The sequence below is a fragment of the Engystomops pustulosus genome, chromosome 7 (assembly GCF_040894005.1).
Source record: "Engystomops pustulosus chromosome 7, aEngPut4.maternal, whole genome shotgun sequence".
Classification (NCBI taxonomy): domain Eukaryota; kingdom Metazoa; phylum Chordata; class Amphibia; order Anura; family Leptodactylidae; genus Engystomops; species Engystomops pustulosus.
In genome coordinates this window covers 19,594,971-19,718,542 of record NC_092417.1, presented here as the reverse complement: position 1 = coordinate 19,718,542, position 123,572 = coordinate 19,594,971, and the positions used below count along the sequence as shown (strand labels likewise).

Sequence of the window (123,572 nt, the reverse complement as noted above, 5' to 3'; positions counted from 1 at the left end):
AAAGATCCAAATCGAGTCAGTCAAATAATTGGAAAACCGAAATACCAAGTCTAATGTTGACCCACCTTTATTATTTGCTATCTGTCCTATTGGCTTTACGTGCAGTTGTCCAAAGTGCCAATTGGTTAAATATTGAAAATTATTGAACTACGATGTTACATTTATTAGATGCTCTTTTTAATTTAACCCTCCATTGATTTAAAGTCCTCCCATGATATTACATCTATTTGATAATGTTCTACAATTTTTCACATTTTGCAAAAATATGTTTTTTGTTAGTTTTTAAAATTTTCTAAAAGCTTCAATACATCTAAAAGTCTGATGTCTTCTCTTTCAGGGATCATGAGTCAAGCAGTTGTGTTCCAGCCCCAGAACATTGTACACGGGGATATTGGTAGTACTTCAGTCATCACTTGTGGGTCCAGAGAAGACTTGGAAAGGGGAAATACGATCTTGTGGTATCATAGAAAATGGAGAAGTGCTGAAGCCCCTGTCCTGGTGAAGTCATGTGGAAGTGATGATAATGATAAGAACAAATATGTCTGTAAAAATGAGAAACACATTGCCAGACTGGAGATATACAACATGCAAATCACTGACTCTGGAGTCTTCTACTGTGTCTATATGTATGGCCCTGGTAGTTATAGATTTGGCAATGGAACAAATTTGGTTGTTGGAGGTAAGTAAATTGAGACTTTCATGGAGAACTAATTTATTTTATGACTAATATTGTAACTGGTAATAATACTGATGAGAGATGCACTACAGATGGATAGGATAGAAGACAATAGACATAGTGGGTGGAGTTTATCAATGCCTGGCACAACCGGTTCCCCCCAGCAAGGGCATTCCAATGGATATACTAAGGGGCTCCATCCTGATAAATATCTTCAAACAAGGACACTAAGATTATCATATATGAAAGCAATGAGGAATATTTACCATGGCAAAAGAGATTTATCATATCTGTGATGTGGTTTAGACACTTGACCATCCAGATCAAGGGCATTTAGCTTAGTAGAAATAAGTGTGGCCGATTGGGAAAGTGGTATGACTTTTGATGGTTTTAAGTAGTGATGAGCGAACCCAGAAAGACTTGGATGCTGTAGGTGGGACCTGGACCCGAATAAGAACACCTGTGATTGGCACTTGCACTAAACCTACGTGTTATCCTTCACATGCTACAGGCAAATACGCCATTTTGCATGACGTCCCTGGCAGCATGAAGATCCTCATAAAAATGGCAATTGCATTCTACCGGCTGCTTTGCCTCCAGCATGTAATGGATAGCAACTGCAATCGGTAGCAGCACTGTTCACAGGTGTTACCGATGAGCATTCAACTGAATGCCGAACTCGAACATGGACTTCCTGCTGAAGTCTGTATTTGTGTCTGAGGACCTGAACTTACAATATTCGTCCCAGACCCAAATATTGCTGTCTGTTACGGTCATCGCTAGTTATAGGTACACAAAATTGTGCCAACAGTTTGGTCAAAGTAAACTAGTAAATGGGTGGAATAAAATTTGATTTGCTAAATTTACCACCTAGCCAAAGACATTTTGATAAAGCCGATGAATTGTAGACCTAAAATTGTGCATGCCCTTCTTACATGATGAACTACCAAAAGTTCTGTTTGCTCTAATTCTTCTTCTTCGATCTCTTCTCTTCTTGCTTTTTACACATGCCCCCCACCTTCTTTTTTTTTTTTTTCTTCTTCTTTTCATTCTTCTTCCTCGGTGTCATCTTCATTACATCCATTATGTAGTGCAACAACATCTAAAAGCATAAAATAAACCTTCGTTATTACCAATAACTCCTGGATGTGTGTAAGAAATACTTGGTTAATGCTGCATATCTAATAAATATACTAAAGAATTTTTTTCCAATGTTACCAAAATTCCATATTTGCAGAGAGTCCCACCCCCAGAAGCTCCATTCATCTACTTGGTCACCCTCGGCCTCTGAATAATGACAGCTTCATACATTTGGCTTGTGTAGTACTTTCAGCTCATAACACAGTCCCTGTATACTGGAACATCTCAGGAACATATCGCAAGGGGCATATCTTTACTAAAGAAGAATCAGATGGTACATGGACTATGGTGAACATAATCTCACTTCCCAAAGACAACTGGACACATGGTGGGAATGTGACTTGTAAAGCATGGATAAAATCTTCTCCCGTCTATACCTACTGGGAATTACCAGCACAAGGTAACAATGGAGACCAGACATTTTTTTAGATGTTTATTTTTTTTAGCAGAACTCAATGGACATTAAATAATTCATTGTTCTCCTAGAGGTCACACATTTGTTAATGTTGATACACTGTCTTCAGAATGGGCCATCAATGTCTAATTGGTGAAGGCCAACACCTGGTTGACACAATATTCACCTATTCAACTAGGTATAACCACAGAGCAAGTATATGTGAAAATTTGGCTCTCTTTAGTTTGAGGTATCTATAAATACAGTTATGAATTGGACTACTACAGAGAGTACGGAGCCGGACAAAACAGCTAATCTGCACACGTGTGTCAGGCCTCAAAGATCAGACTTGATGCCCTATACAGCAGATAGGTATTCAAGGTCAATACCTGGAAAACCCTTCAAGGGGAAAATCTGGCTTTATTTTTCAGGGTTTCTAACAGCCTACTAATTACTTAGACATAATTGATAAATTGTATTGAGCAGTAAGAACCATAAATTTTAAGCTTTTCTCATTTATTTGTAGAGGTGATTTCTTAGGAGAGAAAGTGCATCTTTTTTGGGACATCAAGTGTCCTGCAAATGAGTTTTCTCTTAAAAATGAAGAACCCAGATATTAAACAGGCTGTTAACAAAATCAAAGATTAAAATTCAAATCTCATGTACAACATGATATACCGTATATACTCGAGGATAAGCCGACCCAAGTATAAGCCGAGGCCCCTAATTTTACCACAAAAACATGGGGAAACTTATTGACTCGAGTATAAGCCAAGATAGGGAAATGCATTGGTCACAGCCTCTCCAGTATATAGCCTGCCGGACCCTGCCCCATAGTATATAGGCAGCACCTGCCCCCCAGCATATAGCCTGCCAGCCCATATCCCCCAGTATATAGCCAGCCCCCTGCCCCAGTATAAAGCCAACAGCGGGGGGAAGCCGGAAAGTTGAGTTTTGATATATTTTTTGAGTTTTCATCATATACTCGAGTATAAATGGTAATTGATTGTTTTTATACATGTGCCTTTAGTTGAGCACCGTAGAGAATGTCTAAGCTTCCTGATACCCATGGTCATTGCTGGGATTCTGCTGATGTTGATGTTGTCTATTCTTCTCATCAGGACTAACAAGTTCACAGGTAAAGTACACTGGATGTAACTAATAGATAGCCAGTCTGCAGAAGTCATAGTCAGTCTACAGATCTGAAGTAAAATCAGATTTTTCTAAATTGAATGGAATACATAAAGACTGGCGCATTTTGTGCCAATCCGAATATCCCCCACCCACAATCGTATGGAGCATCAGAATAGGTCCAGGCATACATCACTTAAACCTGCTGCATATTTCAGTAATAATCCGTGCCATCAGGGATTTCCACTTTTTCCATGCTCAAGGCCTGATAAATCTATTCCATGATGAATCCTCATAAAGATGGACCTTTTATTGACTTGAAAATGTTATAGTATTAAAATCAATTATAGTATTAAATAATAAAGTTACAAATGTATATTAATTTTTTTTTTGTATTCCAGCAAATAAAACTCAGAGCAAAATGGCCGATAATGTTGTGACTGAGGTAATTATATAAAAATACCGTCACCATCAGCGATTGTGTTTCCCACCAAAAAAATCTTAAAGTGACCACTTACCACCATGATCACATGGGTGAAAAGTCGACATATTGGACATCAGAGTATTACTATAGTGAATAAGAGATTGAATTCACATTGTCAGCTGACCGGTACACTGGGTAAGATAATTGGTATTCAGGAAAAGGTGCACTCTAAAGCTTGGGATGCCAAGCAGGCTAGCTGTTACCCAGCTGCAGCTAGCAGAGATCCCACACATCTACCCTTCAAGACAGGTGGGAATTATGCATATTGGAACCTAAAAATGTAATAACACTACCAATGATACTTCTGTGATATTTCTGTGCTCACTATAGGATACTTTACAGCTATATGGACATATTTGGTGGTATTCATTAAGACTGGGACTTTAAATACCAGTCTTAAAATTTCCCCTGAGGGTGATGCGGGCCCCATATACTAAGAGGCTCTGGCCTGGGACATTACTCATAGATCCAGGCACCATGACTGTGGCAATCTTGTTATATTTGTTATCCATGGCCTCCTTCCTTCTAAAATCAACTTTAAACGTATGCTAATAAACCTTAAGGGCTCTTGTGGCTTTTATTCGGAGCCCCCCATTCTCTAGACTCCCAGGCTGTTAGAATGTTACATAGTTCGGGTTCGGAGTAAAGTTTTGCAGGTTCAGGTCTCCCGGATCTGACCCCAAACTTTGTTAGAATGTTAAGGCACTGATTGCGGGCATTAACTCTTTAAATGTTGCTGTCAAAGTCTCCAGAGGTATTCAAACCAATAGCGAGTTTGGGCAAACTTATCACTTTCAATAAGCAGCTTTATGGTACATTGCGCCCATCACATGAATTCTTCTGATTTTGTTTTAGATTTATGGTTATGTTTTTCAAGAGCTGTATATCATACACATCTATGTGGGTCAGTAGAGTGGACTAAAGTCATTACATTATATTCTATTTATATTACAATGAATTATAACAATTGATGATTGATTAATATTAATATATTTTTGTCTTTTTTTTAGGATGAAATAACATATTCGGAATTAGATATGATTCATCTTAAAAGATTCAAAAGAACAACATAAACTGTGAAATGCCAGGATTTTATAGTAATGGTGGGAAAGATTTATTCAAATTCATTGTGCTATTATTTTCTGGAAATGTTAATGATCTTTGGGCTGTAAAATTTGTAATTTTTCAATAAAGAATTATTAAATTTATATCATTTTAACATAATGGGGCATATTAATCAGGGCAGGGGTGTAACTAGGAGAGGCAGGGCCCCATAGCAGACTTCTTAATGAAACCCCCTTAAAAATGTACATGTTACACTCATACTGTATTTTTACACAAATTTATAGACCTATATACATAAACATACAGTTCTTCACTCATACACACACTTATACACTTGCACACATATAGAGCATATATATACACATCACATACAGTATATATACACCATACACCATACATATGTACAGCATATACACATCACAGATACATACACATATACAGCATGTATACATCACATATATGTTATATACATCAGCATTATACATATATAATGGTACATATCCACCATTCTTTAGTGTCACGTCAGATGACGGGGCCCCCTGACACTGCGGCTGCTATGGCTGCTACCACTGTAGTTACACCCCTGAATCAGGGCCTCTGAGCCACGTCAGTGGCGTTGAAGCCCTGAAATAATCACAAATGGCTTCAATTAAGCATGCCACCATTTTTAGCACTTGCAATTATTTAGCCCACTCTGCCACCTGCACGCCAGTTGGGTGTGAAGGCCAGGGCCTAATATAGAAATAAATGCTGCGTAGCAGCCTGCCTGATACATCAAGAGGCTGAAGCACCCTGAAGCCTCCTGATCCATCGGACAGGGTGCTACGCAGCATTTATTTCTACGTCAGGCCTTGCCTGTCGTAGAAATAAACGCAGCCGGCGACTTATCACATGTGAAAAGTCACCAGCTGTAGTGCATGTGCAAGCGCAAGGACAGTAACGCCCAATGCCGGCCTACTCCCAGTCTGGTGGGCCCTCCACACGGCCGGCCGCCCCCCACCCTTCACGCCCCTTCAAACCCAACTGCCGTGCAGGTTGCGGAGTGGGCTAAATAATTGCAAGTGCTAAAATTGGTGGCATTCTTGGTTGAAGTCATTTGAATGCCACTGGAGACTTTGCCAGTGGTGTTTAAAGAGTTAACATCCATGATTGGCATTAACCAGCAAACCTAGGTGTGAACCCAAACTTTGTGGTTCATGTCCACTCATAACTAGTAGAGATGGGCGGACACGACAGTTGGGTTCCCTATTCAGGTTTGACCACCTGACCTGGATATATTGCTGGATTGGCGGTCAAGCAGCTACCGTATTTTCCGGACTATAAGGCGCACATAAAAGCCTAGGATTTCCTTCGAAATCCAAAGTGCGCCTTATAGTCCGGTGCGCCCTATAGGAGGGCAGCGGACCCTACTTACATAGGTCCCCGCTACCGGAGACAGCAGATCTCCAGCGGGAACTGCAGACCACGCGGCACGAACAACTTCTGCCGCGTCGGTCTGCAGTTCCCGCTGGAGATCTGCTGTCTCCGGTAGCGGGGACCTATGTAAGTATGGTCCGCTGCCATCCTCCACCTCCCTTTCCCCGCTCAGATTCCCCGCGTCTCCGCGTCTCGTCTCCTCGTCTCGTCTCCGCGTCTCGTCTCCGCTCCGCCCCGGACCCCCGCCACGCCCCCGGACCCTGCGCCTTATAGTCCGATGCGCCTTATATATGGAATTATTCCATATATAAGGCACATCGGACTGATGCGCCTTATATTCCGGTGCGTCTAATGGCCCGGAAAATACGGTAATCTGGCAAATTGATGCCCCTAGCAACTAGCCATAGCTATGATTGGCTAGGGGGTCACTCATCTGTAATCACTAGTTATCCAGAGAAGTTCCTGCTTCTCTACTAATGCTGACTCCTTTCTCTTTCTCTGATACGGCCGCTATGACCCAGCAGGCATACGTTCGTGTAAATTGAGCCTTACTGTTGACATACAAACACTTTTCCATTTTTGATTCTAAAAAGTGGAAAGAAATCATTTTTTCACCTTACTTTAGTATTTTTCAATGATAAGCAACTAAGTGCAGAAATGTCCTTCTCTAACAATGTCTAACAATAAAAGACTCAACATAACCAAACTGGAAAATAAACATAGATAATGAGTGGCTCAATTTTCTAAATCAGTCATCTTGTATCATTTAATCAGTAACCAGAATAAGAACAGATCTGGTACTTGCGGTGTTAAAACTAAATTTAGACGACTAAAAGCTTAGTTTCAGTTTTGGTCATTTTTACCGTAGCTTACCTAAAAGTTTTTTCCATGTTAGAGCAAAGTGTAAACTTAGGTGTAACCACAGAGGCTGGACCTGTTATGCAGCATCCTGTTTAGATTTACACCCAAAGCTGCAAAACATGAAGAGATATCTGCAATCTCTAATACACAAATAGAGACATAAACAGTAAATGAAAGTACATCTGCCGTCTATCCAAACTTCATATCTTCATCTCAGCATAATTTTTTTTTTTCAATTTTTTGAAAATTGAAAAAGTTGCAATCTATAAGCAAACCCTTCATCAGGATTCTGAAAAGTGATGATCCCATATGCAGATAGTAAACAACAAAAAATGTAATGATAAATGTAATTTATTAATATTTTATGTAATAAAACATAAAGGGGTATTTTTAACTTTGTTTTGGCTTGTTGGCTTTTTGTAGCAAGTGTGCAGTTTTGAGAACTTTTTTTTTTTTACATCTAAGACGGGCTCCCTTCAAAGTTAATCATTGTATAGTTTTCTGCCGTGTTCCCTGACTTTGGATGTTAAAGTTGCAACTTTTTGTAAATACCTGCTCTTGGCAGACTTAGGAAAGCTTTCTTCGACTCATTGGGGCTTTTTGTGACTTTTGGTCAAAAAGTCACAAAATTCACAAAACACCATAACTGAAATTCATTGAAAAGGCAAAAAAAACTCCCATCTGACCAGTAGAAAAGCAGAAAAAGAAAAAAAAGTCAGGAGCACAAAGCCAAAACAAAGGTACAGGAACCCCAAAATATCAAGTATTTGTGAAGTGTAAAGAAGATAATACCTGCTTTTAAGTTCAGCACCCAGAGACAATACTATGTAGGACCACCTTGATCAGCAATGACATCTGCAGGTCTGTTGGGGGTGTTACTACCAGCCTTGTACATCCAGAGGCTGAAAGGTTTTTGGATTCTTCTTTGCAGTATGCTCTGTCCCTAGCTCAGTCACAATGTATGAAGAATGTTTGTGAACAACAATCTCCAGGTCAGGCCAGCGATTTATTTTTAAAAGGAAATAGGCCTGGACTGTGATTGGACATTGTACACTCCTAAATATGCTTAGATGTAGATCGTTCCATTGTAGCTTTATGCATGACTGTATGTTTAGGGTCATTTTCCTGCTGGAAGGTGAACCTTTGCCCCAGTCCCATGTCTTTTACATCCTGTAACAGGTTTTCCTCCAGTATATCCCTGTATTTAGCGCCATCCATTTCCCTGTCAACTCTGACCAAGGAAAGCATACCCACCATGCCTTGCAGAAAAAAGGTTTGTTCAAAGCAGGGGCAATGCTAGGTCAAAAGATTTGGGGACCGTGCCCCGAATCTTTTGGCCAGAGACTCGGATGTCCCCACTGTCCGGGATCTCTCCCTACTCTCATCAATATCTTTGTGCTCAGGACGTAGATAGCGATGAGTACGTTAGTGGAGAATGGAGCCCTCAGATCCATTCAACACTAGGATATGCTAAAGAAACAAGGACAATGATAGGCTACTCTGCCTACAAATATCTCTGTTGGGGGTTACGGGTCTATCACCACAATGTCTGGTTTCATTTACTACATTTTGAGACTTATTTCTCTCAGTTGAGACTAGGACAGAAACATCTCAACAGGGACAAATAAGTCTCAAAAAGTAATAAAAGAAACACTGTCAATTGGATTTTTGTCATACTTAATATCAGGCTCAACTGTAGAGAAGTTTTTTGAGTTCTGAAATTATAACAAGGTGGATGGTGCCTTGAACTAATATTTTATGGCTCACATATTGTTAGTAATGATTCTACTAATATCTTACTCAATAGACAAAATAGCAGATGTACAGTATCAGAACACAGTTCAAAAATTCAAAATGGTAACTGATAAAGTTTAGCAGAGTCTTAGGCTTTCCCTAGGTTTTTCACCATAGCTGGTTTTGGACTAAACTTCCATGGTCCTGGGTACAGCATGTGGTTTGAGGTGTCAGATAACAGATGCAACTTACAAATAGAAGACCAAACCACAGGACAACTAGTAGTAATAACCTAGACAAACTGAAAACCAGAAAAAATAATTCAAAATTGTAAAATATTTCAAACTTATATGTTAAATAACTCCAATGCACATTATATACACTAAAGAGGCTTAAGGATCTGCTACCATTGGTCTACTCTAAATTACTTTACTCTTTACAAAACAGCTAAAAGTCTGAAATTGTTGATTTACAACCTTCATCCAAAGCAGGAAATAATCAAACTCAATCTTAGCAATTTAGAAAAATTTGTAATATTCTCAAAAGCAAATTGTGTTCATTACATGGATCTTAATTCCTCTTTTGATAAAGGATCTGGAAAGCCAGATGAAAACTTTAAATCATTGCCAGTGGACCTCCACACAATACAAGTACAATAAAGTAAGAACATAAGAATAATACTAGAGATGAGCGAGCACTAAAATGCTCGGGTACTCGTTATTCGAGACGAACTTTTCCCGATGCTCGAGTGCTCGTTTCGAGTAACGAGCCCCATTGAAGTCAATGGGAGACTCGAGCATTTTTCAAGGGGACCAAGGCTCTGCACAGGGAAGCTTGGCCAAACACCTGGGAACCTCAGAAAAGGATGGAAACACCACGGAAATGGACAGGAAACAGCAGGGGCAGCATGCATGGATGCCTCTGAGGCTGCTTAAACGCACCATTATGCCAAAATTATGGGCAACAGCATGGCCATGACAGAGTGACCGAATGAAGCTAGATAGCATCTAAAGCATCCAATAATTGACCCTGACACTATAGGGGACGGCATGCAGAGGCAGCGGCAGCAGGCTAGAGAGTGGCATGGCGACATACCCTAAATGGACTCAGGCTTCAAACCAATGGGTAGCAGAGAGGAACCAAAGAAGGTGAGCAAGAAGCGCTCAAATAATATTGGTACATGATAAAAGTTTGCCAGTATATTTTGTGGATTACACAGCAGGGTGGCGACAAAGTTAACATGGAAGCCATGAAAACAATCCAAAATTCTGCCTGACACAGCTCGTTTGATAAGGGGACGATGTATGGAGGCAGTGAACTAGTAGTAGATTAAAGGTACTGCAGTTAAAACTATGTTAGTTGGTTCTTGGCATGGAGCGGGCGCTCCGCTGCCAGGCGAGCTTTCGCCAATCCAAGCCCCTGTCTCTAGGCTACTCCCCAAACAGCACTTCTAAGAACCTTTCGGATAAGATCAAGTGTAGTAGCGTTCTTATAAGTTTGGGATATGGCGGGTGAGGGGAATGTAAACATCTGCGCAAGAAGCGCTGAAATAATATCCGTAAATGAAAAAAGTTTTCCAGTATATTTTGTGGCTTACACAGCAGGGTGGCGACAAAGTTAACAAGTTTGATGTGGAATGCCCTGCAATAGCTCTTGGGCGGTGTGCCTTTTATCACCTAGGCTCAGCAGTTTGAGCACCGCCTGCTGTCGCTTAGCAACGGCACTGCTGCTGTGCCTAGAGCTACCGACTGATGGCGCCATGCCCACGGATGGTAATTCGGAGGAGGAGGAGGTGGAGGAGGGGTGGGAGGATTTGGAGGTATAGTAGGCCTTTGAGACCTGGACCGAGGTAGGCCCCGCAATCCTCTGCGTCGGCAGTATATGACCAGCCCCAGGGTCAGACTCGGTCCCAGCCTGCACCAAGTTAAGTGTAGTAGCGTTCTTATAAGTTTGGGATATGGCGGGTGAGGGGAATGTAAACAGATGCGCAAGAAGCGCATGATGCGCATGGAGCTGGCGCTCCGCTGCTAGGCGAGCTTTCGCCAATCCAAGCCCCTGTCTCTAGGCTACTCCCCAAACAGCACTTCTAAGAACCTTTTGTATAAGATCAAGTGTAGTAGCGTTCTTATAAGTTTAGGATATGGCGGGTGAGGGGAATGTAAACAGATGCGCAAGAAGCGCATGATGCGCATGGAGCTGGCGCTCCGCTGCTAGGCGAGCTTTCGCCAATCCAAGCCCCTGTCTCTAGGCTACTCCCCAAACAGCACTTCTAAGAACCTTTTGTATAAGATCAAGTGTAGTAGCGTTCTTATAAGTTTAGGATATGGCGGGTGAGGGGAATGTAAACAGATGCGCAAGAAGCGCTGAAATAATATCCGTAAATGGTAAAAGTTTGCCAGTGTATTTTGTGGATAACACAGCAGGGTGGCGACAAAGTTAACAACTTTGATGTGGAATCCATGAAAACAACCCAAATTTCGGCCTGACAAACCTCGTTTGATAAAGGGACGATGTATGGAGGCAGCTATATGGACGACTTTTGGAGGTAGCAATGGAGACAACGTGTTGAGGCTGCTATGGAGACAATTCAATTTGGATAGTGCCTGTATGTGGCAGTCCAAAAAATTTTTCAAACCAGAGGAGCAGGTAGGTGGCCCTCCAGAAAAATGGAATAGATTGAGTGCCTGTATGTGGCAGTCCAAAAAATTTTTCAAACCAGAGGAGCAGGTAGGTGGCCCTCCAGAAAAATGGAATAGATTGAGTGCCTGTATGTGGCAGTCCAAAAAATTTTTCAAACCAGAGGAGCAGGTAGATGGCCCTCCAGAAAAATGGAATAGATTGAGTGCCTGTATGTGGCAGTCCAAAAAATTTTTCAAACCAGAGGAGCAGGTAGGTGGCCCTCCAGAAAAATGGAATAGATTGAGTGCCTGTATGTGGCAGTCCCAAAAAATTGTTTAAAACAGAGGACCGGAAAGGTGGCCCTCCAGAAAAATTGAATAGATTGAGTGCCTGTATGTGGCACTCCCAAAAATTGTTTAAAACAGAGGACCGTGTCGGTGGCCCTCCAGAAAAATTAAATGCATAAAGTACTATACCTAGAGCCAGTGGGCCCTGTCAAAAAACAGCCAGTTTCCTCTGCTTTACTGTAGAAAGAGGAGGAGAAGGAGGAAAATGAGGAGGAGGAGGAGTGGATAAATTATTCAGGTTAAGCTTCCTTCACCTGCTGGAGATTTGAAATTAGGAGAAATCCATGCTTTATTCATCTTGATAAGCGTCAGCCTGTCAGCGCTGTCAGTCGACAGGCGTGTACGCTTATCGGTGATGATGCCACCAGCTGCACTGAAAACCCGCTCTGACAAGACGCTAGCGGCAGGGCAGGCAAGAACCTCCAAGGCGTAGAGCGCCAGTTCGTGCCACATGTCCAGCTTTGAAACCCAGTAGTTGTAGGGAGCTGTGTGATCATTTAGGACGATGGTATGGTCAGCTACGTACTCCCTCACCATCTTTCTGTAAAGATCAGCCCTACTCTGCCGAGACTGGGGACAGGTGACAGTGTCTTGCTGGGGTGACATAAAGCTGGCAAAAGCCTTGTAAAGCGTACCCTTGCCAGTGCTGGACAAGCTGCCTGCTCGCCTACTCTCCCTCGCTACTTGTCCCGCAGAACTACGCACTCTGCCGCTAGCGCTGTCAGAAGGGAAATACTGTTTCAGCTTGTGCACCAGGGCCTGCTGGTATTCATGCATTCTCACACTCCTTTCCTCTCCAGGGATGAGAGTGGAAAGATTTTGCTTGTACCGTGGGTCCAGGAGAGTGAACACCCAGTAATCGGTGCTGGAATAAATTCTTTGAACGCGAGGGTCACGGGATAGGCAGCCTAGCATGAAATCTGCCATATGCGCCAGAGTACCAACGCGTAAGAATTCACTCCCCTCACTGGCCTGACTGTCCATTTCCTCCTCCTCCAACTCCTCCAACTCCTCTTCTTCTGCCCATACACGCTCAACAGTGTAGGACTCAACAATGGTCCCCTCTTGTGTCTCGCCAACATTCTCCTCCTCTTCCTCCTCATCCTCCTCCACCTCCACCTCCTCCGATATGCGCTGAGAAACAGACCTAAGGGTGCTTTGGCTATCAACAAGGGAATCTTCTTCCCCTGTCTCTTGTGAGGAGCGCAAAGCTTCCGACTTCATGCTGACCAGAGAGTTTTTCAACAGGCCAAGCAGCGGGATGGTGAGGCTGATGATGGCGGCATCGCCACTGACCATCTGTGTTGACTCCTCAAAGTTACTCAGCACCTGACAGATATCAGACATCCATGTCCACTCCTCATTGTAGACTTGAGGAAGCTGACTGACCTGACTACCAGTTCTGGTGGAAGTTGACATCTGGCAGTCTACAATCGCTCGGCGCTGCTGGTAAACTCTGGATAACATGGTCAGTGTTGAATTCCACCTCGTGGGCACGTCGCACAACAGTCGGTGAGCGGGCAGTTGGAGGCGGCGCTGCGCTGCCCTGAGAGTGGCAGCATCTGTGCTGGACTTCCTGAAATGCGCACAGATGCGGCGCACCTTCGTGAGCAAATCAGACAGATTGGGGTATGTCTTGAGGAAACGCTGAACTATCAGATTTAACACATGGGCCAGGCATGGCACATGTGTCAGTCTGCCGAGTTGCAGAGCCGCCACCAGGTTACGGCCGTTGTCACACACAACCATGCCTGGCTTCAGGTTCAGCGGTGCCAGCCACAGATCAGTCTGCGCCGTGATACCCTGTAATAGTTCTTGGGCGGTGTGCCTTTTATCGCCTAGGCTCAGCAGTTTGAGCACCGCCTGCTGTCGCTTAGCGACGGCACTGCTGCTGTGCCTAGAGCTACCGACTGATGGCGCCATGCCCACGGATGGTCGTTCGGAGGAGGAGGTGGAGGACGGGTGGGAGGAGGAGGAGGCATAGTAGGCCTCAAACACCTGGACCGAGGTAGGCCCCGCAATCCTCGGCGTCGGCAGTATATGACCAGCCGCAGGGTCACACTCGGTCCCAGCCTCCACCAAGTTAACCCAATGTGCCGTCAGAGATATATAGTGGCCCTGCCCGGCAGCACTCGTCCACGTGTCCGTGGTCAGGTGGACCTTGTCAGAAACGGCGTTGGTCAGGGCACGGATTATGTTGTCTGACACGTGCTGGTGCAGGGCTGGGACGGCACATCGGGAAAAGTAGTGGCGGCTGGGGACCGAATACCGAGGGGCGGCCGCCGCCATGAGGCTGCGAAAGGCCTCGGTCTCTACTAGCCTATAGGGCAGCATCTCCAGGCTTAGCAATCTGGAGATGTGCACATTAAGGGCTTGGGCGTGCGGGTGGGTTGCACTATATTTGCGTTTCCGCTCCAGCGTCTGGGGTATGGAGAGCTGAACGCTGGTGGATGCTGTGGAGGATCGTGGAGGTGACGATGGGGTTTTTGTGGCAGGGTCCTGGGCAGGGGGCTGACTATCAGCTGACACAGGGGAAGGAGCAGTGGTGTGCACGGCCGGAGGTGAACGCGCTTGTTGCCACTGAGTGGGGTGTTTAGCATTCATATGCCTGCGCATACTGGTGGTAGTTAAGCTAGTAGTGGTGGAACCCCTGCTGATCCTGGTTTGGCAAATGTGGCACACCACAGTCCGTCGGTCATCCGGTGTTTCCTTAAAGAACCTCCAGACTTCTGAAAATCTAGCCCTCGCCGCAGGAGCCCTCGCCACGGGAGCTTCACTAGTTGACACATTTGGCGCTGATGCACCAGCTCTGGCCCTGCCTCTCCGTCTGGCCCCACCACTGCCTCTTCCAACCTGTTCTGGTCGAGGACTCTCCTCCGTCTCAGAAGCACTGTGTTCACCCGGCCTCTCAACCCAGCTTGGGTCTGTCACCTCATCATCCTCCGATCCCTCAGTCTGCTCCCCCCTCGGACTTCCTGCCCTGACAACAACTTCCCCACTGTCTGACAACCGTGTCTCCTCATCGTCGGACACCTCTTTACACACTTCTTCCAGTACGTCAACAAGGTCATCATCACCCACAGACTGCGACTGGTGGAAAACCTGGGCATCGGAAAATTGCTCATCAGCAACCGGACAAGTGGTTTGTGACTGTGGGAAGGGTCCAGAAAACAGTTCCTCAGAGTATGCCGGTTCAAATGGCAAATTTTGCTGGGAGGGGGCAGACTGGGGGGGAGGAGGCTGAGGTGCAGGAGCTGGTGGAGTGCCGATTTCGGTGACATGGGTGGACTGCGTGGAAGACTGACTGGTGGACAAATTGCTCGAAGCATTGTCGGCAATCCACGACATCACCTGTTCGCACTGTTCTGGCCTCAACAGTGCTCTACCACGATTCCCAGTAACTTCAGACATGAACCTAGGGAGTGTAGCTCTGCGGCGTTCCCCTGCTCCCTCATAAGCAGGTGGTGTCTCACCCCGCCCAGGACCACGGCCTCTGACCCCTGCAGTAGTTGGACGCCCTCGTCCTCTACCCCTAGCCCTCGGGTTAAACATTTTGAAAATGAGAGTTATAACTTGTATTTTTTTTTTAACTTTTTTTTTTGTTTGTTTTTTTTTTGTGTTTTTTAGTTTTTAAAACCAAACGATGCTATCCTATTGCTATGGCTATTTTCTAGCCAAGTATTACAGCACACTACTATGCCAGATGAGATGACACTGAGTTATGAAAAAAATAAACGTAAAATAAAAAGAAACTGGCAGACTGTGCCTAATTGAAATACAACCCCGGGCCCTAATAAATTTTCCCACTTCGGTCTTTGCGATGGATATGTGCGTCACTAAAACACAGTGGTCGCAAGTCTGACTCCAAATTGCTCCCAATTTGATAGTAGATGCACTGCAGCAAGTACAGCCACCAGCAGATCAACCAGAAATCAAATATATATAACGCTACTGTAGGCGTAAGTAAGCCGTTTGTATTCTCCTATGGCTATTTTCTAGCCAAGTATTACAGCACACTACTATGCCAGATGAGATGACGCTGAGTTATGAAAAAAATAAACGTAAAATAAAAAGAAACTGGCAGACTGTGCCTAATTGAAATACAACCCCGGGCCCTAATAAATTTTCCCACTTCAGTCTTTGCGATGGATATGTGCGTCACTAAAACACAGTGGTCGCAAGTCTGACTCCAAATTGCTCCCAATTTGATAGTAGATGCACTGCAGCAAGTACAGCCACCAGCAGATCAACCAGAAATCAAATATATATAACGCTACTGTAGGCGTAATTAAGACGTTTGTATTCTCCTATGGCTATTTTCTAGCCAAGTATTACAGCACACTACTATGCCAGATGAGATGACGCTGAGTTATGAAAAAAATAAACGTAAAATAAAAAGAAACTTGCAGACTGTGCCTAATTGAAATACAACCCCGGGCCCTAATAAATTTTCCCACTTCGGTCTTTGCGATGGATATGTGCGTCACTAAAACACAGTGGTCGCAAGTCTGACTCCAAATTGCTCCCAATTTGATAGTAGATGCACTGCAGCAAGTACAGCCACCAGCAGATCAACCAGAAATCAAATATATATAACGCTACTGTAGGCGTAATTAAGACGTTTGTATTCTCCTATGGCTATTTTCTAGCCAAGTATTACAGCACACTACTATGCCAGATGAGATGACGCTGAGTTTTGAAAAAAATAAACGTAAAATAAAAAGAAACTGGCAGACTGTGCCTAATTCTACTCAAACCCCTAATAAATTTTCCCACTTTGGTGTTTGAGGTGGATATGTGTGTCACTAAGAGCTAAACACAACGGTAGCAAGTCCCCCTGCTAATTCCTCACAATATGGTACTGGCTGCAAATAAAAAAAAAAAAAATATATAACGTTATTGTAGCCCTAAGAAGGGCTGTTGGGTTCTTGTTGGAGAATCACTCCTGCCTAACAGTAAGCTAATAGAACACCCTAACGCTTTCCCTGAGCAGCAGCAGCTCTCTCCCTAGCGGCATCCAGACAGAGAATGATCCGAGCAGCGCGGGCAGCGGCTAGTCTATCCCAGGGTCACCTGATCTGGCCAGCCAACCACTGCTATCTACGTGTAAGGGTACCACGTCATGCTGGGTGGAGTGCAGAGTCTCCTGGCTTGTGATTGGCTCTGTTTCTGGCCGCCAAAAAGCAAAACGGCGGGAGCTGCCATTTTCTCGAGCGGGCGAAATACTCGTCCGAGCAACGAGCAGTTACGAGTACGCTAATGCTCGATCGAGCATCAAGCTCGGACGAGTATGTTCGCTCATCTCTAAATAATACCCTTCTACCTAAGTACTTTGAGGTGGAACCCAGATTAGATGACATGTTCTTGAACATATTGTGGTCCTGTCCCATCCATAGGATTGATGCGATGCCCCATAAGGTGATAAGTTTCCATAATTTATTGGAGGTCCATACACCTTACCGACACAACATGGTAATCTGCCACTCTCATGTAGATCTTTTGGCTTCGTCTTCTTTTTCTGGTCTTGACAAATATTAGATCCTCCTCGAGAAACAAATCTGATTCCAAATTAAAGGAATTTTGGTGAATAATGAAATATGACATAACCATAACTGAAAGTAGAAGTAATTCCTTGTTTTACTGTCTAGGTGTCTTTTTTATATTGTATTGATGGCAATCTCTTCCTGAGGTGACATATGTGTGTTTAGCAGTGACTTTCATGTGAGGTGGGAGGAGCCAGAGATCTTTACATTTCTATATGTGGACAGATATGGAGAACATATATCAATATACTGCAGAGTAATATCCAGTATGTGCCGGACCTCTGTGCTGAGCAGCAGGTATGGGTGGTGTCTCCATACTTCTGCTCCTTCAAGGTCAGAAATGTGACTTTGTTATTTTATTATTATGATAGTTTTTAAGCCTGACAACACCAAAGCTCCAGAAGATGACAGATAAATAGACATAGAACTGAAATGCTGCCTAGAAATGATATGTAATGTATCGACAAGATAGAGTGATCCACAAGCTATCTGTTGTTAGAAGTGTTACTTTGATGCCATTCTCTTCATCATTGGTCTTCCATGGTTATCCGGACTTTCCAAAACTGACTTAACCGGAAATATCAAAATAGGATTTATAGGTGCCTACTTCTAAATGCTGCTTGCTTTGTGCACTGGAGCCTCATACCATCTTCTATTCTATATAATATTCTACAGCTTATTGAATCGCAGGTATCACCGGATCTGTGGTTCTGTATCAGCCGCAGAACATTGTATCCGTAGATATTGATTACTCTGCAGTTGTCTCCTGTGTGTCCAGCAAAGACTTAAAAACTGGAAGTAAAATATCCTGGTATTACAGACGATGGAGAGAACACAGCCAGCCTGGAGATATCCAATGTCCAAACCACTGACTCTTGGGTTTATTACTGCATGTACCGTTATGCCAATAATTACCGGATATTTGGAAATGGGACAAGTCTGAGCGTTGGAGGTAAGAAAACATAGATGAGTACTGAGGAATGTCAATTTTATAACAATTCTAAACATAGAAGTCAAACTTACACATTTATGCTAAAAAAAATGTAATTAAAAGTAAAACAAAAACTAAACTGAGATTGTTCACGACAAATTTCATGTTCTACTATTTTATCTTTTACTTCTTTATTATTATTATTTATTCATTCACATCTCTTTTTTAATAATTGTTTTTATTATTTTAAACAATACAGTAATAATACAAACATTAATTTGTTCTACCTAACACGAGTGGGGCACAGGATTATCACTGGATAGATAACATTATCTTTTACATTTGAGTTACTCGGGAACATTTACAGTAGTTTTTCATCAAAGTCCATATAAATCTTGGGTTCTTTGAGAAATATCTGTTCAGTATCTTGTTACTCTCACAGTGTTCCTCAGAGGATGTGTGAGTTGGTATTATTCCCATCTTTAAAGTTGACTTGAGTTTCCATTAACATTAATATAACTGAACCAAAAATAAACAAATAAAAAGAACCGATAACTTGGGGGATGGAGCCTTCACAAGGGGTCAAAAGGATTACCTTGAGATTAGGGGGGGTTTAAGGTCTTTTGACAGATGGTTATCTCCTTATCTCTTATATTGAGTTTTACCAAAGGGTTGAGTAATCAGATATAACTATTTGTGAAGCTATTGGTGGTAGAAAGTACTGGTCATCCAGATGTCCCAGTTTTTGGTGAACTGGAACATGGATGAGGGCTGGTAGGCCAAGATTTTTTCATACGCACAGGTTGTGTTTACCTGTTTTTATAACCTTATTGACATAGGGAGCTTATAATGAGTTCCATTTAAGTCTTGTCCTTTTTATTTTTTTCCCAGATCAACTCTGGGACTCTCTTGTCAATAAAAAAAGATTAAAGGGGTTGAAAAATAGTTGTCAAATGGCCACAAATCTCATGAAAGAAGAGCTAGCTTACCTTATTTCTCCCATGGCAATCCAGTGTTACGACTTCCATACTACTCAACAAACTCAAACGTTTTCTTACCCGGTCCTGTGTGATCCACAATCCGGAATGTCAGCCGGAATGCACATCTGCCGCGATTCAAGAAGATCGTGTGCCCGATTTCCTGCTTGTGTTGCTTCCCTGATCAGGTGCGCCGGAGTTCACCATCTTCTTCCCGATGCATGTAAGTACATTTATGCGACACAAATTTAAAGTTAAATCCCGTGCTTAGTCTGAATCCGATCATGTGCGACACAATCCCCCGTGCGATCCCCGAAAAGTCGAGAAACCCAAAGAAAATGCGGCCACAATGTACCCTGTAACAACTGATGGCTACTTTCAGCAGGATAATGTGCCATGTCATAAAGCTGGAACATCTCAGACTGGTTTCTTGAACATGACAATGAGGTCACTGTACTCAAATGGCCTCCACAGTCACCAGATCTCAATCCAATAGAGCATCTTTGGGATGTGGTGGAACGGGAGATTCGCATCATGGATGTGCAGCCGACAAATCTGCGGCAACTGTGTGATGCCATCATGTCAATATGGACCAAAATCTCTGAGGAGCTTCCAGCACCTTGTTGAATCTATGCCACGAAGAATTGAGGCAGTTCTGAAGGCAGAAGGGGGTCCAACCCGTTACTAGCATGGTGTACCTAATAAAATGGCCGGTGAGTGTATATATATATATATATGTTCAATAAGTCACATAAACACCATCAAGGCTTTTCAGCATTGTCTCCATTCCGTTCTACAGACAGGTCCAGCAGTTCCATTCAAATTATCGGTCATCTCATGGCTCAGCCTCCTCATAGCTCCTTATATTTGGCTTGTGTAGTTCTTGCAGCTTATAATACAGTCCATCTGAAGTGGAACATCTCAGGAACTTATCACAAAGGATGAACTATCTCTATAAAAGAATCAGATGAAACATGGACTGTATGGAACCTCATCTCACTTCCAAAGGACCAACGGAACTATGGAGAGAAAGTGACTTGCAAGGTTTGGATGAAATCATCTCCTACAAGTATCCACTGGGAAATACCAGGAGAAGGTAATAAAGGTTCCCAAAATATCAAATTCGAGACCAGAATCAAATTTTGTATAGATCTAGAAGATTTTTTGTATCTTTTCATGGGACAGCATTGAGGGCATGACACTTTGATGCAATGTAAAGTAATCAGTGTTCATCTTGTATAACAGTGTCAACAGTGTTTGATGTACTCCCCAAATAGTGTCAAACATGGCTTTAAGGAAACCTAATAACACAATGTGGTATAATAGTTAAACCAGAATGATTGTTTCGAAAGGAGCTAACTTACAACTGTGGATAGTGTTGTTTCCATGTTTTTGCATCTTGTCAGCACAGTGTAGGTAACTGATTTGGTTAGGTGAGGGGCTGTAGGTGCAGGTCATGGAAAAAACATTCCTTATGGAGAATTTACCTTTAAAGGACATCTACCAACAGCCTTAAGGATTGTAAACCAAGTACACTGATATACTGGTGTGTGCCCCCTTTTAATGAAATAAAGGGCATAAGAAGCTAAAAGAAGAGCAGATCCTGCCAGGGGGGGGGGGGGCACACATTGGCATGTCAGTGTGCTTGGTTTACAATCCTTCATCCTAGTGGTAGATGTCTTTTAAAGGCCATCTTTGTAGGTACACAGAGACTTTATTGCCAGCGGTTTCCAATGATGACTGTGTGTTGAGTTATTTTGTGGACACGCCAATTTTGCACTGCTGTATAAACAATACTCTGACCACCTTACATTGTATCAAAGTCTCATATTTTCAGTGTTGCCCCATGGAAATATAATAAATATATTTAATACATGTTTTTTCATTAAAATAATTTCAAATGTAAGGGGCGTATTTAATGTTGTGCGAGAACATAAGTCCTGAAATAAAAATTGAACTTGAAAGTTGAAACTTAAAATCAACTTTGATTCTATAAACTCATGTTCTGACTACTTTACAGGGGAGCTCCATGAAAATGTTATCTCCAATTGTCAAGGCCTTCTGATAACGGTGTTTGTTGTTGGGTCATTATTGGTGTTGACCTTGTTTATTCATCACATCAAGACTATCAAGCTCACAGGTAACACCAGAAAAGGATTTTGAAGAATGTCTACAGCAACGAACTACGACCTACTGTCCATCATTGACCTGTCTACCATTTTTCTCCCAAAATCCAGAAATTTTGTGGGAGATTTATCATATGTTGCTTAGAGCAAAACTGTTCTAGTTGCCCGTCACAACCAAACAGAGCTCAGTTTCCATTTTCCCACAGCTGTCTATAAAATTGATTAACTCTGCTTGGGTTCCCGGGGCAACTAGAACATTTTTACTTATAAAACATGCAAGGATCCAGGGAATGAGGTAAATATAAAAATTTTAGTACATCTTTATTATAAGGGGGTAATATTGTAGTGTGTAAAATTCTGTCTGGGAACATCAGGTGGCTGAAGAGCAAAGCCAAAACCAAAGCTCAGACCACATTAAGTTATGGACCATCCGCAATCCATGTTGACTATTTCAATGTTATGCTAGCTTTTTTTTTACTAGCTCAGTCAAGTGAAGCTCTATCATCCTCAGAATAATCAGGATAGCCAAATCGCGAGAAGTCTGTGTTCTGAGGTGAGGAAACCTTGAATTCAGTGACTTTTTGCAACCAGTCTACATGTTACTTCAAAGTAGATTATCGAGATGATGGCACCATGCCAGACCATGAAAGAAACTTGATCTAGGTTTTAATCTTTAACCATACAGGTGGTGGTTAATTATTTCAATTTCTTCTGATAGCTTTCCCCTAAGTGTGTCATGTAAATATGTGAATGGTTTTATTCCCATATGTAAAAAGTTAGTTGGGTCTTTCTTTCATCATCTTTTTGGATGCCACATTCTTTGTTGTGCTTTTTAAACCATAATGGTAATTAGAAAGTTATGTTTATAGATAGAATTCCCGTGACATGTAATAAATTTGTACGTATCTTTTTATGTTTCATCTTTATTTATATGTCAGTATTTGAAATGGTACTGTAGCCAATCTTTTTCTTTGGCACTGAAGTTGGCTTAGTGGGTATCTCTAAGCAATTCTGTGAAATCTCCTCCAGGTTTAGCCTTCAGTGACCATAAAATTAATAGACTATGAGATATTTCAGTCATTCTCTACTTCTTTGAGGGTTGTCTGCTGCTTGGCCACTTTTTATACCACAGCCTTTGACCACTGCTAGTGCCTCTAGTGGATTGATCCAAATTTACAAATACACTCTAAGCCCTCATGCACATGACCATATTTTTAGGGCTGTGAGCTAGATGGCAAAATGGGGGCTAATTCATAGCCATTATGGGGGACAAATGCCAGTGCTTCCATGTTAGATTATTTTGTGATTATGTGAAGAATTGGTAGGGTGAAAAGTCCAGGTATGATAGACGCGCTGTTCGATGATGTCTTTTATTAAAGTAAAAGGCGTTGGGCAAATAGCAAGATGCCACCTCCAATAAAACTTAAACTTTAATAGTTATCTGATAAAATTGCAATCCATAAAAGCTTAAAACACAAATGTTTCACCAGTTATGTCAACTTTACCTGGTTCCCTTCGTCAGGTCCAAGTTACAACATTTCAAAGTTGATCATCATCCCAGTTTTTGAGCCATGAAGGTTAAACACATGTAATAAAAGTCGTCTCAGAGAAGAACCGGATGTGATGAATTAATGGTGCTCTATAAATAAATAATAATAATAACAGATCTCTGTGTGTTAGCTACTGTGTGTTAACACACAGCGCTCCGTTACTATTATTATTTATTTATAGACTACCATTAATTCGCTCCATTTTTGGAACGCCACCTCTATAAATATGTTGTTGAGGTGGGAAAGCAGCCATCCAGTTCCCCTGAAGCAAGGGATCCCCAAGGGACAGTATCTGCACTGAAAAAGAAATTGATATTTTCCTTAAGCAGGCAAAGGACTTGCGCCTCAGATTTTAAGACAAGGTGTACCCTGAAAAAATACTAAAAGCAGCTTTTCAAGATGCACTTCAAAAAGATTGCAATGATCTCCTCAAAAAACAAGCTACAACTAGAGAGGATAAAAAGATCAGACTCATTGATACCTTTGATAACGGGGCAAAGGATGCAAAACGGGTGTTAGAAAATACCGGGACATCCTGCTGATGGACCTGGATATAAAAGAAGTGGTGAGGAACCACCCAACAGTAACATACAGAAAGGGACGCTCATTGAAAAACAGACTGGTCCACAGTCATTTCAATCAGCACCAAGATGCTACTGGGCTTGGCAGAACAACAAAAATAACTGGAAGTTTTACCTGTAGTGGTTGCATCGCCTGTCCGTATATATAAAGATGCAAATCTTTCACATCTACTGTTACAGGCACCTCTTGCAAAATAAAACAGTTTATTATCTGTAGAGCGGAAGGGATGGTCTATAGAGCAGTTTGTGAATGCAAAATTGAATATATAGGGAAGACCATCTGTGAATTTAGGAAGTGGAAAGGAGCACATCTGAATGATATTACCCATGAGAGGGATACACCCCTAGCCCGCCACATAAACCTGGTTCATAATGGGATATGAATAAAATCCATAGGATTGAAGCAGTACGGGAGACAACTGGGTCAAAATAATCCTACAACGGGAAACAAAGTAGATTTTCCTGCTGGATACGATGGCCACCAATGACATTAATGAAATCCTGAATTGTGCCTGTTTTCTTTAGAGTTGTCATCATACGTTATGGCTCTATGGGGTTTCATCGTCACCACTTTATCATCATCTTAATCTAAGATACTTACCTATGATAGCCAAGTATTTGTGTCTTCTAATAAGCCCACATGTTTTTTATTATGATTTATTGCCTGTATTCAAAAGCCTTTGCCTATAAACAAAAAAATTGACCTCACAGACCTCTTTGGGCTAGCGATCATTGGTATTTTAATAAAAGAGTACAACAACTCCCAATGATTTTAAATGTATGTAGAACATAATGTACTTCGGATATGGAGCCAGCTGTTTAAGAGGTTTTGTTCCTTTCCCCCGCCCACCTTATGACGAATTGAATCTTTATCCAATGAAGATCAAGAGTAGGGCTGAGAGTGTTTTTCCTACCACACCCCTAGTTGCAGACTCCTCCCATAACCTGACACGAATGCCACTAAGCCGCTCGATTGGCTTCTAGGAGGTTAGTGAGATAGCCGGAACTGCTATTTCTGGTGCGTGCGCACTAAAGCCGACACCGGTGCCATTTTTTGTACCTTGTGACCAGGCTGACATGTCTAGGAATAGACGAGCCACTGCTCATTCCCTGAGGATTTAATCGCAGCCCAATGCCAGCTTCAATAGAAGTTAGTTTAACCCTTCGCCACCAGTCTGTAGGCTAAGTTTCAGATGAGTGCTGTGTTTCAACTTTTCTTGTTTCCCCTGATGAGTGCATATAATTGTGCATGACACACGTAGAAAATAATAATATTTTTCAGAGATAGGGCATAATAGTTATCTATAGGGACAGTTTTGGGGCCACCCTTGTAAGGGCTGGGAGCAACTAACAACGGGATAGGATTGAGATTATTAACATGGAGGGACAGGCATTCCCTTACTTGGATCCCTGGAACCCATGAGACTTCCATTTGAAGACTGGTGAAATCTAACCTGTTTTCTTTATATCCCATTCATTATATGTCCTAGATGATGTACTAGAAGGGCTACTATGTCATTTTGGATGTTTGACATGGAACTGTGCTTGCAAAATCAGTCCCTGTTCCCAATGGGGCACACAATCTAATCAACCTACCAGTATGTTTTGAAGTGTTGGAGGAAACCGGAGGACCCGGAGGAAACCGACACAAACATGGAGAGAACATACAAACTCTTGAACCCAGGACCCCACCACTTATATGGCTTATTGGCTTTGATTTCTATTCTTGAATTTTTGCTGTTTAGAATTCAAGATGTTTTTTCCACTCAACTTCTGACAGGATGTGACACCTCTGACCATAGACTTCTGCAAACTAACATGGAACAAAAAGTGTCAAAGCTACATCTGTTCTTATCTTCTTTAAAAAATTGAGGAACAGGAACAGTAGAGATTAAGCAGAGAAGAAGGATAATGAAAGACAAAGCCTTTTGGCAAAATTTTGGTAATCTGAATATTTTGTCGGATTTTCTTCTTCTCTTGAGACTCTAAAGGTCAAAGTGAGCATCAAGTAGCATTGTAGACATTCAGCAAAACAGAAATGTTTTTTTAAGAGGTGAAGGAAACCACAAAGCGTCCTCCATGTCTTGAATAATCTTTATTACTGGCCGAGATGCTTTATATATTTTTACATGTTAACCACAGCCCCGTCAAATACACAATGGTTAAAGGCCATGATCTGACTTTAGATACAGATATTAACGTTTTCTCAAGATATTTTGCTGCCTCTTACAATTCAAATCTATCACCTCTAATTATGCTTTTCCTCAGATTTTTAAATTTCATATTTGCAATTGGTTTTGTTTTTTTTAAAGGTTTTTATGGGTCATCCAAAGATGGTCAATCATCTTGATATTACTGAAGGTTTCCGACCTGTAGTACATTTTAACACACCTTTAAAGGGAACCTGTCACCAGGGACCTCATTTTCATTAAAAACAGGTTGCAGAAGCCCATCACATGGGCAGTGCAAAAATGCCTCTCTGCCTTTTCTAAGCATTTGCATTACAATATAATTGTGTATTATGACTTCCCTTGCACCCTGACAAAATCCTGGGATAGTCACAGGGGTTGGGCTTTGCTTTGGATGCATTTCAAAAAGCAACATGTGACTTGTCTGTGTTACTCACTTCTCAGTTCTTAGCCACCACCTTTGTGCTCCTGTACAGCTCCTCCCTCTCCCTCTGTTTTCATCTTACCAGGCTGTGAGCTCTGTGAAGGAGCAGGTGGAGGAACCCAGACTGCTTAGAGTTAAACTCTACCCTTTTTACCACCTCCCATTAGGCCTTTGCAACGTTGTTGCAATGTTCTTTGGAAGGCCCCTGTACCAGAACTAATCCGCCAGCAATTTACGATGAGCCCGGAGAAGGGGGTCAGCTGCAGCCTGTGTCTGTGTCTCAGTCTCCTCTCTCCCTCACTCATTCAGCTCCCTCACCCTTTCTGTCATGTGCATTGAGCAGGCAGGGGGGAGAGGTGGACGGTGTGGAGTAGAGGAAGAATGCAAGAGGAGACACAGGCACACACAAACTGCAGCTTCACTTCCACAACCGCTCCCCCCACCCGTAACTCACCACATGCTTTTGGTTGGGGGCCAGTTTATGTGAAATGAAGTTTTATAATGTACTGAAAACACTTAGAAAGCTGACAAAGGCTTTTAAAAAAAAAAAAAAAAATCAGCATTACATAGACTATTGGTACAAGTCACCAGCTAAAATTTACATTCCGGGTGAAAGGTGTGCTTTAAGAACATTATGATATAATGGGGCTCATTTACTAAGGGTCCGAACGCAGCACTTTCGTCGGGTTTCCGTTTTGCACTGAATTGCCCCAGGATTTTGGCGCACGCGATCAAATTTTGGCGCATCGGTGCCGGCTTGCACGCAACAGAAATCGGGGGGAGTGGCCGTCGGACAACCCGATAGATTGGGACAAACTGCGGAATTTAAAAAAGATTTTGTGTCGCAAAATCAAGCATTCACATACACCGGGAAGAAGCAAGTGAACTCCGGCGGACCTCAGCGCAGCAGCGACACATGCAGGAACTCGGATGCACAACATTAGTGAACCCGAATCCACGTCAGACACCGCGGGATCGTGACGGGACCGAGTAAGTAAATCTGCCCCAATGATTTAGCGACATCCATTCATACTCCTATATCTCTATCCTCAATCCACCTACAGGAGACATAGTTAAACAGGACTCTCCACCCAAAAACCTCTCCTTCCGCACTACTTCATAGTCACCGCACCTCATCAGTGACCGTCACATTACTATACAGTACAGTGTGTGATATCTTCTACACTCTTCAGGTTTCCTCCTGCTGAGAGGACAGGAAGTCTAGTGAGTAGTCAGTGAGTATCACTCGCCTGCTGCTATCATACAGGAGAACATGAAGGTCTGGATCGCTCTGGTCTTATCTACCTATATACAAGGTAAGTCATTCTCCCATGGCATTACTTCTAGTATATAGTAGAAATAATATGCGCATACGGTAAATGATGATGTGATAAAGTAAATGTGGTGTCCACTGTATGGAGTCATTCTACAAATATTGTAATAGAAAATACTTGTTTACATCCTCCATAGATAAAAGCAAAAAAATAGATAAATTCATAGAAGATACATAAACAGATAGATATGAAAATAGAATATCAAGTAGCACACACGAAGAGAAAACCAAGTACAGACAGTCCCCGGGTTACGTACAAGATAGGTTCTGTAGGTTTGTTCTTAAGTTGAATTTGTATGTAAATCGAAACTGTATATTTTTCTGTACCTTCAAAATTGTTTTTTTTTTGACAATTGGAGTTTCAAAATTTTTTTGCTGTAATGGGACCAACGATTATCAATAAAGCTTCATTTCAGACACCTTACAGCTGATAATTGCAGTCTGGGACTAAAGTAACATCCAGAGAGCTTCACCAAAGGTCTCAGGGGGCATAGGGGTCCATCTTTAACTGTTGGGTGTCCTTAAGTAGGGGACCACCTGTACTATACAAATGAGTTAACGGCCCCAAAGGGCTTGGCGACAAGTCTTCTACATAAATAGCAGCACTTCAGGCACAGACTAATAGGGGGTCATTTATCTTTATCATTTATCTATTTTTCCCCATTCCCTGAGCTTATTTTTTTTGCCCTTGGATTGTTTGCACCTCATTCGTCTTAGTCGTTCTGGCTCTTTGTCAGTTACAGATTTTATTTGAGAGTTATAAGGCACACATTTTGAAAAAAGGAGAACATTTTTGCGTAACTCATACCATTGATTTTCCTATGCATGGTCGGGACTAGCGTATTTTGGCGCAATTATCGCAAATCAATGTTAAATAAGGTGCAAGCATCTAGAAGCAGAAGCAATACGAAGACAAATGAGGCGCAAACCAGGGAACTGCTACATGGTGAACTCTGGCAAACTGCTGGAAAATGGTGCAAAAAATTGTGCAAATACCCAAATGCAAAAATATCACAAAAATACAACCAAAAAAACACACATCATAAATCTGCCCTGCAGACTCTTAGTCTGATGGGTGCTTTTCAGTTGCACAATTTTTGTGCCGGAGTTCGCCGTGTAGCAGTTTTCTACTTTGCGCCTAATTTGTCTCTGTATTTCTCCTGCTTCCAGATGTTTTTGTGCCTGATTTAACATTGATTTGTGCCACAAAAATTCTCCGGTCCCGACCATGGAAAGACAATGGTAGGAGTTGGCAAAATTTGCCTTCAAAAACTCGCATATGACAAAGACTTGAGACTACATCTGGCCCATTGTTACTAATCTGCTGATCAAAGGGATACATTTTGATTGGTTCATTGATTACAAGATGATTAATTGCTGACACAATATCTGTTCTTCTAGGTTTAATTACACATGGAAATACTCCAGATCTTTCACTTGTAGATTTTGTTGAAAAGGGCAAGAACATCAACATCTCATGTATCGCTACTAAGACCTATAGTAACATACAGTGGTACAAAGAGAAGGAGGATGGTGGATTAGCCGCGGTGTCACGGAGTGGATGTCAAACACCAAGCGGTAAATATATTATCCACTGTGATAAGTCTGTGCCAACCATGGAGATCACAAATGTCACCAAGTCTGACTCCGGGGTGTATTACTGTGCGCACTCTGGACTGGACAAAACCTTTCACCTAACCCGCACAGTAATTGTTACAGGTAGGATTACACCTCTGTCAATCTATTATCCTCCTATGTATCTATAAAATTCAGAAAACTAGCGTAGAAACAGTGATAAACTCCCCCCCTATTTTTATATATGTCTGTTGGGTTGTGTATAGGGTGTGGGGTTGTATATGGTGACTAGTCAAGCATTGTTGGGTGCTTTACTCTCCTATAGATTGCCTGTTGGGTGCATCTTACCCTTTTTTTAATTGTTTCTATCTTTTTGTGGTGTTGATTTGTCCATATGTTTATTTATGAATTAATAAAGAATTTTTTTTGCTATATGACACATGTCTGTTTGTGTATTTCAATGGATTATTTGCAGGTGTCTTAGCTTTTTGTATATTAGTTTATATGGTGTCATATTTGAGTGCTAGTCTTCTATACATATTTCGCGGTTTGTCCGAATCTGTCGGGTTGTCCGATGGCATGCCCCCTGATTTATGTCGCATGCAAGCCAGCGCCGATGCGCCACAATCCGATCGCTGGAAACCCAGGGGAATTTGGAGCAAAATGGAAATATTCGGGAAACCCGATGGAATTGTGGTCCGTGGACCCTTAGTAAATGAGTCCCCATGTCTCACTCCATGTACAGATTTTTCATACCCAAAAAGGTTGTTTCTGGCAAATGGAAGAAAAAAAAATATCCATGAGGAGAATGAAATGATAGTTGACAAGATTTTTTTTTGGTTGTAGGGGGACTTGGGTGTTTAATACACTGGGGGCCTGTATCCTTATATTGTATTTTCTTCTGCTCTCTTTACTGGTTTCTGGACACTGGTATTTTCTTAGTATTATTTTTTTAGGTAAAAGGATTTGGTTAAAATTTGTACAAAATCTTCTCACAAACTTTTAAGCGAGTGATAAATCTATATATGAACGCTCTGGGAATTAGCCACCCCACTTTGGTAGATAACGAATGAGAACGTCAAGGCCGGTGAAACTACTGCCAAACACCAAAATTTTGGGGTAATGTGCTTGCCCCTCATTGTGTCTGTGGTCTAATGTCCACAAGGACACATAGAAAGTTACTACGAGTATAGATGGTCTATGAAAGATGATGGTTTTGTTACAAACTCTACTGGGGGCTGATGAACAGTCTCCAGCGTCTCCGGGGGTAGAACAAAATAAAAAAGTTTTTTTGTAAAAAATGATTTTCTTGTCTCTGAATATATTTTTATCTCTCTCAGATCATAATCCAATGAATCCAAAATTGACAATACTTTCATCAGTAGAAGATCATCCAAACAACTCGGAGACAACTGTCTTTCTGTGTGTTGCTCTTGACTGGACAAGGGAATGGGATTTGATTCAATGGACCATGAATGATACCAAGCAAGATGGATGGATCACCCTGGATCCTGATGGGAGTTTACAGAGCTTATTAGTCATACAAAGATCTACTCAATATGCAGCAGTATCCTGTTACATCAAAAAGACCAGAACTAATGAAATAATTCACTCAAACTTCACATTGGGAACTATGGCGAACATGATTGATGGTAAGCAGAAGATCAGGGGTCGTTCCGAGAGATAGATATGTGTTTATATTCAATTGGTATGTTTGGTATACAAAACCATAAACTTATCATGACACTTATTTCTAGCAAACCTTATCCTTTATAGAGAGTCTATCACCTTCCCAAGCTATATGCAGCTTTCACCAACCCCTGTGTAATAGATGCATTGACCTAGCATCACTATGCCAACCCTCCCCCCTTCTATAATGGTCCGGCACAACCCAAACCTTCTATCTGTACTCCATGCCTTCTGACATGTTTGTCGCATGTGCAGTACTTTTCTTTGTGTGAGTGGACGGTACCGCTGATGTAATTTCTGTAATTCCACCCCTGGCTGTCTAAATTGATTTCTATCACACCTATCTGTTTCCTGTTGATTTTGTTCTGGTTTACACACAGTTAACTTCGGTTAGCATTTTTTTTCCTGCTGAGCTGCCTTTTCTTGACGTTAGGGAACCAATCCAATCACCTTCTGGACCAGGACTCTGACATATTATTAACCACCTTGCTGGTGTTTATCATGATTTCTCTATATTGGAATACTTGACTCTTTTTCTGTTTTCTGACCATCTGTTTTACCTATATATTCTGTACTGCATTGTTCTCTGGGTTCTATCTCAAAATGATGAATGTCCAACACCTGGAAACTGTTCAAAAGTACAGAGAATGGATCAGGAAGCAGACAGCTCTGTTTCCTGTATAGTGGCCAGACAGTGTCACTACAGATCATCTTTCATACCTGAATGGCACCTAAGCTTGGCTTGGCCACTACAAAGAGAATGAGGTTTTGTGCTTCCTGTTCTGTTTACTGCCCATTGACAGTTGATCACTGAGGTGTCCGCACTTATTTGATAATGATAACATGTCATCATTCCCTTTAGCCAGGAAAAAACATTTACATTGACCACTTTCCTCAATTTCTTACACACTTTTTTCTTAGTTTCAGGTGAGAAGTCCTCCAAAGACTGCTATATTGTCCTGTATGTGGGACTACCCATCATCATCACTATCATCCTTATTCATCTCATTATCATTTTAATCAGAAAAAGAACTTTGGTGAAAGATACCCCTCCTCCAGCCACTACTCCCCAGGGTGCGTTCTCCAAATATGCAACCGTCATATAATTTTCTTTAATTTGTGATTCTGATTTGAAAATAATTAACACCCCTAGATAATTTTGAAAAATCCTTTCTATAGACTTTGTCTAAGCTTTAAGCCACAAAAAGTAAAGCACCAACTATAAACAGTGTCTCATACTATAGAAGGTTCTAATAGGACTATACATTGATTTTTAAACTTTTTTTTGTGTCAATAGTGTAATTCCTCATTTTTACAGTAGAGGCGCTGCAGGGAAACATTTTCTGCCAAATTCCTGTAGGAAATGGAGCCGATTATTGTGGTTCATCAGTGGGACACCCTCTGATGGACTTAAGGGTACTGAATCTTTCCAAATAGCAATTTTTGTGTAATTCACCAATACATTAGGTTCCATGCTAAGGGAAATATCTGATTAGCAGACTAACACAGCGTCCACACAGCAATTGCAGCCAAAATGTCACAATACCAGTGAGAACCACAGGAACTTTTATCGGTAAATCTGTTCTCATCATGCATGTAGTGGTGACACTTATAGAACTGTGACACCACAATCATAATAAAATGTAAGCCCCCCCCCCAAGTAATATATAATGCCACCCCAAAGTAAACACCCTCCATCATTCAAAATGAGACCTTCCTCCATGTATTCTAGTAAAGATTTGGTTGCATAAATGTTTTCCATTATTTCAGAGCATCGCGTGAGATCAAGTCCTCAGGATGAGTCGGTAAGTATGTATGAGAACACTTTATCCATACATTTTTATATAATATTAAGATAGAGGTGGTACTACAATGGCCTGATGTCCAAGGTTACTCCCCTTTTTTAATAAAAATGTTTTTATCGCCCTAACTACTCATTCTGGTACCCTCATGGTATAATGGATGCTTTCCTTTGACATCCATAATACCCCGACTCTTTTGTCTCCTCCCACTTTGTACCCCCTTTTCCTCCCTTTCTGTAGCCAACCCACCTTATGCCTTAATACCTTATGTCTCCAGTTTTATTGCTCCACCTAATGCAATAATTGTTGTGGCCTTTTCTCTTAGCTTGGGTTTTATTTTTTGTAGCTTACCCACCAAAATTTTGCCCAATTTTCATGTCCCAATCATACCATTACAGTCCAATTGGAAAAGGAAGATATGATACTACTCTATCTTGTTCACCTGCCATAGGTCTACTCTCTTCTTCTCTGATACACAATGATGTCATCCTCATCCACCACTCCATGGGGCCCAAAGTAGATGCTATGTTTGCCTCTATGGTAGTTCAGCCAGTGGACCAATCATGGCCTCACTGGTTATAGGCACAAGAGAGATGACATTCAGCACCAACATGACTGTAGGTTGGTTGCTAAGACCAACAATTGCCATAACTGTCATGAGAGCCATTTTTAATCTGATCTGGGCCTCCAGACATTTTTCACTGAATCTAAAGAACCCACCATACTGCACGTGTCGAATAATCTAAAATGACTCCATTTGCCTCTTATTTTTATTAAATCTCTTAATAATCTCATATTTCTATTATATTTCAGGTGATTTACTCAGCAGTCAAATCATGAACCATCATTTTTCATTTCTTGGCCATTAAACTTAGCTGCAATTCCTCTTCTCCACGCAAATGACGCACCTTTTTTATTTTTCCATCACTGTAGCCATGTATGAGCTTGTTTTTGATGGACAAACTGTAAACTTTATTAAATAATATTCTAAAGTATGACTTATTTCATGACTGATTTTGTTGATTTTTAGGGTGGCAGAGGAGGTAAAAATAACAGATTGGCCAACCGCTATACAAAAGCACAACCTCCTTATGATTGTGTTGTGGGGAACTCTTTGGGGGAATTTATCAGAGCTTGGGCACCTGAAATCAGGTGTACAAGCTCTTAAAGAGGACCTGTCACCCTCAAAAATGGCACTAGGAGCTGCTTACTAAAGGAAGCAGCTCCTAGTGCTAAAACAAACACAGCAGTGTTACACTGTTAGCATTATCGGAACCCTCCGATAACACTAACAAACATTGCCACGATGTACAATAGGAAAGCTGGACAGCTCTCAATGCGGTCCTGCGTATTCATGAGGGGACAGTCCGAGGCGCTGCCTCTTCCCCAGAAAGCCCCACTCACTCCATAGGCCGGTGGATGCTATTAACACAACACTATGCTGTTACCTGTATTCTTCAATCATAATGAGATGAAAGTTAAGAGATTTGTCTAGAGGCTCATTAACCATGTGTAGTGGTGGCTACAAGGACGTCTCAGGTCACTGGGTACTATGGGTCACCCCTATGCCTTTGTTTTTTTAATTTTTAGTAATTTATCCAGTCACATTTTTGCCATAGTTTTCGTTTGTTTTTTTAGGTGATATGGGGAGGACCTTTAAAGGGAACCTACCACCATAAATCTACCTATAAAGGTAGATCGGGTGGTAGGTGGATCAATGGGACATGAGGATAGCCCTTTTAAGGGCTAATCCCCATGTCCCCGCACTTTTTTAGTAACTTTTATTAGCCTGGTATCCTGCCGGGGCTGCACAGGCGCGGGCCTGCTGTTCTGCGCATGAACAGACGGCAGGATTGTAGGACGAGGGTGCGCAGTTCCTCGTAGCTGCGCGCCGAAGATGGTAAGTAGGAGGGGAAAAGAGGCTAACGGGGCGTGGAGTATCTGCGCCATGTAACCTCAGATGCGGCTACTCTACGCCCCAGTAGCTGCATAAGAAAATTTGCATACAAGGCTAATAAAAGTTACTAAAAAAGTGCGGGGAGGTAAGGATTAGCCCTTAAATGGGCTATCCTCACGTCCCATTGATCCACCTATCACCCAATCTACCTTTATAGGTAGATTTGTGGTGGTAGGTTCCCTTTAACCCTTTACCAGCAGGCATTACTGGTGTGATACAATTCTGGTGTCAAATTCAGAAGACAGGTCTTATTTAAATATTGTTTGCTGTATTATCTGGGTTATCCTGATTCCATAAATACCACGTTTTCCCTTTATTTTGCATCAATAAATTTGCTTTAATTAAATAAATGTATAACTTTTAAACATTTACAGGAATAAAGATATGGAGGTAAAAAATAAAACAAAATAGTGTTGAATTCTTTAGAGAAAATCCTCTTATAGACGGCAGTGCAGCCTGTGTCTTACTATGAACGTGATTGGCGCCCATACAATTGTGGAGTTCAAATCCTATTGCTGACTATGTAAAAGATGAGACTTCAAAAAACAAAACAAAATAATATACTAACAGAGAGTGGGAGATCCTACTAATAACACAAGGAGGGGATTCTCTCTATTTAGCATCCCCCCTAGAACATCTTTTCTCTAAAATGTTGGCTCACAACTCTCAATGAACAGCCTAATATCTAGTCTTTGTTATGCTTGGATTTCCATGAGTAAAGAAATGGATTACTCCATTCTCTGTGAAATGGTCAGATCAGGTCACTCCAAATAAGCTCCACTTCATTTGAATGGTAGGTTAGGTGCAATGACTCAGTTTGGTGGTGCTGAGTTGATGGACCACCACCAATATGATATAGATGTTCTATTGTTAGGTGATATTATCAATACACTTAGCCTGGAAAATTTTACAAATGGCCATTCTAAGGCCTCATGTTCATGACTGTTTACTTGCCTTGGGGCTGTAACCTGTGTGAGGGGGGAAGAAGGAGGAGGAGCCAGTCCCCCACACCCCTCCCCTTTCTATAGAAAGCCGGACCAGACTGTGTACTCACCGCACCATGACCGGCTGCCATAGACCTCTATGTTGGCCTTGATACAGTCATGTCCAAGGGGTCTAATGGCTAATGTACATTAGAATGCAATGACTTATGAAGAACATGTAATGAAAATTCTAATTTTATTTAATTTTACTCTAAATCTTACATTTTCATAAATGTTTTAACGGGCAAAGTTTATTGTTGGTAGCTCTTTGAATTCATATCACTGGAAATGATAAATTGTAAAAAAATGATATAAATAAAATTAATAATAAGGGGAATTGAACATTCCCTATTATTGGCTATTAGTTACAACTAATCCACATAACAAATCTTGGCTCTCATTAAGATCCCAATATACAGTAATGATGTTTGCCGTCTCTGAATAGTCCACTGAGAACCTGATCTCCCAGAAGGCTAATTTATTCCACTAACCATAACTTCTAATTCACCATAGAAAAGAAAATGATGTAATTAATATAACAGATACAATGAACTGATGTAACATTGAGTAACGAGTGATGGATAGTTCTAAGCTTTTACATGTTATAGCAAAACTGATCTTAATAAAGGTACAAAGTTTGAGTAAAAATGTTAGATTTATGGAAGTTTTATGGAATTTAGATTTATGGAGTTTTAGATTTAGGAAGTATTGAACCTCTGGTAAATTAGGATGTAAGGGCTATATTATATAGGTCCATTTAAGGGGGATTTCACTGGCATCTAGCACATCTAGCACATGAAGCACATGACAAGGGAGAGTAGAAGAAGATGTGTAATTTAGTGACAGACACATGTGGGTGGTAGGGCATGACCACCTATAGTAGCAGAAAGGTTGTGGGAAACATTGAGTAATGGCCAAGCCTCTAAGACCATATAGACCACTTTTACTATCAAAGGTTCCATCTAAGGTTGGATTTCACACACATCATCCAACAAAACTAATTTGTGAAGTGAACACTGCAGCAGAACAGTGTTTTTGATGTGGTTAGAATCGCGGTGAAAAGTCCATTGGGGTCACTCCACAACACACAAGTGTTGTATAGATATATTGGTATGGCTTTGATCCCACATCATTTCGTTAGGTTTCCTGAAAGTTATGCCCCCATGATGTTAAGGGGGCTGCCATGCAAGGTAGCAAAAGAGGCAATGTTTTTCTTGTCCCATCTTTAAAAACTTATTAGCATATTTCCCAGAATCCCCTACTGGAACATCAATGAAAAAAAGTGTCCACACGCCTGCAAGGAGACCTAAGTTGGCAAAGTCAAAAGTATCTCACTCAGCCAAACCAGTTCCCTGCACTGTACTGAAGAGATGCAACCAGGTTGAAACAGCACTGTCTACAGTGTCTATATTGATTTAGCTTTAGGCTTCCTGAAAAGTCATGCTTGAAGTCAAGGATGTTGTCTTACAAGGTGGCTAAGAGGCATTAATTACTTTGTGCCATCCTGGAAAACTTTTTTTTTTTCATATTTCCTAGAATAGGACTAGACAGTCTTACGCTGCACCAGATACAAGAGTTTTATGTTGGACGATCAATCGGGCATAGTTTAAGACTGTCTAGGCATACTTTGCATCTCTTATTAGTTGGCTTAGTTTAAGCCAGAAAGCTACAAAGTCCCACCCTTTCCATAGCCCAGAGCCCATTTGTGGTACTAGTTGTAAAGGTGCATGAAAACTGTCTAAAACCCTTGATAAATGTCACTCTGACAGTATTTTGGTGTAGATTATGACATAATTCTTCTATAAACAGATTCCTAAATCTGTATATGTCTGCCCTAAAGGTAACCTAGCACCATGCATTGGAAAAGGGACTAATATGATTCGAAGCGGTTCTAGATGATGCCATCATGCAATTGATCAAAAGTAGCTTTTACTGATTTTAGTCTTGCGCCCACTATCCAGTTTGGGTGGTATTTTTGGGTCTGACTTTACTTTGTTTGGATGCAAAAATAGTCTTGATAATGTTTTTCATAATTCCTGAGCAGTTCATACAAATGAAGCAAAAAAAGTTATGGAAATTTTGGTTCTATTCCTAAAAATGGAAACCCATAAAAAAAAAATTGCTGCTCTGATTCATTCTCATATAGATGATTGTTACTCCCTACTTATTAGTTACTAAACTCTCTCCTCTCCAATCTACTCTTAATGCAGCAGCCAGACTTGTTTTTCAGTCCAAACGCTACACGGATGCATCCAGTCTACTTCAGTCACTGTACTGGTTGCCAATCTCCTTCTGAATACAGTTTAAGTTAATAACCCTCATCCACAAAGCTTTGCATAATGCTGCACCTCCATATCTCTTCTCTCTCGTCTCAAACTATCTCCCAACCTGTGCTCTTCGATTCCCCAGTGATCTGAGATTAATCTCCAGCTTAATTCAAAAGTTTTACTCAGGACTTCTCCGATGCTGCACCAATTCTCCAAATTTCTCCTCCTTCTTTCTACTGTAATGGTCTCCTCAGGATGCCAATTAGATTAACCCCATAGCGCAATAAGACGTACCCTTACGTCTTGCTGCGCATGGGGGAGTATAAAGAGGGCTCACGGGCTGAGCCCTCTTCATACTCACCGGGCATCTGCTTCATAATGAAGCAAATGCCCGTCGCTAGCACCCGCGATCGGGTGTTAACCCTTTGATCGCCGCCGGCAGAGCTGCCAGTGGCATTAAAGAGCCCGCGGCGCGTGGGCGCCGCCATCTTATCTCCGATCGTCGCTCCCCGTGACGTCACCGGGGATCGGCGATCCGTTGTCATGACAGCCTTGGATCACACAAAGATTCGAGGCTGTCATGATCGAGGCTATCTATTACAATGTGCGATCTGCACATTGTAATAAATGGTATGCAAAATCCCCATATACTGCCATACTGTAGTATGGCAGTATATGGTAGGATTAATCAGGCAACCTAGGGTTAAAGTACCTAGGGAGTCTGAAAAATAGTAAAAAAAAATAAATTAAAAAAAGGAAAAAAAAAATTATATTAAAAAAACATAAAAATTCAAATCACCCCCCTTTCCCTAGAACTGATATAAATATAAATAAACAGTAAAAATCATAAACACATTATCAATGTGTCCGAAAATGCCCGATCTATCAAAATATAATAACCGTTTTTCACTGCGTTTAACCCCGTAGCGGAAAATAGCGCTCGAAGCCGCAAATGGCATTTTTTTGCCATTTTGAAAAATAGAAAAAATTCTATAAAAAGTGATTAATAGGTCGCACAGTCCTAAAAATAGAAGCATTGAAAAGTCATCAGAAGTCGCAGAAAATGACACCACTCACAGCAAATTTGGTATCCCCATGATTGTATTGACCCAATGAATGAAGTAGACCTGTCATTTGGGGCGCACAGTGAAAGCTGTAAAAACCAAGCCTACAAGAAATGGCCCAAATGTGTTTTTTCATCATTTTTCACTGCATTTAAATTTTTTTCCCTGCTTCCCAGTACACGGCATGGAATATTTAATACCATCACTACGAAGTGCAATTTGTTACGCAGAAAATAAGCCATCACATAGCTCTGTACATGGAAAAATAAAAAAATTACAGATCACGTGACCCTCCATCTGCAGCCATTTTTGGTGAGGTACAAGACAGGAGGCTTCACTTCACATCCCAAGACAGCAGAGCATAACAATCAAAATGTCACAGGCACCCCCGCGATCCGCGAGCCTGTGTGCACCCGTGCCTCTCTCCGCTGCCCCGGTCCCGCTCCTGTACACTCACCCCTCCTGGCTCCCGCTCCCGTCCGGACTAGGTCATGCGCGCAGCCCCACTCCCTAGGGCGCGCGCGCGGCACTGTCTCAAGATTTAAAGGGCCAGCGCGCAGGTGATTGGCGCTGGTCATTTCCTGTTTGGTATTTAACCCTGTGTCTCCCATCATTCCCTGCCGGATCTTTGTGCCTCATAGCCTTAGAGAAAGCTTCCAAGCGAGTATTCCTGCGTTCCTGTGTATTCCTGCATTCCTGTGTATTCCTGCGTTCCTGTGTATTCCTGCGTTCCTGTGTATTCCTGCGTTCCTGTGTGTCTCCGCTCCCGAGTCCTGTGCTACCTGTGTTCCTCCATGTTGCTGTGTTCCTGTGCCCTTCTGCCTGGACCTCCTGTTGCTGACCCCGGATTGGACTTGACCTTGCATCTCTGCCGCCTGCCTTGACCCTGTGCCTGGACCCGACCACGAGACTGTCTCCTGACCTTGGCTGCCACCGTGGGCCAGTCGCACCTGTGGAACGACCAAGTGGTATTCTGCCGCAGCAAGTCCAACCCGCTTTGCGGCGGGCTCTGGTGAAAACCAGGTGCCACTTGGACTCCGGTCCCAGGTGTCGGCTGGTGCCACCTCCCGCGGTGGTCCAAGGGATTCACACACCCCGAATCCTGACACAAAAGATGTATGTTGTAAAGTCCCTAATAATCCCCCCCCCACCCCCCCGGTAGCCACACTGGCCCCCCTTCCCAGTAGACACACTGTCCTCCCCTTTCCTGGTAGCCTCACTGTCTTACCCCCCCCCTGAAAGCCACCGTGTCCCGCCTCCCCAGTAGCCACAATGTCCTCACCCTCTTGGTAGTGTGAGGGAACTGTGGCTGCTGAATGGGCCCCCCCAGGCAGTGTATAGGCTCTGTGACTGATGGTTGGGTCAGTGGTTATTGGCTACAGTGGTTCTGCTTCTCTATGTAGTAAGCCTGGTTCCTATGCTTTTTCTGTGTAGTAGGCTTGACTCTGTTAACATATCTAGGTTGTAAGATTAGTTTTGGCCCTGTAGCTATGCATTAAAGAGGAGCTAAACTAAGCAGCTCCTGAGATAGCCCATAGCAGTGATAAACTATTAGCTTTATCAGAACCCTCTGATAAATCTAGTAGACACTGCCGAGCAGTACAACAGGAACATCGGACTGCGCTCAAAGCGGTCAAATGTATTTATGAGGAGGCGGGGCTAGGAGGTGGTAACCGCTGGCCTATGCAGTGGGATGGACATGCCAGGGAAGAAGCAGTTCCTTGGACTACCCCCTCATGAATACACTAGACAGCTTTGAGAGCCATCAGGCGTTCCTATTGTACTGCACAGCAGTAACTGCTAAAAATGGGCTAGCGCTAGGAGCTGCTTTATTTAGTAAGACAGGTCCTCTTTAAGCCTTAATCTGGTCCTATATATATATATATATATATATATATATATATATAGTTTTAAATATATATATATATATATATATATATATATATATATATATATATATATATATATAGTAATGCAGCTGCATAGTAATCTTTGTTCTGGTGCTCTATCTATGCAGTAATCTTGGTTTTGGAAATGTCCCCATGTAATTTGTAATATGTAATATGTTTAGTAATGGTTTGCTATGTAACAAGTATTGTTACTCTACTGTTTTTATGTACTAAGCGACAGATTATTTCAATACATAAGACTGGTATGGGAGGGCACAAAATTTGCTGGTCGGCACCTGTGAAAAGGAGGCTGCCTTCAAGTATCACTGCATTTTGCCAGGATGTAAGTTTACTGAAAAAGGGCCCACTAAGGCTCTGTCGCCCAGAGGCCTCGAGAAAGGGGGCTTGGCCTTGGGAAAAGGGAAAAGTGGGCATGGTCGGAGACTTTGTGGCCAGGTCTAAAAGTAGAACTCCATAGTCATAATTATAAGTCCCCCTACCTGTTGACTGTTTCTTTGTGATACATAACAAATTAAACTTTGTTACTGTAGATGTTTAAAAAAAAAAAATAATAAAATATATTAATATACAAATCGGTCATTAAAATATTTGGCAATGTGTAATTAGTTGTTATTTAAAATTTTGCTACCCTTAGTAGAATGTTGTGGTCATACATTATAATGAAGAATTAAAATGCTACCGGGCCTTTAATCAGGTTATTGATCTTGCCTCAGTGGAGGAGACACAGGACAGAAGATGGCACTGGTCACATGTCCATATCACATATCCTGCACCTGCCTGGGCAGGTCATGTGATCACATTTATGTTCGGCTTTAGTCAGTTGGTTGCAGTGCGTCCAGTTTGGTCAGAGATTTGGTGAGACGTCATCACAGCATGGTGGCGACATAGTGACCAAGTTCCATAACGTATCTGGTGAAACACCCGAAAAATGAGCCTGACACAGCTCTTTTGATAAGGGGACGACATGTGGAGGCAGCCATGGAGACGACTTCCGTGATTAAGAGTGACAGTATGGGGCATCCATATTGCGCTGCTATGATTGAAACTTCAGGTCTCCAGCATGGCGGCGACAGATGTGCCGAGTTCCATTATGTATCTGGTGAAACACCCGAAAATTCTGCCTGACACAGCTCGTTTGATAAGGGGATGATGTGCTGCATATCCTCTCGCGCTCCAGCGCCTGGGGTATAGAGAGTTGAAAGTTGCGCATGGAGACATTGGTGGATGCTGTGGAGGATCGTGGAGGCGAAATGGACAGGAAACAGCAGGGGCAGTATGCATGGATGCCTCTGAGGCTGCCTAATCTCGGGATGGAGCTGGCGGTCCGCTGCCAGGCGAGCTCTCGCCTGTCCAAGCCCCTGTCTCTCGGCTCCTCCCCACCCAAAATGGGCCTGGGGGCCAGAAGCGTTTACTTTGAAAAAATTTTAATTTTCAAAGCAGGAGGGGTCGTTTGAATATTTCATCTAGGAATAATGGAAAAGCATAGCGGTTCTATTTTTAATAGTTTTGTCGGAAATGGTTTCATTATTAAGAGCGACAGTATGGGCCATCCATATTGCGCTGCTATGATTGCAACTTCAGGTCTCCAGCATGGCGACGACAGATGCACCGAGTTCCATTATGTATCTGGTGAAACACCCGAAAATTCTGCCTGACACAGCTCGTTTGATAAGGGGACCATGAATGGAGGCAGTAAGGTAGTAGTGGATTAAAGGTGCTGCAGTTAAAACTATGTTAGTTGGATCTTGGGATGGAGCTGGCGGTCCGCTGTCAGGCGAGCTTTCGCCAATCCAAGCCCCTGTCTCTCGGCTACTCCCCAAACAGCACTTCTAAGAACCTTTTGTATAAAATCAAGTGTAGTAGTGTTCTTATAAGTTTGGGTTATGGCTGGTGAGGGGAATGTTAACAGATGCGCAAGAAGTACTGAAATAATATCGGTAAATGATAAAAGTTTGCCAGTATATTTTGTGGATAACACAGCAGTGTGGCGACAAAGTTAACAAGTTTGATGTGGAAGCCATGAAAACAACCCAAAATTCTGCCTGACACAGCTAGTTTGCTAAGGGGACGATGTATGGAGGCAGTAAGGTAGTAGAAGATTAATGGTGCTGCAGTTAAAACTATGTTAGTTGGATCTTGGGATGGAGCTGGCGCTCCGCTGCCAGGCGAGCTTTCGCCTGTCCAAGCACCTGTCTTTCTGCTCCTCCCCAAACAACACTTCTAAGAACCTTTTGTATAAGAGCAAGTGTAGTAGTGTTCTTATAAGTTTGGGTTATGGCGGGTGAGGGGAATGTAAACAGAAGTGCAAGAAGCGCTGAAATAATATCGGTAAATGATAAAAGTTTGCCAGTATATTTTGTGGATAAGACAGCAGGGTGACGACAAATTTAACAAGTTTGATGTGGAAGCCATGAAAACAACCCAAAATTCTGCCTGACACAGCTCGTTTGCTAAGGGGACGATGTATGGAGGCAGCTATATGGACGACTTTGGGAGGCAGCTATGGAGATGATGTGTGGAGGTAGCAATGGAGATAATGTGTGGAGGAATCTATAAAGACGACGTGTGGAGGCTGCTATGGAGACAAATAAATTTGGATAGTGCCTGTATGTGGCAGTCCAAAAAAGTTTTCAAACGAGAGGAGCAGGAAGGTGGTCCTCCAGAAAAATTAAATAGATTGAGTGCCTGTATGTGGCACTCCCAAAAATTGTTTAAAACAGAGGACCAGGTACATAGAGTACTATAGCTATAGCCAGTTGGCCCTGGTAAAAAATAGCCAGTTTCCTCTGCTTTAGTGTACAAAGAGGAGGAGAAGGAGGACAATGAGGAGGAGGAGTGCATACATTATTCAGGTTTAGCTTCTTTCACCCAGTGGAGAATGGAAATCCTGAGAAATCCAGGCTTTATTCATCTTGATAAGCGTCAGCCTGTCAGCGCTGTCAGTCGACAGGTGTGTATGCTTCTCGGTGATGATGCCACCAGCTGCACTGAAAACCCGCTCAGACAACATGCTAGCGGCAGGGCAGGCAAGAACCTCCAAGGCGTACAGTGCCCGTTCGTGCCACATGTCCAGCTTTGAAACCCAGTAGTTGTAGGGAGCTGTGTGATCATTTAGGACGATGGTATGGTCAGCTACGTACTCCCTCACCATCTTTCTGTAAAGATCAGCCCTACTCTGCCGAGACTGGGGACAGGTGACAGTGTCTTGCTGGGGTGACATAAAACTGGCAAAGACCTTGTAAAGCGTACCCCTGCCAGTGCTGGACAAGCTGCCTGCTCACCTACTCTCCCTCGCTACTTGTCCCGCAGAAGTACGCCCTCTGCCGCTAGCGCTGTCAGAAGGGAAATACTGTTTCGGCTTGTGCACCAGGGCCTGCTGGTATTCATGCATTCTCACACTCCTTTCCTCTCCAGGGATGAGAGTGGAAAGATTTTGCTTGTACCGTGGGTCCAGGAGAGTGAATACTCAGTAATCGGTTCTGGAATAAATTCTTTGAACGCGAGGGTCACGGGATAGACAGCCTAGCATGAAATCTGCCATATGCGCCAGAGTCCCAACTCGCAAGAATTCACTCCCCTCACTGGCCTGACTGTCCATTTCCTCCTCCTCCAACTCCTCCAACTTCTGCCCATACACGCTGAACAGTGAAGGACTGAGCAAAGCTCCCCTCTTCTGTCTCGCCAACATTCTCCTCCTCTTCCTCCTCATCCTCCTCCACCTCCTCCGATATGCGCTGAGAAACAGACCTAAGGGTGCTTTGGCTATCAACAAGGGAATCTTCTTCCCCCGTCTCTTGTGACGAGCGCAAAGCTTCTGACTTCATGCTGACCAGAGAGTTTTTAAACAGGCCAAGCAGCGGGATGGTGAGGCTGATGATGGTGGCATCGCCACTGACCATCTGTGTTGACTCCTCAAAGTTACTCAGCACCTGACAGATATCAGACATCCATGTCCACTCCTCATTGTAGACTTGAGGAAGCTGACTGACCTGACTACCAGTTCTGGTGGAAGTTGACATCTGGCAGTCTACAATCGCTCTGCGCTGCTGGCAAACTCTGGATAACATGGTTAATGTTGAATTCCACCTCGTGGGCACGTCGCACAACAGTCGGTGAGCGGGCAGTTGGAGGCGGCACTGCGCTGCCCTGAGAGTGGCAGCATCTGTGTTGGACTTCCTGAAATGCGCACAGATGCGGCGCACCTTCATGAGCAAATCAGACAGATTGGGGTATGTCTTGAGGAACCGCTGAACTATGAGATTTAACACATGGGCCAGGCATGGCACATGTGTCAGTCTGCCGAGTTGCAGAGCTGCCACCAGGTTACGGCCATTGTCGACGGCACTGCTGCTGTGCCTAGAGCTACCGACTGATGGCGCCATGCCCACGGATGGTAATTCGGAGGAGGAGGTGGAGGAGGGCTGGGAGGAGGCATAGTAGGCCTGAGAGACCTGGACCGAGGTAGGCCCCGCAATCCTCGGCGTCGGCAGTATATGACCAGCCCCAGGGTCAGACTCGGTCCCAGCCTCCACCAAGTTAACCCAATGTGCCGTCAGCGATATATAGTGGCCCTGCCCGGCAGCACTCGTCCACGTGTCCGTGGTCAGGTGGACCTTGTCAGAAACGGCGTTGGTCAGGGCACGGATGATGTTGTCTGACACGTGCTGGTGCAGGGCTGGGACGGCACATCGGGAAAAGTAGTGGCGGCTGGGGACCGAATACCGAGGGGCAGCGACCCATGAGGTTGCGAAAGGCCTCGGCTTGGGTGTTTTGGTGGGCTGCACTGTACTTCCTCTTCCGCTCCAGCGTCTGGGGTTTGGAGAGCTGAACGCTGTGCATGGAGACATTGGTGGATGCTGTGGATGATCGTGGAGGCGAAGGTGTGGTTTTTGCACGGGAGGTGTTTGGGCCGGGGTCCTGGGCAGGGGGCTGACTAGCAGAACAAGCAGATGACACAGGGGAAGGAGCAGTGGTGTGCCCGGCCGGAGGTGAACGGCCTTGGTTCTATTGAGTGGGGTGTTTAGCATTCATATGCCTGCGCGTACTGGTGGTGGTTAAGCTGGTAGTGGTGGAACCCCTGCTGATCCTGGTGTGGCACAGGTTGCACACCACAGTCCGTCGGTCATCCGGTGTTTCTTTAAAGAACCTCCAAACTTCAGAAAATCTAGCCCTCGCCATGGGAGCTTCACTACTTGAAACATTTGGCGCTTATGCACCATCTTTGGCCCTGCCTCCCCCCTGACTGATTTTGTGCTGTGTCTGATGACTTTTAGTTTTGAAAAAAAAAAAAGAAAAGAAAAAGCAGACTTTGCCTAATTCAATCAAACCCCTAATAAATTGTCCCACTTAGGTGTTTGAGATGGATATGTGTTTCACTAAGAGCTAAATACAACGTTCGGAAGTCTCCCTGCAAATTCCTCACAATATGGTACTAGCTGCACTACTAGTGTCAGCAAGGCCAGCCACAAGAAAATCAACAAAATATATATATATATATAACGCTATTGTAGGCCTAAGAAAGTCGGTTGGGTTCTTGTATGCCTAGTTTCTAACCTACACTGACAGCACACAACAACTGGATTTTAAGTCACTTTAAGTTTTGAAAAAAAAAAAAAAAATCAGCAGACTCTGCCTAATTCAATCAAACCCCTAATAAATTGTCCCACTTAGGTGTTTGAGATGGATATGTATGTCACTAAGAGCTAAATATAACGTTCGCAACTCTCCCTGCAAATTCCTCACAATATGGTACTAGCTGCACTACTAGTGCCAGCAAGGCCAGCCACAAGCAAATCAACAAAATATATATATATAACGCTATTGTAGGCCTAAGAAAACCGGTTGGGTTCTTGCATGCCTAGTTTCTAACCTACACTGGCAGCACACAACTGGATTTTAAGTCACTTTAAGTTTTGAAAAAAAAAAAAAAAAATCGTCAGACTGTGCCTAATTCAATCAAACCCCTAATAAATTGTCCCACTTAGGTGTTTGAGATGGATATGTATGTCAATAAGAGCTAAATATAACGTTCGCAAGTCTTCCTGCAAATTCCTCACAATATGGTACTAGCTGCACTACTAGTGCCAGCAAGCCCAGCCACAAGCAAACAAAAATAAAAAAAAAATGTATAACGTTATTGTAGCCCTAACAAGGGCTGTTGGGTTCTTGTAGAATCACTCCTGCCTAACACTATTCTAATATACCAGCAGCAGCTCTCTCCCTAGCGGCATCCAGACAGTGAATGATGCGAGCAGCGCGGGCAGGGGCTAGTCTATTCCAGGGTCACCTGATCTGGTCAGCCAACCACTGCTATCGACGTGTAATGGTACCACGTCATGCTGGGTGGAGTGCAGAGTCTCCTGGCTTGTGATTGGCTCTGTTTCTGGCCGCCAAAAATCAAAATGGCGGGAGATCCATTTTCTCGAGTTGGCAAAGTATTCGTCTGACCAACGAGCAGTTACGAGTACGCTAATGCTCGAACGAGCATCAAGCTCGGACGAGTATGTTCGCTCATCTCTAATACTTATGTATTCAATATCCTTTTTTTCACTTCTCTATTTTAATAACTTTTTTTGAAGTGTTGAAAATGTTCCAAATCCGACCAGTAGGCCTAATGTTTTCACTTACAGGAATGCTATTGACAGTACAAACTTTCTTATTTTCTATTGACATAAAGTGATAGTAGTTATATGAAGGGTTATGAAGTTTATCCCCAGAGGGAATGTTCATCTTATATTCCCGAGAGCAGAATGTATGTTATGATCAAACTTTAATTATTCTCAGGCCAATTATCATTGTCAATAATGTGTTATATAAACCCCGTTCTGTAACCCTCGCTCCTGCCCCACCTCTATGGAGGCCTCTTCACTATTATCTTAGTCTGGAGTAAGTAACATTTTATGGGAAAAGTCTTAGGTTTCGTCGCATTTTTCATACAATTACCTTCCTCTTTTTCCTACAGTAGATCAAAATTTCCAGTTTCTACAGCTCCAACTATAAATAGAAGATTTGCTTCATCTGCAGTAAATATTTCCTGGATAGTGTTACATAATAAGCAGTATTTCTGATTTCACGTTTAGGGGCATGAATGGCCCTGATTGGAACTCCTGCTGATACAGACTTGTACATTGCCTGCCTGTCACAAGACCTAGCAGTCTAGCCAGGGGCGTGACTACCGGGATAGCAGTGTCGGGAGCCCCAGAGTCTGGGGGTTTGAGTGTGTATTGGGTGTAAATATGCTGTATGTGTGTATGTGTATATGGTGTGTATATACTGCATGTGTGTATATGCTGTATGTATATGTATATGATGTGTGTATACTGCATGTGTGTATATGCTGTATGTATGTATATGATGTGTGTATACTGCATGTGTGTATATGCTGTATGTATGTGTATATGATGTGTATATACCGTTTATGCTGTATGTATGTATTTTGTGTGTCTATAATGTAGGTATCTATGAATATAAATGTGTGTGCATAGGAGTGTATAAATGTGTGTGATTGTACCTCAAATTAGTGTAATAGGTGTATATATGCTGTATGTGTGTGTATGTTGTATGTATGTGTATATGGTGTGTATATACTGTTTGTGTGTGTATATGCTGTATGTATGTGTATATGGTATGCATATACTGTATGTGTGTTTATTCTGTATTTGTGTATTTGGTGTGTCTATACTGTATGTATATAAGGATATAAATTTGTGTGTATATGAGTGCATAAATGTGTGTGATTGTACCTCACATGAGTATATTGGGTGTTAATATGCTGTATGTGTGTGTTTATATGTGCTGTATGTGTATATGCTATATTTGTGTTTTTGATGTGTATACTGTATGTACAGTATATAAGAAAGTAAATGTGTGTATATGAGTGTATAAATGTATGTGATTGTACCTCACATCAGTGCTGAACCCATAAAGAATGTTACTTTAAGGGGAGAATGTGGACAGGAGGACAATTAGATGCCCACCAATATTTACCTTGACCACCATAATATGTAATATTTAGGATAGTTTTTCATATTAATTTACTTTTTGAAAGGGAGGTGCATTTGTTAATTAATTAGCAGGTTGTTTTTATTTAAATCAAAAAAATGTTACAATTGATCTTTTTTTTATAAATTTATTTGCCTCTTTTATTTTTATTTATTGTTATTTTTTATTTCTGTATTCAATTCAAATTATTACCCTCATCCACAAAGCTCTGCACAGTGTTCCCTACCTCTTTCATCTTAGTTTATTGTCCAGCCCATGCTCTTCGATCCTCCAGTGGCATAAGACGACTTTCTTCCTTTAGTCAAACCTCCCACTCATATATCCAGGAATTCTTCCGTGCTGCAGGAATTCTCTGGAGTGTACTACCTCAACTATCATTCTCATAGCTAACTACCAAACTTTCAAGGAAGGACTATCATATTCCTTAACCTCATTCAACTTTCAGTTTCTTTGCTCTAAACATCCACCGATAACTTCTCTTGTCTATGCAATCCCTCATCACCTGATACCATACCAAAGGTTTCTCAGCAAAATGATGCACCCTGGTTTCTTTAAATATCGATAGCAGTCGGTCACTGGTACCTTCACCATCATCTATCTATCTATTTATTTATTTAATTATTTTATTTCCGTAAAGAATGCCTGGGCCATAGTACAAGTCACCTTCTGTGTCCCCCCTTCATCCTCATAGACTGTAAGCTCTTGTGAGCACGGCCCTCATCCCTATTGTTTTATCGGATTATGTCTTTTTAATGTCTTTTTTCTTGCAAATCATTTAACAAAGGACATATCTACAATACAGTGTAAATATATATTCCGGTTCTGGTAAATTCTCAAACAATGGTCTGGCATTGACTATATTGTTGCTGCCAATATCCCGAAAATGGTCGGCACTCAAAACCAACACTCACTATATTGTTGCTGCACTTATTTTAACCCCTCACTCTCTACCTCCCCAAAGAAAGCATCAAATAGTCTCTCTTTCAACCCATCACACCACACATTCCCTGACATCAACCCCTCTCTCTCATTACCCCCCAAAAATCGCCTATGTAAAAATCTCCAATGTAAAATTCACTGTAAATTTCCAATGTATCTTTGATCTCAGCCAAAATACTTGGTCTATTAGTTACGAAATATCATAAAAACTGCAAAAAACTTCAAGTAAAGTCCACATACAACATCCAGTCTGCTTAAATAGGACATTTCACCAACCTAAATATCTTAAAGTGAAAATACCATCATGTAGGGACTTATATACTGATTCAGGGGCACTTTGAATTTTCCTCTTGGCCCCCTACATTCCTGAGATATGAGCCCCGGTGTCTGACTCTTCAATTTGCCATATTGTCAGAGAGAAGGAGCTGTAGCACAGGTGGGGGTGTGAGTATGCTAATATTCTCTGCCACCATCCAATCGGCATACGTGTCAGACAAGCAGAGTTCTGCCTGCTGCGTGCTCCCGACATATTCTTTCTATACTGCTGGGTATGCATAGCTGCTTGGCTCCACTTGACACATGGGACACAACATGATCTCAGGAGATAAGGCCGTATTCCAACCCAGTGCTGGCAGGTTACAGAAAACAGGAGAGCAGACGTCACAGAGTAGGAGTCGTGGAGCGGCAGAGAGGTAAATATGAATCTTTGCCACCCCTGTGCTATGAGCCAATGGCCAAAAATGATAGATGGGGCACTAATATCCCCCCTTTGCCTCAGTAAACCCCCCTGGCAACTGGGTGCCACAAATTCATACTTACCTTACCGTCGGTCCGCGGCTTCCGCTCTTCTGTCTTCTGTGACCTGTCGGTGTTGTGTTGGAACACAGTGTGATCTTAAGAGATCGTGATGTGTTCCATAAGCTGAGCTGAACCAAGCAGCTGTGCGTCAGATATTTCCCTCATACTGTGGAGAGATGCACTTTATTTCAAATTTATTTTATACATTAAAACTTCTAATGTATAATCAGGTATAAATAATAACTTTTGGTGTTGATTGTAACCTTTAGGTTTCCTCTGACAAGTGGAATGAAATACATGAACGAAACATCTTCATATGAATTTATCTTGATTGGTCTTTCCACTGACCCATCTCTACAACCGTTATATTTTACGATACTCTTGATGATGTATATGGTCACTCTAACAGGGAATATTTTGATCATTGTAGTGGTAAAGACTGAATCTCGACTGCAGACCCCCATGTACTTTTTCCTCAGTAATCTCTCACTTATTGACCTTTGCTTTTCTACCACTATTGTGCCTAAACTTCTGGTAAGTACTTTGGCTGAAGACAGGAGCATTTCCTTTTGGGGATGTGCCGCTCAGATGTATTTCCACCTCGCTTTAGGAGGGACTGAGTGTATTATTTTAGCACTCATGGCCTACGATCGCTATGTGGCCATTTGTCATCCCTTACACTACAATTCTATCATGAACTTAAAGCTTTGTCTTCTTCTTTCTGTTGGAACCTGGTCTTTTAACTTCTTGAACTCCATTTACTACGCATACATCACTTTCCGGTTGCCCTACTGTAGGTCCAGGCATGTGAATCATTACTTCTGTGAGATGCCTCCTCTTTTTCGATTATCTTGTACGGACACTTTAATGGATGAAATAGCAGTTTATATCTCTGGTGGGATTGTAGGACTGTGTTCTTTTGTGTTGACACTTATGTCCTATGTTCAGATTATTTCAACCATCCTGAAGATCCGCTCAAGTACCGGAAGGCGCAAAGCCTTCTCTACATGTGTCTCCCACCTTTCTGTGGTTTCTCTATATTATGGTGCCATTGTTTTCACATATTTACGTCCTCGGGGAAGCTACTCTGTTGATCGGGATAGAGCTGTCTCCATTCTTTATACTGTGGTTACTCCCATGTTTAACCCCATTATTTATAGTATACGGAATAAGGAAGTCAAGGGAAGTGTGAGGAAACTATTTGTCAACCGATTTACTCAGTCTGAAGACCTTCATTTCAGTCACTGAATTCAGAAAAATCTAAAAATTTGTAATAATGGACAGGGATTTTTTTTTACATTTGTAGTCCATCTGACGCTTACCCTACAAATTCAGCATAAGCCAATGTGTATACTATAGCAAATTGTGACAATGGTGATACTAAAGAAAAAATTGGACCATTGACCTTAAAGATTGAGTACTACTCTAAAATGATAAGAATAAAGATTGTTTATGGTACGTTAATCACCAATTTGTGTTCCCTAAACAGCACACCACGTGGTAAGCCACGGTTCTGCAAGCAAATTTAACATTTTTTAAATTAATTATTATGAGAAAGACTACAATAAAATGATCGGGGCCAAGTAGAGAAAACTGTAAAAACATATGGGTGAAACCATTAAAAGTATTTACTTAACATTACTAAATGTTTTATAGTGTTTTACTGATATATAATTGTAAACGTGTCTATTTTTAACACCGTAATGGAAAATCAAAAGTTAACAACTGATTTCTAAGAATGGAACTAGTTTACATACATGATTGGAAAAGAAAAGTTTATCCCACATAACGAGGACATTTAAGGGTTTTAAAGTACATTCCACCAGGTAATTTTTATCTACCAAAAACAAAGACAAAATTGAAAAGCCATGTCCACAGAACTCAATATGCAATGTTTTATGAGATTTAAGGACCCCCTTTTAAAAGAAAAATTGGATTAAAAATAACTTACCATACAAGTTTATTAGTATCTCAGATTGTTTTGGAGGAAATATGGCCCACTCTTCTATAACCCTTTGAGGAACCAGCCACAATGCAATCTCAGTGATCAGAACCCCCTGAGAACAACAGGTGGAAAGGTAATCATGGCAGGAATCCCCAGGAGAAAACTAAAAGATGGCTGCAGCCGTGCTGACCATGGCATTTAGATATTGGATATTGAAACTCACTCCCAAGCTTCCTAAAACTGATTCAGCTTCAGTGACAAGCTGAAGCGGCAGCAGCTCACCGATGGATATATCCACTGTTTACAGGTTAAAACCATTAAAATAGTAAAAATATATAAAAAACTATATAAATAAGGTATCACCATAATCAAAGTGATCTATAGAATAAAGATAATTTGATATTTTTAGTGTACGGTGTACGACCCCAAAAAATACTCAAAGAAAGGAAACCAAAATTGACAATTTTATTTTCCGCTATACATTCAAGAGTTAATAAATTCTCATCAATAAGCTAATGACCCACTAAAACGAAGTATTTGTAAAGTGCATCTCATGTCGCAAAAAGTTAGCCCTTATTTGTCCAAATTACAAAAAAAAGTAAAGATTGTATAGCCAATAAAAAGTGACAATGCATAATCTGCTCTGAATGGCGCAGCTTCCCTTCGATGCCCTGGCGTGTGCCAATATAGCAGTCACCACCACATCTGGGGGATTGTTATACTCGGGAGAGATTGGGTATGAAACTTGGTGGACTGTTTAGATATTTTTTTCACAGAGATTTTGTACATTTTATGAAAAACACATTTTTAATTTAGTCAAATAAATGTTTATTTCAAAATTGCATCCGATTTTGTTTTAACCCCTGTAAAACAATTAAAGGGTTAACAAACTTCATAAAAGTTGTTTTACGTATGTTAAGGGTTGCATTTTCTGTAAGTGGGTAATTTATGGGGTTTTATATTTATTTGGGAATCCTAAAGTGACTTGAAATCTGGTCCATCAATAGCTGATTTTGTGTTTTTTATGAAAATGGGAAAAATCACACCTAATGTTCAAAGCCCCATAACATTTTACAAAAATAAGAGGATGCATAAGAAACCAAGTTCACATAAAGCAGACATTCGTTTAATGTTAGCTATCAAGTAGTTTTGCTGTTATGACTATGTATGGAAAAAGTAGAACATTTTGAATCTCCAAAACAGCAAATTTTTCCAAATTTTTACCCAATATCCATTTTTCTATAAATAAACGCAAAACAAACCACCAAAATTTTTCAACTAACATGAAGTACAAAGTGTCACGAGAAAATAATGTGAAAATCACTTGGATATGTTAAAGCGTTCCGAAGTTATAACCACTTATAGGACAGATTTGAAAAAATAGGCCGTGTCAGGAAGGTGAAAAGTGGCTTCGGCGTTAAGGAAATGGAACATGGCAGCTCCAGAAATTTTATCTTTGAATTTTTCATAATTCATTCTAAAATGTTGACTATGTTTTGACATAGTTGTACCGGGTCATAAGAGATTAATTAGAAAAGGGCATTTGATTGCTTAGCACTCCACTGAGTATATTGTATCTTACACAGTAAATATTCTCAGCTCAATTTATTAGGACTATAATATTATATATAAACCACGTTTTGTACACATAGCTTTTGTTCCACTTCATTTAAGGCCATGAATTAGTGAAGTTGTCCCTCAGACCTGGGTTTTGACTTCTACCATACTAGAGGTATCTCCTGTTCCAACGATGGAGAAATCATACCTGTAAACTGGGGAGAAAATACCTTAGCTAGAATACCCTGCCCAGGACACAAATTTTTGGGACTCCATTCTAACCCAGCATTTGACTCCTCCATCCTCTATCTACTCACATGAGGAAATACCTTTTAGCTGTACAGAAGGAAATGAGAAACAACTCGGAGCAAAATGATGACATTATTTGTCTACTATAGGGTTTATTGGCCAATTGACTCCAGATAGGTCCACCCTTCTGGACCCAGCACAAGGCACAAGCCCTGTGTATCAGCTTTGCTTAAAGTGCCCATTGTTATATGTAATTTTGGCTTATAATGTATGTTATTCCTTTAAAACACAAAAATATATCATAAAAGATCAATATATTTCACTGTATATGAAATGTTGTCAATGTCAATAGAATGTTACCTGTATAACCAAATTATATAGTATGTGAGACATAACAGAGAATTAAAAAGCTTCTGGAAAGTCTTCAAAGAATTTAATATTCTAAATACAAGCTTTAATACAGAGAGATTTTTTCAGTTCCAATAAGTTAATGCAATGGGTAAATCATAACGACGTGCAATGCCAGATCGATCCCAGTGCTGGGTATTGTGCCAACTTGTATATTCGTTGGGTATGCCAAAAGAAAGTAAGTTATAAGAAAATAATTTTTAAGGTGATTTAAAACATTTTTGCGAGACTCAACTTCTAAACTGTGTTGATTAAACTCAATTTCCCTACTTCAGATGCCTCCAAAATGTTCTGTAGGTGAGTTTTTGGTAGACTATCGGGCACAATGAAAGTTGAAAGCTCATCATTGGAGGTCAGAAGAATTTTTGAGATTTAGGTCATTGTGAAGAGAATTGTAAAATACTGAATACATGAAGCTTTGCTACTAGAAAATTATCTTCTGTATATTATACATTATTAGGATCAACGGACATGCTGGTAGATGGGAGATAGTCCTGCTGAGCTTATGTGGTTTCTGTGAACACTAGAATAATATATCTTGGGTTGTTCTTTTAGGTTTCTTCTCCTTCCTAAGTTATGATATTATTTACTTGTTTTTTTCATTATGTGTTTTTATTTCTGAGGCTTTAGCTGTTTTATTTGTTTGAAAATGTTAGTAAAAATGAATCTATATACCAGTGGTGACGAAGCTATGGCACGGGTGCCAGAGGTGGCATTCAGAGCCCTCGTTTTGGGCACCCAGGCCATCAATATAGCACTCGACATAGAACTCAAAGAATCATCCTTCAGTCCCAGGCGACTCAAGAAATGCTGCTCTCAGTAATATTTTAAAGCAACACATTCTTGATTTCTTGGGACTGCAGGAAGAGGTAGAACATGTGCAAAGGGGAGGATTATCTTTAGAGCTCCTCCTGGCTTCTTCCTATACAGGGGGACCATAGCGAGATACTACAACATTAGTCCAAATTTGTCCTTCTTCTTTCAACTGTTTTGTTGTCCACTAGAAGCCGATATGATTAAAAGTTGTGGTAGAACAGGTAGCAATAAATAACGACTTAAATTGCCGTGCTGGCACTTTGCAATAAATAAGTGGGTTTTGGTTGTAGTTTGGGCACCCGGTCTCTAAAAGGTTCGCCATCACTGCTATATACAGTCAATTAATAAAAAAATATATATTAAAAAATGAAGAAAAAATTATAGTCTGTGAATCTTACTAATAGTCCATATATAGGGTGTCCTGAAGTACTTGCTACACTATCAAAGGACTTGAAGAAGAATTTTTTATGGAGAAAACATGTTGTATAAAATTATTCCCTATATAGTAGATACTATGGATAAAAAAAATATATTTAATTATATTTTTTTTATAACTAGTATAATAAATAGTGACTTTCGTTCTTCTTTTTCTTTAGTTTTTTTTTGTTTTTTTAAATCTTGCTGTTTTATTATGTATTTATTTAAAAAGATAAACACAAATTATTCAAATGTATCTTTTATTTTATGTTAAATACATGTCTTAGGCCATGAAAAGTTCTTGGAAATAGAAAAAACAACTAATTACTTTGAGATGTACCAGCCTCGGCCTGTGGGACACTGAGGGACGGCTGAGTGATTGACACCTATTCTTATTTAAATACTGGTTTATAGGATGATCTTTTTATGGTTCTTGAGACATTGCAATAAAATCGATTCACATAACTTTGATTCATCAAACGGTCATGAGCATATTATATAACATATCCACCACAGGCAGACCAACATTGTAAGGACTATTTTAAGTCATTAAGTAGAGAATCTAGAATTCTAAAACGTAATAACATGGGATGTTGTCTCTGAATTTCTTTAGGTTTCCTTTGAAGCGTGGTATGAAATACTTGAACAAAACTTCCTCTAATGAATTCATCCTAATTGGTCTTTCCACTGACCCATCTCTACAAAAAGATATTTCCCTTGTACTGTGGAGAGATGCAATTTATTTCAAATATATTTTATACATTGAAACTTCTAATGTATAATCAGATATAAGCAATAACTTTTGGTGTTGACTGTTTCCTTTAGGTTTCCTCTGACAAGTGGAATGAAACACTTGAACGAAACATCTTCATATGAATTTATCTTGATTGGTCTTTCCACTGACCCATCTCTACAACCGTTATATTTTACGATACTCTTGATGATGTATATGGTCACTCTAACAGGGAATATTTTGATCATTGTAGTGGTAAGGACTGAACCTCGTCTGCAGACCCCCATGTACTTTTTCCTCAGTAATCTCTCACTTATTGACCTTTGCTTTTCCACCACCATTGTGCCCAAACTTTTGGTGAGTACTTTGGCTGAAGACAGGAGCATTTCCTTTTGGGGATGTGCCGCTCAGATGTATTTCCACCTAGCTTTGGGAGGGACTGAGTGCATTATTTTGGCACTCATGGCCTACGATAGATATGTGGCCATCTGTCACCCACTACACTATGGTTCATTTATGAGCTTAAGGCTTTGTCTTCTTCTTTCTGTTGGAACCTGGTCTTTTAACTTCTTGAACTCCATTTACTACGCATATATCACTTTCCGGTTGCCCTACTGTAGGTCCAGGCATGTGAATCATTACTTCTGTGAGATGCCTCCTCTTTTCCGATTATCTTGTACGGACACTTTAACGAATGAAATAGCAGTTTATATCTCTGGTGGGATTGTAGGTCTGTGCTCTTTTGTGTTGACACTTATGTCATATGTTCAGATTATTTCAACTATCTTCAGGATCCGCTCAACAACTGGAAGGCACAAGACCTTCTCTACATGTGTCTCCCATCTTTCAGTGGTTTCTCTATATTATGGTGCCATTGTTTTTACATATTTACGTCCTCGGGGGAGCTACTCTGTAGATCGAGACAGAGCCGTCTCCATCCTGTATACTGTGGTTACTCCCATGTTTAACCCCATTATTTATAGTATTAGAAACAAAGAAGTCAAGGATAGTGTGAGAAAACTGATTGTTGACCATGTTCCTCAATCTACAGCCCTTTATTGTCACCACTTAATTTAGACACCCAGTAAAATATATTTTGATTTTGCTTATATTTGTGGGCCAAGCATACAGCAACTTGTACAGTATGGTAACACCTAATAATTGGTGAACAGTACCTGGACATTGACTTCAAGTAGGATGTTCTCAGTGGCCATTGACCTAAAAGTCTCACAGAGTGTCATCAACAGGTTGCAACAGAGCCTGGTAAAGTCACAGAAAGTTGTTAAAGCAGGATGAAGAATGCCCCTAATTTTAGGCACCTGTAAGGGAGTGGAGATGTACCCAACTTTTGTGTAAAGGAGTCGTACCGCACACCTTAAAAATAGCTTGTTCAGGTGCTCTGGATAGGGACCCAATCCCATCAATACATCTGATATGGAATCCAGTCACACTGATTGTAATCTTTAAATCAATAGTGTTTATTTTTCACACAGGTGAGTGTAACGTTTCGGTCAAACATTGACCTTCGTCAGACACAATCTGTGGTGTACAGGAGGGAGTCGAGCTGCTATGCAGGCGTTCAGCGCTAGGAAGGAATGGCGGTATCCCAGCGCTCCCAGACCACAGAGCGGTGATACCGCCATTCCTTCCTAGCGCTGAACGCCTGCATAGCAGCTCGACTCCCTCCTGTACACCACAGATTGTGTCTGACGAAGGTCAATGTTTGACCGAAACGTTACACTCACCTGTGTGAAAAATAAACACTATTGATTTAAAGATTACAATCAGTGTGACTGGATTCCATATCAGATGTACCCAACTTTTGTGTCCGACCATTCCAATTCATTCATTAACGAAAGTCAATTCAGACAGAGCAGAAATTATAGCTGCCAATGAGGTCAGAGGAAACTGTTCATAAGCTACTGTTTTTACCTAATAGGGATGGTGTTACAGTGTGGTCAGTTGTGTCTAGTCAATAAAGAACTGCCAGTTTGTGAATTCTACAGTGACAACTTGAATTATCAATATTTATCTATTAATTCAGCCTCTTCATGGATTAAACAGGCCTATTTTTATCTTCGTGGACAGCAATGCACCAGGTCCCCAAGTTGCATCAGTAGGCGGCGGCTGCTGGAGACTGAGGGACCTCAACAGGAGGGAACACTTTCTTCTCACATGAATCTATTCAAAACTGGTCTGTTCTGGTAAGATCAGTAACTCAGAACCTCAATGACTGAGTCATCCTTCAAAAAAGAGGGAGCTGCCAGAGAAGATTGTAAGTCAACTGGTGAACAGCATAAAACACTGGGGTTCACTTACTAAGGGTGTGTGGACCACACAAATGTCATATATTCCGACTATTATCATTTTGCCCCTCATTTAAAAAGGGATTGTGTCACATGCGATCGGATTTTGGCACATCGGCGCAGGGTTTCACGAGACACAAATCAGGGGGCGGAATGTCAAACGATCCGACGGATTCAGACAATGCTCGGGATTTAACATTTAAATTGTGCCACAATACTTGCACCAGGAAGAAGAAGGTGAACTCTGGTGGACCTGAGCGGGGAAGCAACATATGCAGGATCTTCGTCGGACCGTCCGGATCGGGGATCGTGTCAGGACCGGGTAAGTAAATGTGCCCCATTGTCTTCAAGCTGTACTTGATGCTCAAGGTCACATAAGAAGACACTTGCAAGATGAGGAAATTGATTGCTTCCACTGTCATGCCATACTTTTATGATTGAATTGCAAATAATAGCTTGGAACTTCAGGCCTAAAACAATCCATTCACAAAGTGTTTAAAATTTTTACCGATAACTTTCCTTTTTGGCATTGTGTTAACACACACATTCTCCAGGTCAGCAAACTGATAAAACCCCTGCATTTATAGAGGTGGTTACATTTGATGATGATCAATTATTTGTGCACCTAATATACTGAGAGGCCAAAGCATCTTTGTATTGCTGGTGTTTCGGCACTGGCCGGTAAAATCATAAAACAAAATTCAAAGAGGATGTCCTTTATTTCATGACTGGATTTTTCTTTTATACAGTCCTGAAGCTTTAATAACAGTTAGGGTATTCTCTCAAATCGGTAAGAAATTTGGGCAAAAGCTCATACTTTTGAAAACACTGTTTTTCAAAATGAAAAGATTTTTTTAAAATTCTGTCGCTATAATAAAAGGTTATAAAAAAATACAAAGCTGAACATAATTTTTCTGGCTCAACCTTATGTCCTGAAAAACCCAAAACGCCACTGACAAGGGCTTGATAGCCTGAGGGACAATTCACTAATGTTTAGTACTATATAGTAAAGATAGGCATGATATCTGTTTCCTACAGGAGGTTTAAACTATGAGGGAGATTCATCTTTATTTTTCACTTTTCAAAAAATGTGCATTAACTCGACTGGTCAGTGGTGCACTTTGCAGGAAGAAACAGGGCAACCAACTTCTTTTTGCAAAAATTTACACCTTTTTTTCTCAATCCCACAACAGGCAGCGATGTTAGACAGGTACAGGTGCAACTTAATACAAGAAAAATCCACCTAAGACAAATTAGACTAAGGTTGTTGTCCCATGTTAGCATTTTGATTTTTGTAACAGAATCTAAACACACTGGGGCGGCCCACAGCCAATCGCACATGGGTTTGTATGCAAGGGCCTGCGATCTGCCATCAGCATACGGTGTCTTGCATTTACACAAGACACCGGGTGCCGATTGCAGATAACATGTGTTTGCTCACAAACACATATGTGATCAGTCATGGGACGCCCCAGTGTGTTTTGATTCCATTGCAAAACTAAATCAAAACGCTAATGAGGGACAGCATCCTTAGTCTAATTTATCTTAGGTGGACAGCACCCTAAGAAACAAGACAAAAGAAGAACTAGAGTGAAAGAAAATCTAGAAATAGAAAAGATAAATCTCCCCCATTGTTACCAAAACAGACAGACTGAGAAGGACAACTAATCCTAGTTTAGGGAAAAATTGGGCACCACCCTTGTCACCTTACTGTTATTATATGCGCCAAGCATAGTCCAAGTAGGCCGGCTCAGAGATGTACTGTAGAAAAACAACCCATGTCTGAAGGAGTTACGATCATTGGTGGGGACAAACCTTTTTTTAGATTGCTCTTTGGATCATTCATTACAATCACAAAATACATATAAAGCGGGCCATAAAGAATTAAAAATTCTTGCCACTCAGGATAGAAACTGATGCAGATGAACATATGTGAATGCATCCTATGCCAAATCACAAGTGAATCTTAACAAAAAAAAGTGCAATAAAAAGGTTTAGTTCATGTTCAATATTTAGTGTTTTCTGATTTTGACTGACGAAAAATAATGACCTCTTTACTGCAATGTGAATATGACTTTGTTCAGAGATAAAAAAAATTCTGAAAAATTTATCGATAAAATAAAAAAATATTTATTATTATATTTAAATAACTGTAGGTAAAGAAAATGTGGCGTAAATAAAAGGAAACTCTGTACTTACCTTTCCGACCCCCACACTGGCCACCCCGCGCTGGTCCTCTTCTTTCTTGCGACGCTACAGCTCTGTTTGTCTGCGTGCTACCATCGCACACACCATGACGTAAGCCACTTGCTGACATCATAGTGTGGACACTCTATGATGTCTGTAAGCTGCAGACGTCATGGTGTGTGCGACGGTAGCACGCAGGAGCACGGATACAGAGCATTGTAAGAAAGAAGACCTGAAAGGTCAGTATAAAGATTTTTTTCTTTTTCTTATGGGCTGGGAATCAAGGGGGCTGGATATAAATTTTAGGCAGGGGCTGCTGGCTATATACTGGGGGCAGAGGTTGCTGGCTATATACAATAGGGCATGGGCTGGCTATATATTGAGGGCATTGGCTGGCTATATACAGGGGGCAGGGGCTCCTATCTATATTTGGGGGTCATGTGTTGCTGGCTTTATACTGGGGGCAGGGGCTGCTGGCTATATACAAGGGGAATGTGCTGGCTGTATACTGTGGGCATTGGCTGGTTGGCTGTATACAGGGGGCATGGGCTGGCTATATATTTACTGGGAGGCATGGGCTGGCTATATACTAGGGGGCATGGGATGGATGGTTATATACTATGGGGCATGGGCTGGCTGCCTGTATACTAGGGGACATGGGCTTGCAGGCTATATACTAGGGGTTGGCTATATACAGGGGGGAATGGGCTGGCTGGCTATATACTAAGAGGTATGAGCTGGCTGTCTATATATTGGGGGCAAGGGGCTGGCTATACACTGAGGGGATGGGCTGACTATATACAGTGGGTCAGGGGGCTAATAATTTTATGACTCAACAGTATCTATTGAGTACAATATTACCAACTGCACTGGTAAGTTTTGCCTCTTTTTCTCTGTACCTTTCTTTCACCATTTCATCTAGAAATCTATTTTTCACCTAATGATGATTTTGCAAAAAAAAAAAATTAAAATTAAAGACCAATAAATGGCTTGGGGATGTTATTATTTCTGATCCCTATTTTCTTTTGGGAGTAATCAGGATTTGCTTCTGAGATTATTTAAAGTTGAACACTGCAATATATTTGCTCTACAGGAGCTTCCTGCATCATTTTCTTCACAGTCTGTGACAGATATCTCAGCTGAACCAATAAGCCTAACATTGCAGAAGTCCTATAATATCGCTCAACACGGAACCGAACATATTTCACAAAGTTCTAAAGTTTAGAAAACTTGATATATTTGACCTTATAAACTGTAAGTAATTTTTTTATATCATTATTAAAATAATATTAAGTCATCGGAAGCAACAATCCCACCCGAAATGGAGACAGTGCTCCTGACTCGTCATGTCTCTGATATGCGATTAGTGTTGTCATCGAATCTCTGGTGTCACCACTAGGGTTCGGTTTCGAAAAACCCCAGCCTAAAAAGGTTTTTAAAATTTGTGTTCAGCTAAACCCTTTTATCAATAGTTACAAGATATTACTCAACATGAGTGGTAACATTTTTTCTCTCATTGTGTTGAAAGTTATTGAAAAAAAGATACCAAGTGCCACCGTTTTATTATTTTACATTGTAAATATCACATTGTGAAAACTTTTTATATATTTTCAGTTTCTAATAAGATATCAATTTTGTTTTTTTCTTCATATAGGGGAGCACAATTCATCCAAATGTAAATCTCATCTCAGCCTCATTGATTCGGCCACTGTTGATCTTGCAAAACCAAAAATAAAGAACTGTAAAAAGCAAGTGTGGACCAAAATACGCAGTTATTAAATACCGTAGTTGTATTATATGATATTAGTGATCGATATCAAGAAATGGAGTAGTATGGATTCATATAACATCTATCCATCTGCATGGATCCTAACATTGTAGATATTTCAGGCATTGCCCGGTGACCTTACCATTTCTGCTTGCCTTGTATATATTTATAGATGGACAAATGTTGACTTTTTTTTAGGTTTCCACTGATATGTTTTATGGAATACGTGAATATAACATCTTCAAACAGATTTCACCTGATTGGTCTTTCCACTAACCCATCCCTTCAGCTGTTATATTTTACAATATTTTTGATGATGTATATGATCACTCTAACAGGGAATATTTTCATCATCATAGTAGTAAGGACTTCACCCCGACTACAGACCCCCATGTATTTTTTCCTCAGTAACCTCTCCTTCATTGATCTCTGCCTTTCCTCTACTGTCGTGCCTAAACTTTTGGTGAGTACTTTGGGTCAAGACAGGAGCATCTCTTTCTTTGGATGTGCTGTGCAAATGTATGTTTCCCTAGCTTTGGGAGGAACGGAGTGTATTATTTTGACAATCATGGCCTACGATAGATATGTGGCCATCTGTCAACCCTTACACTACAACTCCATCATGAGCTTAAGACTTTGTCTTCTTCTCTCTGCTGGATCCTGGTCTTTTAACTTCTTGAACTCCATTTACTATGCATACATCACTTTCCGGTTGCCCTACTGTAGGTCCAGGCATGTGAATCATTACTTCTGTGAGATGCCTCCTCTTTTCCGATTATCTTGTACGGACACTTTAATGAATGAAATAGCAGTTTATATCTCTGGTGGGATTGTAGGTCTGTGCTCTTTTGTGTTGACACTTATGTCCTATGTTCAGATTATTTCAACTGTTTTAAGAATCCGCTCAAACACCGGTAGAAGCAGAGCCTTCTCTACATGTGTCTCCCACCTTTTAGTAGTTTCCCTATACTATGGTACCATTGTTTTCATCTATTTACGTCCAAGGGGGAGCTACTCTGTAGATCGTGACAGATTTGTGGCCATTTTATATACTGCTGTTACTCCTATGTGTAACCCCATCATCTATAGTATAAGAAACAAAGAAGTGAAGGAGAGTATGAGGAAACTATTTGTAAACTCGTAAGTTTTTTCACAAAACATTTGTGACCATTTTTGCATCTTTTTATATATGATTTTAGTAACTAACCATGTGTTGTAAAACATTTTATATTAAATCTACAAGTTATGACATTAAATGTTTCAACCGTTAATATTTAGTCTTTTGCAATACACAATAGGCAAATTAACCAGTTCTTATTTTAATGTAACTTACTACAAAGAAATGACCAGAATGACCTGTAAAAAGAAATAGACATTAAAATAAAACATTGCCACCAGTTATAATTTGGATTTTTTTTAACATAGGGGCCTACTAATCTTCATTAAATTTTCTGATGATCAAAATAACTTAATCAGGGAATTTAGCATGCTAATTTTCTAGTGGACAAGGCATGTGCAAAGCCACCTTTCTTATTGGTGACCCAGCTCACACGAAAAAGGAATCCTTTATTTACCCAGTAACATTGTAACGTTTCGACTCTTCATCAAGTCTTTGAGATGCTTGATAAAGTCGTAGTTCAGGATAAGCAAGACGTAATTTCAGTAACATTTGGAACTTTAGAGTTTATTCAGATTAGGTTTGGCATTCGAGTTTGGCCGCCTGACCAGGACATATTGCTGGATTGGCGGACGAACGGGGAATCTGGAAAATGGACACCTCTTGCAACCAACCATGTCTGGCATGAGGACTTAATGTAGGGTAGAGGGGAAAATTTCAACATAGTAAAACATTTACTTACCCGGTCCTGTCGCGATCCAGCGGCGCGTTCTCTGACGAGGATTCAGGTCTTCCGGTGATTCACCAAGGTCGTGTGCCCGATATCCACCATGTGTCGCTGCTGCGCCGAGGTCCGCCGGAGTTCACTATCTTCTTCCTGGTGCATGTAAGTGTGTGTCAAGTGACACTTTATTTTTTTAAATCGCGTGATTTTTCCGAATCCGTCGGGTTTTCTGACGTCAAGCCCCCTGATTTCCCTTGCATGCAACCCGGCGCCGATGCGCCGAAATCCGATCGCGTGCGCCAAAATCCCATCGGAATTCGGCGCAAAACGGAAAAAGTCGGGAAACCCCTTAGTAAATGAGCCCCATTCTCTTTTTACTAACACCAATAAGTTTACATATAATTCTATAGGGCATAGTGGGATGTCTCTTATCTCATTCTCTAAGGCCAGATGATAGTTTTGGAAAGTGCAAGTGCTATTACTCTTCATTTTTTAAAGAAGTTTTGGGGGAGGCTTGCGGACATTTATGTGATATGTTTCTATTTATTTAAGTGGGTGTATACTTTTTGTAAAAATCATCAGTTCCTCCATAACATTACTATATAGGCAGATTAATAAGGAATTTCCATCTGCAGTCTGCACAGTGTATGATATATCGAAAAATGAGGTCTTGTGTTAGATGAGGCTCTGTAATGTGTCTCCCTGCAGTGTATCCTGCTCTACACTTAACATATGTAAGTATTGTAGCCACCCATTTGCTTTTGTGTTACAGTGGCTGTGCCATGCAAATGGAGTGGTAGCACTAAAATATTTTTGTCTTTGGCAATACAAATGCTTATTTTTTTTTATTTATTTTTTTTAATTTTCTTTATTCAAATTTTCCATAAATATTACAAAAATCATGAATCAAAAGCAAGGGGTAGTTTTAACAATCACAAGATATCAACACAGTGTTAATTATCAATAACCTTTTAGTACATTTAAAATATGCTATAACTCTCCAATAATTCACTATATATTATTAATATCTGAGATAACCAAATCTGAAATAACCATAACACTTTCACTTATACAGCTCACTTATAATCATCTTAACTACAACAATAAATATTTGATATCATAGTACTATTCTTTATCCTCAGATTTCCTCTTACTTTTTATTTCCTCCTAATCTATCCTTTCCCTCCCTCCCCGCCCCTCCCAGTCAGCGCTAAAAAAATAAATAAATAAATAAATAAATAAAAATATATAATTCCTCCTCAGTTCTCTATATTATCGTCTAACCATCTTTTTTTGCCACCTTTTCTCCTTTCCTAATTCTATATATTTAAATTTTTCAAAAATTTTTATTCTATCTAGTCTCTTATGCCATTCTGCCATGGATGGTCTTTTAGGGGATATTCAATTATAAATCAGTATACAGCGAGCCAACTGTAGTGCCATTCCCAACCATCTAACCTGATGTGAGGTAACAGCGATATCACACATATTTCCCAGCACAAAGACATCTGGTGTCTTAGGAACCGTCAGTCCTGATACCCGGCCTACCTCTATATGTATATCCTCCCAGAATTCCAGTACCACAATACAGTTCCACATCATGTGGAGGAAATCTGCATTTTGTTCCTGGCACTTCGGGCATTTTACGTTCTTCGTTTTCTTAAACCGATTGATCATAGTCGGGGCGTAGTACAATCTATATATTATTTTGAACTGAATCAAACTAATTGCTTCTGAGCATACAATGTTCATAATTTGGAGGATGTTCGTCCAATGTTTATCCGATAACACTCCAATATCTCTTTCCCATTTTCTTTTACTTATATGTGTGTCTGGTTCTCTTATATTGTTTATAATAAATTTATATATTTTAGATAATAATTCCCCCCCACCCTAACTTTCCCCAAAAATTCTATTATATTGTGATTCCCTATCCTTAGACTCTGCTTATCCCTCAGCTTCCTTATTCTATGTGCTAACTGAACATAATAAAAATAATTTGTATCATCAATATTATATAATTCTTTCACTGTGTCAAAGGGAATTAATCTACCATCTACAAACATCTGTGAAATACATTGGATTCCTTTATGCTCCCAGAAAGTCCTCCCGTGAAAATTCTCTAATTCCTTCAATCTCACGTTCTGCCATAATGGTGAGAATTTTGTGCTATTATTTATTTCATATTTTTTTTTTATCCATTCCTTAGTTCTTCGAAAACAACCACATATTGGTAAACTTCTAAGTGCAGATTGATTCAAACGGCCTGATTCTAATAAAACTATTCCATTCCTAGTGTCTATTCCCGCTACACGTGCTATTTCCCCAATAACTAATTCATCAGCTCCACCCACCACATATTGTAATATTGCCGATATAAAATACAAAAAGAAATTAGGCAGAGACCATCCCCCCCCTTACCCTTTGGTTTGTAAAATACTTCAAGTTTAATTCTTACCCTCTTCCTTCCCCATATAAGATCATTCATTAACCTCTCAATGATTTTAAAAAATTTACTCTTTATCCAAATAGGAGTAACTGTAATAATATACAGCAACTGGGGCAGAATAATCATCTTTATAAGTGCCATTCTATCTACCTGTGACAGTGATAATTTTATCCATATAGATATTTTTTTTCTCACCCATTGTATTAAAGGAAACCTACCATTTAGAATGGTCGGTGTAAGCTGTAAGTACCGAGCACCAGCTCAGGGTGAGCTGGTGCCGGTACTTACTTTTGTTAGTGTTATAAACCGCGGTATCGCGGTTTTAACACTTTTTAAACTTAAGAGCAGAAGAGGCTTCGGGCAACATCTCCGCGCACAACATCTCCGGTATTTCCTATGTTGGCGCGCGCACGATCGTGCGCACGCAGCGCCAAAGCCTCTTCTGCTCTAGAGTTTAAAAAGTGTTTAACCTTGATACCGCGGTTTATAACACTAACGAAAGTAAGTACCGGCACCAGCTCACCCTGAACTGGTGCTCGGTACTTACAGCTTACCCCTGCCATTCTAAATGGTAGGTTTCCTTTAAAAGAACCAGATTATTATCTATATAAGTGCTGGGATTCTCTGATACTTTTATGCCGAGATATTCTATACACTCTCCTCTCACTAAAACATTCAATTCATTAGTGTCATCCACTTTGAAGTCAGCCAAAGGGAGAATGTGTGATTTTGACCAGTTAACCTCAAATCCCGAATTCTCACTAAAACTCCGGATGGTATCCATAATCGCCCGGACTGATCTCTCTGTCTGATTGACTATGAAAAAGACGTCATCGGCATATAGTAAGATTTTATTCTTCGAACCACCACAACCCCATCCAATTATAACCTGATTATTCCTACACCTAATTGCCAGTGATTCCAAGAATAATACGAACAAAATAGGGGATACTGGGCATCCCTGCCTTGTCCCTCTTGATATTTTAATTTCATCCGACAATCCCCAGCTTGTTCTAATCCTGGCCATAGGTTCCGAGTATAATAATTGGATGTAGCCTATAAATTCCCGTCCAAATCCAAAACCTTTCAGAGCTTCCCAGAGGAAGACCCACTCCACCCTGTCGAATGTCTTTGCAGCATCTATAGACAGGATGGAGCGGGTCCCCCCCCCCGACCCATCTGGATCCCCACGAAAATCCTTCTCAGGTTATTAGCCCCATGTCTCCCAGGGATGAAGCCTGACTGATCCAGATGTACTATATCCGCCACCACCGTCCTCAATCTCAATGCCAATGTTTTGGCCAGCAATTTAATGTCGGTGTTTAATAATGAGATTGGGCGATATGACTCAACCTCGAGCTCATTCTTATTTTTTTTTAATATTAGACCAATCATGGCCTCTCTCATAGAGGTCGGTAATTTTCCTTCCCTAGGTGAGCAGTTTAAAACCTCCAAAAGAATGGGCAGCAAAACCTGCCTACATCTCCGATAAATTTCGAAGGGCAGTCCATCGGAACCTGGGGCAGTATTGCCCGCAATCGAATCCAGTGCCTCCCCTATCTCTTCTTCAGTAATCTGTTTATCAAGTTGTCCCTTCTGTTGGTCTGTTATTTGTGGAAGATCTGAACTCTCTAAGTAAGTTCTAATTTCTTCTTGGCCTACCGATATTTGGGAGGAATATAAATCTGAGAAAAATTTAACAAATTCCCCTTGTATCTCCCCTGGTTCATTAATAATTTGGCCATTTTTACTTCGAATTGTCCTTATCCCCATGTTAGGTTCTTGACTTTTGATAACCCTTGCTAATGTCTTGCCCGTTTTCCCACTTTCATAGAATCTTTTATACCTTGCAAACATAGCCGCATGTTGTGCCTTATCCAGTAGGAAATTATTATACTCTTTATGGGCCTCTTTTAATTTTCCTAAGTTATCCTCAGAAGAGATGAGATTTAATTCAGTTCTACAGATTTGAATTCTCTGTTTATACATATCCTCCTGCATTCTTTTAGTTTTTTTTGCCCATTGAATTTTATTATATAGGATGCCCCGGATATAGGCCTTCAATGTATCCCAAGCCAATCTGATAACGATTTCTTGTTTATTCCTATCCCAGAATTCTTTGATTTGGACTTTTGGCAATACAAATCCTAATTTGACACAACTTTAAATCCTCATTGTCGTCTGACATTGCCAGTTCGGAAAGAAAACCTTAAACAGCTGAGTTTGTGAGCTGCAGTACATACAATTTAATAAAACTAGCAACTAGAATCCTAACTTGCTCCTGCTGGAAAGGGATGCACGGCAGTGTGATGATGTCATCATGCGGCTGCACATCCAAGGTCCGATTACAATGTGCATTGGGGGTAATTGCACCCGCAGGGGGATATTTATCAGGACCTCTGCGCACCGCCAGTGGCGCAGAGGCCCTGAAACAATCGCAAATGCTAGCTAATTGCTAGCTTTTGCGATTATTTTCCCCAATCCGCCACCTTCACGCCAGTGGGGCGTGAAGGGGCGTGAAGGGGTGTGAAGGGGGGCGCGGCCGGCCGAGCGGGGGGCGCGGCTGGACGGGAGTGGGCCGGCGCGGGGCGTTACTGTCCCCGCGCCTGGGCACTCGCTGCTGCCGGCGACTTTTCATACGTGAAAAGTCGCCGGCTGCGTCTTTTTCTACGCCAGGCCCTGCCTGGCGTAGGATAAACGCTGCGCATCTGGCAGCCCGATACATCAAGAGGCAGAAGCCACTTCATGTATTGGGCTGCGAATTTGCAGCTGCGGGGCTATCATACGCTGGCGCACGAGCGCCAGCGTATGATAAATATCCCCCACAGGGTCTATCTCTTATGCACCTTAATGATGCAGATGCTATTGACTATTTTGACTACTGTGATGGTACTGAAGCAGTCATTCAGGTTGCATTGAGCTACGTTTTCTACTAAAGCGCAAGTGTCGAGTTCCACCGGAGGGCCAGTCCGAGCACGGTGGAGATAGTTTTCTCATTTAACGTCTAACTACATTAATTTTACAATTGATATACTGTACACTGGACAATCTAATGCTCCTTTATGACCCACTTATCTATTTTGGGAAACTTTGTGCTCATTATTCTTTATGTTTACTGCTTATTACTAGAGAGCCCTACAGGTTTATTGTAGTTACAACTGTACAGAAGTTCAGTACAAGATAATGGATGCAGTCTAGGACACCTCAGCAGTTAAGCTTTAGACTTGGATGCAATATATTGTACATCAGTGGGCATCATGTCACTTGTCAGGTTTCTTATATACACTTCTGTTTTTCATTTATTCAAAGTCTGTGAACTTTAGTTAGTTTTTTGTCTTTCATTATTTTATGGAGTAAAAGGAGTAAAAGTCAATCAATGAAAACATGAAGCTTTTGACATTGGAGGATAATCCTTGTTGAACGGTAATTCTTTTGGCTCAGTAAATGCTTGAAGCCGGAGTCTGTACAACTACATAAAATACCACGTTTCAAGCTTGTCGCCCTCTGTTCACACAAATGAATAGTAGAAGGCCATCAGACATAATCCATGAGTAAACCAACCTAAATCATGCATAGAAATATGAAATATATGGTTGAAACCCAACCATTAAACTCTACCATAATATGTAGAGGATTTTTAAATATTTCACCTGGCAGATGTTTTTGTTTAATAACATTGGGGCAGATTTACTTACCCGGCCCATTTGGGATTTGGGTCCGGCCGGGATTCATCAAGGCAGTTCCTCCGACGTCCACCAGGTGGCGCTGCTGCGCTGAAGTCCGCTGGAATGCCTCGAACTACACCGGCCTATCCAGGATGAAGGTGAGTGAAATTTTCGCGACACAATTTTTTTTTTAAATGCGGCGGTTTTTCCAAATACGTCGGATTTTCATTCGGCCACGCCCCCCAATTTCCGTCGCGTGCATGCCGGCGCCGATGCGCCACAATCCGATTGCGTGCGCCAAAAACCCGGGGCAATTCAGGTACAATCGGCGCAAATCGGAAATATTCGGGTAACACGTCGGGAAAACGCGAATCGGCCCTTAGTAAATGACCCCCATTGTCTTAATATCACTCACTGCATATTAGACTATGTCCTCACTTTGTTCAATCTTTTTGTCTTTTTGTCCCTGTATTCACTGTTATAGTAGGGTTTCTACTTTGTAGCACATATTGGGGCACATTTACTTACCCGGTCCGTGGAGTTCACAGAAAGTGCATTGTCCGACGATAATGCACTGTGCCGCAATTCACTAAGATCGTGCGACCGATATCCTGCATGTGTCGCTTCCCCGCTCAGGTCCCCCGGAGTTCACCTTCTTCTTCCCAGTGCATGTAAGTGCATTGTCTAGCGACACAATTTGAAAGTTAAATCCGGCGCTCAGTCCGAATCAGTCGGATCGTCCGACGGCCCGCCCCTCAATTTGTGTAACATGGAAGCAGCGCAGCTGCACCACAATCCAATCACGTGCGACACAGTCCCAGCGCTGACACCTGTTAAATACCTTTTCAAGCCATGCAATTCCCAAAAACAGCACACAGCCCGACGAAAGTGCGATCCGCGACCCTTACTAAATAAGCCCTATTGACTGTATTCGATACTGATACTTAGGCCTCTTGCACACTAGCGTTGCGTTTCACGTCAGGGTGCAATGCGTGAAAAACTGACGTTTTTGCTGCGTTTTTGTTTCATTTTTGTTCGCGTTTTTTTGCGTTTTCGGTGCGTTTTTCACGCGCGTTTTTTTAAGTCAATGGGACTTTTTCAAAGGGACCAAGGTTCGGGAATAAAATGTTTTATTTAATTGAAAAATAATGTCTTCTGATAAGTTGCAAACATCTGCGATCTATTCTTCACTGTTCCGCGCGCGTATATTATCTCCCGACAAGTTAGCAGATGTGAAGAACATTGAAGAATAGAATAAAAACAGTGAACACAGTGAACACAGTGAATACAGGATCATTTAAGAGAAAAACACAGTGCAGAACACAGTGCAGAATAGATTACAGATGTTCGGCACATCTGCTTACTTGTCGGGAGATACGCGCGGAGCGGTGCGAACAAAATAGCATGTGAAGAACAATATATATGTGTGAAGAAGACATTGCAGATGTATGGAAACATCTGCAATGTGTTCTTTACACACATATATATTGTTCTTCACATGCTATTTTGTTCGCACCGCTCCGCGCGTATCTCCCGACAAGTAAGCAGATGTGCCGAACATCTGTAATCTATTCTTTACTGTGTTCTGCACTGTGTTTTTATCTTAAATGATCCTGTGGTCACTGTTTTCACTGGTTTTATTCTATTCTTCACTGTTCTTCATTGTGTTTTTTTAATTAAATGATCGTTTGCGAGCAGGGGAAATACTGTTATACTGGTCACCTAGCAACCCTTACGTTTAAAACGCATTGCACTCGCATTGCACTTGCAATGTTTGCGAGTGCAATGCGTTTTTGATACGTCCCCATAGACTTGAATGGGGCGTGAAAAATGCGCGTGAATCGCAAAAATAGAGCATGCTGCGATTTTGACGCGCGTGCAAACGAACGCAAGCACGCGCGTTGAAAACCACGCAAATGGAGAAAGACCCATTGAATACAATGGGACAGAGTGCAATGCGAGTTCTGAGCGTCAAATGCACGCGCAGAACTCGCGCGTGAAAAACGCCAGTGGAGAAGGGGCCTTACTTCTCATATAAGTGAGGAAGCGGAGGACTGATCATTTTTTATTGAGAAAAACATGTAAATGAATGAAATACATTAATATGTCTCAATAAGTGAATATATTTCTGATTTAGAGAAACTATTTCAGAATTATTATATCTCAAAAAAATGTCCTACAATCTCCTATGATATACATTTATAGAGAAAATTCAGTAGACCAACAAAGAGTTTGGACCTTTTACTATGTTTTGACATTTTTGGTATTGTTGTGTGTGTTTGTGATTATAATTGAAGGAACACACTGTAATGATCATTGGGGCACATTTACTAAGGGCCCGAATCGCATTTTTCCGTCGGGTTTACCGTTTTTTTCCGTTTTTGTGACGTTTTCCCCCGGGTTTTTGGCGCACGCGATCGGATTGTGTCGCATCGGCGCCAGGTTGCATGCGACGGAAATGGGGGAGCGTGGCCATCGGAAAACCCGACGGATTCGGAAAAACCGCCATATTTTTTTAAAAAAAGTGTTGCATGACACGCGCTTACCTGCACCAAGAAGAAGTCGGTGAACTCCAGCGGACCTCAGCGCACCTTGGCGCAGCAGCGACACCTGGTGGACATCAGGCGCAGGACCTTAGTGATTCGCCGGAAGACCCGAATGTGCTCGTCGGAGAAGCCGCCGCTGGAAAATGAGCCCCATTATGTTTGCCCCTGTCAGATGGCTTAAGGTAGGATTGTTTCTTACCTAAGAAATTCAGAGATTTACACCATATTCAGTAGGAAGTGCGTATAGGTCTCAAAAATAATGTAGCCCACTTTTTCCAGCGATACTTTAATGGAGGAAAAGGTGCAAATCAGCTTATAGAACAACAGGACGGCTTCTGATTTTTCTGAATGTCTCTCATTTGTACAGGGACTTATGTGGATTAATTTAGATAAGATTGGATAGATAAATATTGGACTTGCCCACCAAAGAACATGAGGAATCTTTTTTTGCCCAAGCTCAAACCTAATACTGGACCCAAAACATACAGCTAAAGCCAAGCTAATTTGACTAATTTCCAGGGGATAATCAAGAGTTGGTACTAAATGGTAATAAATGTATCATTTTCCACTCTAGGGAAATCCAATCCTCATGTGCTACATGTGATTATATCCAATTTATTGGGCATGTGATCCCTGGCCTCAAGCATTGCCAGGACCAGGTAATTACCAAGACCCTATTACAGATGGCTCATCAGGAGCTCTGGGTAGAGGACAGTTACCTGGGAGGAAAGGGACGGGATAAGTATATTGTTGTGTACATTTTTACCCTAAATGCTGCCCCTTTTGGGTTTTTTTGCAGGAGCGGTAAAGGACATCTACCACCAGGATGAAGGACTGTAAACCAAGCACATGCACATACTGGTGTGTGCCCCCTCTGCCAGGATCTGCTCTTGTTTTAGCTTCTTAGGTTCTTGTTTTTACGAAAAAAAAATATGCAAATGAACCTGAGGAGCTCCGAGCTTTATAGATGTCAATGGAACCTTGAGCCCTTTAGGCTCATTTGCCTAATTTAATTTTTAAAACCTTAATTTCTTAAAAACAAGGGCATAAGAAGCTACAAGAAGAAATGATCCTGCCATAAGAGGCACACACCAGTATGTCAGTGCTTGGTTTACAATCTTTCATCCTGGTGGTAGATGTCCTTTAACCCTCTCCAATGGCTTGGCCACCAGTCTAACATACAATATTATCAATGCTATTGTTATTTTGTTGTTTTTTTTACATTATTTCCTTTCAAATGCCATCTGGTGAATTTAGATCATGTTTGGATAAAGAAATACAATACCTTTCTTTACCTTAATTCAAGTTCCCACAGAAAATTTATTGACTTCTAAAGCAATTTTAGAATCTGTGGTATATCCCAGATTCTCAAAGACATTAATTTTAAATCAAACAATCTCTATATGCATACATAAAGCTGAGAAGTCCAGTTTAAAGAATATCTAACAAATTGCTGAGACAGGTTATTGATGAGATTATGTGGAGACTGTTTTTCAAGGGCGCTAAGTCCAGTGGCATAACCATGAGAGACAGGGCCCCTTAGCAGACTTCTGAACGGGGCCCCCATTCCCCTTAAAGGAAACCTACCACCACGGATCTACCTATTAAGGTAGTTCCGGTGGTAGGTGCATCTAACGAATGCAAGGATAGCCCATTTTAGGGCTAATCCTTTAATCCCCACAAGCTTTTAGAAAATTTAATGGCCTAGATATGCAAATTTTCTAAAGAGGCTCCTGGGGCGTGAAGCAGCTGGAGCTGAGGCTACATGGTGCGGCTACTCCACGCCCCAGTAGCCTCTTCGATCCCCCCTACCAGATATCTTCAGGGGGCAGCTACAAGGAGCTGCATGCACACATCCGCGAAGTATATTGTATGTATACTAACTGTACGCAGTGAGTAATAGTAGTTCTGACAATAAAAGGTTAATAATCTCTTGAGTGGAGGAAGAAACACATTTGGCAGCCTGTAATCAATTTTGGTATACAGATAAGGTGAAAGGATTTATGACTAGAGAAGGATGGACACTTCAAAACTCTTCAAATTTCAAAACCCTGTTCGGGACCAGGTTCTGTTACCGAACCCCCACCCGTAACTCCTGCATGGGTGTTAACCATTTAAATTCTGATGGCACTGACATGTCGGCACCACGGATCGTCGCTCCGGGTGCTGCTCCAGAATTTTAAAACCCAGTTAAGACCCCCCCCCCCCACCAGTGACACATTGGGGAACTTGATCTGGGAGAGATGATATTTTGTTTAGGTGCTTTAACCTCTTGTGTATCCAGCACTGTTCCAGAGCTGCACCTATTCTCTCGAAGGCTAATACCTAACTACTAAACTTTCAACTGTTCCCTAAAAATCCCTTTTTCAGGGAGGCCTATCACATTCCCTAACTGGATATAACTTTCACTTTCTTTTCTTTAAACCTCCACTGATTTTTCTTCCTGTCTATGTAATCCCTCGTCACTTGATACTATTGTACAGAGAGTTCCCCTACTTTGGGGCTCATTTACTAAGGGTCCACGAACCGCATTTTTGTCGGGTTTCCTAGCGATTTCCGTGTTTTGCTGCATTTAACAGGGGTTTTTGGCGCACGCGATCGGATTACGGCACAATCGCGCCGACTTTCATGCGACGCAAATCGGGGGGTGTGGCCGTCGGACAACCCGACGGATTCGGACTGCGCGCGGGATTTAAAATTCAAATTGTGTCGCAAGAGACACACTTACAAGCACCGGGAAGAAGATGGTGAACTCCAGCGGACCTCAGCTGGGAAGCTACGTGAATCGCGCCGGACTTCATCTTCGTTGGACCGTCCAGATCAGGGATCGCGACAGGACTGGGTAAGTAAATGTGCCCATTTATCTTTTCTTTCTTTTTTCTTCATTTTGTTAGGAGTTGTACTATTTATTTTCAAATTATTATGACAATAAAAATAAATAGAAAATATTCTAATAATGGGAAAATCCCTGGTGGCAGGATCATTTGTATTGTTTTCCTGGCTCAATAATTTTCTCTGTGTTCCTTGCCCTGCACTGTTATTTTGATTTCCCGTTGTGACCCCGGTTCCGTTCCTGACTACGCTCGTCTGCTGCCTGTCTTGACCTTTTGCTAAGTCCCCGACTCTGATCCTGTGCTGCTCGTCCTGACCTCCTGCCTGTCCCCGACTATGATTTTGCTTAACGTCTTTGTACCTTGCCTTGGCTGCCACTGCGGACAAAGTCGCACCTGCGGAATGACCTGGTGGTACCATGCAGCAGCATGTCCCACCCACTTTGCGGCGGGCTCTGGTGAAAAAGGGTGCCACTTAGATTCCGGTCCCAGGTGTCGGCTTACGTCATCGTCTGTGGTGGTCCAGTGGGTCCACTATCCCAGAAGCCTGACAGATGGTTATGTTATATAGAATTGTTTCCCTTAAAACCCTTCCTCATCCAATCCCTTCCCTTCCTTGGTTGAACTTGATGGACATGTGCATTTTTGTTAACTTTATAAACTATGATACTTTAATACTATGATGGGGCATTAGGGAATATTTGTTTTTTTTAATCTTTTTAAAAAATTTTTCTTTCCTTAAACCTTTATTTAACAGTTTTATTTAACAGGGTGGGACATGAACAAGTGACCATATAAAAGTAATGAGTTATACTCTAAGCTACAATAGATAAAGGATGGCTATGTCATCAGGTTAATAACTTAGGGTAAAAATAATCAATGTTACAATTTTAATTCCTTTTATTCTCTTATCTTTCAAATACTAGGGATATTAGATAGAATAAACATAACTTGAATAATTACCTAAATCTGATTACATTGCCATATTGATGGACTTTCGAAGATACAGAATTCCTCGTGTTACCAAGATACCCTCTAATACCAATGCCCTGAGATCTTTGTATCTACATCCTATTATACATATAATTGGGTTAACCTCAAATGCATAGTTTAAGCATTTGTTTAAAACCATGATGATTTTAAACCCTCAAGATAGGACTGCAGATATTGTCCTGCCTTACCAATTCACCAGAGCAGGGTCAATGACTCGACCCCCTTTTGGCCTATGTTATGATTGATAAATTAGATGTGATAATGGGCCACCTCTCATTTGACTGATATGTGAAGCAATGTTGTAAAATAATGTGATTTACCATTTGATACCAGCCCCCTACAAACCATGAGTATCATTGTATCAGTCCATCAAGTCCAACCTTTATTTACAGTATTAGACAATGTTTTTTCCCCATAACCTGTGATATTTTTGCTCCTGGAAAGCATCTAGGCTATCTTGGCTCATAATTTAAAGAATATGTATTTAGGGATTTAGTGATTGAGTCGCAATAACATTTTTTTTTTTACAAATCAGAAAAATAGTTTGTTGTCCTTAAAAGTTTTTGAAATAAGGTGACGACTACCTCAGATGAAGAACAACAGATTTCACTCACAAAGATGTCATATGTGGACATTTTGTTCTATTATACCCTGATACATAAAACCATAGATTACAAAGATGATTGGGGAGATACATCAACCTGTCACTGACAAAATTCTGGGGTAGTTTCCGTTTCTTGGGGGTTTTAAACCATTTTTGACCATTTCTGACTTGTCCAAAAAGGGCAGAGGCCTCGGGGAAAAGGGGCATAAACTAGAGCATCTATTAGCTAGGTCTAAAGTCCAACTCCACAGTCTTATACTGCGCCAGATAAATCATCCAGCATGATTTATCTGGAACAGAATACGACTGTGGAGTCGGACTCACTGACAATTTTTATAAATCTCCCTCGATGTTCTTATTCTTATAATGTATCCATTTTGTAAAGAGGGTCCATCAAAATTTTATGTTTGTTTTGCCCTTCCTTTACCAAATTGGTACGCTGAAAGCACAAAGAAAGAAAATATTGAAACAAAGGGATAATCCCGGTTGGCATCTTTATCTGGACTGTTTTCATGGCTCAGTAATTGGTCTGGAGACAACTAGAGAGTTGATAAATTGTATATAAGAGCAGCTCTTATCTTGTGGCACTGTATCCCCAGCACTATACTGGAGCACCTACCTCTGGGTGTCTGCATGTCATCAGCTTTAATCCAGAGGTATATAAACGGAATTATGGTATAATCACTTGCTTAATACTGATAGAATTTTTTAAAATTTTCAAAATACTGGAAATAAAATCCTTCTCCACTGGCATAGTATCACTCAATGATGGTGCAGTACAATTGAGTTATTTTTGATTATACATGGTTAATATTTCCTGCTTCCTGTATACCCTTTTACTATGACTGTGTTTACGATTTGGCTCTGTAAGACCTATGCCCATTGCCGAGGGTATCTGGCTGCAGTCTGTTGCATTATAATTTATAGGATTGGTGAAATTATGTTTACAGTAAATGTAAGTCACCAAGATAACAGTTTTATACTTTGTAAAAACTTACCAAATATCATTCTTCATATTATCAGTGTGAGTGGTAAATAAAGCTCTGCCTGCTAGGGTTTGGTTTCCACAATAAAGAAGCTAAAAAAAGACATCACACAAAAGGGACAATGGATACATGTTGCACCCAAAAACTTACCGAAACATCTTAGGTAGGTTGAGACACAATCCTAGAGATTCAAGATCCCAAATTGGGTCAAATTCTGAACAGATATGTTACAAAGAGTTTTTATCTTCTTTCATGTTAGCGTTTCCATTCACTAGGGGGTTTGTCCAAAACTGTTGAAGCCCATGATAAGACCTGAACTGTAGTCTAAAAGATATTGTTCCAGAACTTTTGTAGTTTGTTCAGATGCTTAAGCTATTATGAAATTACATTTATAGAAAGGTCCAAGCCCCACACAGCAAATTGATTGAATCTCCTGTAGAATTTAGGTGTACAAAGAAGAAAATAAATGTATCAGTGATCACGCCTCCAACTGTTATATACAAGATGCTAATTAGCATAACGATGAAGACAAAATGAATCACATATTTTGAAAAAAAGGAAAACATTTTCACTTCTGGTCAGTGATAATATCTCCTTTACGTCTCATGGAACTATTCAACCAATCTTCTTCTAGTAGATTTTTTCTCCTCGGTTTGTCTACTCTTCCTTACTTGGAGGTTCTCGGCTTCCTTACATTCTTGTTGATGTATTTGATAACCTTGTTGGCAAATCTTCTACTGATCATTGTGGTGAGGATCAATCCAAAGCTCCAGACCCCCATGTACTTCTTCCGTACTAACCTCTCCTTCATTGACATTTGCTTCTCTTCTACTGTGGTTCCAATAATTCTGAAGAACACTTTAGGCAAAGACAGGAGCATCTCTCTAGTAGAATGTGCTGTGCAGATGTACTTTCACTTGGCTTTTGGGTCTACAGAGTGTTTCTTACTTGCCATCATGGCCTATGATAGATTTGCTGCCATTTGTAGACCTCTCCACTATAACACCATCATGAGTAAGACTATGTGCATTTGTTTGTCTGCTGCTTCATGGGCTTCAAGCTTCATCAACTCCATGATTCAAGTGATCTACACCTTCCAGATGTCCTTTTGCCATTCACACCACATTAACCACTTTTTCTGTGAAGTTCCCCCGTTTTTGAAGATATCCTGCAGTGACACATGGCTCCATGAGGTATCAATGTACATTACAGCAGGGATCATAGTCAGCTTATCCTTTATCTTAATACTGAGTTCATACATTCATATTCTGTCCACCATCAAGAAGATCAGTTCATCAAAGGGAAGATATAAAGTGCTCTCTACATGTGCCTCCCACATCATCGTGGTGTCTTTCTACTATGGGACCATTATGATTCTGTACTTACGGCCACATTCCCATTCTTCATCAGATATTGACAGGTCTGTCTCTATCCTCTACTCAGCTGTGACACCAATGCTGAACCCCATCATCTACAGTGTTCGAAATAAAGATGTCAAAGACACCATAAGAAAGAATCTAATTATACATGTATCAAAATAAATATTTTATACCCAAAACATATTCATAAGGTGGGTGATCAACTAGAAAAACAACAGATGGAACTTCTCTCAGTGCCTTCTATGCCCCATTCTATGCATCAATACAGGTTTGACAGCAAGAATACAGTGAGTCAGTCTGGAGTCAGCAAGAGGGCAAGGGGGGGGACGTAAGTGAACTAGAGTGTAGACAACACAAGCAAGTAAGCGCTTGCAGGAAGGAGAAATAGAGGATAGGAAGATTTAAGAATAGAGATGAGTGAGTATACTCGTCCGGCATACTCGGACCGGCTCGTTGCTCGGACGAGTATTTCCCCTGCTCGATAATGAGCATTTAGTTAATGAAAGAACAGTGAGGAACAACAAATTACAGATGTTTACAGATGTTTTCCTTGTAAGAACACATTGAAAGAACACTATTCTTCACATTGCAGGTGTTCGCGCGTGTCTTCCGCTAAGTTAGGAGATGTGCGCGAGCATCTGGAATATGAAAATTTTGTATCGAATAACGAGCACCCGAGAATTTTAGTACTCGCTCATCTCTATTTAAGAATTATCTGCTTGTGGAAAGTCCTTCAAGAGGGTTATTAAAGGTATTTTAACTCAATTAATCAATCATAGACACAAAAAAATAATAGAAACTCCCTCAACAAAACATTAAAGCGGTTTGCTCATGAAAGAAAATTCTCAAATTTTAACCCTCTAGTGATGTTTATACAATAAAGATAATTTTTAACCCCATACTTTAGCTATCACCCAGTGTTGGTCAGTGTAAGATTCCAGGGTGTGAGCGGGGACTCTCTGATCAGAGACCTCATGATCCCTCTAGTGCTGTGAGATGCTGTGTGCTGATAATGTGCTTAAATTATCAGGGTACAGGGTTTATCTGAACTTTCATTACTTTCTAAACATTCTACTAGAATCCCACACATAGAACAAGAGATGAGACAGATGAGAGATGATGGGATCCATGAGATGCATATTACACAGCCATGCTACATCTCTGCTTGGCCACAGCACACTCTCAGATCTCATGTGTCTCCCTCCCCCGGATAAATAACTTATCTGACTGTAGCTTGTAGGTCTCCTCACAATGTGTTGTGTTGTTTGCCGGCAGGAAGTCAGTGTGTGTGTGAGCTTGTCCTGGAATGCAAGGGTGAGGGCTAGAGGCAGAACTCAAAGAAGAGCTCAGCAGCATCAGACAAGATGTCTGCCGACCTTAAAGGCAGAGGATCCAGGGTTGGACCCCGGGGCAACTGAAATTGTGTACACCAGGACTGATAGAGACAGGTTGGAATTATATCTGTGAAATGCTGTATTTTTGTTAACAGTGAATTAGAGAAAGTGTTATTTTGTTATTATAGACAGGATACAGTAATTGTCTAGGAATAAGAACATAAACAAATCTATAATTCTGAAAAGCGCCTGGTACTAAATGAGGTCTACTTGCGATTACAAGGAATAGTTCAGTAACAAAATGCTAAGAATAAATCATTGGGTCGTAATTTAGAAAGAAAAAATAGCCACTGGGAGAATTAAGAACAATCTCACTTATATGCAACATGCAACAAATCACTCATAAAACAATGAACTTATCCATGAATCCCAATAAATTAATATTTCTAGGGAATTTTATGTATATTTGTTTAACCTAGTGAAACCTGTGGATCAAGCAGTGAAGACTCCAATCAAGACTTTTGCAGTTTTTTCCCCCATCGATCAAGAGAAACTTTAAAAAACAAACAAAAATCCAAGAACCTTTCTGCTCGAAAAAAAAAAAAGAGAAAAAAATTCTCCTGATCCCAAGTAGTGATTTCCCTGGTTAAACAATAGTTTACATCTTTTGGTAATATGTAATTTTGGTCTAAATAATGATCTAAGATATTTAAAGTTATCAGCAGTTTCTGGTGTGAGCAGCCCCTGATGAAAATATAACTAGTTGTCTCTAGAAGTAGAAATTTTACATCCAAAATATTTTTTTTCTCCCCATATTTTATGAATGGCATTTATGATGTGGAGTTGGGGGCAGTGCGGAGGGGCAAAGGACAAAGGAGTCACAACGTTATAGTCTTCTATAAGTTACTATTTGCGTTTGAGTTGATTAGTGGTGACCAGTTCTCTTTAAGGTAGATTATTAGGGCACATTTAACTGCGTTATCCAAATCACAATTGTTTACAAATCTCAGTGTAAACACTAGAAGATTTCTCAGCTTGAAAATGTCTCTTATTACATCACATATGACCGGACCACTGTGCCACCGTTCCTTTTATAGTACGGTAACAGTTTGAGGAAAGGTACTGACAAATCCCCCCCTTGCTATTTCGGACATTAATCTCTAATTTCCATTTTGGGAAAACCATTTTATGTTTTGATAGGTCAGGACATAACATAAGACATTTATGATTTTATTTGTTAATTTTTATATCCATTTTAGGGAAAGGGGGTGATTTAAACTTTTATGTTTAAAATATGTATTTTTTTTACTATTTTTAGACCCCCCCTAGGGAGTCTTTTGTTCCTACCAAATACTGCAATTCCACTGCATTTCAGTATATGGAGAGTTAGCTATAGACCTGTTAAAGTGTTCCAATGGCACACTGTTACAGATCTGGAGCATTGACAAGTGCTGGAATCTTATAAAAGACTCTTTCAAGGCAACTGATTGCTGCTCAAATATTCCTTCACGGAAAGGGACAATTAAAGCCAATATGGGGGCACTTACGGCTTTTGACTGGCATTGGGGGTTTCAAGCAACATGCAGCAAATATCTGGCTTTTATGGAGAGGGCTCAGCCCACAGATTCTTTCCAAAAGGAAAATCATAACAGCTATTGCATTGTGAAAAAGTTGCAATTTTTCTTTTTAGTGACCAACATGATTTACCCAGATGGAATCACTATGAAAAGTCTTCTCTTCAGTTATTGTGCTGTGTTAATCAATTTTATGAATATCCTACATGTGACCTTAAATTTTCTATCTAAAAATATGGCATGGATTAGGAGTAGTGTTGCGGGAACACAAACTGTAATGTACGGGTTTGTACTAAACTTTGCAGGTTCGGGACAAAACCCTGATCTTCATTTGGCACCAACCCTCTGCGTGTCGATTGCAGGAGTTAATTTTCCAATGCCATGTCCAAGTTGCCACCACCAAGGTATGGTAGCCATCACGAACCCGACCAGGGGGACCTAACTTACCTTTACATGGGCGCTGCCATTTTGGATGGCTAAATGCCAACCCCTGTGACATCATCGGGGCGGCGATTGGTTGCCATGGCTGCCTACATTCTCATTGAGACTCGTAGGCTTGCCATGTGCAATGATCTCTCATAGCCAGCAGATGGCAGGCTATTAGAAATCATAGTAATATTGCTATACAATATATGGTATATATAGTATATATACAGTATATAGTGTTAGCAATCGGACCCTGCAGGGTTAAATTACCCTGGAGGGTCTGGAATAATGGTAAAAAAATAATTTAAAAAAAGATGTCTGTTCTATGAAAATATAAGAACAATTTTTTTTCTGGTGTTGAACACCGTAACGGAAAATAGTGCATAAAGTCAAAAGTGACACTTTTTTGCCATATTGAAAAATATAAATAATTGTCAAAAGTCGCAAAAAATGACACCACCCACAGCTCCGTACTCTGAAGTTTGAATTAGTGCCAGAACATGGCAAAATGAAGATTTTTTTTTTTTTTTTGCACAGGAGTTTTTAATTTCTGTAAATGTATGAAAACATAAAACCTATATAAATTTGGTATCGCCGTGATCACACTTACCCAAAGAATAAAGTAGACCTGTCATTTGGGGTGCTCAGTGAAAGCCGTCAAATCCAAGCCCACACGAAAACGGCACAAATGCATTTTTCATCATTTTCACAACATTCAGAATTTTTTTTTTCCGCTTCCCAGTACGCGGCATGGAATACTAAATACAGTCACTATAATTTTCAATTTGATATGCAGAAAATAAGCCCAAACACAGCTCTTTACATGGAAAGATAAAAAAGAAATAGATTTTTGAAGGTGGGGAGTGAAAAATGAAAATGCAAAAACGAAAAAGGGCCAAGACCTTAACCCCTTAATGTGTGCGGGTACATGAAGAGGGCTCACAGCAAAGCTGCCAGCGGCTTCAAAAAGATGGCAACGGATGGGCTCAGCCATCTTGATGATAATCATCGCCCCCCCCCCCCATGACTTCATCGGGGAGCGACGTTTGGTCGCCATGACAGCGAAGACCTAAGGCTGACTCATTTTAACTAGAGATGAGCGAACATGCTCGTCCGAGCTTGATGCTCGGTCGAGCATTAGGGTACTCGAAACTGCTCGTTGCTCGGACGAATACTTCTCCCGCTCGAGAAAATGGCAGCTCCCGCCGTTTTGCTTTTTGGCGGCCAGAAACAGAGCCAATCACAAGCCAGGAGACTCTGCACTCCACCCAGCATGACGTGGTACCCTTACACGTCGATAGCAGTGGTTGGCTGGCCAGATCAGGTGACCCTGGGATAGACTAGCCGCTGCCCGCGCTGCTCGGATCATTCTGTGTCTGGATGCCGCTAGGGAGAGAGCTGCTGCTGGTCAGGGAAAGCGTTAGGGTGTTCTATTAGCTTACTGTTAGGCAGGAGTGATTCTCAAAGAACCCAACAGCCCTTCTTAGGGCTACAATAACGTTCTACTTTTTTTATTTTAATTTGCATCTAGTACCATTTTGTGAGGAATTAGCAGGGGGACTTGCTACCGTTGTGTTTAGCTCTTAGTGGCACACATATCCATAGCAAAGACCGAAGTGGGAAAATTTAGTAGGGGTTGGATTTCAATTAGGCACTAACTCAGTGTCATCTCATCTGGCATAGTAGTGTGCTTTGATACTTGGCTAGAAAATAGCCATAGGAGAATACAAAGAGCTTACTTACGCATACAGTAGCGTTCTATATATTTGATTTCTGGTTGATCTGCTGGTGGCTGTACTTTCTGCAGTGCATGTACTAGCCAATTCTGAGCAATTTGTAGTGAGACTTGCGACCGCTGTGTTCTGCGCTTAGTGACGCACATATCCATAGCAAAGACCGAAGTGGGAAAATTTAGTAGGGGTTGGATTTCAATTAGGCACTAACTCAGTGTCATCTCATCTGGCATAGTAGTGTGCTTTGATACTTGGCTAGAAAATAGCCATAGGAGAATACAAAGAGCTTACTTACGCATACAGTAGCGTTCTATATATTTGATTTCTGGTTGATCTGCTGGTGGCTGTACTTTCTGCAGTGCATGTACTAGCCAATTCTGAGCAATTTGTAGTGAGACTTGCGACCGCTGTGTTCTGCGCTTAGTGACACACATATCCATAGCAAAGACCGAAGTGGGAAAATTTAGTAGGGGTTGGATTTCAATTAGGCACTAACTCAGTGTCATCTCATCTGGCATAGTAGTGTGCTTTGATACTTGGCTAGAAAATAGCCATAGGAGAATACAAAGAGCTTACTTACGCATACAGTAGCGTTCTATATATTTGATTTCTGGTTGATCTGCTGGTGGCTGTACTTTCTGCAGTGCATGTACTAGCCAATTCTGAGCAATTTGTAGTGAGACTTGCGACCGCTGTGTTCTGCGCTTAGTGACGCACATATCCATAGCAAAGACCGAAGTGGGAAAATTTAGTAGGGGTTGGATTTCAATTAGGCACTAACTCAGTGTCATCTCATCTGGCATAGTAGTGTGCTTTGATACTTGGCTAGAAAATAGCCATAGGAGAATACAAAGAGCTTACTTACGCATACAGTAGCGTTCTATATATTTGATTTCTGGTTGATCTGCTGGTGGCTGTACTTTCTGCAGTGCATGTACTAGCCAATTCTGAGCAATTTGTAGTGAGACTTGCGACCGCTGTGTTCTGCGCTTAGTGACGCACATATCCATAGCAAAGACCGAAGTGGGAAAATTTAGTAGGGGTTGGATTTCAATTAGGCACTAACTCAGTGTCATCTCATCTGGCATAGTAGTGTGCTTTGATACTTGGCTAGAAAATAGCCATAGGAGAATACAAAGAGCTTACTTACACATACAGTAGCGTTCTATATATTTGATTTCTGGTTGATCTGCTGGTGGCTGTACTTTCTGCAGTGCATGTACTAGCCAATTCTGAGCAATTTGTAGTGAGACTTGCGACCGCTGTGTTCTGCGCTTAGTGACGCACATATCCATAGCAAAGACCGAAGTGGGAAAATTTAGTAGGGGTTGGATTTCAATTAGGCACTAACTCAGTGTCATCTCATCTGGCATAGTAGTGTGCTTTGATACTTGGCTAGAAAATAGCCATAGGAGAATACAAAGAGCTTACTTACGCATACAGTAGCGTTCTATATATTTGATTTCTGGTTGATCTGCTGGTGGCTGTACTTTCTGCAGTGCATGTACTAGCCAATTCTGAGCAATTTGTAGTGAGACTTGCGACCGCTGTGTTCTGCACTTAGTGACGCACATATCCATAGCAAAGACCGAAGTGGGAAAATTTAGTAGGGGTTGGATTTCAATTAGGCACTAACTCAGTGTCATCTCATCTGGCATAGTAGTGTGCTTTGATACTTGGCTAGAAAATAGCCATAGCAATAGGATAGCATTGTTTGGTTTTAAAAACTCAAAAAAAAACAAAAAACACAAAAAAAAAAAAAACACAAAAAAAAAAAAAAAAAGTAAAAAAAAAAATAAAGTTATAACTCTCATTTTAAAAATGTTTAACCCGAGGGCTAGGGGTAGAGGACGAGGGCGGGGACGTGGGCGTCCAACTACTGCAGGGGTCAGAGGCCGTGGTCCTGGGCGGGGTGAGACACCACCTGCTGATGAGGGAGCAGGGGAACGCCGCAGAGCTACACTCCCTAGGTTCATGTCTGAAGTTACTGGGACTCGTGGTAGAGCACTGTTGAGGCCAGAACAGTGCGAACAGGTGATGTCGTGGATTGCTGACAATGCTTCGAGCAATTTGTCCACCACCAGTCAGTCTTCCACGCAGTCCACCCATGTCACCGAAATCGCCACTCCTCCAGCTCCTGCACCTCAGCCTCCTCCCCCCCAGTCTGCCCCCTCCCAGGAAAATTTGGCATTTGAACCGGCATACTCTGAGGAACTGTTTTCTGGACCCTTCCCACAGTCACAAACCACTTGTCCGGTTGCTGCTGAGCAATTTTCCGATGCCCAGGTTTTCCAACAGTCACAGTCTGTGGGTGATGATGACCTTCTTGACGTAGTGGAAGTGTGTAAAGAGGTGTCCGACGATGAGGAGACACGGTTGTCAGACAGTGGGGAAGTTGTTGTCAGGGCAGGAAGTCCGAGGGGGGAGCAGACTGAGGGATCGGAGGATGATGAGGTGACAGACCCAAGCTGGGTTGAGAGGCCGGGTGAACACAGTGCTTCTGAGACGGAGGAGAGTCCTCGACCAGAACAGGTTGGAAGAGGCAGTGGTGGGGCCAGACGGAGAGGCAGGGCCAGAGCTGGTGCATCAGCGCCAAATGTGTCAACTAGTGAAGCTCCCGTGGCGAGGGCTCCTGCGGCGAGGGCTAGATCTTCAGAAGTCTGGAGGTTCTTTAAGGAAACACCGGATGACCGACGGACTGTGGTGTGCAACATTTGCCAAACCAGGCTCAGCAGGGGTTCCACCACTACTAGCTTAACTACCACCAGTATGCGCAGGCATATGAATGCTAAACACCCCACTCAGTGGCAACAAGCCCGTTCACCTCCGGCCGTGCACACCACTGCTCCTTCCCCTGTGTCAGCTGCTAGTCAGCCCCCTGCCCAGGACCCTGCCACAAAAACCCCATCGTCGCCTCCACGATCCTCCACAGCATCCACCAGCGTTCAGCTCTCCATACCCCAGACGCTGGAGCGGAAACGCAAATATAGTGCAACCCACCCGCACGCCCAAGCCCTTAATGTGCACATCTCCAGATTGCTTAGCCTGGAGATGCTGCCCTATAGACTAGTAGAGACCGAGGCCTTTCGCAACCTCATGGCGGCGGCCGCCCCTCGGTATTCGGTCCCCAGCCGCCACTACTTTTCCCGATGTGCCGTCCCAGCCCTGCACCAGCACGTGTCAGACAACATCATCCGTGCCCTGACCAACGCCGTTTCTGACAAGGTCCACCTGACCACGGACACGTGGACGAGTGCTGCCGGGCAGTGCCACTATATATCGCTGACGGCACATTGGGTTAACTTGGTGGAGGCTGGGACCGAGTCTGACACTGGGGCTGCTCATATACTGCCGACGCCGAGGATTGCGGGGCCTACCTCGGTCCAGGTGTTTCAGGCCTACTATGCCTCCTCCTCCTCCCACCCCTCCTCCACCTCCTCCTCCGAACTACCATCCGTGGGCACGGCGCCATCAGTCGGTAGCTCTAGGCACAGCAGCAGTGCCGTCGCTAAGCGACAGCAGGCGGTGCTCAAACTGCTGAGCCTAGGCGACAAAAGGCACACCGCCCAAGAGCTATTACAGGGCATCACGGCGCAGACTGATCTGTGGCTGGCACCGCTGAACCTCAAGCCGGGAATGGTTGTGTGTGACAACGGCCGTAACCTGGTGGCGGCTCTGCAACTCGGCAGACTGACACATGTGCCATGCCTGGCCCATGTGTTAAATCTGATAGTTCAGCGTTTCCTCAAGACATACCCCAATCTGTCTGATTTGCTCACGAAGGTGCGCCGCATCTGTGCGCATTTCAGGAAGTCCAGCCCAGATGCTGCCACTCTCAGGGCAGCGCAGCGCCGCCTCCAACTGCCCGCTCACCGACTGTTGTGCGACGTGCCCACGAGGTGGAATTCAACACTGACCATGTTATCCAGAGTTTACCAGCAGCGCAGAGAGATTGTAGACTGCCAGATGTCAACTTCCACCAGAACTGGTAGTCAGGTCAGTCAGCTTCCTCAAGTCTACAATGAGGAGTGGACGTGGATGTCTGATATCTGTCAGGTGCTGAGTAACTTTGAGGAGTCAACACAGATGGTCAGTGGCGATGCCGCCATCATCAGCCTCACCATCCCGCTGCTTGGCCTGTTGAAAAACTCTCTGGTCAGCATGAAGTCGGAAGCTTTGCGCTCGTCACAAGAGACAGGGGAAGAATATTCCCTTGTTGATAGCCAAAGCACCCTCAGGTCTGTTTCTCAGCGCATATCGGAGGAGGTGGAGGTGGAGGAGGATGAGGAGGAAGAGGAGGAGAATGTTGGTGAGACACAAGAGGGGACCATTGTTGAGTCCTTTACTGTTCAGCGTGTATGGGCAGAAGAAGAGGAGTTGGAGGAGTTGGAGGAGGAGGAAATGGACAGTCAGGCCAGTGAGGGGAGTGAATTCTTACGCGTTGGTACTCTGGTGCATATGGCAGATTTCATGCTAGGCTGCCTATCCCGTGACCCTCGCGTTCAAAGAATTTATTCCAGCACCGATTACTGGGTGTTCACTCTCCTGGACCCACGGTACAAGCAAAATCTTTCCACTCTCATCCCTGCAGAGGAAAGGAGTGTGAGAATGCATGAATACCAGCAGGCCCTGGTGCACAAGCTGAAACAGTATTTCCCTTCTGACAGCGCTAGCGGCAGAGTGCGTAGTTCTGCGGGACAAGTAGCGAGGGAGAGTAGGCGAGCAGGCAGCTTGTCCAGCACTGGCAAGGGTACGCTTTACAAGGCTTTTGCCAGCTTTATGTCACCCCAGCAAGACACTGTCACCTGTCCCCAGTCTCGGCAGAGTAGGGCTGATCTTTACAGAAAGATGGTGAGGGAGTACGTAGCTGACCATACCATCGTCCTAAATGATCACACAGCTCCCTACAACTACTGGGTTTCAAAGCTGGACATGTGGCACGAACTGGCGCTGTACGCCTTGGAGGTTCTTGCCTGCCCTGCCGCTAGCGTCTTGTCCGAGCGGGTTTTCAGTGCAGCTGGTGGCATCATCACCGATAAGCGTACACGCCTGTCGACTGACAGCGCTGACAGGCTGACGCTTATTAAAATGAATAAAGGCTGGATTTCTCAGAATTTCCAATCTCCACCAGGTGAAGGAAGCTCAACCTGAATAATTGATCCACTCCTCCTCCTCCTCATTTTCCTCCTTCTCCTCCTCTTTGTACAGTAAAGCAGAGGAAAATGGCTATTTTTTGACAGGGCCCACTGGCTCTTGCTATAGTACTTCATGCATTTAATTTTTCTGGAGGGCCACCTACCCGGTCCTCTGTTTGAAACAATTTTTGTGAGTGCCACATACAGGCACTCAATCTATTCCATTTTACTGCAGGGCCACCTACCTGCTCCTCTGGTTTGAAACATTTTTGGGACTGCCACATACAGGCACTCAATCTATTCCATTTTACTGGAGGGCCACCTACCTGCTCCTCTGGTTTGAAAAATGTTTGGGACTGCCACATACAGGCACTATCCAAATTAAATTGTCTCCATAGCAGCCTCCACACGTTGTCTCCATTGCTACCTCCAAAAGTCGTCCATATAGCTGCCTCCATACATCGTCCCTTTATCAAACGAGGTGTGTCAGGCAGAAATTTGGGTTGTTTTCATGGATTCCACATCAAAGTTGTTAACTTTGTCGCCACCCTGCTGTGTTATCCACAAAATATACTGGCAAACTTTTACCATTTAGGGATATTATTTCAGCGCTTCTTGCGCATCTGTTTACATTCCCCTCACCCGGCATATCCTAAACTTATAAGAACGCTACTACACTTGATCTTATACAAAAGGTTCTTAGAAGTGCTGTTTGGGGAGTAGCCTAGAGACAGGGGCTTGAATTGGCGAAAGCTCGCCTGGCAGCGGAGCGCCAGCTCCATGCGCATCATGCGCTTCTTGCGCATCTGTTTACATTCCCCTCACCCGGCATATCCTAAACTTATAAGAACGCTACTACACTTGATCTTATACAAAAGGTTCTTAGAAGTGCTGTTTGGGGAGTAGCCTAGAGACAGGGGCTTGAATTGGCGAAAGCTCGCCTGGCAGCGGAGCGCCAGCTCCATGCGCATCATGCGCTTCTTGCGCATCTGTTTACATTCCCCTCACCCGCCATATCCCAAACTTATAAGAACGCTACTACACTTAACTTGGTGCAGGCTGGGACCGAGTCTGACCCTGGGGCTGGTCATATACTGCCGACGCAGAGAATTGCGGGGCCTACCTCGGTCCAGGTCTCAAAGGCCTACTATACCTCCTCCCACCCCTCCTCCACCTCCTCCTCCTCCGAATTACCATCCGTGGGCATGGCGCCATCAGTCGTTAGCTCTAGGCACAGCAGCAGTGCCGTCGCTAAGCGACAGCAGGCGGTGCTGAAACTGCTGAGCCTAGGCGATAAAAGGCACACCGCCCAAGAGCTATTACAGGGCATTCCACATCAAAGTTGTTAACTTTGTCGCCACCCTGCTGTGTAATCCACAAAATATACTTGCAAACTTTTACCATTTAGGGATATTATTTCAGCGCTTCTTGCGCATCTGTTTACATTCCCCTCACCCGCCATATCCTAAACTTATAAGAACGCTACTACACTTGATCTTATACAAAAGGTTCTTAGAAGTGCTGTTTGGGGAGTAGCCTAGAGACAGGGGCTTGGATTGGCAAAAGCTCGCCTGGCTGCAGAGCGCCAGCTCCATCCCAAGATCCAACTAACATAGTTGCAGCACCTTTAATCTACTACTAGTTCACTGCCTCCATAATAATAATAATAATAATCTTTATTTATATAGCGTCATCATATTCTGTAGCGCTTTACAAATCATAGGAAACAAATACAAATGTAATGTAACAGAGCACAACATTTGTATGGAACAACAGGAGTGAGGTCCCTGCTCGCCAGAGCTTACGGTTTATGAAGATGATGGGGTAACACGAGGTAAAAGAATATTTAATGGTCAAGCCATTCTTCTTAGGGAATAGAAAAAAATATAATAAATGGAATTGCTGTCGCTTGAACCACTCAGCCGTCATCTTATATACCAGGTCCAGGGTGAATGGGACTGCAGAGAAGTCTGGTGCCTGTTGGTTGCTGGATAACAGATGGGAGGACGACACAGGACGGGTTAGTAGAAGAGTTAAAACTTCATGCAGTTAATGAGTGTTATAAGCTTGCCTAAAGAAATGGGTTTTAAGAGCACGTTTGAAACTTTGGAGGTTAGGTATTAGTCTGATAGTCCGGGGCAGAGCATTCCATAGAATTGGTGCAGCTCTAGAGAAGTCTTGGAGACGCGAGTGGGAGGTCCGCACTAGGGTAGAGGTTAATCTAAGATCACTGGCGGATCTAAGAGCACGGGTTGGGCGATAGACTGAGATAAGAGAGGAGAGGTAGGGGGGTGCAGCATTATACAGAGCTTTATGGATGAGGGTTATTATTATTTTAAACTGTATTCGAAAGGAGACTGGCAGCCAGTGCAGCGACTGGCATGAACTGTAAGCATACATGGTCCCCTTATCAAACGAGCTGTGTCAGGCAGAATTTTGGGTTGTTTTCATGGCTTCCATGTTAACTTTGTCGCCACCCTGCTGTGTAATCCACAAAATATACTGGCAAACTTTTATCATGTACCGATATTATTTGAGCGCTTCTTGCTCACCTCCTTTGGTTCCTCTCTGACACCCATTGGTTTGAAGCCTGAGTCCAATTAGGGTATGTCGCCATGCCACTCTCTAGCCTGCCACTGCTGCCGCTGCCTCTGCATGCCGTCCCCTATAGTGTCAGGGTCAATTATTGGATGTTTTACATGCTATCTAGCTTCATTCTGTCACTCTGTCATGGCCATGCTGTTGCCCATAATTTCGGCATAATGGTGCGATTAAGCAGCCTCAGAGGCATCCATGCATGCTGCCCCTGCTGTTTCCTGTCCATTTCCGTGGTGTTTCCATCCTTTTCTGAGGTTCCCAGGTGTTTGGCCAAGCTTCCCTGTGCAGAGCCTTGGTCCCCTTGAAAAATGCTCGAGTCTCCCATTGACTTCAATGGGGTTCGTTATTCGAGACGAGCACTCGAGCATCGGGAAAAGTTCGTCTCGAATAACGAGTACCCGAGCATTTTAGTGTTCGCTCATCTCTAATTTTAACCCATTCATTACAATGTACAATTTGCACATTTTAATGAATGAGGTGGAAAATCCCCATATACTGCCATACTGTTGTATGGCAGTATATGTTAGGATTGATCAGACAACCTAGGGTTAAATTACCCTAGGGAATCTGAAAAATAGTAAAAATTAAAATTAAAAAATGTTAAAAAATAAAATTATAATAAAAAAAACTAAAAATTCAAATCACCCCCCTTTCCCTAGAACTGATATAAATATAAATAAACAGTAAAAATCATAAACACATCAGGTATCGCCACACCTAAAAATGCCCGATCTATCAAAATATAATAACGTTTTCTCACTGTATTTAACCCTGTAACGGAAAATAGCGCCCAAGTTGAAAATGGCAAAGTTGAAAATCTTTGTACAGGAGGTTTTAATTTTTGTAAATGTATGAAACCATTATAAAACCTATACAAATTAGTTATCCCTATGACCGCATCGACCCGCAGAATGAAGTAGACATGTCATTTGGGGCGCACACTGAGAGCCGTAAAATCCAGGCCCACAAGAAAATGGTGCCAATGCGTTATTTTAACATTTTCACTGCATTTGGAATGTTTTTCTGCTTCCCAGTGCACTGCATGGAATATTAAATACCGTCATTATAAAGTGCAATTTGTAAAAAAAGCCCTCAAGAGACTGTTAAAAGCCCAAGTTATCATCTACAAACAGGCAGATAGAAGATGTATTGCTGGATTAGAATTTGTGGTAGAGGAAAGTCATGGCTTTACACTAGAAACTTGCGATTGCAGGTGCCCACAGGTAAATCACTCCCAAAACGTATTGGTCCTTAAAAGATCTGATCTATTGTTAATCCAGTCAATTTTTGAGAGTTTCAGAATCCATCATAGATGGAATAAATATCTGTCTCACCAATTATACCTCCATGTTGTCCACTGATACCTATTGTCATTCCTGTTGAACTGGGGCACGAGATTTCTGACATCTTTGATTCGTGGAGGGTGCACGGTTCTGTAATTTATCTTATTCATTGGAAGGTGTATGGTCCTAAGCATGGTAAATGGGTACCATCTAGAGATGTTCATGCTCCTCATCTCATCTGGAGGTCTCATGTTCAGAAGCAAAACAACCTTCCCTATTGGGTAAGGGTCTGGTACGTCCTGAAAGGATAGCTACTGTCAGACCTTCTACTGTCTCAGTTCTCCTGGTTGACTACCATACCCATATGTGCTATGAAGGGCTTAGAGAGTGACCTCTTGCTGCATCTCGGAGCTGGGGCCGTTTCACAGTTGCCATTTCAATTGAACCAATCAACTACTGGGGCATTGTCCAAGCACTTTATTTAAACTCTCCTATGACTTCATTCAGTGCCTAGACACGTTTTCTGGCTTTTTATAAACCATATGATCTTCTACCCCTGCTATGATATAGACCATTGCTGGTACCCTCTGGTCTATTATTCCTCTTATAATTTTATACCATTCTGGTTTTCCTTGCTGTTTCATCTGCCTTATATCTCTTGTTTGTCTATATTACTGTTCTGAGCATGGTAGCCAGTGTAGGGACTGTCGCCCAGTTGTTGCCTGGGTTTTTTTTTGTATCAATCAAGTGAAATGTTAAATAGAAAATATCAAAGAACAAACTGTTCTGTTCTAAAAAAAGAAAAATCTCCTCCTTACTCCAAGTAGCGATTAGACTGGATCAACATTCAATCAATAGTTATGTTCATTTTTCATGATGTCATTGAGGTCCAAAAAATAAACGTAGATATCAGAAGTGATGGCCGGTTACTGCTACGGCCAGTTTCTCATGGAGAAGATGATACAGTGTTACTTACTTTACTTACTTATATATGTATATATATATATTTATATTTTTTATATTAATCTTGAAGGGACCTAGCCGAAGTTCGTTTTACAAAGTTTTGTAAACTTTTCCTTAATTTGCTGTGTGAAGTAATTAAACAGAGGAAAGTAAGTTTTGAAATCTCTCGGTGGTGATATAAAAAGATTTTCTGATTTGTATTTCTTGGCTCAGTTATTGCCCTTGGGACAATAAGAGAGTCTGTACAAATGTATAAAGGAGCACATCTCCCTCATGTCACCCTAATTCACACTAGTAAGTAGCTGGATTCTACCTGGCGTTATCCAAGAGTATATTAACCAAATCTATTTTGTGGGAGAGAACTATGGAATATTAAGAAGAAACTATTGTTTCCGGATACATATCAATTGCTTTTAGCCCAGTTACCACATTTATATGGTTTCTAAAAATGTCATTGCCCTGGAAGATTTCTCAATCTGGAAATATTCTCTTAATTTTACTCATTTCACGTATGATGGGACGACTGTGCTAGATATTTCAAAGGCTTCTCCTCCCTGCACTCTGTGTTACAACAATCATTGCTTTTCTCAAAATTTGTTGACAAAATCGAGATAAAGTTATTAATCATTATATAATATTTATTATTGACCATTATGGATCATATTCCTCTTTTTTTTCTTGAATTAAACTTTAGGAACTCGCTCTGTATCGCCCTATGTAGATACTTCTAGAGACATCAAAAACTAAGACGTCTAATTTAACTTTAAACTTTCGTTTTGTTTATGTTTTTTTAATGGGTTTTTAGGTCCTTTTTGTCTGGATTTTTATGTTTGAAGAAAGTGTATTTTCCTTCCTTACATGCAGTCTACGAGGTGCGATTAACCCATATTGGTGCCAATGCCTCCATGCATCAATGTACATAATATCTGTTGCCTTATTTCAGAAGTCTTTTAGGTTTTATGTAGCTTTTTACTTTTTGTATTTCATAGCACCGTATCATGTTCTTTAACATTGCAATATAACAGTTATAATCTTTCAACTTTATAAAGACACATTATTACAATCCATAACAATATAATAGAAATAGTCTTACATTCTGAAGATAAATTACATAATTATGTATATTAAAATCTACTTATAGTAATATCAATCATGATAAAAGACGTGTGATTATCTGACAATAGACAGAGGGTGGAAAACAGAGGGTGGAAGAAGCTTGGTTTAGAGCGAAACATCCGTTGTGTCTAGTGCTGAGTCTTGGAATAAAGAATTGGCTTTACCTTCAGTTTTTGGTAAGTGTTACTTATTCCTCCTCCACTTTTCTGTATAGTAATAAATGATGTATGGACTTTAGAAATAATAAACCTATCCCTAGATCCAATCCTAGTAAAAAAAAGAGGGTCGTCTGGAGCCTTACTGTGGTCAAAGAATATACAGAAATACAATATAATGGGAGTACAGACGTAATAACAGACTCAAAGATCTATTTTGGGTTCCCACTAGAGATGAGCGAGCACTAAAATGCTCGGGTGCTCGTTATTCGAGACAAACTTTTCCAGATGCTCGAGTGCTCGTCTCAAATAACGAGCCCCATTGAAGTCAATGGGAGACCCGAGCATTTTTCAAAGGGACCATGGTTCGGGAATAAAATGTGTTATTTAATTGAAAAAGAATGTCTTCTGATAAGTTAGCAGATGTATGCAAACATCTGCAATCTATTCTTCACTTCCGTGCGTATATTATCTACCGACAAGTTAACAGATGTGAAGAACAGTGAAGAATAGAATAAAAACAGTGAACACAGGATGATTTAAGTGAAAAACGCAGTGAAAAACACAGTGAAGAATAGATTACAGATGTTCTGCACATCTGCTTACTTGTCGGGGTGATACGCTGTCCCGGGATCCGCTCCTCTTCTTCCACTGAAGTCTCCCCGTGCTGCCCGATGTCTGTCTCCCCCGTGCTGCCCGATGTCTGTCTCCCCCGTGCTGCCCGATGTCTGTCTCCCCCGTGTTGCCCGATGTCTGTCTCCCCCGTGCTGCCCGATGTCTGTGTCCCCCGTGCTGCCCGATGTCTGTCTCCCCCGTGCTGCCCGATGTCTGTCTCCCCCGTGCTGCCCGATGTCTGTCTCCCCCGTGCTGCCCGATGTCTGTCTCCCCCGTGCTGCCCGATGTCTGTCTCCCCCGTGCTGCCCGATGTCTGTCTCCCCCGTGCTGCCCGATGTCTGTCTCCCGCGTGCTGCCCGATGTCTGTCTCCCGCGTGCTGCCCGATGTCTGTCTCCCCCGTGCTGCCCGATGTCTGTCTCCCCCGTGCTGCCCGATGTCTGTCTCCCCCGTGCTGCCCGATGTCTGTCTCCCCCGTGCTGCCCGATGTCTGTCTCCCCCGTGCTGCCCGATGTCTGTCTCCCCCGTGCTGCCCGATGTCTGACTCCCCCGTGCTGCCCGATGTCTGTCTCCCCCGTGCTGCCCGATGTCTGTCTCCCGCGTGCTGCCCGATGTCTGTCTCCCCCGTGCTGCCCGATGTCTGTCTCCCTGCTGCTTGATGTCTCCCTGCTGCTTGATGTCTCCCTGCTGCCTGATGTCTCCCCGCTGCCCGATGTCTCCCTGCTGCCTGATGTCTCCCTGCTGCTTGATGTCTCCCTGCTGCCGTTCCGCGCATATCTTCCGACAAGTAAGCAGATGTGCCGAACATCTGTAATCTATTCTTCACTGTGTTCTTCACTGTCTTTTTCACTTAAATGATCCTGTGTTCACTGTTTTTATTCTATTCTTCATTGTTCTTCACTGTGTTTTTTTAATTAAATGCTCGATCTCGAGCAGGGGAAATACTCGTCCGAGCAACGAGCCGTTTCGAGTACCTTAATACTCGAACGAGCATCAAGCTCGGACGAGTATACTCGCTCATCTCTAGTTCCCACCACAAACCCACTCGTCTACAAACCAACTTGAGTAGAAGAAAGTGATTGGTAATTTCATCTACAAGAGCAACGAGCAGCCATTCATGGTATAGGATCTATAGAGTGCAGCAAACATGTGCAGTGAGTAGCCGGGACATAGAGTCTTTCAGGATGCCAAACAATATGAGTAATTGCAATGCTAAACCAAAAAAATCAGTTAGAGACCGGTAAGCTCTATCTACATCTATCTTACCTCTCTCTTTAATGAGACTGTGGTATAATGCAGTTATTTCAGTACACTGATACCACAAGTATAAAAACTGCTAGGACCAGGGGCGAACCTATACCATCTGTGGCCTGAGATCTATAGAATGGTGTCCTCACCGTCCTCCTCCGATAGTAATGTATAAAGTTCTCCGTGCAGTCTCTCAAACCCAGGCTGACATGATTTTTACATCACAAAAGAAGTCTGCACTAGCTAGACAAAAGTAGAAAATTCCTAAATTTATTTAATCGAAATACATGTTGAAATTGGTTGACATCACACAAGAGAAGAAGAGGTAACATGTTTCGGTAACGTAACATAACCACATTGTTGTCCTCCAGCATTACCTATTTTTCCCTTGAGTGTTGTCACCTAATGTTAACATGTTTTTGGATTAAAAAGATTTTTTTTTACTATTTTCTAGCTAGTGTAGACTTTTTCTATATTTTTTACTTACTTATTTTGGACCTGGACTGGGCGCTTCTTTGACTTTTTCATCCACCACATCCAAAAATATGCAATGATGTGGCTGAACTGAGCTAGGTATATCAAGACTAAGGCCTACGCCAAAACGCGTCAATCTGTTTATGTTTTATACCTGATTTTAATGTGAGTCCCATGCTGAAATAAACTTTGCCAATATTTCAGGGCAATGTGAAGCTGAATTTTTTCTTTCTATGTTTGATGAGGCTAAGCTACAGCACAAATGTTTTATTTAAGTGGCTGGTTCTGCTTTGTAAATAACTGCGCCCCTCATGCTGCACCCATCTTGCTATGGGTGGTGCTGCCTGAGGCAAGATTCTCAATTAAAAAAAGTCGATAAATGCATTTCAACTTCTCCTCTAGGTCAGGATTCCTATTGTTTGTTATGGAGCTGTTTAATCAGTCCTCATCAAGCAGATTTATTCTCTTCAGTTTCTCCAATTTTCCATTTCATTTAAAGGTGATCAGCTTCCTCGCATTCTTGGTGATGTATTTTACAACATTGTTTGCAAATCTTCTGCTGATCATTGTGGTGAGGATCAATCCAAAACTCCAGACCCCCATGTACTTTTTTCTCTCTAATTTGGCCTTCATTGATATTTGCTTCTCTACCACTGTGGTCCCTAAAATCTTGATCAACACAATAACCAAGGACAATAGTATTTCTCAAGTAGAATGTGGTATCCAGATGCACTTTCATTTGACTCTTGGGTCTACAGAGTGTTTCTTACTTGCCGTCATGGCCTATGATAGATTTGCTGCCATCTGTAGACCTCTCCACTACAACACTATCATGAGCAACAGGACGTGTATATGTCTGGTTGCTGCATCATGGTCTTCAAGCTTCATCAACTCCATGGCTCATGTTATCTACACCTTCCAGATGTCCTTCTGTCGCTCTCACTTTGTCAACCGCTTCTTTTGTGAAGTTCCCCCATTTTTGCAAATATCCTGTAGTAATATTTGGCTCCATGAGATAGCAATGTATATTTCAGCAGTGAGCATAACTGGTCCATCCTTTTTCTTGACAATGATATCATACATTTATATTCTATCCACCATCTTCAAGATTAGCTTTTCTCAGGGAAGGTATAAAGCGCTCTCCACATGTTCCTCTCACATCATTGTGGTGACTGTCTATTACGGGACTCTGTTGATCATTTATTTACGTCCACATTCTCGTTCCTCTCCAGATATGGATAAGTCTGTCTCCATCCTCTACTCCGCTGTGACGCCTATGCTTAACCCCATCATCTACAGTGTTAGAAATAAGGATGTCAAAAGCACTCTTAGAAATAGATAGAAATAGTTAATAGAAAATCCTAATAATATATCATCATTAGTCATTAGATTAATCTAAAACTGCCCCCTTTCTTCTCTTGGAAATAAAAACCAGACACAGGGGTCACACTGATCACTGTGTGTTCTTCTCTGACTCAAAGCTAATACTATTACAAGCTTACTTTCACATTTCTCTTTTCAAAACATTGTAGAGCAAGTTATTCTTGGAGTTGGCTACTTTAAATAAGTTTTGGCCTGGGGCAGGAAAACAAATAATATTGCAACTTACGTTGCGATGGAATTCTGTGAAGTCCCAGTCCCCATGGCCCATCTGGTGCCATCTTCTTCCCTTTCTATCCCCTTGTTTTTTTGTTTTGACACTGCATGTCTCAGCCAGTCCCAAGACCGGAGGAACATGTGACATTCCTCCTGCCCTGGGCGCAGTTCTGCAATGCATCAGGTCCTGTTTGCAGCTGTGTCTACGATCAGTGAGCAGACACAGCTATGAAAATCTGCACATGTACAGAGAAGAGGTGGTCCGCTGATCCCGCCCAGCCAGAGATGTAGGATGTAGAAACTCAGAGTGACCACAGAAAGATGATTGGTAAGTACAACTACCACCTGAAAATAGGACTGGGAGAATTAAAAGTTAGTTTATCATCACTACGCGTAACAAAACACATTTTTTTTTTAAATTTACCTTGACATGTAATTGTTACAGCTTTACTTTCAATTAAAAATAAAATGCATAGTTTGTTGTCCCATTCTAGAGGTGTAAAAAAAGGTCCACAGTAGTCATAGGCGCAACTAAACATTAACCTGGCCATTTTCACCAGGGGGTCGGAGGGGCTTCCTGCCCCCATCTCTACAGCATACAGACATAGTGCATAGTGTGTGGCATGGGCCATCTGTCTGGTCTTCTCCCTCCATTTCCTTCTGGTCCTCATCTGTTGCTTTGGTTGATAAAACACCCATTTCTGTGTCAGATTCATGGGCATTCAATTCTTTTGTTGACATCATCCTCCTCATGTGCCTTTCAGTCTCCAAGGCATCATGCCCTGTGTCCCCTGCCTAATCCAGATTATCAGCTTCCCTTCCAGGAATGATGATCAGGACCCGGTAGTTGGTGGAATGGAAGCAAAATCATGTACTGTCAGACGTAGTGACACTAATTTTTAAGAAATTTGATTTCACCAATTCACCAAAAAGTTTTCCTAAAAGTTAGATTTGATTCAAAGTAATTTTTCATAAAGTGAGTTAAAATGCTACGTGGGTTTTCATCACTGTGCCATGAATTTTATTGGTTGTATAAACTTGAAATTCACAAGTCAGGGCACAGGTCCTGGGTATCACACATCTAGGGTGCGATGGTGCATTCCAAGTAGGCCTTGTATGATTCTGCAGCTGGCTGGTTTCCTCTGTTGGTTGATGAAAAAAAGTGCTCATCAATAATGCTAAGTGGACCTAAACCGCAAAGTTCCAACTCATTAGAAGTTCTGGGCCAGGGGCGGGTTGAGCTCAAATCCCCCCCTGAACCCACATTTTAACAGGTCCACTCATCACTGCTGATCAGTGATTGGGGACTAGTGCTGCTCCTGAAAACCCCAAACCCTCCTCCAGCAGTCATTGCAGTGGAGCGTAAGCTCATAGAGCAAGACCTGCACCGGGAGTACTGGTGAACACAGGCAGAAACCAAGTGTCGAAAAAGGGTAAATGACTTTCTATTTGCAGATAAAATAAGAGCAGAACAAATTTAAACTCCCCTGACACAAGCAGAAATAGTAAATGACCAAATTAAGACAAATCACGTGGTATCATACAGAAAATGTGACGGGGACACTGGGCAAACTGCAGGAAAATATGACCTCATGATTATCTGAAGGGGGCTGCTATCACAGCTTAATTATTACCATTCATTTCTGACAGGATTGATATATAGCTTGACATGTGCTGTGCATTGGTTGGCCATATAGAGATGCTTTCTTTTGTAAATGTAGTTTATTACTATATACTGAAACAAATTTGTATTTTATTCAGAATTTACCTTGACATACAATTGCTACAGCTTTACTTTCAATTAAAAATAAAATACATAGTTTCTCGTCGCTCTCAGGAGGTGTAAAAAGGCCCACAGTAGTCGTAGCGCAACTAAGCATTCACCTGGCCATTTCCACAATGGGGTCGGAGGGACTTCCTGCCTCCATCTACACAGTATATGGATGTAGTATGTGGCAGGGTCAACTGTCTGGTCTTCTCCCTCCATTTCCTTCTGTTCCTCACCTGTTGCTTGAGTTGATAAAACACCCATTTCTGTGTCAATTTCATGGCCGTTCAATTCTCCTTGTTGTCCTCATCCATCTCATTTCTGCCACCAAGGCATCATGTTCCCTGTCCCCTGCCTAATCCAGTTTATCAGCTTCCCCTCCAGGAAAGAAAATGATGATCAGGACCGGTAGATGATGGGATGGAAGCTAGCTTCTGTCTGCCGAGGTGGGGGAGCCCTGAATACTAGAGAAAGGCTGCTGACCGTTCAGAGGAGCAGGTCCATGAAGCTTATGTTAGCACCCTGACCACATCTTAATCTTTACCCAAAGACTCTACATATCCCCATGCTAGGGTCATACGTCAGTGATTTCAGAACAATTTGCCACACCACCGAGTAAGTAACACCCGTGATCTGCTTTATTGGTCCATGGTAAAATCAGCAATTACACAAGAATAAATTGGTGATTCTAACTGATGTGTTTCCGACGTCCCGGTCTTTAGTGATAGATGATCTACTAGAATAAAGACCGACTGGTCTGAAATGCGTCAGTTAGCATCGCCACATGTGTACAAGTTTGTAACTGCTGTTTTTACCATGGGCCAATAGCAGAAGTGAGTGCCGACCATCCATTTTAAAGTCTGTGCCATCCATTTTAAAGTCTGTGTTACTTAGAGAAAAAAAAGACATTCCTGGAGGTTTGTGTGCCTGGGGCTGAGTGGGTTCATCGGCTTACATACTATATATATATATATATATATATATATATATATATATATATACATATATTTAATATCAGTTATAGTGAATGAATGGTATCTGATTGATCCTGATATATACTGCCATACTACAGTATAGCGCTATATGGCCATTTTTGCACATGATCTGTTACAATGGGCCAATGTGCGAAGATCACACCCAGCTGCTATATGCATAGAATAGAAAGGGTTACCAATGCCAGTAGCAACTGCAGATGTAAATGGTGGGTGTTTGCTGCAATATTCAGCAAACACCCAGACTGGATGGAGCGGGCCCGGCTTGTGTGCTGATTCTATGAACCCCTTGCTGCACACCAACATACTTTTATGTTGAAAAATCTTAATAAAGAACATAGCATCAGAACTGTCTGATCCAAAAGAGGAGTTGGAAACTATGGGCACAACATGAAACCAATACCACAGACCCTTGGCTGACAGGAGTAAGTGAAACTTTGCTGGTATTTCCTACAAAAGTTTGCTCTGCTACTCAGGCAGAATTTGAGAACTTTGTCTCATGCCTAAATTTAAATAATATGAAATTTACACCAAAATTGCTCAACCAACAACTAGAGTTCTTAGATGTGTTGGTGTCAGTACAAGGATCTCGACTCATGAGGCAGAGGTTTAGAAAAGAGACTGATGCAAACTCTCTGCTCCATCATGGTAGTTCCCACTCTCACCATATGAAAAAAGGATTTCGGTTCAGCTAGTTCTTGCACTTGATGAGAATAAAAGTTGGAGGTAGATCCAAGCAACTGACCTGGAAGATATTTTTGTTGCCAGTGGTAATCCCCCACAAAAAAAAAAGAAAAAGAATTAAATGATTTGCTAGAATAAAATAAAAAACAAGTTTCGTTTCAGAAACTTTTAGATTCTGCCTATATGAACAAGCTATAAGAAAAGCAGTATGCAAAATTGGGATATGCTGTGTAGAGATCATGCACTTAAAGTGTAACTGTAAAGTTAATGACAAAAAAATGGTTTTAGCAAAGTTTGAAAGAGGCGTTCACAACAATTCCAATGATAACTGTATCATGCTGCTTCTTTGTCTTCCTATCCTGAGATAAAGCCTGATATATCCATCATCATTTCCTTGTTGTGACATGAAACTTCCTGGGGCACTGAAGCCAGAGCACTGTGACAGCATGTTTGTGATTGACCAATCTGATGTGATGAGTCAAATGCTTGTGACATCACCCAAGGTCCTATTTTCTTGCACTCTTATCCTACAGCTCCTCCCAACAAGCCTTCTGTCATCTCTTGTTGTTCTATATGGTTTCCCATGGTTACCAGGTAGCATGACAAATAGAGAAAATAGAGATTTGCCTGTGGGTGGGGGCAAGGTTAAACCTCTTCTAGCAGCTTAACACCTGCAGATAGCTAATAAGAGTAAATTATAGAATAGCAGTTTCTGCTGCAGGCAGTTTGGCAGGGGCATTGCTAGGTGAGTATGCCACCGCTTACCCAGTCTGACAGCTTGTTCCAAGCCTGGCTGTCAATGCACTACTTGCTGGACAAGTCTGACATTTATATCTAATAATATCTTCTAAACATTCTATAAAATCCTGTACAATGTGAGACAACTCAAGACCTGAAAAAAAGTTCATCTTGTTCTCATTTGTCAGTTCTTTAGTATTTGAAAAAATCTTTAAAAAAGTGTAGTCAAACAGAGAATAGACGAAACCTTTGAGAATGTAATCCCTGTTGATAGAACAATTAGAACATTGGATTTAATGACTTAGTAATTATTTACGAGTTAATTAGTCTGCAGAGCTCTATAAATCAGAACATCTAAAACCACTTCCCTGCCAGTGAATTGCTGGGCAACATGGATAATTTATGGAGGAGATGCGAGGGATATTAAGAAATGTTTGAATACGTTTCAACCGTGTTCAACTCAATTGTAATTTTTATACCGTACATTGTAGAAATCTTCATTTTTATCTCAAAATGCGTTGCCAAAAATTGTAGTAAGATCTTTATTTATACAGAACAATCATTTATGTAAATTAACTAAAGTTTTGCTTCTATATTGATATTGTTGCTTCTGTAAATTGTATCACCCCTTTTAATCTTATCATCCGACATTCTGACCAGATCTATGGCTGTCGGGCGCTAGTGGTAACTTGAAGATCTGGTGATCGCAAACATAAATAAAATGCATTGATGTATTTGTATATGAGGAAATATTACTAGAAGCTCTACTATAGATTCCCTATTTCTATTTCAAATCATTAGATGGAAAACTGTGTTATTCTCTGGAGATACACAGGAAATAATGATAGATACGACCACATACTGTGATTTTGGGAGTGTGAAGAAGATAATTTCAATAATAATTGTTGAGTTTGCTATATTATATATTTTCGGTATATCTGATTGTTCTCATTTGAGAAATACAGAGACTTTTAAAAAATATATTTTCATTTAATAGTGCCAATTGGCTCATAGCATCTAAACCAAAAACACATTTCGTTACACAGAGCTATTTAAGGGTTATTGGCCCACAAAAGTACAGGATAGACACAACAATGTGGGGATACACCTTAAGGCAATTATACTTGGGGCAAATAAATATTGAGTTTATAACAGCAAAACAAAATAATTCCGCCCGACCACCTATCTTGCCACACTAAAGAATGGAGGATATGCACTGTTATATACATTTTACACTGTACATTGTACACCATTATATGCATAGAACAGTGCACATCTTCCACAGTAAAAAGCATGGCTCAACACCTCAGATAAGAAATGTCCGGGGAGGGGACAGCAGACCGGCGGCACTAGGAATCTCTTATCTCTACTTTCTGTCCGCTACTTCCCCAACATAACCAGAATCTACTGGGCCCAAGGATAAGAAGACTTGCTGACAGTGAGTACGTACATGTGTGTATGACTTTATAGATGTGTGTGTATATGCTGAATGTGTGTTATTGGTGTGCATGTTTGAGTTTATGTTCATGCTGCTTGAGTGTATATGGTCTGTATATGCTATATATGTGTATGTACTGTATGTTTGTGTTTATGTGATATGTGTATATATAATGTATGTATGTATGTGTGTATAGGCTGTAAATACAGTACTTTATCTGTGTATATATCGTGTTTTGTACTAACCGTACATCTGGTTTCTGAAAAAATATGTTTCATTTTAACTTTTCCTCTAGTTCGAGATCATTTTTATTTTTTATGGAGCTGTTTAATCAGTCCTCATCAAGCAGATTTTTTCTCTCCAGTTTATCCAATTTTCCATTTCACTTAAATGTTCTTGGCTTCCTCACATTCTTGGTGATGTATTTGATAACATTATTTGCCAATCTTCTACTGATCATTGTGGTGAGGATCAATCCAAAGCTCCAGACCCCCATGTACTTTTTTCTCTCTAATTTGGCCTTCATTGACATTTGCTACTCCTCCACCGTGGTCCCTAAAATCTTGATAAGTACACTAACCAGGGACAATAGTATTTCTCTATTAGAATGTGCTGTCCAGATGCACTTTCATTTGACTCTTGGGTCTACGGAGTGTTTCATACTTGCCGTCATGGCCTATGATAGATTTGCTGCCATCTGTAGACCTCTCCACTACAACACCATCATGAGCAGGAGGACGTGTATCTGTCTGGTTGTTGCATCATGGACTTCAAGCTTCATCAATTCCATGGCTCATGTGATCTATACCTTCCAGATGTCCTTCTGTCGCTCTCACTTTGTCAACCGCTTCTTTTGTGAAGTTCCCCCATTTTTGCAAATCTCCTGCAGCGATACTTGGCTTCATGAGATAGCAATGTATATTTCAGCCGGAATTATAGCTAGTCTATCCTTTTTCTTGACTTTGATTTCTTACATCCATATTCTGTCCACCGTCTTCAAGATTAGCTTTTCCCAAGGAAGGTATAAAGCGCTCTCCACATGCTCCTCTCACATCATTGTGGTGACTGTCTATTATGGGACTATTATGATTATTTATTTCAATCCACATTCTCATTCGTCTCCAGATACAGACAAGACCATCTCTCTCCTCTACTCAGCTGTGACGCCTATGCTTAACCCCATCATCTACAGTATTAGAAATAAAGACGTCAAAGGCACCATAAGATATAATCTAGTTTAATATTAATTACCATATATACTCGAATATAAGCCTAGTTTTTCAGCACAAAAAAATTTACTGAAAACCCAAACTCGGCTTATACTCGAGTAAAAAAATATATCATAACTCACCTTTCCGGCTTCCCTCGCTGCTGTGGCAGGGGGCTAGCTATATACTGGGGGTTATGGGTTGGCAGGCTATATACTGGGGGGCAGGTGCTGGCTATATAATATGGGGCAGGGTGCGGCAGGCTATATATTTGGGAGGCTGTGACCAATGCATTTCCCACCCTCGGCTTATACTCGAGTCAATAGGTTTTCCCAGGTTTTGTGGAAAAATTAGGGGCCTCGGCTTATACTTGGGTCGGCTTATACTCGTGTATATACGGTAATCTAGCTAAATATACTTTACATCATATTATATTAAAATGCCATTAAAAGATTTCATGAATCAGTGATTTGAATATTGCAGAACCACCATGATCAATTTAAGCATAACGTCTGGAATTGCAATTATTTCGCCTTTTATAACATCCCTTTAAGGCCTGAATGAGTACAGGGAGCAGCAAAAATCTATGCCAGGCGGTGCATTAACTTATGAGAAATTCCCCCATTATGTTTTATGACAAGTGCATGCTATCACTTACAGCAGCACTTTTATGATCTATGTACTAGGGCAAGCTATTAAGTGTCCCATGGGCCCTGGGCTGTTCACACAGGTACCCCCCCCCCCCCCCAGCGTCCAAACCAACATGTGTCCAAATGTTAGGACTTAAATATCACTCTATATCCTCTATATCAGTGATGGCGAACCTTTTAGAGACCAAGTGCCCAAACTGCAAACCAAAGTCTACGCTATCATTGCAGAGTGCCAACCGGCTATTGAGCCTATAATTACCGACAATCCCCCTCTATAAGGGACATATAATACTGCCACATGATGACCATTACCAGTACAACAAGATAAATACCAGCATACTGATAATATACAGACCACTAAAGAAAGTCCAACACCAGCAATTATATCACAAAGCAGGAGCAAGTACAGCAGGGATCACTACCCCCATCCAGTGAGGAACACTACCCCCATCCAGTGAGGAACACTACCCCCATCCAGTGAGGATCACTACCCACATCCACTGAGGAGCACTACCCCCATCCAGTGAGGAACACTACCCCCATCCAGTGAGGAACACTACCCCCATCCAGTGAGGAACACTACCCCCATCCAGTGAGGAGCACTACCCCCATCCACTGAGGAACACTACCCCCATCCACTGAGGAACACTACCCCCATCCACTGAGGAACACTACCCCCATCCACTGAGGAACACTACCCCCATCCACTGAGGAACATTACCCCCATCCAGTGAGGATCACTACCCCCATCCACTGAGGAACACTACCCCCATCCAGTGAGGAGCACTACCCCCATCCAGTGAGGAGCACTACCCCCATCCAGTGAGGAGCACTACCCCCATCCAGTGAGGAACACTACCCCCATCCAGTGAGGAACACTACCCCCATCCACTGAGGAACACTACCCCCATCCACTGAGGAACACTACCCCCATCCAGTGAGGAACACTACCCCCATCCAGTGAGGAACACTACCCCCATCCACTGAGGATCACTACCCCCATCCACTGAGGATCACTACCCCCATCCACTGAGGATCACTACCCCCATCCACTGAGGATCACTACCCCCATCCACTGAGGAACACTACCCCCATCCACTGAGGAGCACTACCCCCATCCACTGAGGAACACTACCCCCATCCACTGAGGAACACTACCCCCATCCACTGAGGAACACTACCCCCATCCAGTGAGGAGCACTACCCCCATCCAGTGAGGAACACTACCCCCATCCAGTGAGGAACACTACCCCCATCCAGTGAGGAACACTACCCCCATCCAGTGAGGAACACTACCCCCATCCACTGAGGATCACTACCCCCATCCACTGAGGATCACTACCCCCATCCACTGAGGAACACTACCCCCATCCACTGAGGAACACTACCCCCATCCACTGAGGAACACTACCCCCATCCACTGAGGAACACTACCCCCATCCACTGAGGAACACTACCCCCATCCAGTGCACTGAATTACAAAGTTACATGGAATCAGGCAGGTGAATTTTCGATCAAATATCCCCATATGACAGCCGTCTGTGGCTCTCCCTTGGTCCTGAGCTCTGGGCACCTGTGCCATGCTGTCAGTGAGGGCAGTGTAGTGCACCCCAGGGTCACTGGCAGAATGGCACAGCAACAAGACAAGAGATCTGGGCCAAGGGCAGTATATGCCTGCCTGCTGCCTGTGACATATACACAGAGCAGCTCCTGCCTCCTCCTGTTACACTTATCTTTACAGGCTGCTGTAGGCTCCTGCAGTTCTGTCTCTCTCCTCGTGTTTCCGGGCTGCAGGGGAGGAGGGGGAGGGAGTAAGAGAGTGTAAGGCACAGTGGCGTACCGACCGCGCCATTGAGACCGGGCCCATCGGACGGGGGGGGCCCGGGCGACCGTCTCAATGGCGACCGCGGCCGCTCGAGCACTATTACTGGAGCGATGTGGCCGGAAGACAACCCCGGCGCACATCGCTCCATGAACTGGGATGCGCGGCTGCGTGATGACGTCATCACGCGGCCGCGCACCCCTTCCTGCCCGCCCGCGGCAAGAAGATAGAAGACGCGGGACCCGCTGCCAGAGGTGAGTATAGGTTTTTTTTAAAATGGGGCTTATTGTATAATTAACTAATTGTGGGGGGGGCAGAATATGTAATAATTAATTGTGGGGGGGAGAATATGTAATAATTCATTGTGTGGGGGGGAGAGATTGTAATAATTAATTGTGGGGGGGATATGTAATAATTAATTGTGGGGGGATAGAATATGTAATAATTCATTGTGGGGGGGGCAGAATATGTAATAATTTATTGTGGGGGGAGAGAATATGTAATAATTGTGGGGGAGGGCAGAATATGTAATAATTCATTGTGGGGGGATAGAATATGTAATAATTCATTGTGGGGGGGGGGGTAGAATATGTAATAATTCATTATGGGGGGAGAGTATATTTAATAATTCATTATGGGGGGAGAGTATATTTAATAATTCATTGTGGGGGCAGAATATGTAATAATTCATTGTGGGGGGCAGAATATGTAATAATTCATTGTGGGGGGGGGCAGAATATGTAATAATTCATTGTGGGGGGGCAGAATATTAAATAATTAATTGTGGGGGGCAGAATATGTAATAATCAATGAAATATCGGTTAGCAGAAAGGGTTTTGAGGTTTTTTTTTTAGGTATAATTGGGGGGGGGGGCCCATTAGGAATTTTGTCCCGGGGCCCAGTGGACTCTAGTTACGCCACTGGTAAGGCAGTACTAGTGAGCACAGAGCTGCCTACAGTGAGAGATATCACTGGAGCGCTCAGCGATCGGCAGCTTTTCCTGCTGGCCGAAGAATCATTGATTTAAGATATAGACGGCAGGGGAGATGGTGCGCGTGCCCCTGGAGAGAGCTCTGCGTGCCCTCCGTGGCACGCGTGCCATAGGTTCGCCACCACTGCTCTATATCATCTATATCCTTAATTTTGTACTGTTCATAAAAGTAATTTAATAATGAACTTCAATCATGCTCTTCTAACTCATCTATTTAGGAAAGCCAATCACATTCCCTAACTGCATGAAACCCTCCACCCCGACTACCATCCAGACCAGATCTCCCGGACAGTGTAGGAGATGTGGATGTTGCCCCTGGCTGGCCCGGCCTCTGTGCTCTGCAGCTGAAATTCCCTTTATACTGTTAATACTCACGTATAAACCAATATCCAGCAGCAGTTGCACCTCATTAATGAAATGTCCACATCAAAGCCCCCTTTACTGTAATATCCACAGCAGAGCCTCTCTTAATGTTATGTCCACAAGAGATGCTCCCTTTAATGAAATGTCCACAGCAAATGCGCTCTTTACAGAAATGTCCAGAGCAGAGCCCTCTTTTAAATAAATGTCCACAGCAGATGCCCCCTTTTAAAGAAATTTCCTCAGCAGATGCCCCCCTGTAATTAAATGTCCACAGCAGATGCCCCCTTTAATTTAATGTCCTTAGCAGATTCCCCATTTTGGAAATGTCCTTAGCAGATGCCCCCTTTACAGAAATGTCCACAGCGTAGCCCCTTTTATTATAATTTCCACAGCAGACCCCCCTTTAATGTAATGTACATAGAAGATGCCCCCTTTAAAGAAATGCCCAGATGAGATGCCCACTTTAATGAAATGTCCACAAAAGATGCCCCCTTTTAAAAAAAATGTCCACAGCCGATGGCCCTTTAATAAACTGTCCACAGGAGATACCTCCTTTAAAGAGATGTCCACATCAGATGCCACCTTTTACATGTCTACAGCAGGGCCCTCCTTTACAGAATGTCTACAGCCCCCCATTAATGAAATGTACCCCTTTAAAGAAATGTCCAAGGCAGATGCCCCTTTTATTTAATGTCCACAGCAGATGCCCCCTTTACAGAAATGCCCACATGAGATCCCTCTTCAATGAAATGCGATTTTCTCCAGTATTGGTTTTGCTCAGTAAATTTGAGTAAAGATAAGAAAAACAATATAAATGAGGTATCGCTGTAATTGTAGTGATTCAGAGAACAAAGATAAAATATTTTTTTTATGTTACAGTGACCAAATGGAAAAAAATCCAAAACAAAAATTGATGATGTGTCCACCCTGAAATAGTTAATACAATCTAATAAATAATCTATTGACAACCAAAATGAATTATCTTTTGAGGCATTGAGGCACATTTGGCAGCCGTTTTTTGCGCCTTATGTTTGATCCTGTCATTTTATTTGTGAAACATGTTCAGTTTTCCCTATCCTGGCGCAAATTTTGGCTTCTTTTTGAGACTTTTTGTTGCAAATGTCTCAAATCCACATGGGCACAAGCCATGTGAGGGGGTTATATACAGGAGAGGACATAATCCATGTGAGGGGTTATATACAGGAAAGGATACAAGCCATGTGAGGGGTTATATACAGGAGAGGACACAAGCCATGTGAGAAGTTATATACAGGAGAGGACACAATCCATGTGAGGGGGTTATATACAGGAGAGAATACAAGCCATGTAAGGTGGTTATATACAGGAGAGGATACAAGCAACGTAAGGGGGTTATATACAGGAGAGGATACAAGCCATGTGAGGGGGTTATATATAGGAAAGGATACAAGCCATGTGAGGGGTTATATACAGGAGAGGATACAAGCCATGTGGGGGGTTATATACAGGAGAGGACACAAGTCATGTGAGGGGGTTATATACAGGAGAGGACACAAGCCACGAGAGGGGTTATAGATAGGAGAGGACACAAGCCATGTTAGGGTTTATATAGAGGAGAGCATACAAGCCATGTGAGAGGGTTATATACAGGAGAGGACACAAGCCATGTGAGGGTTTATATACAGGAGAGGATACAAGCCATGTGAGGCGTAATTTACCGGGGAGGACACAAGCCATGTGAGGGGTTATATACAGGAGAGGACACAAGTCATCTGAGGGGTTATATACAGGAGAGGACACATGCTATGTGAGGAATTATATACAGGAGAGGACACAAGCCATGTGAGGGGGTTATATACAGGAGAGGACACAAGCCACATGAGGGGTTATATACAGGAGAGGACACAAGTCATGTGAGGGGTTATATAGAGGAGAGTATACAAGCCATGTGAGGGGGTTATATACAGGAGAGGACACAAGTCATGTGAGAGTTTATATACAGGAGAGGATACAAGCCATGTGAGGTGTAATTTACAGGAGAGGACACAAGCCATGTGAGGGGTTATATACAGGAGAGGACACATGCTATGTGAGGAGTTATATACAGGAGAGGACACAAGTCAAGTGAGGGGTTATATACAGGGGAGTACACAAGCCATGTGAGGGGTTATATACAGGAGAGGATACAAGCCATGTGAGGGGGTTATATACACAAGAGGATACAAGCCATGTGAGGGGTTATATACAGGAGAGGATACAAGTCATGTGAGGGGTTATATACAGGAGGGGATACAAGCCACATGAGGGGTTATTTAAAGGAGAGGACACAAGCCATGTGAGGGGTTATATACAGGAGAGGATACAAGTCATGTGAGCGGTTATATACAGGAGAGAACACAAGCCATGTGAGGGGTTATATACAGGAGAGGACACACGCCTTGAGAGGGGTTATATACAGGAGTGGATACAGGCCATGTGAGGGGGTTATATACAGGAGAGGATACAAGCCATGTGAGGGGGTTATATACAGGAGTGGATACAAGCCATGTGAGCGGTTATATATAAGAGAGGATACAAGCCATGTGAGGGGTTATATACAGGAGAGGATACAAGCCATGTGAGGGGGTTATATACAGGAGAGGACACAAGCTATGTGAGTGGTTATATACAGGAGAGGATACAAGCCATGTGAGGGGTTTATATACAGGAGTGGATACAAGCCATATGAGGGGTTATATACAAGAGAGGATGCAAGCCATGTGAGGGGTTATATACAGGAGAGAATACAAGCCATGTGAGGGGTTATATACAGGAGAGGATACAAGCCATGTGAGCGGTTACTTACAGGAGAGGATACAAGCCACGTGAGGGGGTTATATACAGGAGAGGTCACAAGCCATGTGAGGGGTTATATACAGGAGAGAATACATGCCATGTGAAGGGGTTATATACAGGAGAGGATACAAGCCACGTGAGGGGGTTATATACAGGAGAGGACACAAGCCATGTGAGGGGTTATATACAAGAGTGAATACTTGCCATGTGAGGGGTTATATACAGGAGAGGACACAAGCCATGTGAGGGGTTATATACAGGAGAGGATACACGCCTTGTGAGGGGTTATATACAGTAGAGGATACAAGCTATGTGAGGGGTTATATACAGGAGAGGACACAAGCCATGTGAGGGGGTTATGTACAGGACAGGACACACGCCTTTTGAGGGGGTTATATACAGGAGTGGGTACAAGCCATGTTAGAGTTATATACAGGAGAGGATACAAGCCATGTAAGGGGTTATATACAGGAGAGGATACAAGCCATGTGAGGGGTTATATACAGGAGAGTACACAAGCCATGTGAGGGGTTATATACAGGAAAGGATACACGCCATGTGAGGGGGTTATATACAGGAGAGGATACAAGCCACGTGAGGGGTTATATACAGGAGAGGACACACGCCTTGTGAGGGGGTTGTATAGAGGAGTGGATACAAGCCATTTGAGGGGTTATAAATAGGAGAGGATACAAGCCATGTGAGGGGTTATAAACAGGAGAGGGTACAAGTCATGTAAAGGGGTTATATACAGGAGAGGATACAAGCCATGTGAGGGGTTATATACAGGAGAGGATACAAGCCATGTGAGGGGGTTATATACAGGAGAGGACACAAGCCATGTTAGGGGTTATATACAGGAGAGGATACAAGCCATGTGAGGGGTTATATACAGGAGAGGATACAAGCCATGTGAGGGGGTTATATACAGGAATGGACACTACTGTTAATTTTGGATTTAACATGTTTCATTTTTAATGCATTTTGAAACCTATTTAACAGCTGAGGAGAGGGGATTTTCCTAATTACATTACTGTTAACATTTGAATTTACAAAACGCATAGTAAATGCAATGTACCGGCACCTGCCCTGGTCTAGGTGAAGATTTGTGCCAAAAAACGCGCAAAAAAAGTGCATAAAAAAAGAAATGTTGCACAGAACATCTGGAAAACAATAAAATATAAGGCACCCTGCACAAAGGTAAAGACAAGGCGTACTTGAAAAAGAACTGAGATAAAAGTCGCAAAAATGACTCAAAAACGGCAAAAACCGCTAAAATTTGACAATTTTCCTAGCTGAAACTATGATACATGTGACCCACTGTATCTCATCCAGAAAATAATAAGCCCTCATAGTTTCACATTACCTAAAAAAGTAAAATTTTATAACCTGTACAATGTGACAACACAAATCAGCTTTAAATGGCGCAGCTTTCATTCCATGCCCGAACATGTTGCGATAAATCAGTTCACCACCAAATCGGTATTCAGGAGAAATTGGGTATCAAACTTTGCAGATCATTTCATCATTTAATTAATTGTGAAAGTGTCAATTTTGGCCTAAATGAATCTATTTTGCAAAAAAAATTATAAAGTTTCTAAATCTCACGTCCATATTGCTTTAACCCCTGTGAAACACTTAAAGGCTTAACAGACTTCGTGAGAGTTGTTTTATATACGTTAAGGGGTGTAGTTTCTGTAGTGGGGTAATTTATAGAGTTTCATAATTTTTTAGGTCTTTCACATTTTAGCTGAGATTTCCCTAAAAACGTGAGCCTTGCCTATTTTCATTAAAATGAGAAAAATGGAACCTAAATTTCTAAACCTCATAACATCCTCGAGAAATGAGAGGACACACAAAAAACCCCCCATGTCATCATAAAGTAGACAGTCTACAAATGTTAGTTACTAAGCTATTTTGGTGGTCTGACTATCTTCCTGGAAAGCAGAACATATAACCTTCCTGACTAGAGATGAGCGAACATGCTCGTCCGAGCTTGATGCTCGGTCGAGCATTAGGGTACTCGAAACTGCTCGTTACTCGGACGAATACTTCGCCCGCTCGAGAAAATGGCAGCTCCCGCCGTTTTGCTTTTTGGCGGCCAGAAACAGAGCCAATCACAAGCCAGGAGACTCTGCACTCCACCCAGCATGACGTGGTACCCTTACACGTCGATAGCAGTGGTTGGCTGGCCAGATCAGGTGACCCTGGGATAGACTAGCCGCTGGCCGCGCTGCTCGGATCATTCTGTCTCTGGATGCCGCTAGGGAGAGAGCTGCTGCTGCTCAGGGAAAGCGTTAGGGTGTTCTATTAGCTTACTGTTAGGCAGGAGTGATTCTCAAAGAACCCAACAGCCCTTCTTAGGGCTACAATAACGTTCTACTTTTTTTATTTTAATTTGCATCTTTTACCATTTTGTGAGGAATTAGCAGGGGGACTTGCTACCGTTGTGTTTAGCTCTTAGTGGCACACATATCCATAGCAAAGACCGAAGTGGGAAAATTCAGTAGGGGTTGGATTTCTATTAGGCAATAACTCAGTGTCATCTCATCTGGCATAGTACTGTGCTTCCTTTGATACTTGGCTAGAAAATAGCCATAGGAGAATACAAACAGCTTCTTGAAGCCTACAGTAGCGTTCTATATATTTGATTTCTGGTTGATCTGCTGGTGACTGTAGTTTCTGCAGTGCATGTACTTGCCAATTCTGAGCAATTTGTAGTGGGACTTGCGACCGCTGTGTTCTGCGCTTAGTGGCGCACATATCCATAGCAAAGGCTGAAGTGGCAAAATTCAGTAGGGGTTGGATTTCTATTAGGCAATAACTCAGTGTCATCTCATCTGGCATAGTACTGTGCTTCCTTTGATACTTGGCTAGAAAATAGCCATAGGAGAATACAAACAGCTTCTTGAAGCCTACAGTAGCGTTCTATATATTTGATTTCTGGTTGATCTGCTGGTGACTGTAGTTTCTGCAGTGCATGTACTTGCCAATTCTGAGCAATTTGTAGTGAGACTTGCGACCGCTGTGTTCTGCGCTTAGTGGCGCACATATCCATAGCAAAGGCTGAAGTGGCAAAATTCAGTAGGGGTTGGATTTCTATTAGGCAATAACTCAGTGTCATCTCATCTGGCATAGTACTGTGCTTCCTTTGATACTTGGCTAGAAAATAGCCATAGGAGAATACAAACAGCTTCTTGAAGCCTACAGTAGCGTTCTATATATTTGATTTCTGGTTGATCTGCTGGTGACTGTAGTTTCTGCAGTGCATGTACTTGCCAATTCTGAGCAATTTGTAGTGGGACTTGCGACCGCTGTGTTCTGCGCTTAGTGGCGCACATATCCATAGCAAAGGCTGAAGTGGCAAAATTCAGTAGGGGTTGGATTTCTATTAGGCAATAACTCAGTGTCATCTCATCTGGCATAGTACTGTGCTTCCTTTGATACTTGGCTAGAAAATAGCCATAGGAGAATACAAACAGCTTCTTGAAGCCTACAGTAGCGTTCTATATATTTGATTTCTGGTTGATCTGCTGGTGACTGTAGTTTCTGCAGTGCATGTACTTGCCAATTCTGAGCAATTTGTAGTGAGACTTGCGACCGCTGTGTTCTGCGCTTAGTGGCGCACATATCCATAGCAAAGGCTGAAGTGGCAAAATTCAGTAGGGGTTGGATTTCTATTAGGCAATAACTCAGTGTCATCTCATCTGGCATAGTACTGTGCTTCCTTTGATACTTGGCTAGAAAATAGCCATAGGAGAATACAAACAGCTTCTTGAAGCCTACAGTAGCGTTCTATATATTTGATTTCTGGTTGATCTGCTGGTGACTGTAGTTTCTGCAGTGCATGTACTTGCCAATTCTGAGCAATTTGTAGTGGGACTTGCGACCGCTGTGTTCTGCGCTTAGTGGCGCACATATCCATAGCAAAGGCTGAAGTGGCAAAATTCAGTAGGGGTTGGATTTCTATTAGGCAATAACTCAGTGTCATCTCATCTGGCATAGTACTGTGCTTCCTTTGATACTTGGCTAGAAAATAGCCATAGGAGAATACAAACAGCTTCTTGAAGCCTACAGTAGCGTTCTATATATTTGATTTCTGGTTGATCTGCTGGTGACTGTAGTTTCTGCAGTGCATGTACTTGCCAATTCTGAGCAATTTGTAGTGAGACTTGCGACCGCTGTGTTCTGCGCTTAGTGGCGCACATATCCATAGCAAAGGCTGAAGTGGCAAAATTCAGTAGGGGTTGGATTTCTATTAGGCAATAACTCAGTGTCATCTCATCTGGCATAGTACTGTGCTTCCTTTGATACTTGGCTAGAAAATAGCCATAGGAGAATACAAACAGCTTCTTGAAGCCTACAGTAGCGTTCTATATATTTGATTTCTGGTTGATCTGCTGGTGACTGTAGTTTCTGCAGTGCATGTACTTGCCAATTCTGAGCAATTTGTAGTGGGACTTGCGACCGCTGTGTTCTGCGCTTAGTGGCGCACATATCCATAGCAAAGGCTGAAGTGGCAAAATTCAGTAGGGGTTGGATTTCTATTAGGCAATAACTCAGTGTCATCTCATCTGGCATAGTACTGTGCTTCCTTTGATACTTGGCTAGAAAATAGCCATAGGAGAATACAAACAGCTTCTTGAAGCCTACAGTAGCGTTCTATATATTTGATTTCTGGTTGATCTGCTGGTGACTGTAGTTTCTGCAGTGCATGTACTTGCCAATTCTGAGCAATTTGTAGTGAGACTTGCGACCGCTGTGTTCTGCGCTTAGTGGCGCACATATCCATAGCAAAGGCTGAAGTGGCAAAATTCAGTAGGGGTTGGATTTCTATTAGGCAATAACTCAGTGTCATCTCATCTGGCATAGTACTGTGCTTCCTTTGATACTTGGCTAGAAAATAGCCATAGGAGAATACAAACAGCTTCTTGAAGCCTACAGTAGCGTTCTATATATTTGATTTCTGGTTGATCTGCTGGTGACTGTAGTTTCTGCAGTGCATGTACTTGCCAATTCTGAGCAATTTGTAGTGGGACTTGCGACCGCTGTGTTCTGCGCTTAGTGGCGCACATATCCATAGCAAAGGCTGAAGTGGCAAAATTCAGTAGGGGTTGGATTTCTATTAGGCAATAACTCAGTGTCATCTCATCTGGCATAGTACTGTGCTTCCTTTGATACTTGGCTAGAAAATAGCCATAGGAGAATACAAACAGCTTCTTGAAGCCTACAGTAGCGTTCTATATATTTGATTTCTGGTTGATCTGCTGGTGACTGTAGTTTCTGCAGTGCATGTACTTGCCAATTCTGAGCAATTTGTAGTGAGACTTGCGACCGCTGTGTTCTGCGCTTAGTGGCGCACATATCCATAGCAAAGGCTGAAGTGGCAAAATTCAGTAGGGGTTGGATTTCTATTAGGCAATAACTCAGTGTCATCTCATCTGGCATAGTACTGTGCTTCCTTTGATACTTGGCTAGAAAATAGCCATAGGAGAATACAAACAGCTTCTTGAAGCCTACAGTAGCGTTCTATATATTTGATTTCTGGTTGATCTGCTGGTGACTGTAGTTTCTGCAGTGCATGTACTTGCCAATTCTGAGCAATTTGTAGTGGGACTTGCGACCGCTGTGTTCTGCGCTTAGTGGCGCACATATCCATAGCAAAGGCTGAAGTGGCAAAATTCAGTAGGGGTTGGATTTCTATTAGGCAATAACTCAGTGTCATCTCATCTGGCATAGTACTGTGCTTCCTTTGATACTTGGCTAGAAAATAGCCATAGGAGAATACAAACAGCTTCTTGAAGCCTACAGTAGCGTTCTATATATTTGATTTCTGGTTGATCTGCTGGTGACTGTAGTTTCTGCAGTGCATGTACTTGCCAATTCTGAGCAATTTGTAGTGGGACTTGCGACCGCTGTGTTCTGCGCTTAGTGGCGCACATATCCATAGCAAAGGCTGAAGTGGCAAAATTCAGTAGGGGTTAGATTTCTATTAGGCAATAACTCAGTGTCATCTCATCTGGCATAGTACTGTGCTTCCTTTGATACTTGGCTAGAAAATAGCCATAGGAGAATACAAACAGCTTCTTGAAGCCTACAGTAGCGTTCTATATATTTGATTTCTGGTTGATCTGCTGGTGACTGTAGTTTCTGCAGTGCATGTACTTGCCAATTCTGAGCAATTTGTAGTGGGACTTGCGACCGCTGTGTTCTGCGCTTAGTGGCGCACATATCCATAGCAAAGGCCGAAGTGGCAAAATTCAGTAGGGGTTGGATTTCTATTAGGCAATAACTCAGTGTCATCTCATCTGGCATAGTACTGTGCTTCCTTTGATACTTGGCTAGAAAATAGCCATAGCAATAGGATAGCATTGTTTGGTTTTAAAAACTCAAAAAAAAACAAAAAACACAAAAAAAAAAAAAAAAACACAAAAAAAAACACAAAAAAGTAAAAAAAAAAATAAAGTTATAACTCTCATTTTAAAAATGTTTAACCCGAGGGCTAGGGGTAGAGGACGAGGGCGGGGACGTGGGCGTCCAACTACTGCAGGGGTCAGAGGCCGTGGTCCTGGGCGGGGTGAGACACCACCTGCTGATGAGGGAGCAGGGGAACGCCGCAGAGCTACACTCCCTAGGTTCATGTCTGAAGTTACTGGGACTCGTGGTAGAGCACTGTTGAGGCCAGAACAGTGCGAACAGGTGATGTCGTGGATTGCTGACAATGCTTCGAGCAATTTGTCCACCACCAGTCAGTCTTCCACGCAGTCCACCCATGTCACCGAAATCGCCACTCCTCCAGCTCCTGCACCTCAGCCTCCTCCCCCCCAGTCTGCCCCCTCCCAGGAAAATTTGGCATTTGAACCGGCATACTCTGAGGAACTGTTTTCTGGACCCTTCCCACAGTCACAAACCACTTGTCCGGTTGCTGCTGAGCAATTTTCCGATGCCCAGGTTTTCCACCAGTCACAGTCTGTGGGTGATGATGACCTTCTTGACGTAGTGGAAGTGTGTAAAGAGGTGTCCGACGATGAGGAGACACGGTTGTCAGACAGTGGGGAAGTTGTTGTCAGGGCAGGAAGTCCGAGGGGGGAGCAGACTGAGGGATCGGAGGATGATGAGGTGACAGACCCAAGCTGGGTTGAGAGGCCGGGTGAACACAGTGCTTCTGAGACGGAGGAGAGTCCTCGACCTGAACAGGTTGGAAGAGGCAGTGGTGGGGCCAGACGGAGAGGCAGGGCCAGAGCTGGTGCATCAGCGCCACTGTCAACTAGTGAAGCTCCCGTGGTGGGGGCTCTTGCGGCGAGGGCTAGATCTTCAGAAGTGTGGAGGTTCTTTAAGGAAACACCGGATGACCGACGGACTGTGGTGTGCAACATTTGCCAAACCAGGCTCAGCAGGGGTTCCACCACTACTAGCTTAACTACCACCAGTATGCGCAGGCATATGAATGCTAAGCACCCCACTCAGTGGCAACAAGCCCGTTCACCTCCGGCCGTGCACACCACTGCTCCTTCCCCTGTGTCAGCTGCTAGTCAGCCCCCTGCCCAGGACCCTGCCACAAAAACCCCATCGTCGCCTCCACGATCCTCCACAGCATCCACCAGCGTTCAGCTCTCCATACCCCAGACGCTGGAGCGGAAACGCAAATATAGTGCAACCCACCCGCACGCCCAAGCCCTTAATGTGCACATCTCCAGATTGCTTAGCCTGGAGATGCTGCCCTATAGGCTAGTAGAGACCGAGGCCTTTCGCAACCTCATGGCGGCGGCCGCCCCTCGGTATTCGGTCCCCAGCCGCCACTACTTTTCCCGATCTGCCGTCCCAGCCCTGCACCAGCACGTGTCAGACAACATCATCCGTGCCCTGACCAACGCCGTTTCTGACAAGGTCCACCTGACCACGGACACGTGGACGAGTGCTGCCGGGCAGGGCCACTATATATCGCTGACGGCACATTGGGTTAACTTGGTGGAGGCTGGGACCGAGTCTGACCCTGGGGCTGCTCATATACTGCCGACGCCGAGGATTGCGGGGCCTACCTCGGTCCAGGTGTTTCAGGCCTACTATGCCTCCTCCTCCTCCCACCCCTCCTCCACCTCCTCCTCCGAACTACCATCCGTGGGCACGGCGCCATCAGTCGGTAGCTCTAGGCACAGCAGCAGTGCCGTCGCTAAGCGACAGCAGGCGGTGCTCAAACTGCTGAGCCTAGGCGACAAAAGGCACACCGCCCAAGAGCTATTACAGGGCATCACGGCGCAGACTGATCTGTGGCTGGCACCGCTGAACCTCAAGCCGGGAATGGTTGTGTGTGACAACGGCCGTAACCTGGTGGCGGCTCTGCAACTCGGCAGACTGACACATGTGCCATGCCTGGCCCATGTGTTAAATCTGATAGTGCAGCGTTTCCTCAAGACATACCCCAATCTGTCTGATTTGCTCACGAAGGTGCGCCGCATCTGTGCGCATTTCAGGAAGTCCAGCCCAGATGCTGCCACTCTCAGGGCAGCGCAGCGCCGCCTCCAACTGCCCGCTCACCGACTGTTGTGCGACGTGCCCACGAGGTGGAATTCAACACTGACCATGTTATCCAGAGTTTACCAGCAGCGCAGAGCGATTGTAGACTGCCAGATGTCAACTTCCACCAGAACTGGTAGTCAGGTCAGTCAGCTTCCTCAAGTCTACAATGAGGAGTGGACGTGGATGTCTGATATCTGTCAGGTGCTGAGTAACTTTGAGGAGTCAACACAGATGGTCAGTGGCGATGCCGCCATCATCAGCCTCACCATCCCGCTGCTTGGCCTGTTGAAAAACTCTCTGGTCAGCATGAAGTCGGAAGCTTTGCGCTCGTCACAAGAGACGGGGGAAGAATATTCCCTTGTTGATAGCCAAAGCACCCTGAGGTCTGTTTCTCAGCGCATATCGGAGGAGGTGGAGGTGGAGGAGGATGAGGAGGAGAATGTTGGCGAGACACAAGAGGGGACCATTGTTGAGTCCTTCACTGTTCAGCGTGTATGGGCAGAAGAAGAGGAGTTGGAGGAGTTGGAGGAGGAGGAAATGGACAGTCAGGCCAGTGAGGGGAGTGAATTCTTACGCGTTGGTACTCTGGCGCATATGGCAGATTTCATGCTAGGCTGCCTATCCCGTGACCCTCGCGTTCAAAGAATTTATTCCAGCACCGATTACTGGGTGTTCACTCTCCTGGACCCACGGTACAAGCAAAATCTTCCCACTCTCATCCCTGGAGAGGAAAGGAGTGTGAGAATGCATGAATACCAGCAGGCCCTGGTGCACAAGCTGAAACAGTATTTCCCTTCTGACAGCGCTAGCGGCAGAGTGCGTAGTTCTGCGGGACAAGTAGCGAGGGAGAGTAGGCGAGCAGGCAGCTTGTCCAGCACTGGCAAGGGTACGCTTTACAAGGCTTTTGCCAGCTTTATGTCACCCCAGCAAGACACTGTCACCTGTCCCCAGTCTCGGCAGAGTAGGGCTGATCTTTACAGAAAGATGGTGAGGGAGTACGTAGCTGACCATACCATCGTCCTAAATGATCACACAGCTCCCTACAACTACTGGGTTTCAAAGCTGGACATGTGGCACGAACTGGCGCTGTACGCCTTGGAGGTTCTTGCCTGCCCTGCCGCTAGCGTCTTGTCCGAGCGGGTTTTCAGTGCAG

General features: G+C 42.4%; 4 protein-coding genes across 5 annotated transcripts; all 4 read left to right on the top strand.

The window, feature by feature from the left end:
• Positions 1-27,365: 27,365 nt before the first annotated feature.
• Positions 27,366-33,545, top strand: LOC140068681 (uncharacterized). 2 transcript variants are annotated; one of them, XM_072114067.1, is made up of 6 exons: positions 27,366-27,504; positions 28,923-29,099; positions 30,437-30,748; positions 31,707-31,859; positions 32,556-32,590; positions 33,401-33,545. In XM_072114067.1, the coding sequence occupies exons 1-6, from the start codon at positions 27,462-27,464 to the stop codon at positions 33,425-33,427; spliced, it is 747 nt and encodes a 248-aa protein (XP_071970168.1). In that variant the 5' UTR covers positions 27,366-27,461; the 3' UTR covers positions 33,428-33,545. The 2 variants fall into 2 exon arrangements, with proteins under 2 accessions (XP_071970168.1, XP_071970167.1); XM_072114066.1 differs by having other exon boundaries at positions 28,923-29,240.
• A 17,249-nt stretch (positions 33,546-50,794) lies between these two features.
• On the top strand, positions 50,795-51,754 carry LOC140070073 (olfactory receptor-like protein OLF3). The gene has a single exon (XM_072116404.1). The coding sequence runs from the start codon at positions 50,795-50,797 to the stop codon at positions 51,752-51,754; it is 960 nt and encodes a 319-aa protein (XP_071972505.1).
• Positions 51,755-56,742: 4,988 nt separating this feature from the next.
• LOC140070072 (olfactory receptor-like protein OLF3) lies at positions 56,743-57,708 on the top strand. Its single transcript, XM_072116403.1, has one exon. It carries the CDS (start codon positions 56,743-56,745, stop codon positions 57,706-57,708), a length of 966 nt encoding a protein of 321 aa, XP_071972504.1.
• Positions 57,709-79,412: 21,704 nt separating this feature from the next.
• LOC140070071 (olfactory receptor 1f45-like) lies at positions 79,413-80,348 on the top strand. The gene has a single exon (XM_072116402.1). It carries the CDS (start codon positions 79,413-79,415, stop codon positions 80,346-80,348), a length of 936 nt encoding a protein of 311 aa, XP_071972503.1.
• Positions 80,349-123,572: the final 43,224 nt, after the last annotated feature.

Excerpts from the sequence above, each read along its gene's own strand:
- LOC140068681 (XM_072114066.1), top strand. The coding sequence starts at position 27,462 with ATGAAGGTCTGGATCGCTCTGGTCTTATCTACCTATATACAAG. Across the intron at positions 27,505-28,922 it reads CTTATCTACCTATATACAAG|GTTTAATTACACATGGAAAT; the intron begins GTAAGTCATTCT and ends CTGTTCTTCTAG. Across the intron at positions 32,591-33,400 it reads CAAGTCCTCAGGATGAGTCG|GTGATTTACTCAGCAGTCAA; the intron begins GTAAGTATGTAT and ends ATTATATTTCAG.
- LOC140070073 (XM_072116404.1), top strand. The coding sequence starts at position 50,795 with ATGAAATACATGAACGAAACATCTTCATATGAATTTATCTTGATTGGT.
- LOC140070072 (XM_072116403.1), top strand. The coding sequence starts at position 56,743 with ATGAAACACTTGAACGAAACATCTTCATATGAATTTATCTTGATTGGT.
- LOC140070071 (XM_072116402.1), top strand. The coding sequence starts at position 79,413 with ATGGAACTATTCAACCAATCTTCTTCTAGTAGATTTTTTCTCCTCGGT.